Source organism: Spermophilus citellus (assembly GCF_964194105.1).
Source record: "Spermophilus citellus genome assembly, chromosome: 16".
In the NCBI taxonomy this organism is placed as follows: domain Eukaryota; kingdom Metazoa; phylum Chordata; class Mammalia; order Rodentia; family Sciuridae; genus Spermophilus; species Spermophilus citellus.
The window spans coordinates 77809653-77953233 of NC_138196.1; the positions used below are offsets into that span (position 1 = coordinate 77809653).

General features: G+C 47.4%; 1 protein-coding gene across 1 annotated transcript; it reads left to right on the forward strand.

Moving 5' to 3' along the window:
• Positions 1-29765: 29765 nt before the first annotated feature.
• DPYSL2 (dihydropyrimidinase like 2) lies at positions 29766-92247 on the forward strand. The gene is made up of 14 exons (XM_081269041.1): positions 29766-29996; positions 33246-33334; positions 35016-35200; positions 66870-67034; positions 69155-69216; positions 69475-69555; positions 70051-70119; positions 74310-74430; positions 82011-82167; positions 82662-82803; positions 84432-84602; positions 87279-87458; positions 88238-88403; positions 89810-92247. The coding sequence occupies exons 1-14, from the start codon at positions 29958-29960 to the stop codon at positions 89899-89901; spliced, it is 1719 nt and encodes a 572-aa protein (XP_081125167.1). The 5' UTR covers positions 29766-29957; the 3' UTR covers positions 89902-92247.
• The last annotated feature ends 51334 nt before the right edge of the window (positions 92248-143581 follow it).

The window sequence follows — 143581 nt, forward strand, 5'->3', positions numbered from 1 at the left end:
AGAGGAAGGGCGTGAGGAAGGTGGAGATGTGGGTTTAATTTTCAATTCCCTGTCAACTTTCAAGTGGCACTGTTTTACCTTTTTCCCATTATGTGGGATTGTCTCAAGTTTTTTGTTTGTTATTTGTTTGTATCTTTATTTTTATTTGGTGCTCGGGGTGCTAAGCAAGCCCTCTCCCGCCCAGCTATACCCCCAGTCCTTGAGTTTTATTATCCAAACGTTGTGCAGAATGTGGAAGGCTTTCTTCCTTCTGTTCTCAAACGGTTTAAACTCTAAGAAGTTTGCTGCTCTTTGAGGGTCTGACGCAGGGTTCTCAGCAGAAATAACATGACTGGGTGTCTGTTTTGAAAAGAAGGTTCTGGCAGGAGTGTGAAGAATTTCTTAGGGGGGAAAGAGTCGGGTGGCAGAGTGACCACTGGGTGGTATTGCTACAGTCGAGATGAGGAGTGAGAAGGCCACGAACCAGGAGCAGCTGTGGAAATGGAAAGACGGGGGTGGAGAAAAATGACCCCCCCAGACAGACAGACAGGCTCAGTCCTTCCACATGTGTTTATGGAGTGCCCGACACGCCAGGCACTGCTCTGGACTCCTGGGAAATACTGGTGAATAAAAGAGATGATGATCTTGGATTTGACAAGCCACCTTCTCATGGAAGAAGAGGAGGAGACAGATGAACAATAAATGGGATACCTACAGAGATCCAAAAATGTGCTGGGTGCTGGTAACTACAGTGTTTGAAAGCAGGTAGAGCAGAGGAGGGGGTAGGTGTCACCTAGGAGCCACCACTGAGGAGCATCAAGACACGCCAAGACTTAAAGGAGGTCTTGAAGGAGTTGTCCAGGAGGCCATGTGGGGAAGAATATTCCAGAGAAGGAAGAATTATGCAAAGGCCTTCAGGAAGAATCAGCCTGGAACACTTGAGGAAACGGCAAGGGGGTCCGTGTGGCTGCAGCAAGATGAACCAAGGGGGGAGATGGTGTGAATTGGGTTGGGGGTACGCAGGGCTTTATTGGCCATCTTGGGCATGCTGGCCTTTCCTCTGATGAAAATGGGATCCACCGCAGGATTTAGAGAAGGAGAGTGAGCGTATACGACTGAATTTTTATTTATTTGTTCATTTTTTATTTGTTTTTATTAGTTTGTTACACTTAAGCATAGTAGATGACTGAAGTTTTAAAAGGTGACTCCGACTGGCAGGAGCAACGTGGAAGCCAGATGGCAGCTGCAAGATGTCGCATGACAGGCGGTGGTGGCCTGGATCCCGAGGGAGGGTAGCAGTGTGGGGCAGTGGCTGACTGCAGCTGAAGGAGCTGGGAGAAGCTCTGAGGTGCAGGGTGGTGAGAGAGCGGTGGGAGGACTCGACAGTCCCTTGGTTCTCACTTGATAAAGTGAGGCTCTGAACCAATTTGGGGTGCAGGAGGGGGAGGTGGTTTAGGGGGAGCCGACAAGCTGTGCTTTGGACGTTTTGAGTGTGTGATACCTGTGTGGGTGTCACATGCTGGTTGTGAGTGGGATGCAGTGACTTCAAAATCAAGGTCAGTTCCAGAGTGCGAGCAGCCAAGGATCGTGTGTGAGTCAAGAAGAGAAGAGAAGCCAGGCGTATTCCTGTAATCTCAGAGGTTCAGGAGGCTGAGGCAAGAGGGTTACAAGTTCAAAGTCAGCCTCTGAAACTTAGCAAGACCTGTCTCAGAATAAAAAATAAAAATCCTGGGGATGTGGATCAGTGGTTAAGCACCCCTAGATTCAGTCCTGGGCTTAAAAAAAGAAAGAAAGAAAGAAATGAAGACGAGTTGCTTGCTGATTGTGAAGGGTGAACTCAAGGAAAGGGGATGTCAGGATCAGCTCTGAGGCTATCTCAGTTCATTCCATGTTCTTATAACAAAACGCTTGAGGCTGGGTGATTTATAAAGCCCAGGTATTGACTTTCTCATAGTTTTAGAGGCTGAAAGTCCAAGATCAAGGTACCAGCAGTACCAGCATCTGGCGAGGGCTTTCTTGCTGTGTCCTCAGCTGGCAGAAGGCAGAATGGCTGCCACCTTCCATAAGCCCTTTTGACAGTGTCAGTGATCCAGTCACAGGGGCTCCACATACATCTCTCCTGGCTCCCAACTCCCAACAGTTGCATTGGGGACTAAATTTCTAACACATGAATTTGTGGGGATGCATTCAGGGCATAGAAGGACAGAGAGCAAAATAAGAAAACAGTAGAGGAAATTGGGGAAGCAGAAGATGGGGATTTGAAGAGGTCCAGGGGCATTCCAGTTTAACCCTGTGGAGGGGCAGCTCAGGAGCTTAGGGTACTCTAGGAGGGTCCAGCTGTCACACTCCTAGAGGGTGCAGGGGCTGCCTTCCAACCTCTGACAACCAGCTGGAAGTGAGCTCAGAAGAGAACCGGGGGCTGGAGGTGGAGAAGGGCACTGCCAGCATGCAGGTCCATGCCCTGGGGTGGGCAAGGTCATGCGGGCTCTGTGCCCTGGGGTGGACGAGGTCACTTGAAGAACACGTGCCTTGGCTGGGGAGAATCCACAGGAGCACCACGCACAGGAGTCTATCTTGACTGCTGGGCAGGAGAAGAGAGGTCCCAAGAGTAGCGGAGAGGAGGAGGAGGACCCACAGCAGCGGGAAGTAGTAGTGCAGGACAAAGAGCACCAATTTTGGAGTCATCTAAAGCTGGGGGTGAGCCAGTTATTAAATTATCTAATGAATCTGGGCCTGGCACTGGCTGAAGAAAACAGAGGGAATTCCTCTTCCGTAGCATTGTTCAGATTAGCCCAGAGGACTGGTCCAAGTTTAGTGCCTGGTATTAACAGGTGCTAATAGAGGGCTGTTTTGTGTTAATTGATATTTTAAAAGTCAAGAGAAGGAAGAGAGACATTTGAGTGCTGCAGGATGATTGACAGTATCAAAGGCAGAATAAAATGAAAGAACCTGGAAGGACACACTGGCGGCTGCTCTGTGCTGTGGTGTGGGTAGTCTTGTGGAGGGTGGTGACAGCGCCACCTGCTATGAGGTTGGGGAGACGGGAGATGAGGTGCAGAGGGTGGTGGGGGACTTGTCCTGGTGTCTTTAGGGAAGACAGGTGGGTGGCCCAGGGATCCCAGCACATAGAGGGCCCTTGTGCATTTGTGTGTCCTTTTGCTTTGGGTTAGCTGGGAGCCCTGGTCACCCTCCTGTAGTGAGAGGGGAGGGCAGGACTGCTGGGTGATGGGGGTGTGGCTCCCTGACGAGGGGGGAGGGAATGGCTTCAGAGCACATTCAGACACAGCTGCTTGAGGATGGTGGGGGCTTTCTCTTGCAGCAGGACAGAGGTTGTGCTAACCCAGGGATGGCATTGGGGTTGGATGGCAGGGGCCTCCAGGGAGGCTATATCTGGTGGGCTCCATTTACAAGTAGAAGAAGAGGGGAAGAGCAAGTCTTCCAAGGGCAAACTGGGCCAGGATGGACCCTGGAGGAAAGCAGGTTTTGGTCAGAGGATGTTTTTCGTAAGATGTCTGTCATTCATGTATCATACATTTTCACCTTATCAGTGCTTCCTTCCTTTTTATGGCTGAATGATACTTCATTGTGTGGGTGTGCAGGAGTGTTTCATTGATTGAGGATGGGGATACAACCTGAGAAATAGGCCATTAGGTGATTCTGTCGTGGGAACCTCATAGAATGTACCTAACAAATGCAGATGGTAGGGCCTACTCCACACCCAGGCTTTATGGTCTGTCTGTCTGTATCTATGGTTTATCCCATGGTCCTCAGGCCCTGAGGAGCCAAACAACATGGGAGTCAACCAAGCACCAGAGAAAATGACGTGAGCTAGGTCTGCAGTAGACACGGGATCAGGGCTGTTGCTGGAAGAGCATGGCATACTGTTTTACAGGAAGCTTCTTTTCCTTATATAAGTTGAAGGAACACACTGTAAAATAATGATGAAAATACAGTGTAGTGAACATGTGAACCAGTAACAGCTGCTTTTTGTCGTCAATTACTGTGCACTGTGCATGGAGGTAAGAGCTATACTGCTGAACAACTGGCAGTAGGTCTATTTGCACCAGCATCAGCACAGACACGTGAACAATGTGTCCTTGTAGCCATTGTGAGGACTATGACATTGCTAGGTGATAGATTTTTTCAGCTTTATTGTAATCTTTTTTTGGGGGGGGGCAGGGGGTACCAGGAATTGCACTCAGCGAACTCAACCACTGAACCACATTCTCAGCCCTTTTTTGTGTTTTATTTAGAGACAGGGTCTCACTGAGTTGCTTAGTGCCTTGCTTTTTCTGAGGCAGGTTTTGAACTCACTTGCTTCCTGCCTCAGCCTTCTGAGCCACTGGGATTACAGGTATGTGCCACTGCACTGGCTTCATTATAACCTTCTGGGATCACTATCATACAGGGGTGTGTCCTCCACATGACTGTACTACTTTTAAAAAACTCTATTTGGGCTCCCTCCCCCCACTTTTTAGTCTTATAAATGTTGCCATGAATGTTAATGGGTGAGTTTCAGTGTGGACATTTGCTTTTCTTTATGTATCAAGAAGTAGATTTGCTACGTCATTTAGGAGCTCTGTTTAAGAGCTCTGTTTAACTCTTGAGGAGCCGCCAAACTGTTTCCCAAGGCAGTTGCTCCCTTTGTGTCCCCACCGCAGTGCACAAGAGGTCCAGTTTCTCTGCACCCTTGCCAGGGCTTGTCCTTGTTTCTGTGATTTTGATTAGAACCATCTTATTGGGTGTGAGTTGGCATCCTGTGGTTTTGACTTGCATTTCCCCAAAGACTAATGTCATTGAGCATCTTTTCATGAGCCTACATCATTTGTATCTCTCCTTTGGAGAAATGTCTATGCAAATCCTTTGCCAATTTTTAAATTGGGACATTTGCCTTTTAATTGTTGAACTGTAAGAGTCTTGGTTTGTTCTGGATCCTGGACCTTTGCAAGATACATGTTTGCAGACTTTTTCTCCTGCTCTGTGGGTTGTGTTTTCACTTGGTGTACAAATGCCTTTAATTTTGTTGAGGTCTAACTTTATCTGACCTTTCTTTTGTTGGTTGTGCTTTTGGTGTCACATCTAAGAACCAATTCCTAACCTGAGGTCAGAAACTTTAACATGCAGGTTCCTTCTAAAAGTTTTATAGTTTGAGCTCTTATATTTAGGCTTTGGATCCATTTTGAATTAATATTTCCAAGTGGTTTTGGTTTAGAATCTAATTTCATTCTTTTGTCCATGGATATCCAGTTGTCCCAGTTCCACTTGGTGTTTGACAAAAATACCTTAGGAGATGGCCAGAAACTAGGGACAAATCAACTGCCCACAGCACTGGAGAAACTGTAGTGAACTCAGTGAGCAAGGAAGGCTGCAGAAAGTTTTGACATTTAGCCAAAGAGGAGTCCTGGAGATCACAGAGGGAGCAAAGGGCTTGAGGGTTGGGGTGACTTCTGCAGGGACCAAGTGATAGCCTAGCAAAATAAGAGGGGCTTTATTAAGTAGCCAAAAAGCGGACTTGATGATTGTGGGGGAGGAACATAAAGTTCAAGAGTTGGGCCATGGGAACACTGGGAAGTCCACATGCTTTGGAGATCCAAGGAGAGTAATGGGAACGGGCAGTTTGGGGCTGATGCTGGGCGTGGTGGTGTACATCTGTAATCCCAGCAACTCCAGAGGCTGAGGCAGGAGGGTCGCAAGTTCAAAGCCAGCCTCAGCAATTTAGAGAGGCCCTAAGCAACTTAGACCCTGTCCCTAAATAAAAAATAAATAAATAAAAAGGGCTGGGGATGTGGCTCAGTGGTTAAGAACCCCTGGGTTCAATCCCCATTACACACACACACACACACACACACACAGACACACACACACACACATTGGAGTCGATGACCTTAGGAGCAAAGGAGTTCAATGAAATAACCACAATAGCGATAGTTATTAACATTATTAGTGACAACTAGTGGGTGAAGCCATACTGGGTGTCAGACACCCCTCTTATACGGACCCTCTCATTTAATTCTTACAAAAATTTACGAGGTAAAATGAGGCTGTGTAGGCAACTGCCCGGCATCGTGTTGCCAAGATCATGAAGGTGGTGAGCCGTGTAGAATGGCTGCTAGTGTTAGCAAACATAAATACACAATATCTAGTTACATTTGAATTTCAGATAAGCATCAAATAAAATTTCTGTTTGCATAGTATAACTACGCCCCCTACAGTACTGGGATAGACATACACTAAAAATTGTTCGTTGTTTATCTAAAATTCCAATTTAAGTAGGCATCCTGTATTTTATCTGACAAAAGTATTTCTATGACTGTTTTCATTACATTTAATTAGGATAAGAATTCATGTCTAAGACAGGCAAGTTTGTGCGGTTATAATAATGAATTACCATAGGCTGGCGACTTCAATAATAAACATTTATTTCTCACAGTTCTAGAGGCTGGAAGCCGGAGCCCAAGGTGGCAGCTTGCTCAGGGTTCCGGGGAGGGCCCAGGTTGCAGACAGTCACCTTCTCTATCCTCGCCTGGCAGAGGAGGGTGCACTAGCTCCGTGTTCTCTTTTCTTCCATGGAGCCAATTCCATTCCTGAGAACTCCGCCCTCATGAAATGATGACCCCCAAAGTCCTTACCTCTGAACACTGTTACCTTAGGGACTGGATTTTAACAGGAACTTAGGAGGACACAGACATTCCGTCTCTGATATTAGGTTTATTTGGGGGGGATTCGCTGTGTAATACCTCAAGTCTTTAGAGGACAGTACGCAGAAAAACTCAGCTCTTACCTCTGAAGTTGGGACTGTTTCCTGCTCTAGAATTCAATTCACAGAGTTCAAGTATGAAGATTGTATGGGAGAGAGAGAGAGAGAGAGAGAAGAGAAGGGGAGGGGAGGGCAGGGTGGCATACTATGTTTTCAACCTATTTATACAGAATTGAATATTGAGATCTGGATTTTCACTTCAGTGCAGGGAGCATGTGCACTGGTTTATAAAGTGGGATGCCAGCTAGTTATTTATTTGGCTGAGCTGGTCAAGGCAAGGTTATTAATTTGCCAGGGGGGCCGGGCACAGTGCCAGCCCAGCCTGTCCACCACAGGAGGGCCGTGCTCACCAGTGCTCTTACCTTTGTGCAGGGTTGGTACAGGTTCAGGGTCACTTTCTGCCCATCTAAGTTGAACGCTGTCTGTGACTGTGAGCATCAGAGGGGCTGGGGCCGTGGCTCAGGGGTGCAGCGGTTGCCTCGCACATATGGGGCCCTGGGTTCGGTCCTGAGCACCACATAAAAATAAATAAATAAAATGAAGGTATTGTGTCCATCTACAACCAAAGAAATATATATATTTTTTAAAAGTAAATTGTCAGGTGGGCAAGGAATGAATAGTGGATTTACGAAGGGGAGTAAATTGTGTCTGAACTAAAAAGACTCTGGAATTGAGCCTGCAGGAGACACAACAGAAACAAAAGAAACATTGTCACCCGACAGAGAAGAGTGAAGGACAAGGAAGGTCCTTCCAGCTGTGTTGGGGGACAGGCCGTGGGACATGAGCTCCACCTTGACTTGGGCACCAGAGGGACTCTACTTTGGAAGGGGTGAGAACATGCCAACCTGACCTCCCGTCCCGGCTGGGAAGTGTATGAGGGAGGGCTATGAGAGGTACAAGGTTTCTTTTTGGTGGAAAGTTTTTGAAAGCTGATTTTTCAGATGAGTGTAATGTTAAAGGCAACTCCTCCTGAGATGCTTAGGCCTCAATCTCAGTTCTCTTGCCTAGACATTTGGAGAGCGAGGGCAGCATCGGGTGTTCTGGGAGCAGCTGAGGAATGGCCTTGCGTCTCCACCTGTCTGGGCAGGCGGCCCTGGCTGCTGCAAGGTCGAGGCAGCCTCCGAGCTCAGGATGTTATAGCACAGGGTCCTGCGGGCCAGGTGCGTGAGTTTTTGCCAGATCTGTGCATAATTTTTTTCTGTTATTTAGTATTTTGTAAAAATTGGCTTAAGCCTTTTGAGCTTTTTTAAAAAAAACATACATTTTGAAGTTTATATTGGAGAATAGTTATAAAAATGATAAAGCATATCTGTACATTCCCCTCATTTCCCTAATTGTTGACATTTGGTTACATCTACTTTATTACTCTCTCTCTCTACACACACACACACACACACACACACACACACACACATACACATATTGAGAGTCCATTACAGATATGATGCTCCATCTTCTCTTAATACACTATTGTGTATTTCCTAAAGCACTGGAACAGGCTGCTTAATAACTAAAGTAAAACCATAAAAATCAGAAAGTGGCACTGCAGCAGTACTTCCTTCTCATCCTCAGACTCCATTTGAATTTTACTGAGTGTCCAGAGGGGTCTTTGACAGGTCTGATATCCTTGACAGGATTTATGTTGAATGTCATGTCTCTCTGGGATCCTTCAATCTGGAACAGTTTATCTTTTCTTCACTTGAAGACCTGGCATTGATGAGGACTACAGATCGCATATTTTGTGGGCTGGCTCTGTGTTTGGATGTCCCCGGCGTTTCTTCGTGATTTATGCATTTTTGATAAGACCATCTCTGAAGTGATCCTGGGTCTTTCCAGCTACGTGAGGTACATGATGTCAGTTTGCATCATTATGAATTATGATACCTTTGGTCACTTGATAAAGGTGGTGGCCACCAGATCTTTCAGTTGTTAGAGGCAGAGAAACTTATGCAAAGAAATAGTGACTGGAAAATTTTAAAAATTATGGAAGCAAAATGGACATTTAGATTCATGAACCTTCAAGATCTCCAAGCAGGTTAAACCCAAAGAGGTCTAACCCAAGGCACATGATGACAAATGTCAAAATCAAGCACATACAGAGAATTTTGAGAACAGCAAGGGAAAAACTAGTCAATTCCTGTGAGGGATTCCCCGCACGATCCTCAGTCTCTTGTTTTCTTAGCAGGAAACTTGCAGGCCAGGAAGGCCTGGGGTATTTCCAAAGCACAGGAGAAAAAAACTGCCAACCAAGAAATACTACAGCAGACAAAATCATCCATTAAAATGAAGGTGAGGTAGACGTATCTCTGACAGAGCTCATCTCTGCTATACCTGCCTTATAACTGGTGAAGCCGAAAGCAAAACAAACAGACAAACAAAGAAAGAAAGGTTGAGGGAGCTATTACCCTAGACCTGCTTTGTCAGAAATGCTTAGGAAGTTTTCAAACTGAAATGAAAAATGCAGGGATACAAGGTTAGTTCAACATCCAGAAATTGATAGATGTTGATTGATCCCAGAGACAGACTGAAAGACAAGAATCACATGATCATCTCCATAGATGCAGAGAAAGCATTTGACAAAATACAGCACCCATCCATATTCAAAACCCTAGAAACATTAGGGAATGTAGGAACACATCTCAACTTTGTAAAAACTATCTATGTTAAACCCCAGGCCAACACCATTCTAAATGGAGAAAAATTGAAAGCCTTTCCTCTAAAAACCAGAACAAGACAAAGATGCCCTCTTTCACTTCTGTTCAACATAGTCCTGGAAACTCTAACCAGAGCAGTGGACAGAAGAAAGAAAGGGATAAGAATCAGAAAAGAAGAACTCAAACTGTCCCTACTTTGCTGATGACATGATTCTATATTTAGAAGATCCCCAAACCTCTACCAGGCACCTTCTAGAACCATAAATGAATTCAGCAAAGTAGCAGGGTGTAACATTAATACCCATAAACCAGTTGTCTTCCTCTACAACAATGATAAATCAACTGACAGAAAAATTAGGAAACTATCCCATTCAAACAACCTTGAAAAAAATAAAAATATTTGGGAATAAATCTAACAAAAGAGGTGAAAGACCTCTGCAATGAAAATGTCAGGACACTAAAGAAAGATATTGAAGAAGACCTAGAAAATGGAAAGATCTCCCTTGTTCTGGTACAGGCAGAATTAATATTGTCAAAATGGCTATATTACCAAGGTGTTATACAGATTTAATGCAATTCCTATTGAAATTCCAATGATGTTCTTCATAGAAATAGAAAAAGCAATCATGAAATTCATTTGTAAAAATAAGATGCCCAGAATAGCAAAGCAATCCTCAGGGATAAAAGTGAAGCAGTAGGCATCACAATAACAGGCCTTGAGTTATGCCACAGAGCTATAGTAACAAAAATGGCATGGTATTTACACCAAAACAGACACAGAATAGAAGACACAGAGACAAACCCACATAAATACAGTTACCTCATACTAGACAAAGGCGCCATAAACATGCACTGGGGAAAAGATAGCCTCTTCAACAAATGGTCAGGGGAAAACTGGAAATCCACATGTAACAGAAAAGCCAAAGTGGATAAGCCTGCATAAAAGCCAAAGTGGATCAGGGATCCAGGCACTAGAACAGAGACCCTGCACCTAACAGAAGAAAAAGTAGGCCCAGATCTCCATCATGTTGGCTTAGGAACTGACTCCCTCAACAAGACTCTTAAAGTGCAAGAAGTCAAGATTGAATAAATGGGATGGTAGCAAACTAAAAAACTTCTTCTCAGCAAAAGAAACAATCAAGAATGTGAAGAGAGAGCCTGCAGAATGGGAGAAAATCTTTACCACACACACTTCAGATAGAACATTAATCTCTAGGATGTATAAAGAACTCAATAATTTTACATCAAAGGAACAAACAACAACAACAAACAAACAACCCAATCAATAAGTGGGCTAAGGAACTGAACAGACACTTCACAGAACAAGAAATACACTTGGCCAACAAATATATGAAAAAATGTTCAACATCTCAAGCAATTAGAAAAATTCAAATTAAAACTACACTGAGCTTTTGTCTCCAGTCAGAATGGCAGTTGTCAAGAATACAAGTAACAATAGATGTTGAGGATGTGGGGGAAAGGTATACTTATACATTGCTGCAAATTGTGGCAACCACTCGGGAAAGCAGTGTGGAGATTCCTCAGAAAACTTGGAAAGGAACCACCATTAGACTCAGTTATCCCACTCCTCACTATATAGCCAAAGGACTTAAAATCAGCATACTACACTGACACAGCCACATCATATTTGTAGCAGCTCAATTCATAATAGCTAAGCTATGAAACCCACCTAGGTGCCCTTCAACCAATGAAAGAAAATGTGGCATATATACACAATGGAATATTACTTAGCCATAAAGAAGAATGAAATGATGGCACTTACCAGTAAATGGATGGAACTGGAGACTAGAATACTAAGTGAAATAAGCCAATCTCCCAAAACTAAAGACTGAACATTCTCTCTGATATATGGAGGCTCACTCACAATAAGTGGGAGTGGGGTGGGGGGAGGGAAGGATAGAAGTACATTGGATTACACAAAGGGGAATGAAGGGAAGGGAGAGGGATGGGAATAGGGCAGTAGAATGAACCAGACTTAACTTTCCTGTGTTCATATATGAATACATGACTGTAAAGCGGAAAAGGCGTGTGAGATCAGGAACCACAGAACAAGAATAAGGCACCAAAAGAAGATTTATTGGGGGGTACTCCTGGGTGAGGTTCACCTCTCCACAAAAGGGTGAAGGCTGGGGAAGTCGTGGCCGGCAAAGGCAAGAACAATGCTTATAAGGGAAGCTGGAGGTGGGAGGGCCTCGGCACCTAAATTGTGCTACCAACAGCAGGTCGGCTGAGCTGAGTTTGGGGGAACCTGTTGCTGGTTGGTCTGGGCTGAGATGAGTTGACAGGGCGACTGCTTCAGTCGGTGGGAAACCACGGTCTTTGGGGTCCATTATCATGTCAGCTTCTGATTGGCCATTTCAGGTCTCCTCAGACAGGTGGAAAGTCCCCGACCACAGCCACCATGGAAGGTGGAGGGGAAAGGGAAGGCTGTCGACCCAACAATGACCAGTGTTAACTTCACATCACGTACAACCGTAAGAACGGCAAGTTATACTTCATGTATGTGTAATATGTCAAAATACTTCCTACTGTTATGTATAACTAAAAAGAACAAATCAAAAAATCAAAAAAAAAAAAAAGGAAAAATGTGTTAAATAGCAAAACAAAAGCACATGAAAGCAGGAATTTCATGGGTAAAAGTGAATATATAGACACACAGATTAATGCAGCATTTTAAGCATTTAGTGTATAAATTTTAACCCTAACATAAAAGTTGGATAAAAAGTTTTAAATGGATACATAATATAAAAAGAAGTGATCTCTTCCTACAGGAACACAAAGTCTGTAGTGTTGAGTAGAAGAGAAGTATCTCTGAGGTGGGTGTGGCGGGGCATACCTGTGATCCCAGTGACTCTGGAGGCTGAGGCAGGAGGATTGCAAGTTTGAGACCAGCCTCAGCAACTTAGCAAGATCCTGTCTCAAAATAAAAAAGTGAAAAGAACTGGTGAGGTATTCTTGAGTTTAATTCCCAGTCGCAGGAGGAAAAAAAAGTAGAACATTCATGTGCAAGTAATATTAAATTGTTACTAAAATAGAAAGCTATAACTACAAGACATTTTACCCAAATATCAAGGGAACAACAAATAAAAAGCATGTAATAGGTACACACAAGATCACTAAAAATACTCAAAGAAAATCAATATTAAAAAAACATCAAAGGAAGACAGAAACAGGAAAACAGGGATAAAACCACTGCAAGACAAGCAGAAAAAAGGTAACAAAGTGGCAATAGTAAGTACTCAGTGTAAATAACTGTCTTAAATGTAAATGAATTAAATGTAGCAATCAGAAGGTAGAGTGGCTAATGGGTAATCAAACAGTATCCAGGGCTGTGTTGTCTCCCAATGACCCAAGTTAGAAGGAGAGACACACAGGCTGATGGCGAAAGGAAGGACAGAGATATTTCATCAAATGGGCAACCAAAGGAAGCACACGTGGCTGTATGTAAATCAGACAAAACAGAGGTTGACTCTACAACTGTCTCCAGAGACAAGTAAAGTCCTTTAAAATATAATAATAAAAGACCAATTCAGCAGGAATATATAACAATTACAAATATATACATAGCCAACATCAGAGCACATCAAAAGCAAATATTAAAAGATCTGACGTGGAAAACCAACCGCAACACATCTGTAGTGGTGGATTTCCACGCCCCACCTGTGATAAGGGATGGAGTGACCAGAGGGGAAGTCAAGGGACAGCTGCTGTGTGCACACCAGAGGCCAGGCAGACCTACCTGGCAGGGTCACGACGTTCCCCCCACAGCAGAAGAAAACACATTCCTTTCAAGTGTGCACGGACATTCTCTAGAAGAGATGAAATGTTTAGGTTATAGAATAAGGCATAACCAATCCAAGAAGCTCAGAGTTATTCCAAGTAATTTTTCCAAACACAGTGGGATGAAACTACACGTCGATAAGAGGAAGAATATAGAAAAATTCACAACGATGTGGAAACTCAATGACATACTCTTGACAGGCCAGTGTGGTCAAGAAAAAAAAAAGGGGGGGGAGTTTGAAAAGTATTTTAAGACAAATAAAAATGAAAGCATACAACCTAAAAACCTACAGGATACAGCAGAAGTAGTTATGTGAGGGCAATATGTAGCAAGTGAAAGAAGAAAGATCTTAAACAAGCAATCTAACTTTACACCTCACAAAACTAAAGAGAGAATCAAGTAAACCCAAAGGTGGCAGACAGAGGAAAGAGCGAAGACTAGGAGTAAATCAAACAGGGGCAAAGGAAATCAACAGAACCAAGGATTAGTTTTTAAAAAGATCAGCAAAATTGACAAACCCTCAGCTAGACTAAGAAGAAGAGTCAAATCAGAAATGAAAGAGGAGACATTAGGAAGGACATGTCAGAAGTAAAAAAGATCATAGAAGAGTGTTCTGACCAGTCCACACCAGCACTCTGGATAACTCCACAGGATGTGTAAGTCCTGAGAAACACAGTGGAAGAAATCCACATTAGGAGGCAACAGACAGCTTGATCAAGCCAATAATAAATAAGGAGATTGAATCAGTAGTAAAAAAAAAAAAAAAATCCAACAAAGAAAAGCCCAGGACCTCACTGTTTCACAGGTGAATTCCACCACACATTCCAACAATTATTAACACCAATCTTCTTAAACACTTCCAGAAAAGAAAAGAAAGAAAGAAAAAGAAGGAATACTTCCATCCTAATTTTATGTCAATTCCAAAGCCAAGCAAAGACAATACAAGAAAAATAAAATGAACAAAGCAAAAAACCTCAGGCCATAAAATACACCTGATGGACATAGACACACAAATCCTTAATAAAACACTGAGCAAATCAAATTCGGATCAGACACAGTGACAAAGTGAAGTTGTCTGGAGGATGTTTCATCATTTGCAAATCAACCAATAATGAAAAAGATGGAAGAAAAGCCCCACATGATCATCTGAATAGATGCAAAAGCAGAAAAACAAATAAGCAACAGCAAGACCCCCCCCACACACACACACATTTCACAGAGCTCAATAGCAACTCATGATCAAAAGTCTCAATCAAGTAGTACAGAAGGACCTTATCGCTACATAATGAAGACATACACGAAAAACTCACAGCTAACACCGTGATCAATGGGGAAAACGGAAAGTTTTCTCTCTAACATCTGGCACAAAGAGAGAATATCCACATTAGCATTTCTTTTGGGTGAATCTTGCCAAAACAATTAGACAAGAAAAATCAAAGGCACCCAAATTGAAAAGAAAAGAGAGAAGTTTTCTACGGGCATAGACTACACGATGATATATGTAGAAAGTCCCAAAGATTCATCCGAAATTTATTAGGACTAAAAAATGGGATGGGGGTATATTTCACTTGCCTACCGTGTGCAGAACCCTGAGTTTTATTCCCAGGACTACAAAAAATAAAATGAATCAATTGAAGTTATAGGACACTAAGTGAACATAGAAAATTAATTTTGCTTTTATTTGCAGATTAAAAACTATCCTGAACACTGGGTTCAATTCTCAGCCCTGCATATAAATAAATAAAATAATAAAGATCTATCAACAACTAAAAAAATATTTTTTAAAAAGAGTCATAACATAAAGCAACCAAAAAAAGTGATAATAAACTTAAGCAAGAAGTGAAAGACATATACATTGAAAATTATAAAACACTGATAAAGAAATTAAAGAATGCAGAAATTAATGGAAGAGAGCCCATATTATTAATTAGTAGAATTAATATTATTGAAATATTCATATGACCCAAATTGATGTATGAAATCAATGTAGATGGAGGCATTCTTTATCAAAATATAATAAAAATTCTTAAAATTCAGATGGAACCACCAAAGACCCTGACTACAGAGTACAGAGCAATTTTGAGTGAGAACAGAGCTGGGGATATCACATCCCCTGATTTCAAGATATATTTTTAAAAAGTTACAGTAATAAAAATAGAATAATCAGGCATGAAGACATAAAGCCAGACACACAGTCCAAAAGAACGGAACAGAGTTCCAGAATAAAACCACACACCTCTGGTTAGCTGATCTTTTTCTGGGTGTGGGTACTGGGGATCGAATCCAGGGTGGCTCTGCCACTGAGCTCCAGCCCCACCATTTTTACTTTTATTTTGACTCAGGGTCTCACTAAGTTGCCCAGGCTGTCTTTGAACTTGTGATCCTCCTGCCCCAGCTCTCTGATTAGCTAAGATTACCAGTGTGCGCCCCTGTGCCTGGCTCGGTCAGCTAGTCTTTGATGTGGGTGCCAAGCATGCCCAGTGGGGAAGGGACACATGCTGGCAAAGACGCAGAACAATAGGATTTCTCATTTATTTTCTGGTGGGAATGCAAAATGGTATAGCCACTCTGGAAGACAGTTTGGCAGTTTCTCATAAAACTCAATATACTCTCAAAATGTGATCCAGCAGTCATACTCCTCGATGAGGTGAAAATTATGTCCATATAAAAATCTGTACAAAAATGTTTATGGAAGCTTTATTTGTAATTGCAAATTTGCAAGCTACTGAGATGTCCTCCTGCAGGGGATTGGATAAACAAACAGTGGTGTATCTAGATGATAGACTATTATTAAGTGTTTTAAAAAAAATGAGCTAAACGTCATGAAAAGATGTGGAGGATTCTTTAATGCTCATGGCTGAATGGAAGAAGCCAATCCGAAAAGCCTACATACTGTGCAATTCCAATCATATGATGTTCTTGAAAAAGTAAAACGATGAAGTCAGCAAAAAGGTCAGTGTTTGCCAGGGGATTATGTGTGGGTGTGGAAGGGTGTGATAATAGAGCGCAGGGGATTTTTAGCAAGTGAAACTATTCTGTATGGCACTGCAGTGGTGGGTACACAACCCTGATGCCTGCTAGGTACTTTTGTTAAAAACGTATCTGTGTTTGCTCATAAGCTGTAACAAATGTATCACACTAATGCAAGCTGCTACTATGCTAATAACAGGAGAAACTGTGTAGTTGTGCGTGGGGGAAAGGGAGGATTGGAATCTCTTGTTACTTCTTGCTCAATTTCTCTGAGCCTAAAATTTCTCTCTTTTTTAAAAAAGGAGTCTATTAATTTAAACAATGGAATCATCATATATAAACTGTTCTATAACTTTTAAAAATTTAGCAATATGTTGTAGACATTAAAAAAAATTAATAGTGGTTGGGAGAGGAAAGGTAGAGGCAGTAAGTTAAGTAGCACAGGAAGCCAGTTACAGCCAAGTCTGCAAAGTTTTAGTGCATTCCCCAGTCGGGGGGCTCTTGCTGGAGCTCTCTCAGTGGGGGCAGGGGAAGAAGTGAAGGCCATGAGTGTAGACTACACTTTCTAGAAGCTTAGCCACAAAGGAAGAACAAGGACAGGGCAGTGGGTATAGATGGACACAGGCCAGGCGATGGGAGGGACTGGCACGTGTCTCCAAGCTCCAGAGAGTGAGTGGTGGAAAGGGAGAGGGGAGGTCCGGAGGGAGGCGGATGGAAACTCCCAGGTTCCTTGAACAGGTCCTCCTCTTCCTCTGAGGCACAAGGACGGAGAGGAGATGGGTGTGTGCGATAGTGTCTTGGAAGGCTCTGTCCATCTTTGATTCCTTGTGTAGCATCTGCCCTGCCGACCAGGCTGAGAGTTCCCTGGGGCCAGGACTGAGTGTGACCTGAGAAGAATGGCAAAGGTTGTGGCAGCTTCTGAAGGGTGTGAGAGGGTGACGAAGCCAAGGACACACGGCAAGCTGCGGGGAGGCTGTTGTGGGGTCACTCGTCCCCATCTTTACTGCAGTGTGGATTTTTCTCATGGCCGTACCGGTGGACGCCTGGTGAGTTCTCTGCTCCACTCCAGGAGGTTGCAGGGCAAGAGTGCGGAGGAGACACCTGTGAGGCTGTGCAGGTGATGGGCTTCATCTCCACGAGGTGGGGGGGGGGGCTCAGGTAGCCCCAAGAGTGAGTGGCTGAGGAGAAGGACAGGCCAAGGTCACTGAGGTCCAGAAGATGAAAACAAGGGGTGGGTGCATAAGTTGTGTTCCACACAAATTTAAAATTAAAACAGGATTATGATAGGAGGTAGGATAGAGAGGATACTGCTGCTGCAACAACTGGGTCCCCAAGATGTGTAATGACTCAAGGACAAAAGGAGTGCATTTGTGTCATGTAAAAGATCAAGGTGAGTATTCTTGAACAGCAGACAGGGTGGGCGCAGGTTCCCTGTCCACGCAGTTAACCCGCGACTCAGGTTCCCCTGCTTCTACATCTTCAACACACAGCTCCTATGGTTGTCTGGGGGACGTTGTCTAGTCAGGTAGGAGACTCCAGAGGGGAAGACAGAGGCAGTTCTCTATGTCTCAGGCCTTGAGGAGACATGTTTGATTAGCATGATCTCTGTCACATCTAGCTGCCGAGGAGGCTGGGAGTGTCCTGCGTGGTGTCCTGCGTGTTCAGTTGTGTTCTGGATGAAGAGTGTGGGTGTTGTGAACAGCTATCAGCCTGTGCCCCACACAGAGGCACAAAGGATGGACTGATCTAGTTGTGTAGGACATGAGAGTGCAGAAGTGACTTTCAGAGAGGGGACAATGCCCAGGGGGTGGGGCTTTTGTAAGTGTCTGGATTGACACTGTTGGAGGGCAGAGGGGGTGCGGAGAAGCCGGACTTGTCTGACTCTCCCGTTGGCCGTCTCCGCAGCTATTCAGCATATTGGAGTTCTTCCAGCCTTGTGCTCGTCGTCTGTAAAGTCTAGCCATCCGCTTCACAGTGTTAAAGGTGATTCATGAGAACGTTCTTGGTGAATAGTAACTGTTCCATAAAAGTGATTTTTCTTTCTTTTACCTATTTAAGGACCTTCAAAGTCACAAGTAGAGGGAGAGCACTGTTAAAAAAGTTGGGTGAGGTCTGTGATTGGCTAGAGAAGACCTGCTCAGGGGCACCTGGAGTGAGGCAGGTGGAAGTATAGCATTCATGAAGAGTTTTGTAAATGACAGATAGAGCTAGGTTCAGCCTCACTGAGGTAGACAACTGCTGTGGAGACTGAGCCAAGAGCCCAGGTCCCTTCTCCAGGGGCGGCTCCTACCTGCTCCCAATCCCTGGCACCACTTGGGAACAGACACCAGAGGTACCTACAGCTTCTGATTCTCCAAAAGAAGGTGGAAGTGTGGTGGCTTTTTCATAGAAAGTGTTCTGATTTTTAAATGTTGGATATTAATTAAAAATCAGTTAGATCACCACATGGGTCCAACAAAATGTGTTTCAGGGCTGGTCTGGCCCATGGGCCACCAGTTTGAAACTTGCATATTATATACCAGAGAAGTTCCACTCCCAGGATGGCCTTCAAATCTGTGCTGTCCATTATGACAACCAGAGCCACTAAAACTCCCATTCCTCAGTTTGATTGGCCATATTTCAGGTGTGCCATCGCCAGCTGGGGCTAGTGGCTACTCATGTCACACAGCAGAAGTCTAGGGCATTTCTCTCAGGGTAGAAAGTTCTGCAAAGCCTGGAGGGGACATGAAAGAGAGGTACTGCGTGTCAGAAGAGGTTTCCTTTCCTAGATACGGACAGGCCATTATGTTCTGTCTGTGTTGATTTATGAACTGTTGTCACGTGGACAGTCTCCTAAGCCAGGATGGAGGCCAGGGAGGGAGTCCTGTGGAGTTTCACATTATCTTGCATGAAAGTATGAGATGTTTCTCTGGCCAGTACCTCAGTGGATCATGGAGATTTAATAGTGTTGGAGAATCCCTCCGTTCCACTCTGACTTTACCCCCTCTGCTGAGTGTCCAGGGTGGGGACTCCTGCTGAGTGAGAGAGTGTTGATATCTTGACATTTTAGAGGCAGATCTCTGTGTCTTGCAGTAGGAGGGGCCTGGTCTGTTCCAGATCCTCCTTATGCACTAGATTGATATTGAAGGAAGCTGACTATGCTGCAGAGATGGGCTGGGGATTCAGTCAGGCACATCAGACAATTCAGCTCTCCATATGTCAACGGGGTGGGGGGCATTGGTGGTGGTTGATTGGGGTGAGGGATCTCTGAGGTACACAGGCCAGTGGTCCACCAGATATGGAGAACCCTGAGATGGGGCTCCAAGAGAAGGCCACTCGACGAAGCACTGGTAGGTGGGCAGTGGTCAGAACTCCATGGGAGGTCCACCATTCCATGGAAGGCCCTCCATTCTGGTGGAAGCCTACCTGTGTGTATCAGATTCCAGTCCTTGAAAACAGGAACCAGGCATGATGGCATATGCCCGCAATCCCAGCAGCTCAGGAGGCTGAGGCAAGAGGATCATGAGTTCAGAGCCAGCCTCAGCAAAAGCTAGGTGCTAAGCAACTCAGTGAGACCCTGTCTCTAAGTGAAATACAAAATAGGGCTGGGGATGTGGCTCTGAGGTCCAGTGCCCCTGAGTTCAATTCCTGGTATCCCTCCCTCCCCCCAAAAAAGAAAGAAAAAAAGAAAACAGACAAGATGAGGGGTATGCATTCTCTTCTCCAGAGGGGAACCAGCAGGGGCTAGGCAGGGGCCAGGCAGGGCCCAAGGCTTAGAGAGAGACGTGGGGGTGAGCAGGTTCTGGTTGATGGCACTTGGGAGGGTCTGGGACCAGATCAAAGTCATAGGAGTCCCATCCCCCAAAGGGTCCCTGCAGAAGAAAGAGGGGCTGGTAACTTGGTGGAGGAGAGCCCAGATGCTTGCTATAAAATGCCAAGTTCCTTCCCAGAGTGGGGAAAAAGGTATCTAATACAAAATCTTGGACTACAGGGCCTCATGACTCCTGTGTCCTCTTTGAGTTTTTCTGAAAACTGTAGTGCCCCTGATTCTAGGACTGGAGGACAGGCAAGAACATCAGCAAGGGCCTCCAGACAAACCTTCATCAACTGGACAGGATGGGAAGGGGACGAGACAGAAAATAGAGAGGAAGCTCCCCAGGGACCTTCTAGAAACTAACTGAAGGATGGGGCCCGAAACAGAGCCTGGTTGTGCATTTTGTACCTTGGAAGATCATTTTGGACTCAAGACCCACATGGCTGTATTTTACAACTGGGACTTTCACCCAAGGTATTTATTCATATATTCATCTACTTAACTTTTACCTACTCTTCCATCCATCCACCCATCCTCTCACCCATCCACTGTGTGTCCGTCCATCCATCCATCCATCCATCCATCCATCCCTCCCTCCCTCCCTCCCCATCCTCTCAGGATCCATGTGGCTATTGTATGAAGAAAGAAATCACAGTTTCTGTCCTCGAGAAGCTTATCGTTGCGGGGTATGTTGGTGCACATCCCAGCAACTTAGGAGGCTGAGGCAGGAGGATCATAAGTTCAAGGCCAGCCGCAGCAACTTAGCAAGGCCTAAATAACTTAGCAAGACCTTACTCAAAATGAAAAAAATAAACTGGGGATGTAGTGCCCCTGGGTTCAACCTCAAGTACCATAAGTAAAAGAAGAACCTATTGTCCAGAAGACAACGTATAAAGAAATAGTGCGGGGAACCGTATCAGGCACTCTGCTAGGAGTCCGGACAGGGTCCAGTGGGCGACAGGAATAGCCAGCTCTGTGTGGGGTTCAGGAATGGCTGCACAGAGGAGGGGTGAGGGGTCAGAGAGGGCATGGATATACTCGCAGAGGTAGGCGTGGGGGCCTGGGCAGAGGCTACAGACAGCCCGACACATTTCAGGCATGTGAAGATGACAACTCCAGCCAGGCAGTGGCCGGGGACGAGAGGAGCAGAGAGCAGGGCATCGCCTCCCACCCAGTCTCTCTAGAACTAGGGTCACTTTCTTCCTGTTGGTGCCCCCTCTCTTTCAAGTGTTGTTTTTACTGATCTAATTCATTTCTAATTTCCTGAAGGAGCAGAGGGGACTCCTTAGACTTCTCTATCCATCAGAGGCCACCTGAGTTCACTGTTGGGGCATGGGCTTGTGGAATTTGGTCTGAAGGCCCACAGTGAGACCGACAGTCGGCTCATAGAACTAGTTGTCTGTCTCTTCCGGGATTTCCTTATCTGTTGGTGTCCTAGTGAGGGTCCTCTTAGGCTTCTGGAAAGATTCTGGGTGTGTTCTGAAGTTGGAGGGACACCCATATCTGGGTTGCTGACCATCTACGGTCAGAGAACCCTGGTCAGGTCTCGGGTAGAGAAGCAGAGCTGGTGCAGATGTGTGTGCTCAGCAACTTGTACCCTCCACCTGTGCTTTTGACCCATCCATCTATCCACTTATTCATCCTTCTTGTGCAAATGTCTGGAATCAAAGTGCTTTGAACACTCCTGCCCCATCCCATCCCCCTCTGCTCACATGGTAAACTCCCACTACTTGAAAAATAGATAGTGATGGGTGTGAGCGGGGGTGGGGGAAGAAGACCAATTTGTTTAAGGGAAAATTCAGAATTTTGTGAAGTCTTTACAGTATTCAAATGGACTGCTTCAAGAATTCACTAAGGTAGCTGGGTATGGTGGCATATTCCTATAATCCCAGCAGCTCAGGAGGCTGAGGCAGGAGGATCATGAGTGCAGAGCCGGGCTCTGCAATTGAGTGAGGCCCTGAGCAACTCAAGTGAGACCCTGTCTCTAGATAAAATACAAAAATGGGCTGAGGATGTGGCTCAGTGGTTAAGTGTGCCTGAGTTCAATACCAGTACCCCCCCCCCCAAAAAAAAAGAAAGAAAGAAAAGAATTCACTAATAACCCACCCCAAAGAAGCCTCTCGGGAATTGACTGTATAAAAGTGCAATAGCCATAGAGTACTTTGGGGCAAATGTATAGTTCTTGGTCCTTGTTCATGGCTGACCTTTTAAGAGACTTAAACTGAAACATTTACAATTTCTCAGTACATAGCTTTCCTCCCCTGGGTTAGAGTTGATGCAGACTCTGACTCAGGGAGGATACCTGATGAGGATATTGTATATCCTGGGCTGGGTGGAGCTCAGACCTGAGATGTGGGCTTGGAAAGAGGGACCAGGTGCAGTCCCCACACCCAGACCCCAGGTGGAGTTGACCCTGGTGACTGTTAGGCTAGGATGGGGAAGGACTGACTCTGGAGGCTTTGCCAAGGGCAGTGGGAAGCTTGGCCTCAGCCCCTATTCAGTGATGCAAATTCTTGACATCTGGATTGGCTCACAGGCGCATGGTGGGGTGGCGTGGCAGGTAGAAGGTGATGGTGTGGTCACCGAGGCCGGAGGCACCAGGAGGAAATGGAGGTGGTGTTCTTAGAAATGTCCACCCATCCCTTTGTTCATTCAAATTTCTGTTTAATGAGTGCAGAGGCCCTTTGCAAGGTGGGGTGGAGAATGAGGCAGCTTAGGGGATTTGCTGTTGAGAGGTAGAGACAGACTGAGAAATACCCAAGTAAACAAGTCCACAAAAACAGTTCCACACTGTGATCACTGCTACTAAGGAGCCGGGGACAAGCTGGAAAATAGTGACTACGTGGGCTGGCTCCAGACCAGTGGCCAGGGAGGGTCTCCTGCGAGCAGGGATGGAGGGGCCAGGAGAGGCTGGCTATGCCATCAATCGGGGAAGAGCGACAGCCGGAACAGAGGGCCACATGAGGAACTGGAACCCAGGGCGCCCTGGAGTGAGGGGGCAAGAGGGGGCAGAGGAGGAAGGGGACTTGCTAAACCATTTGCATTTTCTTTTTTTTTTTTTCATTTTTTAAATAAATTTATTTATTTATTTTAATTAGGTATATATGACAACAGAATGCATTTTGTTTCATTGTACATAATTGCAGCACACTTTTCATTTCTCTGTACACAATATGTGCCATCATACATGTACCTAGGGTAATAATGTTCATCACATTCCACCATCTTTCTTGCACCCCTCCCCTCCTCCCCTTTGCCCAATCAAAGTTCCTCCATTTTTCCCATGCCCCTCCCAATTATGGATCAGCATCCACTATCAGAATATTTGGCCTTTGGTTTTTTGGGATTGGCTTACTTTGCTTAGCATGATATTCTCCAGCTCCATTCATTTACCTGCAAATGCCATAATTATATTCTCTTTTAATGCTGAGTAATATTCCATTGTGTATATATACAGTTTCTTTATCCATTTATCTATTGAAGGGCATCTCGGTTACTTCCATAGTTTAGCTATTGTGAATTGAGCTTATCTAAACATTGATGTGGCTGTGTTACTAAGAGGTTATGAGGGGAATGGGATAACAAACATGGAGGGAAATGAATTACAGTAGATGGGGTAGAGAGAGAAGATGGGAGGGGAGGGGGGATAGTAGAGGATAGGAAAGGTAGCAGAATACAACAGTCACTAATATGGCAGTATGTAAAAATGTGATGGGTAACCGATGTGATTCTGCAATCTGTATTTGGGGTAAAAATGGGAGGTCATAACCCACTTGATTCTAATGTATGAAATATGATTTGTCAAGAGCTTTGTAATGTTGTGAACATCCAATAAAAAAAAAAGAATACAAACAATAAGTGTTGGCGAGGATGTGGGGGAAAAAGGTATTATACATTGCTGGTGGGACTGCAAATTGATGCAACCACTATAGAAAGCAGTATGGAGATTCTTTGGAAAACTTGGAATGGAACCACCATTTGACCCAACTATCCCACTCCTCAGTCTATACCTAAAGGACCATTTGCATTTTCTTATGCAAGCAGCCTGCCTTGTCTGAAATTCGACCAACCAGGTCTTCTCTTTTAGCCGCCGGCTGGCACACTTGCCTTGGTGTTCATCTGTCTTGTTTCCCAGGAGGAGGGCCTGGTCACAGAGTGAATCTGAGTTGTACAGGTAATGAGGCAAGGTTTGGGGCAAAGGGAAGGGCCTGAGGAGGGGAAAGGCCTGAAGGCAGATGGCACTTCACTGTGCTCTGCTCACCTCTTGCTCAAGGCAGGCTCTTGTTCCTACTAATTCTTATTAGTCAAGTTCTTGAGCATTGAGAGAACTAGCCCTGTGAGCTTCATCACCTACATTAGAATCCCACCCTCCTGTGGGAAGCTGAGCCTGGAACAAGAGGCGTCTTTGTGCTTTACTTTCCCATGTGTAAGGTAAGGACACAAAGACTTACCTAGGAGGATTTGGGGAAGATTAAGGATGACATACTTGTTTGTTTGCTTATTTATTTATTTATGGCAGTGATGGGGACCCAACCCAGGGCTTCACCCATGCCAGGCAAGCACTGTACCACTGAGCTACACCCCTGGGCCCTGAAGGTGTATCAAAAGCACTGCGTGCTCTGTCCAGATCACAGCAGGTGCTCCGTGGATGTCAGCTCCCTCCTTACTGACTACAGAGCAATGTTTTAGGACATTGGACTATAATTGAAAGGTGGCACATTGAATGATAGTGATAACATTTATTATTCTTTCAAGAGCAGGATCTGGCTGCATTTTGGGGAGTGGGGGAAGTTCTGGACAGGGAGTAAAATCTTCATTCTTGTATGTGGTTTTTGGAGCTTCCTTCTTTAGCAATGGAGGGTGGGGCAGGCTGGGTCTGTGTTTTGGTGCCCAGAGACAGACTAGTTAAAACCTCTCTGGCCTTATGCAGGAGGCTCTGGTCTGGAGAGATGAGCTGGGGCCATCCAATTCTGATGAACAGGCAGGTCTGGGAACACTGAAACAAGTGACCTCTGAGGACCTCTCCAGGCCACAGTCCACTTCTGGACCAGGAAGGGGTGGACCACATGCACACTCCTCATTGACCACCAGAGGGCAGACCTGAGGCAGGATGACCAGAGCAAGGTGCCTGCGTCTCCAGCTGGAACAGAGACCTCAGGCAAAATCTGTAGTCAGAGGATGGGGTGCAGGGTGTCTAATACTGGGGTCCTTGGGAAGGCATCTGTGCTACCTAGAGAGGAGGAAGCTCTAGTCTCCCAGCTGTTGTGACCTGTACCTGTCTTCTGTGCTCTAATGCATAGCAGATTTGGACAGATGAGCCTCTGGTCTTCATGCTGTGGGGATGTCTGCAGGATGTTTCAGAGTCCCGACAGAAGTGGCTTATAGCCTGTCTAGTTCTAGCAAAAGCAGCATCTGGCTCATAGGGCTGCACTGCTGACCCCTGTTACCCCCAATCACAACTGAAGAAGGCAGTGGGCAGTGCCAACCCCTCAGCTGTGCCTCTGCAGCCTGTGCCCCTTCAGGGTTACACACACTCAGGAAGCAGTTGCTGTTGCCTGATTCCATCTGCAGCAAAGATGTGTCCTAGTCAATGCCCTTTGTTTTTGGCAGAGAAGGATTCCGGAACCTTCTCTTACACTGCATTCATTTTAACCTTCTCTGCAGTCTGCATTGGAGACCGCAGTCCTCGGTGTCCGACTGCAGCAGTGGGGGGATTTGTGGCTTTCTCTTCTCTGCCACATCGAGGCTCGTTCTTCCTGTCAGCATTTTATGTTTCAGAGTTGCCCCACACTGTAACTTTCTGAGCACTGCACTTCCACAGAGCTCCAGCCGTGCCCAGAAGCAGAAATGGTTACTCCAGCCTCTCAAAGGGGGAAGATGAAACCGAGGACTGTGGTGGGCTAGGCCAGGACAGGACTCACGCAGGGCAGACGGCGAGGAACTGAAAGCAGCCAGTTACTGCAGAGCATCAGGGTGCCAGTCTGCAGCCCCCCACCACCATTTCCCAGCAGGCTGTAAGATGAGAACATCTTAAAGGTCTGCATCGGTGTCACTCCTCCTCCATCTACCCACGCATCCAGTCCTATTTAAGCCCCCAGTTTTGCAGGTTCCAGAATAAGAGTAAGAGATGAGAAAGACTCATGAAAGAGTAATCTGTGAGCTCAGGCTTCAGAGGAAGGAAAGGGATGCTCCCCTAGGTATGGTGCAGCTGTGCACTGCACCATGTAGGTGGCATTATAGGACAAGTGGTCTAACATAGGCATGTACAAAGATTAACGAGAGAGGGGATAAAAGAACACATTTTTGAGAAAAAAAGTTTCTAGAGATGACCTCTGTCATTCAGTGGTTCATTTCAGGATCGGCCGCTCTACCTCTGTGTCAGCCGGCTTGGTGGCACACAGCAGTTCTGTTACTTAAAATGTGGGCAACTATGCCGGCACTAGAGTAATGAGCTTTGCTGTTGCACGGTTCTCTTGCAGTTTCAGGGACTTGAGCAAGAAGAGCTGAGCTGCAGTAAGACCCAGCAAAGTGACCTTGCCAAAAGAAAGGGCTGAGTTGGGGAATTTTTGACACCCAAACTCACCATGGTGGTGATGTGGAAGAACCTTTTGTCCTTGTCAAAGCCACGACACTTACTGATGCACCAAACGTTGAGGACAACCCCTGTGGACTGGGCCGTGTGCTAGTAACTGGGAGACTAGGAATGTGAGGAGTCTAGGAGTCACCGTCTCATAGAAGAAATGCACAGCCTCTGTACATGCAAAATGTGTCACAGTCAAGGTAAACAGAGGAGGTGCACTCCAGGCTTTAGGGGGCTGGATGGAAAAAGACTCCACTGTCAGGTGGCATTTAAGTTCAGTGTGAGAGAAGTGTCCCTGGAAAGGGGAAGGGAAGAAGGAGAACAGCCCGGGGAGAGGTCTGCTCTGACACTGTGTCCGCATGCACCCACCGACAGATTGGAGGTGCCTGTCCAAGGACTGGACATGAGGCTGTAGAGGAGGTAAAGTCAGATTCTGACCCTTGGTTGACTCCCCCACCCCCGCTCACAGACCCCCTTGAGTAGGGTTTTCCTTCCTCCAGACCCCCAGATTGCCTGGGGGAGTTCCATCTAATTGTCCTACTCTTTTTCAACTCCTTGCCCTTTCCTGATGCTGGTGAAGTATGGGGAGGCAGAGGGTTGGGAAGGGGTTGCAAAATGCAAAACAGGCAGCCTTCACTGCTGTTTCCTGTTTGGTGTGTGTTTCATATTTATAAATGGAGGTCAGGTTCAAATATTAGGTTCCCAGATTAGGTTCCAGCTTCACTGGAAAATTTCAGTATTTTTCCAAAGAGAGATTTTTTTTTAAAAAGTAGTTTATATTAACAAATCTATTAATGTAGAATGGGTGGACAATTCTCCCCCACCCCCCTTTTACTTTTTTGCATGGCACTGTGCAGTAAGTACGGTAAGAAATTCAGATTACTGTCAGTTATCCTCCTTGGTCGATTAAAACTATTCCTTGGGTACTTTCTATGTGCCAAATACTCTCTTAGGTTCCAGCCAGAGCAGACAAATCCATTTAAATGTTACATTTCTGGATATTTATGGTTAGAAATGTCAATTACCATTGACTGGAAACCTTATGTCAATGGCTATAGAGATAAGATTGACACAAATAAGTCTGACAAAAGCTCGAGGGAAACCAGTAAATAACAAGACATATTTAAACCCATTAACCAGGAGCAAGGAAGTATAACAAGAATATTAAAAAGCAATATAATTAGAGCCATTTTGTTTCAAATTAATTTGAATATCATTATTTACTTGTTTGCCACGCGGTTATTTTTTCTTGGGTTTTAATAAGACCCTACTCTATGCACCCCAACTCCAAGCTGGAACCTACTGGTGGGATTCCTTGGTAGGAAGGCATATTTTATGTCTTCCGAGACAAGTCCCTTATTTGAGTCCAATATTTGAGGACATCAGTCCATTTTGCTCCTGCATATCAGGTAGTTGGAGGGGGAAGTGCTTCTATTGAACTTTAATGAATTTCCACAGTCCCCTTCTGGGACTTTTGAGGGGAAAGAGATGGTGAATTTTACATCTCTAAGTCTGGGAAGATCGACAGGTGCAGACACTGGGACACAGGGCCCTCACTAGCCCTAGGATTAGCCTGAATTTATCCAGCTAATCTTTCCTATGCAAGTGTGAGCCAATTAAATAGATTGAGTGCTGCTTGCTGGCCTAGATTATGTAGGAATTGCATGTATTGTGATCTCAAGCAAGAGAAGCCCCACAGTCCAGATGTTTGTCATTGTACCCGCCTGGGGAACCTTCCAAAGGGGTGGCCTGGTTAGACTGCCTGGGACTCACTGGGCCAGCCCTTTTCTTCCGCAAGGATTCTGAAGGTAGAGCATCACAGCAAAGCCAAGGGCTCCCAGGCCGGTTCAATCGCTAGGGTCACGGAGAGACCTTGAAAGCCGGTTAAGTGTGACTCCACTCCGATTGGGGATTCAGGGTCTTTAACTCTTGAGATTAGAGGTTTTCTCAACGACCATTTCCCATTCCTTTGGGATTTAGGCTCTGTTTTTTGTCCCTCTGGCTTCTTTACAGCTCATTTCGCTTTCTGCCTCAAGATGCAGTGTGGGGCGCCAGCTAAGAGCGCCGCGAGGCCTTAGGGCTCCGCGGACGCTGGAATCCCAACAGCTTTTCCTCCACGGATCTGTAGGCACCAGCGAACGCCCCCTGGCCCAACTTCCCCAGGGGCTCCGGGTGGGCGTGGCCATTAAAGAGGGGACACAGGGGCCTACACAGGGCCATTTACGCTTTCACAGACTGTGGCCTGTTGGCACAAAAGGCTCTTTCGGGGTGGGGCTTCCCGTGCCCCGCGGACCGCGGCCTTCCCGGATGCCGCGCGCTTGCTCCGGGCTTTCTTTGCAGTTCCAGGCAACAGATGTTGGCAGCCGGCGCCGCCGCAGGCCAGATTCCGTCTTTGCAGGCTCACCTTCCGCCCGCGCCACAACGCACCCCGGAGCGCGACCGGCCCTGTGGCCCGGGCCGCAGCAGCCCGCATCCAGCGTCCACTCCGGGGCTGGAGGTGGCGGGCGTGGCCGGTGGCGAGCCTGTCGCCGGCTTCCTTTCCCCGCACTCGCCGCCGCCTCAATTCCCTAGCCGGCTGCAGGGCGGAGGCTGAGCAAGTCTTGCTCCAGGCTGGGCGGGGGAGGCCCGGCGCCCCTCCCGGGCCGAGCGGCGCCGGCCGGCGGTGCAGTCGCGCGCTCGCCGCCAGCGAAGCCATTGGCTCGGCGCAGTCACCCCACGCGGGCTGCAGCGGCGGCCTCCGCGGATTGGCGCGCGGGCGGGCGTGTGCGTGCCGCCCGGGCTGCACCGAAGCCCCTCCGTCTTGGGGTTGTGCCCCCTCCCCCTGTTCGAAACGACCACCCCTCCATTGTCCCTGCGTTGCAGATGCTGCATCTGGGGCTGCTGCCAGCCCCAGTCCCGGATGCCCAGGCCCAAAGAAAGGGAGCCAAAGGCGCGTTCCCTGCTCGGGCGCACGCACCGACCGCCGCCCTCAACCGCACACTGCAGCATTTCGCGCTCAGGCGCCGCGCCCCTCCCAGCTTTCCCTCATTTGCATATCCCACGGTTGTGGCCAATCAGTGCTCGCCTCTCTCGAAGCGGATGGCTTTTGCCTGAGAGGAAAGGGAGTGGCTGGCGGCGCATGCGCCGCGGTGGCTGACTTGAACCGAGGCTTTTATTGCTGTAGTTTATTTCCACCCCCTTCCCTCCTGTTCTCTCTCTCCCTCTCTCTTTCTTTTTTTCCGCCCTAGCTGGGGCTGTGTTGGAGGAGAGGAAGAAAGAGCAACAGAGGATTGTATTTGTCCCTTACGTTCCTGAAATTGCTACCAGCAAGACCAGCTAAACGGTTGTACCTTCTTCAATTCTGCAAAAAGTACCAAGTCCCCTTCCCAGCAATTTTTGCTTTAAAGCTGCCCTTTTGAAATTATTTTTTTTCCAGGAGAGAGATGTCTTATCAGGGGAAGAAAAATATTCCACGCATCACGGTGAGTTGGGTACTTGGGAAATGTGCGTTCGGCTAGCAACCTTTTGTGGCACTGAACATCTAAGGAATTTTTTAAAGAGGGAGATGGAGAGGGACCCAACTTTTTAAAAAAATTTTTTTTCAGTTGCTAATGAAGGCGATAGTGGGGTGGTGGTGGTGGGAGATGCAATAATAAAGAATTATAAGGCACGTAGTTTGCAAGGCATTCAATTAGGAGCGTGAGTACATGGAGATAGCTTTAGGTAGCGCGCCAGATCCGCTGTATCCTTTTATTGTCAGCCCGAGATGCTGCAGTGCTGGCCTGCGGGGTGTAAGCAAATGGATGCCAGATTGAATATGCATGGTTGAAGCTCGATATTGTTCTCCGGGCTGCGTGCTGCGAGGCTGGACTCAGGAGCTGCGATGGGGAGCTGGGGAAATGGATCCTCCCTCCCGGTGTCTTCCGCCCCCCCCCCCCCATAAAGGGCTTTCTGGATCCTTCCTCCAGCTCCTTGGAAGAAGGGATGGGTTTCAGCCCGAAGGCGTAATGACAGCAGAGGGATGCTGAAAAGGGCAGGGTGTAGCGGAATGATGGGGAAACGGGAAGGGAAATCTGGCACCGTGATGAGCAGGAGAGGAGGGCGGGGGCCCGGGCCAAGGCTTTTTGTTGACTGGGGACAGGTTTTGGGTAGTTCTCTCTTTTTTTTTTTCACCCTCTGGTTTGAGGCTGGGGCCCTGGCAGGGCTCAGGGCTCACTTTCCTGCGTCTTTTCTGCTTCTTCCGCCACCAGGGAGGCGTCCGTGTTGGCGCATACAAAGCGGGCTGGGAGGGTGGGCGCTGGGGACAGCGGCGAGCCGGGCTCAGAGAGGTAATGGCGCTGCGCGACGCGCCGAGCAGATGGCCCGGCCGGCCCCAGGCAGACAAAGATCACAGCGGCCCGAGGTGTGGGCGCTGTTCTGGGGCCTGGAATTGTTGGTTTGTACATCACCGGAAAACCTCCGTGCCTTGAATTCGCGATGCTTCAGGGATGAGCACCGGTTCTTGATCCCACTCTCTCTCCATCTTTTCCTGGAAAAATCTCCCCAGTCCTGATATCTGCATCCTGGAATGAAATCCCAGGGAGGGGGAAAGCCAGGGAAATTCATTGTTATATAATGCTGTGCATTCGCAGTTGGCCAGCTGATTCCCGGGTAGAACCCAAGGCCGACGCAGACACCAAAGAATCAAACAGCCAAAAGGCGCTATAGGGCTGGATTTGGTGTGTGTTTCGCCCTGGTTGTCCCTGTGGCCCCGGGCGCCCCTGCTTCCTCTCCATGCACAAGGACACACCCATCCACAGGAGAGAAGTGGGAACAAATGCACAGGGGAGGGATCCTGCGCTTGAGATTTTCTACGATGCGCTGGGTTGTTCAAGGAAGGTGAGTTGAAGGCAAAGACCCCAGATCCCGGAGGATAGCGCATGGAGCACCCAACGGTCTATGTTCCTGCTGGAGGAAGGAGTCTGGGGAGCTAGGGAGTGGGGGTGGGGAGCAGATTTACAGCAAGCCCCTGATAATTTGTTGTCTTCTTGAACAAATGAGGCAGTTTCGTTTCTCATTGACGTTGTGGGGAGGAAAAAAAATAGGCAAACAATCAAGACCGATTTTTAAAAGTGCGCCCCCTCCACCCTTGAAAAATTCTGGTTGCATTATCCTAGGACCCATAGCATGTTTTTCCTCCCTCCATCACCATGGCCAGTCTCTTATGTAAGAAGCCTTCTAGAAGGTACTGGAGTGAACAGGGCTGTGATATTTCGCTTTTTTCTTGACATGATGTTGGCTGGGGGATTCGTGGTAACGGCAGGAACAGGTAGGTCAGTGGCTAAGGGGCAGGTGGTGAAGGGCAGGGTTTCTCCTGGTCTCCCAGGCAATGGAAGCTCTAGATCTGGGAGAGGAGGGATTATTATAGGCTCAACATCTCCCAGCCTCAGTTTTCCTGTCAAATGAGAATAGAATCTTGTTCCATCATGTTCTGAGGCTGCAACAGCCTGATGTACCTGACAGGATTTTGTAGAGGTATTGACATTGATCATGATCAGTTTTAGGAATTGTCCACTGTTTCCATTTGACTTCCCAGTATCTATGTCAGGATGAAAAAGCCCCTGCAATGTTCAAAATGAAAATCATTTTGATTTTTAGTATGTCAGAGAAACAAATATGTGGAATGACATGTAATTTTTTTTCTCTTTAGTAGCTTATAGATGTATAAAAGATTTTCTGTAATTTCTTTTTCTTGGTAGCTGATAAATGTAGATGGCACTTGCTGTGAGTATTGTTTTTAGCTTAGTTTGGGTTAACACTTGTCAAGATGAATGCTGTCATTTGAGATGTGTTGCTTATTAAAGGGGTAATATATGGCTCAGCTTGTAAAGCTTGAATCCGGATTGAAATAAAATAGGTGCTTATTCACTGAATACACCACCTTCACATTCCATTTCTTCAACAGGATTTGGGATAGCCATGAGGCATAATGTGGCATTTTTGTTACATTCCTGGCCTTCCCATGCCACACAGCCTTTATTTTTTTGCACAAATATCACCAGTTAAAATATAAGTGCATTAGGAATCTATTGTGATGTTAGATTTTAAAATTTTCCATCTCATCTACTGTATCATAAAACTTTGCCTTTTTCTTAACTACATAGTGAAAATGGTGTAATTTCCATAGTCCCTTCCCTCCCTGCTATGCTTGCTGTGATTTGCCTCAAAAATAAATGTAAATATAGAAGGACATTCTGAATTGAAATCTTGTTGTGGCTGGACCAAATATGTTTGTATAGGGGTATCCCCTGACAACAGACTTTTGGTCACTCTTCCCTGACACAGACCTTGCTAAGACTTTCCTACATGTGGGTGTGTTTCTCCCCCCCCTCCTTTTTTAAAAAATGAGGTTTAGCCAAAAGTCATTCAAAAAGTATTGTCTTCTTTATTTGGAATGTTTTCACTGCTCTTTAATCCCGCCCCCCCCCATTTTCTTTTGCTTTCAGGTTTAAGGTCTAATTGAAAGAGATGGTTGATTTTTGTAGAATAAGCTTTGCCAGTATGTTCTGCCTTATTGGATGATAAATTGTTTGCTCAGTACAGGTTCCCCTTTGTCACCAGAGCTTTCAAAAACTGGCTCATTGGAACATAATTTCTGAATAGTACAAATGTGTCCTGCATTCATTTAACTTAGCACCTGTGTTCCTCATAGGTCGGTTATGTGTTGTGACTTTACTACCTTTTTGTTTCAGAGTGATCGTCTTCTGATCAAAGGAGGTAAAATTGTTAATGATGATCAGTCGTTCTATGCAGACATATACATGGAAGATGGGTTGATCAAGTAAGTGTAACTCATTATTATGTATATAGTATTTATATACCTCCCATTGATCCCAAGCTTTGGTACCCCTTCACACATGAAGTGTTAAATTTAGTGACTCAAAGAGTGACCAACTTAGTATCTGTTTTAAGTTCCATTTTGATTGGTGGTAATTAATGAATTTGAGAATTCATATTTGCAGATTTCAAAGTTGCGGCCTCCCGCCCCCACCATTATGCCTTTGGTAATGCCCTATTTTTTAATGGAGGTGACAAAATATCTTCTGTTGTCAGCTCAGATACTTGCTTTAGGGTATGTTGACGGTGTGAAAGGTTTCCTAGAATTTAGTTGCTTGGAATGGACAATCAAAGGGCACAGATGCAGAGTACAGCCTCTCATCAGGATAACCACATCTGCTCCCTCAATCAGGAATCCAAGTTAGAGGCGCTACAGAAGGATACCAAGTTAATTACCAAGTGCCACAGACAAATTACTCCCTAATCCTGGGGGGAATTTTAGTTTTTATTCTCTTAAGTGGAAACTGTCACAAATAAGGCTGCCCTTTGTATGTTGTGTATTATGTCATGCAGGAGAACAACAGAACGGTTGTGAGTTTGGGTGTTTCTGGACTCTGGCGGGTTAAATGAGCAGAGTGCATACCAGTGTCCTCATGCCCTTCCTACTGGGACAGCTCCCAGGCTCTGGAGAAATAGCACATCTGCTTAACGACAAACACTGCACCCAGTGACATCTTTTAAATAAGCAGCCTTCATCAGGCACTAGCAGCAGGGCAGCCGGAGGAGTGGAAACCTGGATGTGCCCGCTGCCTGGAAGCTCACACCCTGATTTATGAACCGAAAATAGGGTTGAGCAGTTCCACATTTAATGTTTTCTCCATGTGTGTTTCTTGTGACAGCCTCAGCTCTGGGCTCTCAAATGCTGTGACTTTCTTGTTCCATCTCCGCTCCCAATTATAAGGCAGCATGATTTGGCCTGGCAGATGGACAGTGGCCTGGAAGGGAGGAGGCCTGAGTGCTATTTTTAGTCATCACTCATTTGTCTCAGAACTTTAATCAACCCCTCTTTGATTAATTTTTAAGACAGTAGAAAGATATAGTAAAAATATTTTCTTAAACATTGGAAACGAATCATGTCCCCAACATGATGAGTATTCGTTTGTCTGCCTTTATTATCTGAATGGCCAAGCACCTGTTTCCACATTTAAAAATTGCAGCCGTTATAGTGTTCACTTTTTTCCCCCTTTGGTTCCATCTCCACCCTCCCACCTCTGTTTTCTCTCTATTGAAAAAGATATGGTAAAAATAAATGTTTGGAAAATGCACTCAGGTCTGAAGCAAATTGCTATTGGATAATTAGCTCAATGGTGTGTGTTACAAGAAGGTCAGATGACATATAAATACCTTGGGGCCTTGTTACCATTTGACCTTATTGGTTTCTGGTAGCTAATTTGCGAATGGGGCCTCTGGTGCCTTATGTAAATTTTGTTTTCTAGTTTATTTGGCTGCAGCGCCCTTTGTGGGTGAGGGGTGGGGGGGATCTCTGGTGATGAATGATGACAAGACTCTGAAGAGTCCCTGGCACATGGTGGAGGATAGTTTGGAGCTTAGTGAAGATAAGCTGTCATATCTTCTTTGAATCCACATTTTACTGACTGCCCTTATCACCAACCCTGTTTATTTAGGCAAATAGGAGAAAACCTGATCGTGCCAGGAGGGGTGAAGACCATCGAAGCGCATTCCAGAATGGTGATTCCTGGAGGAATTGATGTCCACACTCGTTTCCAGATGCCTGACCAGGGAATGACCTCTGCCGATGACTTCTTTCAGGGCACCAAGGCGGCCCTGGCCGGGGGGACCACCATGATCAGTAAGAAGCACCAACTCTGTCACAACCCTTAGAGCCGTGAGACAGCAAACGAGCCTGTGTGGTTGGGTCTCCCTTTGAGAAGCTGATGAACCGAGCAGTGGTTAGACCTACTAAATAAGGGTCTGGGTGGGCTTGCCTTTGTCTTATTTCCTTGCTCTCGTTTTCTGTGGAACTTGGTGTTCTCCAGTGAATTTGAGCATCTGGTTCTAAGGAATTTTGGTAGGAAGAGAGGAATGGCGTCTTGATTTCTCTACTTGAGGACTTTTGTCTTCTTTGACCCCAAAATGTTATTTGGTTGTGAAAGTACAGCGTTTGAAGTCATCTTCAAAGCTACCTATTTTGAGCCTTCACTCATAAATATTTGATTTTGATTAAAAATAAAAAGATTCCTAAGAGTGCTTCCTCTTGGAATAAGGACAGGGTTCAGCAAATAAAATGCCCAGCCAGGAAACTTCTGTTCCACTGATGTGAAAATCAAATGCGGTAAATGCTCTTTAGTTTGGGTTGGACATAAGAATTAGGCAGCCCTGCTTGGTGGAGGAGCCACAGATACTAACTGTCCTTTAGACATGAAAACTGCTGGTACCCACAGCCAGGTACCCTTTGTGTTGCTCAGAGGGCTGTGATGTTTTGGTTCAGCCAAATCCAAGGTCTATTTGCTGGACCCAGCATGGGTGCTCAGTTGGCCTTTTTGCAAATGTCATTTTTGTTTTGAGGAGGTGGGCACTCTGCCTGGTGGCCCATCAGGTATGTATTTTAGAAAAGAGATTTTTATTTTCCAAGAGTGAAAGTCAACATACTTCCTGTCTTATATGAAAAGCTAATAGTCTGGTTCAGAAGAGGGTCCAAGTGGAAGGAACTTCACCCCCCAGAGAAGCCAGACTTGGTGTCTTTCAGTGATGATCTTTTTGACCTGTGGTTTGGACGTCTGTCTGGATGCTTTTCTTCTGTCTTTCCTGAGCTGGAGCAGCATTGCTCTGCTGTCCCCTCCTACTTGGAATTTCCCTGCATTTTAAATTGCACGCTCACTCCCTGGTGCCCTCCCTGTCCCCATCTTCAGCTCAGAAGCATTGAGACAGTTCTTTCCTGTTTTGCCTTCCTTCTTACCATGAGACAGCCTCCAAGGTTGAGGCTCACTATTTCTGCCTAGCTCTAGGCCTTGCCTTCTAGATTGTGGATGACATCCTTTGGGGGGCCCTTTGTGCACACCCCAGGACTTGGGCCAGTGTGGGAGGCTGCCGCTTGACCAAGTGGGCCTTTCCTCCCTGGCTCCAGGGTGGTCTGGAGTCCCACCTGAGCCAGGAGGAGCATAGACCATTTCAGGGTCATCCAGGAAGGTTCACGTCAAGGTGATCTGCCTCCCTTCTGGGTGCAGACGTTGATCACAGAGGGTCAATAAGTAATATTTCTTGAGCGAGTGAGTGGTTGGTGACGACTGTGGTTGGAGGAGTTGCCTTGCAGGAGCCCATTGCTGTAGGGGAAATGCTCCCAACTGGAAGTCAGCAGTCTGGTTCCCATCCAGCTCTGCCCTGCTGTGTGATCTTGCATAGGTCACCTCACTTCTCTGTGTCTTAGTGACTCATCTGCCCAGTGAAGGATTTGCTGACCTGGTAGTCCTCTCCAGCTCCCTCATTTGGTCAGGCCCTGAGCTCAGTGAGAGATTTTACCCTTAATGCACTTTTCTTGGCAGACACCGAGGGGCCCTGTTACTTGAGAGGCCCCGGCCTCTCCTGCATTCCTGCATGTGTCTCTTCAGCCCTTGCACTTGCCCGTGCTTTGGCCTCTTGCTCTGTTTTGTTTCCCTTCCTGCCTGCCTTCCCCCGCCACAGGGGCACATCCCTTTTGGCTGCCCCCCAGCTCTTTGTGGCCTTCTCCCCCAGTGGCTGTGGGCTTCTTTCCATTCATCCAGGTGGGTTCCTTCTGGGCAGTAATGAGAGGCATCTCATTCCAGGGCGCCCAGAACAGTCGGCAGATGGCCCCATGGGCAGATGGTCAGGGGAGCGAGCAGTCCAACTGGCTGCTGGGCCTGCTTGCAGGGAATGCGAAGGCGTTGAACTCATGGCTCCAGGATCAGTCGGTTCGGCTAAGGAGTGGGGGGATTTAATGAGCGAGCCTCCAAGAACGTGATCGGAGTCGTCACACTCAATTGTGGCAGTGTGCTCAGGGGTGTCACACCCCAAACTCCATTGCTTTTGTAGCCTGTGAGAAATATTAGCCACTCCTGCAAATAACCCCTGTGGTTGCTGACCCGTGTAGGATTCCTATCCGCCCGCCGTTCCCTCGGAGGGGAGGAGTAGCAGTACAGATGAGAAAATTAGGATTTTTTTTTCTGTTTTCTGCTTTCTGTTCTTGCCTTGTGCCTTGCCGCAAGTCAGTGAGTGGCCGGGGCTTCCTTTATAGAGAAGGAGGCTGGCAAAGAGCACTTATTCAGTCCAGCTTGGTTGGTACGGAGAAGCTGCTTCTTCAGTGAGACCCAGCGCCTTGAATGCTTGTTGGAGCCAGGAGGAAAGGCTGGGGGAGTTTTGGACAGATTCAGGTGCAAACTCAATGTGCCCAGGGCTACTGCATAAAAAAGCAGTAGAAGGAAATTGGTACGAAGACACCTGCACCGCCTCCTTCTCGTCTGTCTTTCTCCACGCCTTGTCACCTGCCCTGGCCAATGTGTCTTCTCCTGTTCCTTTGCTGGCTATGTGTCTCCCAGGTCCATAGACCGTAGAGGTTCCATTTCTGACTGCCATGGCTTTACCCATGAGGAACATGAAGCCAAATGTTCCCAGTTTGAAAAAGGTGACATGTCAGCAGCAGAAAATAATATTATGGCCATCAAACAGAGCCTGCTACGGAGCTGCCCAGTAGGATCTTTGTGAGGGCCTGGCGCAGAGCAGGGGAATGCCTTTCACCTTTCTGTGGGTGGGTGGAGATCCCAGACACAGCCTGCAGGTGCATCCAGACTGGCCCAGGGGTCACACGGGTGGTGGGATGTTGCTTGGGGAAATGCTCTGGACTACCCCCCCTCCAAGGGCTTCGTGGTCATCAGAGTTGTTAGGACCCTGGAGCCTCCAGGAAGCAGGTGGGAATGGCTGCTTCCATTCTGCAGAGGGGAAGACCAAGGTCAGGTGTCAGTGCATCACTTGCTGACACATTCCCTGTGCCCTGGGGAAGGTGGCAGGCGTGATGCACATCTGCAGCCCTGGCCGTGCCACTTCTGGCTGTGTCACCTTGGCCTCTGTTGCCTCATCTGTGATGGGGACAGTTGCCACAAAGATGGACTGTGGCTGTGTCAGCATGGTCCCTGTCCTATGGGAAGCACTGAGATGTGGCAGTCACGGTCAGCCCATCTTGTGGGGACCACCAGCCCCATCTCTGTGACCTACCAGAGCCCTACTCTCCCTAGAGAGCCAGAGGAAAGCTGCCCAGGGCGTGGCCTGAGCATTCCTGGGTTCTCCAAGTGGGTGTGTCAGTGCACAGTGCCTGCATATGTTGGGTGTGTGTGTGTGTGTGTGTGTGAGAGTGATCTTAAGAGATTCTTCTCTCTGGGTCCTGCCCCACCTACTGAAGTGGCAGATCTGCCGGTGGAAACCATGAATCTCTTAATCTGGCACTTGTTCGAGGCACCCGGGACACTGTTTGAAAGGACAGTAGACCCTTGGTCAGTACAAGAAAATTTGAGGGGAGCCTCGCGGTGGCTTTCTTTTGTCTGATCTTTTCCCTAGCAACTCTGGCCAGGTCTTCCAGTTCTCTTAACAGGTGGCAGAGGGTACACACCTGTGTGGTCATTGAATGAGATGCCATTTAGCTCAAGTCCAGAGCTATTTTACTTAAACTGTGAGCTAGATCCTGTGCTGATGGAAAGGACAGAGAGAATGAGATTGAGTGGTCCCTGGGTGTCTGGGGAGGTGATTCCAGGAGCCCCGTGGATACCAAAGACTGAGGATGCTCAAGTCCCTACATAAAATGGCCTGGGAGTTGCATGGAACCTGCCCACATCCTCCTGCATACTGAAGACACCAGATTATGCCTATGCCTCGTACATGTCACACTGTGTTCTTTAGGGACTAAAGACAAGCTCAGCGCAGATGCAGTTTTTATGAATATATTTGATCCATGTTGAGTTGAATCTTTGGACACAAAACCTACGGATGCTGAGGGCTGACTGTGGCTCTCAGGAGTCCGTGCCAGATCTGTGCGCTCCAGATCTCCAAGGATTAGGAGTCACTGCTCTGAATGTCATTTCTGTCCACCTGAACTCCAGGCTGTCCCTAGAAGTGCAGAGTCCAGGCACAGACACCCAAGGGGACTTCCTGGCCATACTGCAGAGGTGGGAGGGGTGTCTTGGTCATGATGGGGTGAAGAGGTGCTGTCACACAGGGCTGGAACTCTAGACCTGTCACTTCTCTGTGCATCTGCCAGGTTGTGCCTTTGGTACCTTCATTCACCTGTCCCCGGGCATCTCTCATCCTCTTCTCCTGTGCCTCTGTGGTGCTGCCAGCCTCCAGTCCCGGAGGGCTGTTGCCACGTCAGGCTGCTCCAACCCCGGAGCCACCCTGGAGTCTTAGCTTGTGAGTCTTGTCCCATGTTGTCTGGAGCACCTATTCCTTGGCACCCCCCGATTCTGCGCTTTGCCTCCTCGGGGAGCCTCTGTGGCTGGGCTCTTCCTCCCGCACACCTGTGCTCCTGTTTCCTCTTCCTCTGAGACCTTCAGTGGCTCCCTCTTGCTGGGAGAATGCAGCCCAGCGTCAGAGCCCCTTGATGTGGCTTAGTCCTCGTGTCCAGCCGTGACTCAGGTCAGCTCAGCCAGTGACGCCGTTGCCTTTTCTGCCCTTTCCTTATTTCCCATGGAGCCTAGCGCGGGTGCTTCCTCTCAGGCTCCTTCTTAGCCCTCTTCCCGGTAATCTCCTGATGCCTTTGTACCTGGGTAGACTTTTATTTACTTATTTTTTAAAACATATTAGGCATTAAATGCAGGGGTGCCTTAGGACCGAACTACACCCCCAGTCTTATTTCTTTATTTGTTTTGAGTCAGTGTCACTAAGTTGTTGAGGGTCTTACAAAGTTGCTCAGGCTGGCCTTGAACTTGCAATCCTCCTGCCTCAGTCCTGAGTCACTGAGAATATGGTGTGCATCACCGTGCCTGGCAGACAATGAATGGGCTTTTATCCCTTGGTCCTTGGGGTCAGTCGGGGCCCCTCTGTTTTGTTTTTGTGTTCCCCACTCCCCACGCAGTGTCTCAGTGCTGAGAGGCACCCATTGATACCCGGGCTTGAGTGAAGGAATCCTTCCATGAATCTTGGTTGCCTGCTTGGCTGGTGGGTAGGGAAGGAGGGTGTATGTGTCTGATGTTAACAGTGTTTACATTGGAAGTGGCTGTTCCCTCAGCAGTGTCCCCTTCTGCCACAGCCCCCTAGTTCTGGGGTCAGCTCTGTTAGCAGTTTGGGGAGGGAGACAGAAGGGAAGTCCAGAGCCCAGGCTTTGACCTAGTTGGGATGGGCAGCCCCCTCTCTCTAAACTGCTCTTGGGAAGCGCAGGCACTAGCTGTGCGCTCTCACGCTGGTCCTCCTAGCGCTTGCTCTCTGAGCGCAGCTTTGGGTAGAGAAGTCACATGCCCCAGCACCCTGGTGAACTCAGCAGTCCTTCCCAGAATGCTTTGGGCTGGTCCCAGGTCTCTCTGTGAGCCTCGCCTATGGAGGCAAGAGGCCTGGGAGGGAGGCGAGGAGGCTCCCCGAGGAGACGTGGCTCAGGGCCCCGCTGCGGTACATCTACTGCTTGTCATTTTTTCATCCATGTGGCGTCTGGGATTGCTCCCTGTTGGTGACAGGCACACATGTGTGAACACACACACACTGTAATATGGATGTGTCTGTAATTGATACTTTGATGATTCCCTTTGCAGCATTCATTTGACTGGGGTTAGAAAGTGTTTACTAAAACACCCGACCACATCAGACCAAGTTTCAAAGTCCAGGACCCAAGTTTTCACCACAAAATCTGCCTGTGGTCTGGCGATTAGAAAGCCACGTTATCCGACGGGCTGCCGGGTGGGCTTTCCCCCCTGCTCCTCTCATCTCCCCAGGCCCTGCGTGGAGGGGGTCCCACGTTTCGCCTAAGCCTTCAGCAGGCAGACCCACGGGGCTGGGCCTGCTCAGGTGTCCTTTGTGAATCTCAGTCCTGAATGCCTGGACTGGACGATTCTGTCCACTCCCTGGCGTAGTTTGGGCTGAATACTGGATACTGATATGGCTGGTGGGTAGGGAAGGTGGTCCCAAAGGTCCAGCCCCAAATGCTTTCCTCGTGAAGGGGGTTGTGTTGGGCTTGACTGGCCAACGGGGAAGGTCAGCGGGCATTATGAAGCCTTTCCAGAAGCAGCGGCATTTCTGTGTGACTCTCTAGACCTTAATAAATGGACATCAGGCAGTTCCCGTAATCCATGGGGTCTTCCCCGGACCCTGGTCCCGAGAGCTGGCAGTGCAGCCTTGGAAGTCAGGCCAGCTCACGAAGAGTGCGCCCTCATCTCTTGAGACATCTGTATCCTCCTGGCCCCTCTTCTCCCTGGCTCTTCTTAGGGGTGTTGCGCACAGATCTTGGAGGATCTCAGTTCTCAGATGTTTCCAGAGCCTCTTGTCTGGTGTTCCCTGGAGTGGGTGTTCAGATTATTGGGAAGATCTCATCCATCCTCCCTCCTGGCCGGAATGGCAGCTAGAGCAGACAGGTTCTCAGTGACCAGCATCCCAGCTCAGGGTTCCTCATTGCTGGACAAGGGCTTCATGACACGCGTCCTGGGCTCCCCTTGCCCTGTGTCCTGGCCGAGTGAGCTGGGCACAGACTTCTGGAGGCAGAGCTTGTGCTCCCTCCATGTTGACATGGCTCTGGTGTGCATGGGAGCTGGCCATGCTGGGGGCCCGACAGGCCACTGAGTGAGTCTGACAAGAGCCCTGGCCCAGTGCTTCTTGTGCCCTTGCGAGCTTTCACACTGTCCTGGGCAGCCTTTCCCATGCAGCCTGACAGGGTGCCCTCCAACTGACACCTGGGGCTGATGGAGGCGGAGCTGTGCTGGTTGGAACGATGGGTGGAGGTGGTACTGTGGGAGACCCCTGTCCTTCCCCGTCTTCCCCTTCTGACTGGAGAATCCTAGGGTTTGGGGTGTGGGTAGGAAACCACCACATTCCCTCACGGCCTTTCTCCATTGCTTACCTCCCCTCCACGGCTTGACAGTGTCCCTGGTCCTGACCAGTGTCCATGTTGAACTGTCAAGGAGATGGAGTTCAGTGAGACAGGGTGTCTCCAATTGGTCACTTAAGAAAAGTCCTCACCACACTGAGTTTCCAGGGCTTTCCTTCAATGTCCCTCCTTCTGTTCAAGAGAGGAGCTGGGTTGCAGCACCCATTGTATTTCCCCTAAGTTTTGGCCATTTTGCTTTTCACATGAAAATCCGTCAAGGTGAGCTGTAGGCCTTTCTTGAAAAGCACGAATGGAACCCAGTGTTCAAGAGGGAAATCAAGCATCCGAGGGTGGGGTGTGTGCTTCTCAGCCCCCACGGCTCTGGACCTCAGTCACTGTAGGAAGGGCCTTTGTCTCTCTTCCCTCCTTTTCCCCTTTGAGCAGACCTCTCTGATTCTTCTCAAGAGATGACCGCTTCTTTCTCTGGGTTTGAGGGCCCTGCCTCTAACTTGCTGCTATTGTTGGGTGAAGCCATTTGCCCAAATTCCTGGCTTTGAGTCAGCCTCCTCGGCCTGAGTTAATGATAAAGGGGAATCACAGTGAGTAGGAATTAGAGTTCTTTCTGGTTAACCCATTTGGGAGGCCACTTTCTTTGAATGTGACTAAATGTTCCCCTAATGACAGAGAGGATGCAGCTGGGGGTTGGGTCGCGGTGGCCGAGGCTCCTCTCCAACGAAGGAAAATTTGCAATGAGCTTGGGCACTCACTAAAATCCATGGCTGCATGTTAAAACCCCGGGAGAGTTTTAACAAAATACGGAGACCAGAGCTTCTGACCTAATTGTTCTAGGGGGGCCTGACATTTTGGTACTTTTGAAAGTTCCAGGTGATAGCCAGGGTTAAGAACCATGGATCCAAGAGCTTGGTCCAGTGTTGGACTTCCGGCAAAGCTGAATAAATGTTTGCCAAGGTTTTCCAAAAGCGAATGGTGCCCTGTGCTCAGTGACCCCTGCTCTGTCTTGTCCTCTTTGCAATGGGAGAGGAGGATCACACTGTTGTGACCTGGGGCATGCAGGCTGGGGCTGGGCAACCCTCAGTTGCTGACCTTGGTGTCCCAGAAGATTGTGCTGGGCTCATTCTCTGACAGACACTGGCTAGGACTTGCAGTCAGTGGGGCCAGAGGCAGTGAGAGGAAGAGGCTGGGTGTGGTGGGATGGGAGGGGGCTGAGAGGAAAGTGGAGCTGGACCAGGCACTGCTGTCCCGGGCCACCTGCCGTGCAGCTCTCTGAGAAAACCCTCGTGTCTTTAGGTTGAATCAGTGATGTTTATGACCTAATCTCCCTCTAATGATAGGCCAGGACTGGAATGCTTCCTTGTGGGGAGCCTGTGAGGAAGAAATTAAAAGATGCTGGTAATAACATGGCATCAGGGACTCTTAGGGTGACCATGCAAATCTTCTGGCCCAGCCCCTCTCTTGCAGCTGGGAGGAATTCGCTGGGCCTCGCACGCTTCAGAGGGTGAGATCGCAAGCCACACAGCAGGCTGGGGTGGGAGAGCTCCAAGGAGCAGATTTAAGTCCAGTTTTCCTTTCTAATATTTTCTGTTTGAGAGCGAGTATCCTAGTGTATTTCCAGATGGAGATAATAAGACTTATTTCTTGGGGTTATGTACAGAGTCAATGAGTTTATTTACTTATTTTACATACTGTTTAAAAATGTTTGTTTTGACACTCTGATCTGTTTTATCTACTCAGTCCATCGTCCATCTATACTGTCTCAGTTTGGGTGGTTGTATACATAGTGTGGCTTTTAAACAACAGAACCTTATTTCTCATGATTCTGGGTGCTGGGAAGTCCAGGATCAAGGCACCTGCAGATTCGGTGACTGGTGAAGGATCACTTTTCAGTTCATAGACACCTGTCTTCTCACTGTGTCCTCATTAGGTAGGTTAGTGCCCCTTGTGCCTTTCAGGGGCACTAACCCCATTCACGTGGGCATGACCCTGTTGACCTAAGCCCCTCCCAAAGGCTTCACCTCCTGACACCATCGTGGGGGCTAGGACTTCAACAGGAGACCCAAGCATTCAGACCATTACTCACTCCATTATCTGTCTGACTGTCACTCAGTATCTATTTAATCTAATCATATATCCATCTATCGAATCCACCTACATATCAAATTTCTGTTACCTGTCATCTCCACTTAATCATCCATATATCTTATCTGTTACCTGCCTACTGGCGATTGGTCTCCTCTCCTGTCTAATCTGTCTGATCTCTATGTGTCAATTATCTGTTTATTTCTCCTGTAATAAGGATGCAGTTGTACCTTATCTGGTTCCAGATGGGTCATGTCACCTCACTGCTACTTGATGAGATCAAGAAGAGGCTTGTTAATCTTGGTGAGAATGTAAAGGAGTTTGTATTTGAACACAGCTGGAAAAACATCTGCATATTAGAAGCCCTCTCTGGCCTAAGGGTGTAGCTCAGTGGTAGAGCACTTGCCTCAGAGGCACAAGGCCCTGGGTTTCCTCCCAGCACTGCAAAAATAAATAGATACACAAATAAATGAAGGTTCTCTTCCTCTCAGAGGCTAAGAGGGGTTTTTATACCAAAAAAAAAAAAAAAAAAAAAAAAAATGCTTCTCACTTTTTCCCCCTCCAGATAACTCAGGAGGATTTGAGGCCTAAATTTTCTTGATGACGCATCTGGTCCCACTTATGTAAAGCAGGGCCACCAGGAAACAGTTCCTCGAGTCAGTCACTAGGAGAGTCATCGGAGACTAGCCTCATAGTTGCTCACTGTGCTGTGGACCCCCGGAGCCCCTCGTTTTCCTGGCTGACACACTGCACGCGCTGTGGGGCGGATTCTGTCCCCCTAGCACTGAATCCCCCTCCCTGCTGTCCTGCAGCTTGCCGAGCATCCTGTGCAGGGCTCTGGGTTTTTCCTCTGGCCCTCCTGGTGAAAAATTCTTCCCCATGGGTGCTTGGTTAAGGAGGTAGTTAGTCATACAGGGCCCAGCACATGGGGAAGTGGGCTTGGGCGAGGCCTGCCTGACTGCAGAGTCCTCCCCTGTGGGCAGCACCATGAGCCCTGCCTTCCTGTTTCAAGGCATCAAATCCGTGGACCACATGGATCCCTCGAAGATCAGAGCACTGGGCCTGCCCATGAGTGGCCGGTTCTGGAATAGACAAGCCGCTCCCTCTCTGCTTTTTTTTTGGTAGGTGGGCACATCTCATGCTTCTTTCCTAAAGCCACTTATTTCTTTTATGCCTGAGCTCATTAGCAGATGCAAATCATAGCGGATGAAAAAGCAGGCAGAACAGACTCCATGTGAAAGAAAGGAGAGAGTTTAGTTAAGAAACCATCCCGTGGGGGCTGACAGATACTGCAGAGCCACTGTGGGGACAGTGGAGGGGACTTAATATCTTGGAGGAAATGCTACTTTTGCTCAGAGTTTTAAGTGGAAGCTTGACAGGAAGTCACAGCTCAGGCACAGCATTGGTGGTGCATTGTAAGTCATTTCACACAATTAGATGGGGCTTGGCCCCTGTTTGTAGGCTGAGCATTAAGTTATGGTCCAAATGAATATACTTATATATTCTACTAATAATGACCCTAGGACAGTAGGGCAAGACAGACACACCCAGACATGTGTCACTCTACCTCTCAGGGCCTTATGTCGAGTTCTCTTGTCCTCTGACGAGCTCTGAAAGGCAGTGGTTTTGGAGTTGCTTTCTGGACTCCTCCACAGACCTGCCAGGGGTTGAGAGCAGGATTCGGTCTGTGTAGGATTCCATTCTTTTCACAAGAGGCAGTGAGAAGAAACCGAGGTCATTTGGGTGGAGCTGATGGTCAACGTTCATTGGGAATCTGGGCCATGCATGTTCTGTGCGAGCCATTTCTAATCCTTCTGCCAGCCCTGAAGGTTGGAGGCCTGATCCTTATGCTAGATGTGAAGAATCAGGACGCCTAGAGAAGCCAGTGGACTTACTCTAATCCTCAGAGCTTGCGAGCATGAGGACGGGGTTCTGATCCAAGCTTTGTGCTAGTGGCACTCGCAGATCACAGAATCGAAAGGTAATGTTTGCTTTTTAACATTTAAAAAGTACTCATGGATGCCGGTCTGTACCCAGCACCGTGCAGGGTGCTTTGCAGAAATCTCAGATGCACACCTTGAGTTAGCCAGCAGGCATCAGGCTGCCTATCTAGTGCCAGCAATGGGAAGATTCCGGGACTCAAGATCTCTCCTGCCCTTTGGTCCAACCATCACTTAAATGTCCCCTTTCTGTAATACAGAGGGGGAAAATGGTCAGGTATCATGCATCTGCCCCTAAGCAGGAGGCTGCACCCCAGTGGGGGTCTATCGAGTGTCTCTCATATCCCAACAGAAGCCTGGCTTGATGACCTAGATTTCCCCTGCATCCCAGAGGGGCATTTGGAGCGTCCATCAAGAGGAGTGACTGATGCCGCGCACTCCCCAGATGAACCTAATCCCTCCTGGGAGCCCCTTTCTGTGCAGGGCCAGATTGAGCTGATTTCTGTGCCGCGGGCTGCTGCCGGGGCTCCTTGTCCCTGCCTGGGTCTCTGCTTTCCTCATTTCTCTGGGTCACTTTGGCACGGCCCTCTGTGAGGTTCATCAGCTCAGCTCTTCCCAGGTTGGTTTGGGAAACACCCCAGGCACGTGGCATTTTGTTTGTTTGTTTCAAGGAGGCACAGGGACACAGGGGGAAGGGGACAGTGTCTCAGGTTGGCACCGCTGTGCCAGACATTGTTTTCTCCTCTGTGGAGATGATCCAAGCATTCTCCAAGGAAGCATGAGGTGTATGGAAAGAATTTGAGGCCCTGCACTCTTGACACATTGCATGCGCTGAGACCCGAGTTCTGCTCTCCACTCTGCTGCTGATTAGCTCAGGCGAGATGCCCCACGTCTGTCTTGGTTTCTTAATTGTCAGGAGCTTCTCTGGCCGATCAGGGTTGCTGTTAGGTTCAGGGGGATGGTGGATAGGACAGAGCACGCGCAGGGTGCCCACGTGGGAGAGTGGCCCTCGTGGGAGAGTGGCCCGTCAACCCCGCTTTGCTGTTGAAGCTCTTTATGATGACGCTGGGCTCCCGAGTCACTGAAGGACTAAGTCTGCTTGTGGTGATTGACCTCAGCAGCCCCTTTATTTCAACATTCACCTCTTTTTTCACCCTTCAGTCAGTGGGCGGCATCGTTCTGAAATGGCTTCTGTTGATGGTGGAGTTCCAGAGTCACGTCCTCAGCCACTGCTAAATTCTTGTTGTGTGTTCGGCTGGGGGCTGGGGCTGGGGCTGGAGCTCAGGGGTAGAGCGCTTGCCCAGCGCATGGGAGGCACTGGGTTTGATCCTCAGCACCACATTAAAATAAGTAAGTGAGTAAATAAATAAATAAAGATATCTTGTCCATCTACAACTAAAAATATGTATCTTAAAAAAGGGTGTTCAGCTCTCTTTATTGAAGAGTTCTGGTTTTACTCCACTTTCTGTTGCTGTAACTGGCTGCCATAGACTGGTAATTTATAAAGAATAGAGGTTTATTTGGCTCATGGTTCTGGAGGTTGGAAAGTCAGAGATTGGTGCTGGCATCTGGGGAGGGCAAAGGGCGTCACGTGGTTAGAAAGCAAGCGTGCCAGCTAGGGTCTCTCTTCTTATAAAGCCATCACAGGAGACCCATCCTGGAGGCCTCGTCTAAACCTAGTTGCCTGCTAAGGCCCCACCTCCCGACACTGGTAACGTACGAATTCGGAGGTTGTTTCAAATCCATGCACTTTAGGGGACAGTTCTTCCCCTTCCTCCCATGAAATCATTTCCCATTTTACTTTGGAAGAGGAGGATTCGCTGTGCTGAGTTTTGTACTTTAGATCTTAGAACGAGGGTGCTGACAGAAAGCACCCCAGGACAGCTGCATGCCACCTCCCTGGTGTGCGTCCTCCCCTGCTGGGCACAGCCTCCTGCTGATGGGAGATTCCAGGCACAGGGTCACTTCCTCCCTAAACAAGGACTTGTTAATTATGGCTGGCCTGGAGGGCAGGCTCAGCTTCAGGGCAGCATCCTGCTGTCCCTCAGGGATGGAGAGGAACCTCACACCTGATGGAAAGCCTAGTGCGGGCTGAGTCAGGGACATGGACCTGCGGGTCCCCCTGTTTCCTGGGGACAGCTCTAAAGCCTGGAAAGGGGGCATGGCCTCTGGTTGTGTCCAACCTGTGTCCTTTTCCCTGTGACCCACCTTCGCATCGTTGCCGGTGCTGCCCTGGGCATTCAGCAGGTACCTGCGACGGGTGCCCTCAGGCCGAGAAAGCTCGTCCACTGTGTAGAAGCTCAGCTCCAGGAAGCAGCTGCCTTTCCAGGGGCGGCCAGGAGGGTGTACTGACCCTCCTGGTGCTGAAGTGTGGGCTGAGGTGCTGAGGGAGTGGGCTCTGTCTGCAGCAGGTGGAAAGTTCTGACAGCTCTGTTGCTGGGTCCCTCGGCCTGTGTGATGGCGTTTGAATTTCTCTGATGACTTGATTCTGAGAGGGTCTGATGGTCGAGAAGCTACGGAACATTCCTGCTTCTGACCCAGTCCCCTTCTCCAGGTCTCCCTGCCAGACACAGGTGGCCTCTGGTGATGGATAGGTGCTCCAAGCGTGGCATCAGGAAAGGCCATTTTCCCTGGTCGCTCTCCCTGTGTGAGCCGGGCTCCTTCTCCTTGTCCGGGAGGCACTTGGCGGATGGGCTTCCCTTGCTCCTCCCCGTGAGCTCTGGGAGGGATTTTCTATGGAAAAGAAGGTCCTGAGTAAGAGTCTTGTCCTTTAGGGTTATAGCTCCCTCACCCTCTCTTTTCTTTCTGTGTTGGTTTTATACAAACTCTTTTGATACTTTTAACATTAGTTTTCAGAATTTAGATATGATTTGTGTTCCTGTGAAATTCATTCTTTTTAAAGCGTACAGTCCAGTGATTCTCCCCATACTCACAGCCGCCACTGCTCTGTCACTTCAGAACATTCCTGCCACCTGCTGCGGATTGACTGTGTCCCCCAAAATTCATGGGTGGGAAACAGTCCCTAGGTCAACAGTGTGGAAGAGTGGGACCTTATAGAAGTGGGGAGGTGCCGGGGGCTCTGCCCTTCTGAGTGGGTTAGTGCCATTGACCTTAGAATTGGGCCAGTTGTTGTAACAGGGGTTCCTGATGAAGGGACGAGTCCTGCCTCCTCTCCGGCACATGCATGCTCCTTTCCTCCGCTCCACCTTAGGATGGTGCAGCAGAAAGGCTGCCATATGCAGGGCCCTTGACCTTGAACCTCCCAGCCTCCAGAACTATGAGAAATAGATTCTATTCTTTATAAGTCACCTAGTCACAGGCATTCTGTTATAGTAGCACTAAACAGATTAGGACACATCTAAACAAGAAACCCCATACCTATTAGCAGCTACTCCTCCTTCCCCGAGCCCCAGGCCCTGAACACTGCTAATCTATTTTCTGTTTGTACAGATTTGCCTATTCTGGAAATTTCATATAAATAGGCTTTTGCACCTGGTTCTTTTTTTTAGCATATTGTTTTCAAGGCTCAGCTGCATTGTAATATGTCCTTCATTCCTTTTTTATGGCCGAATGACAACATTGTCTGGATATACCATCTTTTGTCTCTCTAGCCTTCTGTTGGTGGCATTTGTGTTGTTTCTACTTTTTTAGTTATTGTGAAAAGAGTAATTTACCTTCGTGGTCATTTTTTTTGTGTGGATGTAGGTTTTCCTCTGTCTTGGGAATGTACCGAGGAGTGGCATGGGTGCACCCAGGAGTGCTGGATCACACGGCAGCTCTTTGTTTAAAGGAACCTGCAGACTGTTTCCCAAATGGGTCACACCATTGACATTCCCATAGCAGGGTGTGAGGGTCCTGATGTCTCCCCTCCTCCCCACCCCATGTCACTGTTGTCATTTTGAGAGCAGCCGTTCTGGGGTGGGAGGTGGTCTCTCATAGTGCTGTTGAGTTTGGCTTTATTTTAAAGCCCACTTGTTCAGACAGAATTCTTGAGATCAGGGACACCCCTGAACAGTGCAGCTCTCAGTGCTCCACCTGAGAGTCCCTGGGATCCTTTCTCTGGGGTTCACTATTTGTGGCTGGCTGCAGTGGCCACCACCACCTCTCCAGGTTTGCTCTCATCTCCTGGTGGGGCCCAGGGTGAGACCTGCTTTGCTGCCTTTTGTGTCGATCCTGCATTCTGCTTTATGGTGGAGTGGGCAGTGGGTGGCTCTGTGCCAGGGAGGGGGCAGGGTGGTGTCCCTCAGCCTCTTCCTCCAGTCCCCCTGCTCACACAGCACTTCTGCATCCTGTAGGTACCCTTGACCATGACCCGGGTCTCCTAGGTCCTTGCATTCTCCTCTCAGATGGAGATCCCTCCAGAGGCCAGAATAGGAAGAATCATTTCCTTCTGTACTTGTAGTTTAGAGGACCCTTGCTCGTGGCTGCTTGCTGTGTAGACCCTACCTGCTGTGAGATAGATGGGAATGTCCCCCATGTTATGCCGAGGAATGGCTTGAGGGGAGAGGCTGAGGGGCTCTCCCAGGACCACCCAGTTGATAAGATACCGAATCAGCACTTGAAGCCTGGTCACTTGGCTTGCTGGCCAGCAGTTGTCCTGGTTGGCATGTCATTGGGCCCTTCACCACCAGGGGCACAGTAGGCATGAAGCGCGGTTCCAGGGTGTTGATTTGACTCTGCCCTTGCCTTCCCCTGTTTCTGATGTATGGTGATGAGCACGGCCCCTGCCAGGACTGACAGCTGAGAGCACTTGCTAGACTCCGAGGCCTCGTTTGTGGGCTGATGAGGGGCTGACGAGAGGAGAGGATGTGGTCACCTGCACAGTACTGTTGCAGCCTTTGCTTTTGTTTAAAGAAAAGCAAATTAGTGCTATGGTTTCCGCTGCTAAGGAAACCCCATGCATTGATTTGCTCATTCATTGATCCATCCATTTAGCCGACTTTTACCAGGCCAAGTAACTGGTCCTCGTCTGGGCATTAGAAGTACAGTTAACATCTCTGTTTGCAAAGAATTTGCCATCTACTGGGGAGTTCTACAAAGAAATTATTAAAATGGAATACTGTGTGCTGGAGGAAGGTTCTAGAAGAGAGACGCTGCTCGAGAGAGTCAAGGAGGCCTCACCCAGCAGGCCCAGGGTGTCCTACACCTGAAGCCTGGCTTGTATTTCACCCCCTGGGTCTGATTGTGAGTTGGTAAGATAAGGTGGTGGACACCCAGAAGAGAGATGTGCAGGGAAGGATGGGGGCTTGTGGAAACTGGTGAAAGTTTGGTATGTTTTAGAATTCACAAGTAAATCAGTATTTCTGGGTATTGAAAACAAAAGCCTATGAAGAGCTTGGGGGGGTGGGGGAGGCAAGGAGTGGGGAGGGGAGGCTGGCGGGAGCTGCGGCTTGGTGAGGGCCTGATGCCATGAACGCCCTCCTGTTGGAGGGGCAGAGCTGGGGCTCCGGCAGGGTTCTTCTCAGTTCTTCCCCCATCTCCAGCTCTTTGTTTTCTATTGCAATCTCCCCACATCCAGCTCCCAAGGAGGCCAGCCCGGCTCTCACTGACAGTGCTGAATTGGGTGTGGCCCAGAAGGGCTGTGGGAGATGCTGCAGGCTCAGGGCAGAGGACTCTTCCTCCTGGAGTTCCCGGAGGGCAGGAAGGGGACTTTGACAGTAAGGTCTTTGTTGTGCAAGGGAAGATCTGCAGAATGTGAGCCCGAGGCAGGGGACTTTCTGGTGAGGTAGGGCTTGGCCTGTGTCCCTAGACTCTGGGTTTGGCCCTGGGATATTCACTGCTCACTACTAGTGGGGCGGCTTATTTTTCTTTTCTCCGAGCCACAGTTTTCATTGACTGTGGGTACATACATGCCTAACGTAACTTGGCCATTTCCACTGTTTTGCAGCGTGCAATTCATGGCATATTCACGGTCACATTATTGTGTCACCAGCACCACCTTCCACCCACGGACCTTTTTCAGATCTTCCCAAACTGAAGGTCTGTCTCCCTTGGACAGCTCCCTGTTCCCTCCTCCCCAGCCCCCAGCGCCTGGCAACCACTGTGCTACTTCGTTTCTGTGAATTTAGGGATGTCATAGGAGGGAGATCCCGAAGCCGCGTCCTGCTGGGTCTAGCACATTTCGCTAGGCTGATGTCCTCGCTCTTTGTCCGAGTTGTACCATGCGTCAGAGCTTCCCTCCTTTTAGGTACGGAATGATCTTGCACTGTGTGTGCCAGTTTGTTTATGCACACTTGGGTTCCACCGTTTGGTAACGTTGAAAAATGCCACTGTGAAGGTGGGCACCCGAAGTCTGTCCATGTCCCTGCTTTCCCTGCTCTTGGGGGCTCAGTCCAAGAGTGGGATTGCTGGGGCTGATGGTCGTTCTGAGCCATGGTTTTCTGATCTAAGTTACTGTGCAGCATAAAGTGGGTATAATACACAAGGTCACTGAGTGTGTGCCTGGCACATGGTCACTGTTAAGTCCTTTCCCCAGAGGTCCTTTCCCCCCTCTTCTGGAAAGCTCGGTCTTTAAAACATAAGCTTTTTAAACTGGCCCCATCCCCTGCCCTGGGCATGGAACCCAGGGGTGCTCTACCACTAAGTTATATCCCTAGCCTTTTTATTTTTTCTTTCAGACGGGGGCTTGCTCAGTTGCCCAGGCTGGCCTTGAACTTGGGATCCTCCTGCCTCAGCCTCTTGAGGAGCTGGGCTGAGGGTGTGTGCTACCATGTCCAGCACCCAGCTACTTTTAACTATTTTTTTTTTGTCTTGGGAAAAATGTTACTTATTTATTTATTTTTTTTAATGACAGCTTAATGGTTATTTATAGTAGTTGGGTTTTATTCTGACAAACTCATACATGCATGGAAATTGGTTTCAGTTCACGATCCAGGGGTGCATGGTTCTTCCTAGAAGAGGGAACCAGCCCCGGAAGTTGAAGCCCTTCCCGGTGAATCAGGGTTCTGGGTGGCCTCTGGCACAGGCAGGGCTCAGCTCTGAGGTGGGGCTGCGTCCCAGAGCTGGCCTTGCTGTGTGCAGGTTTGTCTCTCTGCATGCTTCTCTGCCTCCGTCCTTGCTGTCCTCTCTGTCCTCTTCTGTGTCCATAAGGCTCCTCACTGGAGCTCATCTCTCAAGTCTTTGCTCAGGGCAGGGCCTGGATGACCTTTGTCCTCACCATTGTGTGACAGCAGGAAGATTCCAGCTCTGAGTGAGAGTCTACAGTCACCTCTCCCCAAGAGCAATTTGGGGACTCCTATCTTGGCCAAATGGAAGTCCTTTGGGGCAATGTTGTAGAGAATGGGAGAGGAGTCAGCTGGTCAGATTTGGGTAGCAAGGTGTCATTGGGCCCTGGGCAGTCGTGCCCGTGAGGAGGTGAAAACCATCCGGTACTCTGCCAGGTCTGAGGTCTGGTGGCCGGTCTCCGTCGGGATGCTCTTGGAAGGCTCCTGAAGGAGGGGTAATGGACTCAATTGGAGAAAGGAGGTTAAGAGCTTCCTGGGAGCCCTGCCTCCCCCATCCTAGACGGGCAGACGGAGCACAGAGCTGGGAGGTCAGCACCAGGTGCCCCTGGGGCTCTGCGGCTACCACACTCTGCACACTCCTCCACGGCAGAACTAAGGAGGAGTCTGACGTGAACCATGTTCACCTTGACCCCTTCCTGCCAAGTCTTGGGTTTGCCAGGGGAAGTTGCTATGTTTTGGATGTCCTTTGTCCCCTAAGGGTTCATGTGTCGCAAGCTTGCTCCTGTGGGTGACAGTGTTGGGAATGGTAGGGGCCTTTAAGAGAAGGAGCCTAAAAGGAAGTCCATAGGCCATGAGGGGCGAGGGGTACCCTCAGAAGGAATTCACAGTTTTTATGGGACCCCTGAGTTCTCAAGAAAGCAAATCATTCAAAATAAACTGGAATAAGCGATTGTTAGGTAAATTATGTATGGCGTTCTCTGGGAAGAAGTAGTACGTAGTCATTAAAAACCACTGTGGAAAATATTTATTTATGTGAACACGTTCATACTATGTTGGTGGGACAAGACACAGACTATGATCAGTATGTCTAGTTGGATACTAGGGGCTTTTTTGGATGTTGGAGATTGAACCTGGGGCTTGTACATGCTAAGCACATGCAGTACCTCTGAGTCATGCCTTCAACCCTCCCCTGTAAAGAGTTTTCTTGAAGTATAATTTATATACTTACCCTTTATTATAATACTACTTTGTAAAAAATATACATGTGTGTTTACGTGGGTATGAAAAAAAGTTATATAGACATGTGAGCACATTAATGATCTATTAATATTTTCTTTGTATGATTGGAGGGATAGTGGAAGATTTTGTTTTGTTTTTCTCAGTCTTTCTGGTGTTCCAGGTTTTTGGCATTGAAATCATTTTGCACTTCAAGGAATTTTTCTCTAAAGAATAGTTCCTTTGGAGCTGTGCTTTGCATCTGGGTTATTATCTCTTATCTCTGGCCTTCCTGGGAAGGAAGAGAACATACTGTGAGCGGGGGTTTGCATTTACATGTGGCGGGCGTGGTTCTGGGCTGCGTCCGTCCGTGTGTCACCTGGACTCTCAAACCGTCCGCACAGTTTTAAAGAGTAATTACAGGCTCCCCGAACAACAGGTCCCTCACCAGGGTTGAACCTCCTGTCCAGATACATTGGCTTTTACTCAGAGTCTTGCAAATCAACTGGGGACAAAAAAGACCCATTGAACCATGAGCTCTGGCCTGAGAAGGGCTGTACATCATGGTACAGTGGCTGAGGTTCAGGCTCGAGGGATGTCACGCTATGTTTTTTTGCTGTGTTTTTGAATTCAGTCCAGGTTCCTAGGAGGAAAACACCCATCAAATTATGTTGGCTCTAGATGGGGCCCGGTCAACACATGACATCACCGAGGCTTCCTTCCCTGCTGGACTTCATTTGGAGGGGATGCAGGAGGGATTGTGCAACACTGAAATAAACAGATTAGAGTCCAGACTCCGCCTGCCTTTGTTCCTGAGTTCAGCTGCGGTCCAGTGGCTGACCTGTTCTTCATTGTGTGTAGCCAGTCTGTCCTGGCAGCTTTTGTCCAAGGGTTTGGGTGCTCACATGCTGATTAGAGTCCTGGGTACCCACTGGTTATTATTTGAACGAGGTGCTCTTGATTTTATTATAAGAATGTATCATCTGTCCAGAAATAATGTCCTCCAATAGAGGTGTGAGCATTGCATCATGTATCTCAGTCCGTCATTTTGCAGAAGGCTCATGGTAATCTGATCACACTGGTTGTTTGCAGATAGACCTCTAAAAATGTCAACAGGACCCTTTCGCTGATCTTCTCAGTGTTCTTTCCTGTCACTGTCATTGGCCTTTGGAAAGTGGCAAGTCTCAAGTTTATAGTCCTAGTGCCTTCTTAAGAAAGGAACAACAGGAAAGAAAACTGAGTCAGAACCATTCTCTGCACGTGGAGGCCTTGTGGTGTGACTTCTTTTTCCTGATGTTCTGCACAGCCCTGTAATCTCTTATTTTTGGCAAGCCAGCACCGAATCTGTGGTCCTGTAGCCCGTGGCAACCAAAGCAGAGACAAACAGAGGAAGTGTCATTACCCACATATTTCTCCAGCCACCTCATCTGGCCGACACAGCCAACGGCCACCCCTCCTTGGAGGTGGAGTTCCTCAGGACTCAGTCTGGCAGGAGGGGCGGACCTCGTCCCCACGTGGAGCACCACTGGGTTGTCACCACAGCCCCCAGGCTTTCTGTTGCTCATTATCTCTCTCGTCTTGCTGTAATTTGTTCATAGTCTGGAATTTATTTCTGGCAGACTGTGGAGAGAACTGGGAAGTCTCCCGTGTTTCCTTGCAATGTCCGAGGACCCAGGAAGTAGGGAGGGAACTCATCTCCACCCTCCCCTCCCATCACGCTCACACACACACACACACACACACACACACACACACACGCACACCCATGTGAACACGCATGCATACATACGTGTGGGGAGGGCAGAACTGGGGCATCCGTCCAGCCTGGGCTCCCTGTATTTCTGGGGTTTTGAAAGTTGGAGTCATTTCATCATCTTCAAAGCCTGGTGGAGATGGAGCTGATGTTCCCTGGGACCCCTGGGACCCACCCGCAGGATTAGGTTTCTTTGCTTTTGATTGGAGTGACATGAACTCTGTTAATGAGGACAGCTTGGCTTATCTGTTGCTACTGCCAGTTTTATTTGCATTTGATTTCTAATAAAATGGAAAGTGAATTTGTTCTAGCATGTCCTGTGTGATGGGAGATTGTTCACATCTTGGGGTCCCAGGGTAGGGGTGCCTGCGAGGTGAACGCCTGCATTTACATCTGTTGACGGAGTCTCTGACTTACCATCAGTGCCTGCTTGCTGTATAAACAGGACAGATCTGTTTGTCCCTGGAGTCTTAGTGTCATCAGGAGACTACCCTCTGGTGAATGGCACCCGTTCCAGGTCTTCCTGTGGCACCGCGGGGCTCCTGCTTCCTTCTCTCAGTTGCACCTTTATCAGACCCTTCCTGCATCCTGTTCTTCCAGGCTGGTGCTCTGTGCCTGAGTCTGCCCCACGAGCCCCTCCCCTGCTGCCGAGGGGTGCGGCTGGTCTCCCCATGAGCTGCATTGGAGGTGCTCGGACGTTTGCGGATCACAGTTTGGGGCTGGGAATTGCATCAGGTCACTTTATCCTCGGGTGGTCCTGTCACTCTGGGTTTATCTGACCCATATTTATGCAGGACCTGCTATTGTAAGCCCTTTATACACACTACTTACAGCAGCCCTGTGAGTGGTACTATCATGATGTCCATTTTACAGATGAGAACACCAAGGCCCAGAGAGGGTAAAGGATCCCAAAGTTACAGTTAATCCTTGGCAGGGTTAGGGTGCAAATTCAGACTCCAGAGTTTGCACTTTGAACCCTTCTACTATGAAGTAGGCACTGTTGCTGTTCTTTTTCAGATGGGGAAACTGAGGCAATGAAGGGTTAATTAATTTGCCCTGGGTCCCAGAACTAGTTAGCAGCAGTCCCAGAATTCAAGCCCAGGCAGGTGACTCTGGAGCTAAAGCCCTGAGCCTCTGGTAGACTAAAGATTCCCCGTGGATGGTTGTCTCACCTCTGTCCCAGCAAGTTCAGTGTGGGTGGCTACAGCTGCAGGGACTTTTCTTTCATAAGAGCGGCATACTCCAGCTTAGCTTTATAGATGATGCATTGGGGGCCCCGTTGTCCGTGCCAGGCATTGGAGAGCTGGCCAGCCCGAGGGCCTATCAAGTGGCTTCTTGGGACTTCAGACGCTAGAGGAATTCCAGGATCGAAAAGTAGGAGGCTGGGTTGGTGCTTCCCCCACCGGTGAAGGGACATGGAGATACTGTCAATGTGGCTTTTGTTCCGACTCAGATTTAGAATGCCTGTCTAATTACAGGAAGCAGAATCCTCGCCCCATGCTTAGCTGAGGATTTCAACATCTCTTGGAGAAGTTCTGCATGGACCTGGGGCTGGAGGCTTTGCCCTTGAATGGATTTGGCTGGGCGTTTCACCTTTGGCTCTCCTGCCTTCTCCCCAGGCCACACTTCATCATCCTGTTTTGGAGATGGCATTTCCTATTAGGCCTGTGCCAGTCTGTGAACATAAACATGGAGGGGAGACAAAGCACAGCTTCTCTCTGTCCCCGGGTCAAGGAACTCAGAACCCTGAACTCAGAAATGCTTAGATCTCAGAGGCCTTAGCCTTGGCGAAGGAGTTGTCTCAGGGCTCAGGTTGACATACCTGAGAAGCACCTGGGAGAAGGGCCAGGAACTAGCACTAACATGGCAGATGTGGCCCTTGGGTTGTGCCTTGTAGAGTTGTCAATCACTTTCTGCAGCTGGTCTTGGAAAGTGTCTATTCATCTGAAACAGAGATAGCCTGGTAGAGTAGAAATAGTTTTGTGTTTTACCCCCTTAAATAACAAGCAAATAGAATGGATACTAGCACTGTCTGGGGTGAAGTCCCACTCTGTTGCTGGTGGCAGAGTGAAATGGCAACACTTTTGGATCACAGTGTGGCTGTCTGGATTAGGAACTGCAGTCCGTCCAGTAACGCCCACTCTAAGGCTCTGCAGAGAAAGCCATGCAAAACAGCATTAGTGTGAATGTATTCATAACAGAGGAAGCGTGGAAGGGTTCTTCATTAGGGAAACGGTAGAGAAAATGATAGCAGATTCCCCAAGAGCAGCTCACACTAAAAATTGGATTATGATGACTCTAAGACAACATGCAATTAAAATAAGAAAAAGAAAAGCCCCACACAATTAAAAGGGAGCATGCCCCGTAGTCATACCCACATAAAATACATGCGCAGGACAGACCTGGAAGATAATGTGGAAAAAGAAGAGTAGGTCTTATTAGGGTGGTGAGGTCATAGGTAATGTTTCTCCTGTGGAATAAAGAGCAGAGGAAATGGGGCAGATGTGAGATTCAGTCCTGGATTTGATTCTGGCATTGCTGCCTCTGATCACCCATCTTTGAGCAACTTTTGAAACGTCCCAGGGTCTCAGAGTCTTCATCAGTAAAGTGAGAGGTGGATTCAGAGACCTTCAGAATTGTTCTGGTTCCAGCCACTGTGTCTGCAGGTGGAGTCTGCTAGATTTGCTGCTGTCAGTTAGTGAGATTCAGGGTCAGATAGAAGCGTCACTGTGCACAATCAGTGATATTTGTGCTCTCTAACTGTCGCTCCCCACACGACTCCTGGCTTGATGACACCCTCCCTGCAGAGAGCACTCAGACTGTGCACGGCCTTTCTGAGTGAGGGACACTAATCCCCAAGTCCTCAAGGTGTAAAGCAGGGTGGGGGAGTGGGCTGGTCACTGGGTCCTCTCCCCAGACCCAGGCCATGCCCCACGGCTGCCTCTGGGGGCCTGTTCCTGGGGCCTTGACCCACGCTGCCTGCAGATGGGTCTCTTCTTCCCCCCGCATCTGCTTTTGGTGAGTCAGAGAGTTTCTGCTCATCGTTCGGTTCATCGCTCTTTAGGATTTACACACTGTAAATGACCCTTGGTCACAACACGCAGATTTCATTAGCCTGGCCTTTGATCTGGGATGCCAGGGCCTGAAGAGAAGGGTTTTATGAGGTGCCAGCACGTTGAAGGGCTCTTCACCTCATGCCCGGAAGTGACTTCCACGTCTCACACTGCATATTCCTCTGCCATCCGCTGGGCTTCGTTAGCTGCCCGCCTGAGGGAGCTGCATGTGTTCTGGGTGACAGAAAAGGGCCCAGGAATGGAAAGTTGGGCTGACCACTCACCGGGGACAAGCCTTGAGGGTGACTGTCAGCCAGGGATGGAGACCAAGGCCACCTGCCTCAGGCTGCTGAGGGCCCTCCATACCACAGAGGCAAGCCCTGCAGGCTCCACTCCCCATCTGGGATCCTGGGATCCTGAACCTGCCACCTGCCTGGTGTGGGCACCAGCAAGGGCAGGCGTGGGAGAGCCGTCTGCAGAGGGCCGGGAACCTGCACCAGCGTGGGCCGCTGGGGTTCTGGTGACATTCCCAAGCCACAGGCTGAATTCACGAGAGGGTTCCATTTTCCATGCCATTGTCCCGTGCCTTGAGGAGAGGGGCATCTGGTTCCTAAAGTGGGGATCCTTGTGGTGTCTGTGTTCATCTGTGAAAATGGGACCAAGAGACAGAGGGGGCTTCTCAAGGTCATCTTTAGAGTAAGAAATCTTACTCTCCAGCTCTTGTTCTGGTTCTTCCTGAGCCATCTTCCAGCAGCCTGAAGGGAACAGGCCACCTTGCTCCAGCAGGCCCAGACCCAGGAACTGTAGCCAGCAGAGGGAGTGGAGTGCAGGGGTGGGTGGCTCCAGGTGCCCACTTCCAGCTTTAAGATGGGCAGCTCCCTCTTGCAGCAGGCGCCCACTCTGACGGGTGCTGTGGCCAACGGGCCCCTCTGTTTGAGGTGCTTATCACGGGCACTTACTTGTCTATTACTAAAGTGGGGCCCGTCCCTCAGATCCATTGGCCTGCAAGTGTGGGGCCAAGACTGGCTCTTGAAGAAGACTGTGGAGGCAGAAGGATGAGGAGGAAGGAGGCAGGTCAGGAGAGAGGAAGGAGGACCAGGAGAGGAAAAGACAGAGGAGAGTGAGATAAGCAGCCACCTGCAGGCGAGCTGGGGCGGCACCTCCGGACCCCTGCTCAGGACCTTCAGAGTAAACGTCAGGAAGCCAAAGAAGAGCGCAGAGAGGGGAATGGGGGGAGCAGACGAGGATCTCTCTGTGTCACTTCTAAAAATGCATGTGAGTCTCCAGTGATCTAAAATAAGTAAATAAATAAAATGTTTGAAGCATTCAGGTCTGATATGTGAATTTTCAAGAAGCATTCTATTCTTCCATGTCTTCACACTATGCTTATTTTATGCAATAAGCATAAAAATAGGGAAGCCAGAGCCACTGAAGTCATAAAAAGAACAGAGTACTGATTCAGGCTGCGGCAGGGACGGGCTTTGCAAGCACTGTGCCCACTAAGCACCAGCAGCAAGACCACAAGCCCACGCATGGTGTGTGTGATTGTATCTGCGAGCGAGCTGCGTCTAGGATAAGCAAATCCATAGAGACGGCAGATAGTGGTGGCTTAGGGCTGGGACTAACAGAGGCAGGAGGGATGGGGGAGGGACTGCTTTAGTTGCTCTAAAACTAGACTGTGGTGATAGTTGTACAGATCTGTGAATATACTAAAAATCACTGAGTTGTATCTTTAAATAGATAAAATGTATTATGCGAGTAATATCTCTATTAAGCTATTAAAAAATGTAGGGTCCTTTGACAATTTTAATGTAAGTAATATGGTTTGAATATCCCTTATCTGAAATGTTTGGGACCAGACACGTCTCAAATTTCAGAGTGTTTCAAGTTTTAGAGCAATTGTATAATGAGCCATCCTGAGTCGAAATGTGAAACTCATTTGTGTTTCTTATATACCTTACGTACACAGCCTGAAGGTAATTTTATGCAATATTTTAGAGTACCTGCGTTTTGACTGGGACTTGTCACATGAGGTCAGAGGTGGGATTTTCTACTTTTGGTGTCAGATTTTAGAGCATTTTGGGGTTTGGATTCTTGGATTAAGGATCGGCATCTTGTAATAGCCCTCTGGAAATAGCTGGTGGTGTTTGGATGGAAGTACTTCCAGATTCTGCTTGAAGCTTCCAAGTTCAGGCCACTGTCCCTGGTCCGTTCTTGGCTTCCCCACCAAGCAGGTTCCCAGACTCCCCCCAGAATCCCCGGTGGTGTTCCCTAGCACAGCCTGAGGAAGCCCATGTGTGTGTGTGTGTTTGCGGGTCCTATGTAGACTTTTTGTAGTTCATGGTAGGTGGCTTCATGCCTGTGTTTTCTAGTGACAAAATGGCAAGTCCCAGAGTGTGAGCACAGCAAGGAGGACTGTGGCAGGACAGGGGTGCTTGGACCCCAAGATCCACCTCTTGTCACTGCTGGTGGCTGGCTGGTGGCTGGCTGGTGGCTGAGTGCCCCCTCTTGCAGGGGCAGATGGCATAGGAAGGTCCCCAGAGGGAAGGCCTGTGAGTTCCGGGCAAGTCTTTCCAGCTTGCATCCGTACAGGGACTCCGCTGCCTCCGGAAGTGAACGTGACCTTCTATCCTGTTCCCTTAGAGGGGCTCTTCCCAGGAGAGCTTGGTTGGGAAGAGGACTGTGGGAAAACCCATGCAGCTCCTCAGGGGCTTCTCAGCCTCTCTAGCTCTTGGAAGAAGCGCGAGTATTTCCCTGAAGTATTCGGCTTCTTCTGGGGCCTGAGTTTTCAAGGGTCCCCAGCGCTATGCACTGGCTCCCAAGCCAGTTCTGCATGCCCAGCGTGGAGGGCAGCTGTAGACTGCAGCCAGGGAGCCTGATGCTTGTTCTCATGCTACTTTTGCGGAGCCCACAGGTCCTGCTGGTGAATGCAGGGGGAGGGTGAGAAGCAAATGAGAAACTGTGCTCTAATTGGCTGTTGTCAAAGTGGTCCTCAGCAGATCTGGGTGCTCACTAGAAATGCAGATCACCAGGTCCCAGCTTGCACCTAGCCTCAGAGCTCTGGGCGAGGCCCACACTGGGATTTAATAAGTTCTCAAGGTTGTTCTTGTGAGCTCCAAGGGGCATGAGGACCGTGACACAAGTGATCTGCCACCCCTGGGGCACCTGGGGTTGTGGGCTGTCACTGGTCTGAGGGTGTCCTCTGTAGACACCTCCCACTGTGTGGGCTAGGGAGGGGGAGTGCTTGCTCTAGGGCGCGGAGCTGGAATGCTCACAGGGCTTCCCAGAGTTCCCAGGTTAAGGAGGGAAGCGAAGCTGATGGAGGAACTGAGCTTTTGAAAGATAATATTTTTTCTCCTAAAAATTAAAGACCTGGGGGTGCAGCTCACTGGTAGAGGCTTGCCTAGAATTGCCCTGGGTTCCAAAAAAAGGAAGAAGAAAAAAAAAAGAGGAATGAATTGGAACATTTACCACCAGGTTTGTGGTATCAAGAAGCTTCTCTAAAGGCTGGGGTGGTGGCTCAGTGGTGGAGCACTTGCCCGGCATGTGTGAGGCTACTGTGCTCAGCACCACATAAATATAAAAAATAAAGGTCCGTGGACAACTAAAAAAGAAGCAGCTGCTCATTTAATACTAACAGTGACAAAGGGAACAAAAGAAAAATAACCCAGGGTCAGAACTGTCTTATTTCTCTGTAATATATGTGCAAATTAAAAATATTATCAAATACTAACATTAAAGTATTTTTAAAAGTCATCGGAGAGCAATAGAGTGGAAAGGATCATTCTCTAGCTGCGAGCTTGTGGATCTTGGCCTTGGCAGTGTTTGCCCTTCTCCCGAGAGGGGTGGGTTCTTTTAATCCCAAAGGAAACAGATCTGCTGAACATATCAGGCTTCCTTGTTTACTTTGGCTAGAAGGCCTGAGCTTAAATCCAGCCATGTGTAGGACAAATGTTATTTATCTGTACACACGTGCAAATACATCTACCTACAAACACAAGTGTTTAGTACACACACACACACACACACGCACGCACACACGCATGACATACAGACAGGCCTCGTTCTTGGTTTCATTTTATGTCCACCATTATTTTTTCCTTCCTATATCATCTTTTATTCCTATTTCTGCTTTAATCAAGTCTTCTTATAATTATCTTTTTAACCCACTTTAAAAATTTTTGAGAGGAGATGAACTATAAATAAAAAAAAAATAGAATAAAAATACAATGTGTAGAGAAAAGGTATAGAGGAAATGTACCAAATTCGAGTAGGCTGGTTTTTGGCAGGGAGGTGGTGGTGGTGATTGGATTAGATGTGATATTAACTTTGCCTAAAATTTGAGATTTTCTACTTAAGATTGTATCATCAGAAAAATCACTTTTTTTTTTTTTTCTGCAGCACTGGGAAATGAACCCAGGGCCTCATATATACTAGCAAGGGCTCTACCACTGAGCCACACCCCGAGCCCTAAAACCTTTTTTTTTTTTTTTTTTTTTTGCCAAGCAGTCTTTCCTCTTTCTTAGTTCAGTACTGAGGATTGAACCCAGGCCTTACACGTGCTTGGCAAGCCCTGGACATCTCCATCTATCCCAAGAAAACAAGTTTCTCCTGCATCCCCTGCCACCAGTGGAAGATGGCCCTCTGATTGGCAGGCAGCATGGCTGCGCAGGGGCCCTCTGGGCTTCACAGCAGCTCTGGGGCATGAGCAGGAAAAGCTGCCGGGCTCTAGGACAGTCAGATGTCCCTTCATATCCACATACTGTGTCTGTGAATTCAACCCACTGTGGGTTCAACCAACTACAGGTCGAAAATGTTTGGAAAAAACATTCCAGAAAGTACCAAAAAGCAAAACTAAAATGTGCTTCAAAGCAAGTAGTAATGCTGAATCCACTGAATCTGCTCCAACGGAGGCATGCAGGCATCCCTCTAGGTATTATGAATAATCTAGAGATGATATAAAGTATGTGGGATTTAGCTAGTAGTAGGGGGCCTGCTTGGAGGCCCTGGATTTGATCCCGAGCACAATAAAGAAAAAGGAAGGAAGGAAGGAAGGAAGGAAGGAAGGAAGGAAGGAAGGAAGGAAGGGTGGGTGGGTACACTCAAGGATTTGAATGGGTCATATGCAAATGCTATGCCATTTTATATAAGGGACCTGAGCGTCTGTGGATTTTGGCATGGGCAAGACTTTGCCTCATAATACCAAGGGGTGACTCTAACTCTGGCTGCTTCACCTGATCCTGTGTGGCGGAACGTGAGAGCTGAGAGGCAACATTCTTTTATTTATTTATATCATTTATTGAGCTCTTCCTGTGTCCCGACTCTCAGTCCCTGCTCTGAGGAATTTATGTCCTAGTGGGGGCGTGGTCAGACAGCACATTATTAGTGATGCCTGTATGGAAACTATTTCAAATCCTGGTGTCCCCGTGGGATGGTGACAGACCCGATGAGAAGGATGAGGAACAAGGACAGTGGATTTACAGAGAGGGGGCATCTGGGATGGGCAGGTGCTGGGTGGCCCAAAGAAGTGACAAGCTGTCAGGGTGGCCATGGCCGTGAGCAGGTAGGGGACAGAGTGCATTGGGGATATCAGCTGGGCCCAGACCCACTGGACCTGGGGAAGGAGTCTGAATTTGACTCTGCAGATGGAGGATGGCCCCTGAAGGATTTCAGCCGGCGACTGGCAGCAGCTGGGTAAAGGTTTTAGAAAACTCACTTGGCTGCTTAGGAGGGAGGTTTGGAGGAGGGCGAGAGGTGAAGCAGGGGAATGGCCGTGGAGACTGTCCAAACTGATTGTTGCTGAGGTTTTTCTGTTTTTTTTTTTTTTTTTTTTTGTGAGGAGGGAGTCAGGGGCACAATTTAAGAAGAAGAATTAGAATTGTTTTGTCATAATTTCTGGTAACATTTTACCAATGGAACAGAATTGCATTTAAAATGTGCATCGATTTTACTTTTTTAGATAATGTTAGCGTATTACAGGTCTGATTGATTATATAGACATATGCTTATATTTTATACTAATACTTGCAAATATTTATGAAAAAGTGGATTCTATCCAAAGAAATTTACCACAGAGGGCCATATTTTTAAAATTTTTAATTGATACATAGTAACTGCATGTACTTTTATATGGTGCAGTGGGACATTCAGTGCATATGTACAATTTGTAATGATCTGATCAGGGTAGTCAATCTGTCTGATGGCCATATCCCTGACATATATAAAGGCAAGCTCAGGGGATCCCAGTTTAGCAGCATCTGCAAGTTTGATTCATTTCAGAAATCTGAGCTCACCGTGTTGCCAAGGCTGGCATTTTCTTAGCTCAGAACTGCTTACCTGGGTGCAGAACATCTAATATTTTATTTAGGAAGAATGCCTCATGGCTTTAGGCACCTAGAATCCTGGGCTTCATCTTTCTTGTTGCCCAAGTTTGATTCAAACTTGGACAAATCCTTTTGCTTTGTATTTCTGAGGTGCTTCCTGTAAAGATGGGTGACAGTAGTCTAGAAAGCCTGTCATCACAGTGGCTGGGTGAGAGCTCCCCGAGGCCTAGGAGAGACAATGGCACCTGCAAGGGCCCTGTGGTGGGAGGACAGGCTGGGGGTGCAGCACCCCAAAAACAGCCTTTGGCGCTGGAGAGCAGAATGCAAGGTGGGGCTGATCTAGGATCATGTGTGGAGGTTGCCTGGGATTCTAACCTTCATATGACGTGCAAGGGGACACTGTTGGAGGGTTTAAATCAGGGAGCTCGATAAGGGTGATAGCTACGCTTCTCGTTTAATCCCCATGATAAATGTCTGTGCTGGGTAATATTGTCCCCCATTTTAAACCAGCAAGACATTTAGGACCATGGAGATTAAGTAGTTTACCCAAGGGTACCTGGAAGGGGGAGCCAGGAAACAGACTCCAGGTAGCCTGAGCCCATGGTCCTTTGTCCTCCGGTCAGCCTACCTCCATAATAATATCACAGCAGCCACCGTTTTAGAATGCTTTGAACTCTTAAGATGAAAGATTTCCCTTAAATTACAGACTGGTATTATGCTGCAGAAACATGAGCAGCCACGGGAGAGTGGCTGAGCCTGGGCACTTTGGAAAGGCCCCGAGTGTGTGGCTGTGTTCCAGTCCCCCCAGTGCCTAGCTGTCTGGTGGGGGCGTCTCATGGCAGTTATCAGCACAAAGAAGTTCTGGCTCCTCTGGCCCGTCATTTGACACTGCCATTGTTCATAAGAACACATTGTCCATGAAGCGTGCCCCTGGGGTTAGGGACTTGGAGTTGGGAAATCAGATCCGGGCAGTTCACGTGTGGTTTCCCTGGAGCATCCAAGGACAGGTTTCTCCTTCGTCCCTCCTGAGTACTCAGCTGGCTTCAGAGCATTCTTAGGGGCTGACGAAGGCATCGATGTCTCGGTTGGGAACCCAAGAAGCCCTGTTCAGGGGCCAAGTGGGAAAACACCTGCCAGCCGTGGCCTGTGAGTTTCTTGAAGATGACGACGCGTGTCTCTTCTCTCCTAGTTGACCACGTTGTTCCCGAGCCTGGGACGAGCCTGCTGGCCGCCTTCGACCAGTGGAGGGAATGGGCTGACAGCAAGTCCTGCTGTGACTACTCTCTGCACGTGGACATCACCGAGTGGCATAAGGGCATCCAGGAGGAGATGGAGGCGCTGGTGAAGGACCACGGTAGGTGGCGCTGCCCTGACACCTGCTGCTGATGGCTGCGCTTCCGTCCAGGCATTGGCAGGGCCCTGGGGAAACTCTGGGTACTGCCTCTGGATCCCAGTTGTGCTTTATGCTGGTGCCTGGCCCTGAGCAAGGAGAGCGAGCTTTGGGCAGCAGCCTGTGCTCACTGGAGGGCCTAACCCCCTATAGTCGTGGTTGGTAGAGAATGTGAGCCCTGCTACGGGCCTGTTTTTGGGTGGCAGCTGCCTATAGCTTGCTGGTCTCAGGGATCCTTGCTCTCTAGCCAGGCTGGGAGTTGGGGATGTGGTGAGCGTTGGTTGAGCCCCATGAGGCTGCTGGGCAGTCAGGGTGCACCTGAGCCGTGAGTCCAGGGTCGATGTGAAAGTAGGGGGACACTTCACACCTAAGGGGTCATTTCTGTTTCACAATTTCCAGGGATTGGAGAGATTCACTGGGAGGCGGGAGGAATCCACCTTAAGGTGTCTCCAGGACTCCGGTTCACAGGAGCCTGGGGGCTCAGGGGTTTGGTGGGGAAGTCAAACCATGTGGTGTTTCCAGGTCTTCTTGAACTTGGCTGTGGACTGGGTTTCTGGGGCCACTTGTTGACCTCACTGGGTCTTGACCTTCAGGGAAGCATCATGCACGTAGGGGACTTCCAGGCTCAGACGTGCTGTGTGCTGTGATCCACAGCAGGAGGGAAACCTGGGCATGGATGTGGATGTGGATGGGGTGGGGATGGGGGGCAGCCACAGATGTGGTGTAGAATCTACAGGATGGAGAGCTAGAACCTCAGCCTTATTTCTTTGCCCTTCCACAGGCTAGCTGTGTGACCTTGGCCAAGTTGCTTAAAGTTTATGGTTCTCCCTTTAAAAAAAAAAAAATCTCCCACATGAGCATACTGCACTGCGATGTTTCTTTCCAGCCTGAAGATTCCACAAATAAGAAAGTGGGTAACCTTTGACCTTCTTCACATTTGAGAATAACCAGACTCCAATGGATTTAACTCTCAATATTTAGAGTGAATCTACTTTAAAACCAGGCCTGAGAGTTACCATGACAACTGTTGCCTAGCAAGGAGAGAAGGGTCAGGATGTCCAGGAGCATTTAACTCAGGCAGCGCCCAGCACCCCAGGTGGCTTGAATTAAGCTCCAAGGCGAGGAGGTTGTCAGGACGATTGTTTAACATTGTGATGGATGTTGGGCAGGGGTGTTTGGTCTGCTGCCTCGGGAGGCGGGGAAGCAAGAACTCCGAGACGAAAGGATGGGCCTGGGATGTCTGCTTGTTGAGCCAATGGACCTTTTTTTTATTTAAAAAAGAGTTTCTTAAAAATCGGCAAGGAGTATAGTCTGCTTGCCAAAGAGAAGACATTTGGTACTGATCTTCACAGACAGAAACTTCTAATTCTTTTTCTTGTTAAAGGCACAACAGACTTGTGTTGGGGGCAGCTTAAAAAAAAAATAGGAACTGTGGTAAAATACACATAACACAGAACTCACCCTTCTAACCACCTGTCAGTGTCCGGGAGAGTGGCATTAAGCACATCCATCTCCAGAACCCTTCCTCTTGCTACACTGAAACTCTGCACATTAAACAATGCATCTCCACGTGCCCTTGTCTGCAGCCCCAGGCAGCAGCCCCATTCCACTTCCTGTCTCTCCAGTCCCCTCACAGGAGTGGATCACATGGTATTTGTCTTATTGAAGGTGTCAGAATGTCCTTTTTAAGGCTCAGTGAAATTCTGTTGCATGTATAGACCAGATTTTATCTCATCATCCATCGATGGCCACTTGGGCTGCGATGAACATGGGTGTATAACCACTTCAGCTTTTCATTTTGATATCATTTTAAGCCTCCTGAACAACTGTAAGACTACTCAAAGGAATTCTCATGAACCCTGTCCCCGGAATTGATTGGTTGTTTATGTTTTACCCGGTTTGCTTTATCATTCTCTCTGTATCTCCATCTCTGTCTCTTTTCCTTTCTCCCCTCTCTCTGTCTGTCCCCCCCCCCCCCCACACACACACGTGTGGTAGCATCACTTTCTCATTCCCTTCCAGATTATTTGGTTTGGTTTGTGTATTAAAAGTCACGTCTCCCTTTCTATTTTGTCTGTCACCAGGGGTCAACTCCTTCCTCGTGTACATGGCTTTCAAAGATCGCTTCCAGCTAACGGATTCCCAGGTAAGCATCAGCTCTTCTGAATGGGCTTGTGGGCACGTGGTCACTGCTGCCCCCTGGGAAAGCATTCTCCAGTATACGTACATCCTTAGCTTTGTGGAGCTCGTCTGGTGGAGTCATTTACGAATGTGATTCAGCCTTTGGGGAGAATGTGAGCCCAGTGCTTTAGCCCTGGCTTCTCACTCTCATCCGTGTCCTTTCAGTTTGTGCTGCTTTGTAAATTGCAGAGTCCTTGACTGATCCCACCTTCCTCTCTCTCAGATTTATGAAGTACTGAGTGTGATCCGGGATATTGGTGCTATAGCCCAAGTCCATGCGGAAAACGGCGACATCATTGCAGAGGTAGGGGGCTTTCTTTTGCAACATTTCTGCATCTCCTGGAGGGTGATGTGGGTAGCTGAACACCATGGAGGGAGATCAGAGGGCCTGGTGTTCCTGGGCTGGACTCCGCTGCAGTCTCCCTGCAGGCATGGGCGTCCCGCTAGCCAGTCCCTGTTTCAAGGAGGCTTTTTCCCTTGGGACCATAGTGCAGCTGCCTTGGGTGGGGTTCGGAAGCTCCCTGGTCATGCCTGGGCATCTTACACTGTGGCTGAGGCTGAGGACCAGGAGCATATCGCTCTTAGCCTCCCAGGGGAAGGCTGAGTGGTTTGCAGAGGCTGGTCAGACAGGCCAGGGTATAGGGCAGTGAACCTTTTTCTTTATAAGGTCTTGGGACGAGGGCGGAGTGATCAGCAGAGCCAATTTCACATTTTGCTCAGGTAACCCTGGTCCCAGGTCTCTGTTGGTCAGACCAGAAGGCCAGCTTCCTGACCACCTGGCTTTCTTTACACATTTCAGGAACAGCAGAGGATCCTGGATCTGGGCATCACAGGTCCTGAGGGACACGTGCTGAGCCGGCCTGAGGAGGTGAACACCCCCAGATGGGATACGGGACTTGAGGTCCCTTGGGTGCTGTGCAGAGCATTCAGAGCCTTCTTCGTGCCAGTTGAGAACGGGGCTTTTGTCATGCAGACTGGTCTCTCTGAGAAGCTATGGCTCACATGTGTGTGCATACGTGCGTTGTATGTCTACACAGGCAAAATGAAGTGTTATACAGAGCCCAGAGGTAGAGCGTGGGATTGTGTGGCCTGAGTGCTCCTCTCTGGGTTTCCAAGCCCTTCCTTGGGAAGCTCTTGATTATCTTCCTGTCGCCTAGTAGTTTATAACCAGCAGCCAGTTACCAAAACAGGAACGCAGATCACAAAGCTCTTCTGTGCCTCTGGGGGGTTGTAAGCTTTTCCGTGGTAAGCCTGCACAGAGCACAACATGATCAGCAGAGTTTGGTGGACAGACCCTTAAAATGGGGGAAGGAAAATTTAGAGCAGGATCCTGTTTGGCGCCACAGCCGAGAATCAGGGTCCTGGCTGGGATGGGTGAGTCACGATTGGGAACAGGAAGGGGGCTCACAATCGTGTAGGTGTAGGTGACGGACAATCTCTTCTTCCCAAGTAGAATTTTTGGCCTTTAAATGCTTTTCAGATTTTGGTCAAGGTCAAGCTGTGGCAGACCTGAGTCTGGCAGCTCTGAGCCAAGAGAACAATGAAGGAGTCTGAACAGATGTTCTCAGAAAGAAAGAAACAGATGTTTTACAGAAAGAACTGGTGGAAAAACAGAAGGTGTGGAGGAGGAAGAGCAACCGCCAAGGACCTGGGCAGATGGAGGCTTGAAATTAGGAGTTTTCCTCCAGAAACAGGAGAAGGAAGATGCTTGACCAAAGGGCTGTAATGGGGCAGGACCACTGAAGCAGAGCTTTAGGGCTGTCCCACAGCAAACAGGAAGACAGCCTGCCTGGGTTTACTGGGAAGGAGAGCTGCAGGGGGGAAGCTGTTCTGGTTGTACCGGGTGCAGCTAGTTGGCAAGGCTCCTCTGGAGACACAACTCAGGGCAGGCACCAGTCAGGGAATATCTTTTCATTTGACTTGGAGGCACCTGCACTGTGCCCGGGGTGTTTCCCCTGAGTAATTTCACCCTGTGACAGTCCTTCGAGATGAGGAGGGGACATAGGGAGTCTTAGAGGCCTGATGGGTGGCACAGTAGAGTTAGAGCTCTACGCTCACTCCAGCTGCACCTCCTCTCCCTTTGTCAGTTTGCCAAGAGAGGTCTGTTGTGAGCTACCCCCTGAGTGGGCGGTAAAGGGAATAAAACATGGAAACATTCTGAGTGGCTCTGAGCACCCCCGTCCCATTGGGGAGAGCCCCCAACACATAGGAAGCAGCAGCTAATACCACAGTCCAGTTTCCATGTGGTTTCAGGGTCTTTCAATCACTCACATCATGATGTTAACTGAGTTTGAACTTACCAACACCTTCCTGCCGCCATGTTTTTCTTCCCAACACACCATGTGAGACCACTCAGTAGGGTTTTCCCTGGTCATTATCTGAGAAGATGGAGGAGATTGGAGAGAATTCTGGAGATCACTGTCTGTAATGGGCGAGAGGTGACTGAGCATGTGTTCTTTCTTTTTTTTTATTTATTTTTAAAAATTGCTTTTATTTTTTTAAATACATGACAACAGAATGCATCACAATTCTTATTACACATATATAACACATTTTTTTATATCTCTGTATATAAAGTGTGTTCACACCAATTCATGTCTTCATACATGTACTTTGGATAATGATGTTCGTCACATTCCACCATCCTTGCCAATCCCCTGCCCCCTCCCTTCCCCTCCCACCTTCCTGCCCTCTCTAGAGTTCGTCTATTCCTCCCATGCTCCCCCTCCCTACCCCACTATGAATCAGCCTCCTTATATCAGAGAAAACATTCGCCATTTGTTTTCTTTTGGGATTGGCTGACTTCACTTAGCATTTCTTCTCCAACTGCAAATGCCATGATTTTATTCTCTTTTATTGCTGAGTAATATTCCATTGTTGAGCAGGTGTTCTGATTTGGGCTGTGCAGGATTCTGCAGGGCAGAGAGATGAGAGAGACATGGTCCTTTCTGAAGGGACTCACGAGCTGGGGACAAAGAGGCAGATAGGAAGCAAGTACATAGGACGGAATGTGATGAGCTAGGAGCAAGGAGCAACCCAAAGACCCTAGTACTAGGAAGAGCATGGGGACTCAGATGCAGGTGAAGAATGCTTCATGGAGAGGGGAACTCCCGGCTGGGCCTCACAGAATGTCATGCACTGTGTCTGCCAGGAGCCCAGGGGGCCAGTGCGGTTGAGCAGGTGGTATACTGACAGTGTGTGTCTCTGGATAGGTCGTTTCCTTTGCAGAAGGTGGGAATAGATGACTTCCCAAGTCCCCGAGAGCCCTATAACAAGGCAGAGATTTTACTTTTAAACTATCCTACTATTTCAGCATTGTGTGGAGCAGTGTATGATTATGTACCAGAAGCCCACACATAAGGAGGGTAAAACTCGTGGTAGAGGTGGAGTTTAACTGACTTCTCTTCCAAGGAAGAGCACATAGCACATAGCAGGTATGCAGATCCAGACAGAGCCCTGGACCTGGATTCTTCTGTCCAAGGCTGGTCCTGGTGGGAGTCAGTCCCCCAGGGGTAGAGCCCCTGGTTAAAGGCTCCTTGTCCCCCTAATTAGACCCATTGCACTCGCTAGTTTGCTTGGGACAGTTCAGGGCTGGCCCTTCTGCAGAATGTTACTTTGCAAATGTGATCGCTGCGGGGTAGGTCAGAAAGCCTCATTAGGGAATCCTTGATAGTGCCTCTTCCCCGTCAGAAGTGTCTGTGTGGGACATTGAATTGGGTAGCTTCTGGCATCCCTGGGAAGTGCTGAGGACTGAGGCAGAGCCCTCTTCATACTTTACTCTGGGGACTTGTGAAGCACTGGAGAGGGAGGGTGGGTCCCTTCTCCAGCTATGCCAGGAATTAAAAACATTTGGGTGTTTAATGAGCATGTTCAAGAGCCATTTGCCCTGCCTGTGGACCTTCAGATAGCCCTCTTCACATAGGTGGTGCTCAGACGGCCACATGTGAATGGAGCTGTCTTATTTCTCGCCATTAGTTTACCAGTTACAGTCAGCGGGGAACCTGAGCCCCAGGCCAACTTGGGGATACTGGGTTAGCGACTCCAGGTGGAAAGTACCAACTCTGAGGAATGCCCAGCTTTAAGTACTGTTAATAAAGTGAAGTCATTTATTTGTGCAGCAAACATTATTGAGCATCTGCTGCAAACCAGGCACTACACTAGGAGAGTTGGGGGCAGGGCAAGGAGGAGCAGGCCACCCCTTCCTTCCCCTTGATGAGTGCACACCACAGGTTGCTGGAAGGAGCCCGTGACCTCTCGAGGCTGCATTGACACAGCTTTACCTGCCATTTTAAACACACATAGCTGATTGCCCTGAAGATAAACTGCATCTGGGGAGTCTTCCCTGATGGGTATTCACGGGGGATCTTTAAAATACTGTCCACTGAGGCAGCCGATGTGCAGAGCCAGGTTTACCAGTTATAGCCAGTGGGGAATCTGAGCCCCTGGCCAACTTGGGGATACTGGGTTAGTTTATGAGCTCAGTCCTCCCCTCTGGGGCTCAAGGGTGTACCAGGCAGCGGCTGGCCGGCCGTGTTGGTGTGTGCACACAGAGGCCCTTGGTGCTCACAGCTGCTGCTGCCTGTCCCTGTCCTGAGCCCTGTGAGGGTGCATTGTTTTGGGGGTGATGCTGGTTTCGTTCATGAGCTTTTGACAGAAGCCCAGTCCAGAGTCACAGTACTCAATGTCTTGGCTCAAGACTGGCTGCTGAACCACCAATGTACTGAATAGAGATCAGCCAGTTCCCTGGACGTGGTGGTTCTCAAACATTAGCATGTTGTATCCCCCATGGCTGGGCCCTGCTCCTGGAGTTCTGGTCCCCGGGTTTTGGAATCTGGTCCCTGGGCCAGGAATCTGGGTTTCTTATGGACCTGGTTGATGCTGATGTTGTCAGCTTGTGGAATAAGGCCCTATCCCTGCAACCATTCCTGTTTTGATTGACACTGGGTACCCCCTGGGGCAGAACCTTGGGGACACAGCAGTCAGTCTCTTGGTGGGTAGAGGATAAAGATGGGGGCTCTGGGGTGGGCTGAATTCTTATACCTCGCTCTTCTGCTGCAGGTCGAGGCGGAAGCCGTGAATCGTTCCATCACCATTGGCAACCAGACCAACTGCCCTCTGTACATCACCAAGGTGATGAGCAAGAGCGCAGCTGAAGTCATTGCCCAGGCTCGGAAGAAGGGTGAGTGCTGTGGGCTGGGCCACCTGGCTGTGGACAGGTTGGCGGGACGGAGGGCTCATCACCCAGGAGGGCTCCTTTTCCGACCCTCATGCCAACTGGGACACTTTTATCACGTTCCAGCATTAACCTAATTACAGCCCAGCGAGGCAGGGAGCTCCAGTTTCTTGCCTTTGTTCCTCCGCTGCGGGCCTTGTTCTTATCTATTTAAAGCCGCAGCAGGTGGGCGCTCCCCCCTCCCCCTGTAGAAAAGTGGGATTTAATTTGATGCGGTCTAAATAAACTAGGCACATACATGGGTGACGTCATTTTTCATTTGCTACAGAGCCTTTCTGGGGAACGTTACTTTGCAAAGGTGTCTCCCCTTCGAGGCTGGTGATCTTGGCGGGGTAGGTCAGAAAGCCTCATGCTAGGCAGGGGTGCCTTTCTGCCCCAGATAAGATCCTGGGCTTGAGTACACCCCTGCCCCTTTAATAAACTATGGATGCATCCTGGGCAAGGCTGGCTCTCTGTTCATACTAGGGAGTCATTGAGAAGGCTCTGGAAACTAATTCATTGAGTGCAGCTTCCAGCGCTTCCCTCAGGGGACGCTTCCTTGTGTGGAGCATCTTATGCATAATGAATGCAGCAGAAGCCTGTTGTCCCCAGCTTGGGAGCTAGCTCCTCACACAGGGAGCCTGAGAGCCCAGAGTTGGCTTTGATGGTGGATCTTTGATCTGAAATGAACATGAGAAAAGGACCCCCTTCTTTCTTTTTTCTCTCTCTCCCTACCGCTTGCCTCTCTACCTGCCCATTTCTAATTTTCTCTTGACTGGGTCTTGTCTTTCTCAGCCTCTCTTTCTCTTAGTCTCTGTCTGTACCTGTGTCTCTCTCTGTTTCTGTCAGTAGGGAGCACGTGGACCTCTACAGCTCTGTTTCCACTTCCCCGAGGAATGTGATCCACACAGATCAGGGAGGGCTGCGGGATTTATTTCACCGGTGGGTGACTTCATACAAGCCCCAGAACAAATTGCTCAATGACCACTAAGTCAGCTGGTCCTAGGAGATGGCTTCCAGATGGACCTAGCACTGCCTGCTCAGACCCAGCAATTCCCAGCCCCTGTTCTTGGGAGCTCTCTGGGGCTGTCAAGTGGTTGCTTTGCTGGTATGTTCTTGGGAACCTGCCCTCTCCTGGTAGGTTCAAGGAATAGCTTTTTTGCAGTCAGCATTCCCCTAAAGTGATATGATCTCCTCAGACCTAATATAATCCACCCAAGGAGACCTTGCGGATGATGTTTTCATCGCCCAGACACACATTTGCGCGACGGCCAGGTGGGGCTCAGCCACAACACTGATCACCTGTCGCAGTACCATGTAGCGTGGGGGCTATTCACACAGTGTCCAAAAAGGAGAATCTAGAGGGCAGTTGACTTTTGTATCTTTTATCAATTATTCTGTGCCTGGATGATGATAATTCACCAGCCAGGCAAACAGTTTAAAATAATCTTGATTTGTGGCCCTGTTATCTAGTGTGTACCTGAATTCAGACACTCACCTGCCCAGACTGGAGCATGGACCGTGTGGACCCTCACCAGACTGCAGTCAGGGCTGGTGGTCTTGGGGGACCAGCCCCCTGAGCAGTGCTGAAGCCCTTTCTTTCTGTACCTGAGTTTTCTCATCTAAATGAGGGTCTGGAGTGTTACTGAAGCATCCAGGGGGCCGGTGCCCTCTGTTGTTCCACTAACTTTCAGCTCTGTGTGTGTCTGCGGGGTGAGCACCAAAGGGAACGATTTCAGTCTTTTCTAGTTCCAGAACCTCCCAGGATTAGTCCAGCTGTACCCACACCATGGTTGCCAACGTGGCTTTTGCATTTGGACTTGTCACCCTTTTAGTCCTTGAAAGCCTTCGTGTCAGACCTGAGCTGCTGGAAGGAATTTCAGTGCTCTTGGGTGCTAACGAGCAGGACAGGAACCCTGGCCAACCACACCGGCCATTAAAGTTCTTTCCACCTTGTTGGGACTCCCTGACAACTTCAGGAGGCAGCTCAGGCAGCAACTTTTATATTTTGTTTTCCTTTGCAGCTGAGTCAACAAGGTCAGGGCTATTAAAGTGTGGAACTGGGGCTCGATTGCCAGGTGTCTAACTTCAGCCCACAGATCTCCACGTTAATGTTTGACTGACTTACCTGCACACTTCGAGATTATGTTAGACTAGGAAATGCTGTGGTCTCCCTGTGCTGGGGCTTCCCTCCTCAAGAACCTGGTAGAAACTGGAGCCTGACACCTGGCAGAAGCTTGGGGAATGTGGAAGCAAGGATTCCCATGCAACCTCCTCCCACCTGCAAGGGGAGGGTAGTAATCATCACTCATCTCATGGAGCAATGATGCCGTTTAAATGTGATAATGTAGGTAAAGGTGTATACAATAACTTCTACCAGTTATCCTCAGGATGAAAGAATGAAGGGCTGGTTTATCCTCAGACTTGTTAGGCAAGCAGAGGAAAGACACTGCCAACTTAGGGAAAAGGTTTTCTGCTAAGGATTGCTTTTCTGCCTCGGAGGGTTCTTCTGGCCCCCAGGTCTGAGGTCTGAGGTCTGAGGCTTCAGCCATTCCACTCCTTCATCTGTGAAATGGAGAGAAATTTTTTTTTTTTCCTTCAGCAAACTTTTCCTATGTGATACTTTAGGCCTAGGTATCAGGGACAAGACACCATCCCAAGCCTCAGCCAGCTCCTTCACCAGTAGGAAAGGGACTCTTGACCATAAAGTAACCGTGGGACGTGGTCAGTGCTACCGAGGAGGTATCAGCCAAGCAGGGCTGGGGACCTACACAGAGCCTCAGGGGGCCAGAACTCAGAATTTCTCTACAAATGTGGACAGTTGGTAACTCATAACAAGCAGTGACAGTGCTTCTCTTGTGAGCCCCTGTACCACGGTGTCTCCCGTGTCCCCTGTGATCCTTTACGACGTCTGTGTGTCTAGATGTTTAGGAAAGTGAGGATCTGAGATAAAAGGGAGACGCTGAGATGAACATCAGTGAGGACTGTTTTCTCCCATGCTGGCCTGACCCGACCTGACTGAGCCCGTCTTTCCTGGACACCGGCTGCCTCCATCCTTCTGTGCCAGGCCATAGCAGGACAGATGGCATCAACCCATTTTGCAGATTAGGAAATGAAAGCACAGCGAGGACCAGGGTGTCTGGGACAGTTTTTGTGCTTGAAAGGATCTCAGACACTGGTCAGTTTAATGCTTTATTTCCTGGAAGAGGTACCAGAAGGCAGAAATTGAATCTTACCTCAGATCATGGGGCCTGGGGGAAGCAGTTCCAGACTCCCGGGCATCTTTCTGTCCAAGGGGATCACTGTGGGTCTTTCTCTCCTAGAATGGTCTCCTTCCAACTGCCTTTGTCACTATGTGAAAACTGGTGTGTGAATGGCAGATTTCACAGGTGAATGGCGGCCCGTGGGCGGTGCCCAGTGACATCATTTGTGGACTTGCTATTTTTTCTTCCTCCTCAAACCACCCCCAGAACCCAGAGGCAGACACACTCAGCTGTGGCTGCTGAGGGCTTTTAAGCCCTGGGAACCTTGATTCAGGACAAGAGTTCTTATGCCCTGCAGGCCAATAGGTGTGCTCGGGCATCGTGAGGACCACCTCAGCTTGGGATGAACCCTAGGGCTCAGCTAGTGCACCACACAGCAACCTAGAATTAGAACTGAGAGTGGCAGGTGGGTTGTGAAATAAAATTTACCAAAGTCTGTATTAGTCAGGATTATCCAGAGAAACAGAACCAAAGGGGGTGGGGGATGGAAACAGACCTATTTTAAGGAACTGGCTCATGCAAGTGTGGGGCTGGCAAGTCTGAAGCCTACAGGGTGGGCTAGCAGGCTGGAGACCCCAGGGAGGAGGTTTTCACCTGAGTCCACAGGCTGTCCAGAGACGAGCCCTTCTGGGTCAACACTCTCTCCTTTGAACAACATGTGCCCTTTTGGCGAGAATTCAGTTTACATTCTAATTCAGCTGGATCCTGCTTTTGATTTTCAGCCACCTCACTTCTGCATCTGTGAGACTTAGGAGTCTCTTTCAGGCCATTTATGTGGTGCTTGATGTGGGAATTCGAACCCCTGAATCCATTGTTTTCTTTCCCCACTTGGTTCCAGCACCATTAAGAGCAACAGTCAATCTCATGACATTTTGTCAGTTTGACAAAAATGTTCTACAGTGTCGCTCAGAATCTTGCCTCTTAGAATTGTTGATAGGGAGCATCAGGAGTCGGATTTTGTGTATCTATCGCCCCATTGTGCCATCGACGGCAAGGGCTGTCTTTACTGGAAATAGAAACCTTAAGGCTTTTCAATTGAATCGGATTAGAAAACCAGTTCCAACAACCTCAGAAGCAATCCTGAAAACTCAGTCTTGAGATTTTTGTTTCCCTAGAACCACTCTTAGTACCAAAATCTGATAGCACGGTCCCAAGGCTGATGGGTGTGGCATGGGTTCTCTGAAAGAGCAAGTCTGGTGTGTGTGTATGTGTGTGTGTGGTGTGTGCCTGTCTCTCTGTCTTTCTGTCCCAGGCTCTTTTCTGTCTCTCTTGTGCTTCATTCTGAGTTATACATACATGTGATCTTCCATTGTTCCTACTTTGGATTTGTCCTCCTGCTTCTCATTCATGGGAAATGACGAACTGTAGGAGCCAGGAGCTGTCAAACATTTTTAAACCCCAACCTTGCATTTATTCTTCACGAATGCACCCTGGCCCCAGGCTGGTTGTGAATAAACATCACCCGTGTGTCCCCTGTGAGTCCCTGCATTTCCCAGGGTTACGAGTGAGCTTGCCAGAGGCTGGCTTGGGGTCACATCCTTCAGTTTAGACTTTCCCTGGAGAAGAAAATCATGAAGCTCCGAGGGCCGCCAAGAAAGCGTCAGCAGTGTGTTTAGAGAAGTGCAGAAAGGCCGATTAAGCCATTCCGTGGTTTATTATTATGAGTGGCAATTATTTCTGGCATGCAGGCTCACTGGTGTCTGTGGCCTGACTGAGCTCCGGAAGCTCATTCAGCGCTCCTCATGCACGCTGTTTATAGAATGGGGAGAGGAGCCCTGCGGGAGGCACCAGGCCACTGGGGAGAGCCTCATTCTGTAGGTCCACACTGTCCTGGAGGTCGAGGCCTTGGACTGGTAGTTAATCCCTGCCCTGCCTTTGGAACTGAAGAACAGAAATAAAGTCCAAAGACAGCAAGAACCTCTGAATCCCTCAGTGAATTAGAACAGAACAAAGCAGAAATGACCCTCAAGAGGCTCCCCTTTTCTCTTAGTGCCCCCTTTCTTGTCCATGCTGCTGCCATCTTGGTTTGGCTCAGGTTTAGGAGTCCTTGCTTATCCTGGTCTAAGCAGGGAGGCTCTGGTCAGCAGTGGCCTTGGGAGCCCCAACCCATCAAGTTAAGAGGTTTCCAGAGGCTGAAGGCTGAGTTTGTTCTCTTGTGAGGTGGGTGTCCTGGGTGCTGAAGGAAGAGACCTTTGAGCAGCTCCCTACCCCAACCTGAGTGGTATTTCACAGGGAGAGATAAAGTCAGCACTCCTAGCACCATCCCCTCCTGGTGCTCAGTTTCTAAGGGCAGGACTGAGCAGCAAATTCAAGTGAGAGGATGAGTCATGACAAGTTACGTGGAACCCTGGGAAATGTGGGCATTGGTTCAGGGACCTCCAGGCCCTCAGACCATGGGTTTCTACTGGTTGGTTGGTTGGTTTTTATTACTCCGAGCACCCTTTCTCTCATGAACTTTCTCACAGCCGTGGGGATAGGACCAGAAGACCTTTAGGACTGTGAATCCTTGGTGTCCTAGGACTTACACAGATCTCACCTTTGTGCTCAGACAGGCAGGCAGCAGTAGGTGGGACGTCCAGACCTGGCTGGGCCAGGAGAGTGAGACTTAACCAGATCAAGTTAGACTTAACAAGATCTTTTAGATGCACCACCCCAAAGCTGGGAGCTGAGGTCCTGTGAGAGGCTGCCCCTGGGTCCTGGTCAGCTGTTGGCATCTGGTAAAGGACCTTGGCTGTAACAAGTCCTTGTCACATAGGCTGTTTTTCTGCTTTGGGGTGAGCTGAGTGGGCTCTCTGCACCAGCTTCTGGGGGAGTCTTTGAGTGGATCAGGAAGGCAGGGTCCCTTCCAGTCGTCCTGAGTCTTCCTGGGGGCTTTCTTCTGGGCAGGGCCCCCCCCCCCAGTCCCTCCTCCTGCTTGGGACTGTGACTGATTGCCCCGCGGGGCTTCCACCACTCCCCGGCTGAACAGCAACTTCTTTGTGGAATTCCTGAGGCAGGAGGGGGCAGCTCCTCCGAGCCAGCTCTGAGTGGCGGGCAAAGAGGGTGTTGTGGAATATTATCTGGTGATAAGGCTTTGGAAGCTGTGGAGAGGAAGGGAAGCGCATTCCTGACTGGGCCGGGTTTGGCCCCGAGGGCCCTGTGTTTGGGGAGAAGGGAATCTAGGCTGGCCGATGTGGGTGGGGGCGAACCCTGCGGTAGGAGAGGTGGATGTGGCTGGCTGAGCATTAATGCATGATTGGGCTGTTTGATCCATCTAACGTGTAGTTTTTGAGTGCCTACTCTGTGCAGATGAATAAATTGCCTTCAATGTGTCTCCATTGAGAGGAGTCAAAAAAATTCAAAACTGGGCATTCAGTGGAGCGGAGGATGGGATTCTGGGGCAGACGGTGTGAGGCCGAGTTGTTCTTGGCATGATGGCAAAGAGGAGATCTTTGGATAGTGAGGGCAGTAGATGTTTCAGTGAGGAGTGGTTTTTATTTTATTTTTACTTTTATTTTTTAATTTTAAAATTTTTGTGCTTAGGGCACTAACAGTTTGCCTTCCCGTGTATATAAATGACTCCCAACACCCTGGCTGGCTCTGCATTGACAGAGTTTGGGACAGGATTTGGGCAGCAGGAGCTGGCGTTCTTTCTTGGACATTGTATCAAATTCGCCAAGGCTTTGGAAGCTCTGAGACCGCACTAGTGTGGCTGTGGCCACCCCACCAAAGTCGGCCATGGGTGTGGCAGCTGACATGGGCAGCTCCCCTCACGTGGCCACCCGGGTCCAGGCTTCCTCTCGGGAGGTCTGGAGGTGGTGTGTTTGCTGTCCAGGGCTTCGGCTCGTCCTGTCCTGGGTGATTTCCTCTCGCTGGCCTTGCAACGGAACTAGACAGGGCAGGGCACCGGCACGTGTGAGTGGAGAGGACGCTTGCTGGGCCCCAAGGGCACGTTCAAGTGCATCCAAGAAGAGCCTAGGTGGCACTTGGGGCGGGGTGCTTGAAGCCAAGTAAACTGGAGATTGTTCCCGGAGCTTGGGAGCAGGTGTGGGAGGCAGAAGCCTGGGGGCTGTTTGGGACCACCAAGGGACAATGCACAGGCTTCACAGGGGGGTTCACAGGAAATTCCCGGAGCACATGCCCTATAGGGACGTGGCCTCCCTGGCATGCATTGCCTCACCTGTGACAAGGCTGCCGTCTCCTTCGCAGGGCTGGTGAGAGCAGTGGGGGCTGCCAGTGTCCCCCAGTGAAGGGGGCCCCACTCCTCCTCCTGTCTGACTGAGCCACGTGTGTTCTGACCCTCAGGAACTGTGGTGTACGGCGAGCCCATCACCGCCAGCTTGGGGACTGACGGTTCTCACTACTGGAGCAAGAACTGGGCCAAGGCCGCTGCCTTTGTCACCTCCCCACCCCTGAGCCCAGATCCAACCACTCCAGACTTTCTCAACTCCCTGCTGTCCTGGTGAGTCCTGGCCCCCTGCTCACGCTCCACATTCTCTGACTCCTTAGGCCAAGCTGACCTGCAGGTGACCATGCGGTGGCCCAGAGCAGGCTTGGAAATAGACCCTTATGCACCAAACTGGGGTTGATAGATGCGAACAAGGAATTGTCATTGTGTCACTGTCCCTGGAGGGTGTTCCTGATAAAAAGCTGGGCCATCGTGACAGTCAGCCATGAGGCATGAGTTGGTGTCTGAAGACCCCTCTTTGGCTGCAGGACTTGACTTCCCTGACCACAAGTTGTCTCACCTGTGCATCGAGGATGCCTTCTCCTTGGAGGCCTGAGGAGAGTGCTGGTGGGCTGCCAGCGAGTGTCCCCTGGTGAAGGTGGCCTCCATACTCTTTAGTGTTGTGGACTGAGCCCTGGGTGTTCTGATTCTCTGGTGCCACGAGTTCCCCCAGATTCCTCATAGGACAGATTGGGCACGGTGTTATCCGATTATATGTTTCCTTCCAGTGGAGACCTCCAGGTCACCGGCAGTGCCCACTGCACTTTCAACACTGCCCAGAAAGCCGTAGGAAAGGACAACTTCACCCTGATTCCCGAGGGTACCAACGGCACGGAGGAGCGGATGTCCGTCATCTGGGACAAGGCTGTGGTAAGGACCAAGGACCTCACTCATGGTGCACCTTGGTGCTCCCCTGCCTCCTCATCTGCAGGCATGGACTTGAGATGCTGGTCGAGAACATTCTAGAAGCTGGTACTTGTGTGGCAGTCTCCTACACAAGTAGGAGTAGTCTCCATGACTACTCCTGAAAGGTCATTTCACCTTAAATATTACATGTCTCTTATCATCATCTCTGGGAGAGTGGAGCCTGAAAACATGTAGTCTTTAAATGTGACTTCTGTGCCCGTCAGGAGAGAACTTCCTCAGCCACCTGGTGACTCCATCAGCTAGCTCTTGTCCCATTGGAAATGGGCTCTCTGAAGGCTGTCTGGATTTAGCATTTCTATCCCACCTCAGTCTTCTGGAATGCCCAGTTTGAACAGGCACTGAGCTTTGGGGAATCTTTGGTCTGTTTCATTTTAATGTTTTAAAATGTAACAGCAACAGGTTTTCTGTTTCTTGATGAATTTTTAGATTATGTAAATAAAAATCACCTTGTTTCAGACCCAACAACAGGGAGCATGCTAGCAAGTGCCTTTCCATTTTTAAGGAGTGCTTAAGTGCACGGGTACGTATGTTATGTGAGAGTGTGTCAATAACATTAGCATCATGCATAGTATTTTGAGATCTGTTTTTTGGGCAGTTTTAATATACCATGAAAAAGTTTCCACATCCTTAAATGCACTTGGTTTTTGATAGCAGACTTTTCCATCTGGTGCTAAATGGTGATTCACTGGCAATGCTTTGAACATTTCTGTTGTTTCTGATATTTTTTTACCGGGATGGGCGTCCATGTAGACATATCCTTGGACACATCCTTAATAATGTTTGTAGGCATCACCAGGGAAAAGGGTGTGTGCATTTTTAAGGCTGTTGATACATATTATTGTTAGCATTCTTTCTAGGAAGATTGAACCCCTTTATATGCAACCAGTAATGTGCGACATCCCCCAGTGTTTTCTCCATGTCCAAATGGGTACTATGAGCCAAAAGCCCAAAGTAGTACTGATTTGATAGGTGAATGTTAAGTCTCATTGTTTGACCTTTAATTTCTTCAGCTACTGATTAGAGTGAATATTCTTTTGTGTGCTTTTTGGCCATTTGTACCTTTTTTACTCTCTCTTGCTGCATGCTAATTTCTACTGAATTTAGAACAGATTTGGGAAGGAAAGGACTTGAGCTAATGTGATTGGCACCGACTGTATACTGTGGAGCCAGAGGCAGAGCTGAGACCTGCAGGTAGACTAGATGCGAAGTGACATCTATGCCTCTCTCCCTCTTTTTTTTTTTTTTTTTTTTTTGGTTCCGAGGATTGAACTCAGGGGCACTTGGCTACTGAGCCATATCCCCAGCCCTATTTTGTATTTTATTTAGAGAGAGGGTCTCACTGAGTTGCTTAGTGCCTTACTATTTGCTGAGAGGCGGGCTTTGAACTCGCAATCCTTCTACCTCAGCTTCCGGAGCCATTGGGATTGCAGGCGTGTATACCCAGCTGTACCTCTCATTTGTTGAGAGGCACATGCAACCTCTGTGTTCCAGTGGCATGTCCCTTCTCTATGCTGGATAGCATCCCACCTTGCAGCTCTCTGACCTGCTGTCGTGTGTGCTCTGCCCCTCAGGTTACTGGGAAGATGGACGAGAACCAGTTTGTGGCTGTAACCAGCACCAATGCAGCCAAAGTCTTTAACCTTTACCCCCGGAAAGGCCGCATCGCTGTGGGATCTGACGCCGATCTGGTCATCTGGGACCCTGACAGCATCAAAACCATCTCTGCGAAGACACATAACAGTGTAAGCCTGTTAGCTCGCACACCTCATCCACATGGGTTACAGGCACACAAGGGGCAGAGGAAGGGAGAGGCCCAGGGGCTGTAAAAAGTACTTGCTGGGCTGGGAATGAATTTTCCCCAGGATGTGTGATAACTTGAAATTTGTTGAGGGAGCAAACAAAAAGAAAAAAGCCATTTCCCTTTCTTCAGTGAAGTCATTAAGAATGTTACTCTCACCCACATTTTAGAGTACTGCTTTACCTTCAGCATCCCCAAGGTGACATTGGGTCCTAAGAAGCTTCTAGAAGTTGGGCATCATTCCATCATCATGGTTTGGGGCAGCACCTCTTTTGCTGGTGCTTGGTGCAAGGGACCTGAATAGAGAAGTCATTGTACAGTCCTGAGAGTCACCAGGCACTTTAATTTTCACATGTCATTGTTTTCTGTGGGGGTGGTGTTACCCAGGAACCTGACAGAAAATGACAGCTGGTTTTACTGTCCTAAGTGAATTGATCGACCTTGACTTCGCCCCAAAGAGAAGAAATACGTGCAGCCATTGGATGGTGGTTAGGACCTGCAGGTGTGGGGAGCTCTCGCCTCTCAGTTAGGCTCTTGAGCTTGGGAATGTGCTGTCTTTAAAGGTCTCAGTCTCCGCAGCAGCTGAGGTCTGTGTGTCCTGTGATGCTGTGGGGCAGTGGGCATGAACACAATTCCTCTGTAAAAATCATCTATGTGTAAAATCGAAAGAACATGGACCAGGTGAGCTGTGGAAAAGAAGGGTGCCTCTGGCCGAAGTGTTTTCTCAGGACCTCACTTGAATCTTGAAGTGCTTCCTTAACGAAACAAGAGGAGGTTCTGGGTGCAGTTCTAGGTGGAGAGCTGTTGGCTCCAGTGAACCGGTTCTAGTTGATCTAGCCAGCACGGACCCCACCCGAGTGCCCCACGTCACAGGGATGGGATTCTGGCATCTCTCTAGGACAGGCTAGGGCCCTTTGCTGGATCCAAACCCCTCACCTGGACAGAGGTTCTGGGGCTGCGGCTAGGCGGGCTCCAGTCCATGTGTGGGGCTGCCTTTCCTTCCCTCTGTCCCCGTTGGCTGGCCCACTTCCAGCCTCGATCCCGTCTGGGTGCTGAGTGATCCCCTCTGGGGAACCTACGTATCCTTGGGCACCTAGCTTGGCACTCCTGCCTGCTCTGTCATGTGACACCCAGTAAAGGGCGTTTTCTCACCCCACGAGGGAAGACAAATAGATGGAGGCATTGAGAGTGGAAGTGACTGGTCTATGTCACACAGTGATTTTGCAGTTGAGCCAGAATTGGAACTGAACATCGTCCAGGGCCCTTCACTGCCAGGCTGAGCACGCAGCCCGCTGTCAGGGTTGATGGAGACAGTGCTTCCCTCCCGCGCACAGTCCCTCCCCCAGAGACAATGAAAAGAGCAGACAGGGTCCTGGCTTGAGGTCAGATGACCTGGGGACTCGCCTCTGGTGTGCTCGTCTGGACCGCGGAGGATGAGCCTCAGGAAGACAGAGGCTGGGCTCCGTCTGTTCCCACTCAGACCTGTTAGAGGGTCAGCACTGCCCTGCCTTTCCTGCAGGTGACCCTGTGGGGAAACAGCGACTTTCAGATCGCCTCTCTTCTGCCCTCACCTGCCTCACAGCCCCGGCACTCAGCATGCCGTGTGTCATTAGCCACAGCAGGAGGTTTACCCTGTGTCACTCGTGTCTCCTACCACGGAGCAATGAGCGTGGGTTTTGGGGAGCTGTGTGGATATCGCGTATCGGAGCCCCTGCCTACAGGTGCCTGAAGGGCTGAGTACCCAGTGCTGTGACCCACCCTAGGATGCTTCGGTTTTATGGTACTTTGAGCCGTGGGGCTGGTCCCTCCATCCATCGTTTGAAAGTGAGATGTCCCCAGAGCCCTTCCAGGGGCTCATTCCTAGGTGACAAGGCTTAGTACAAGTGTCACATGAGGCCTTGGTTGCCAAAGGGCTCACACCCTTGTAGGCAAAGCCCAGTAAAAAGCCAAATGTCCCTCAGTGCCAAGCCCCAGATAGCTGCTTCCATTTCATTTGCGCTTGGCCTCTGTCCTTTGAAGTGGGTCTTAGCCACTTACAGATGAGGAAGGTGTTAGGGACTTGTCCAGGTTCACACAGCTGGCAAATGGCAGACCTGGGATGGGGACCCAGGAAGATGGCACTATGTCCAGTCTCTGTCTGGAAGGGTTCAAGCAGAGGTATTAGACAAGGGGTTGTGGGATAACGTGGATGGCTTGACCCAGGGTGACACACACCTTCTAAAGGGCGTTTCACAGATGACAGGGTTCTCTGACGAACTACACAATGTGTTGTCATTGTCACTGAAGACTTGGAAAGGTGACAGATGAAGAAACCAAAGCTCTGAGACAGGGTTAAAGTGACCTAGCCCAGAGTCACACAGCTCCTGGGTGTTACTGTGGCTGAGATGCCATGGGTGGTAAGAGAGTCCCTTAGTTGATGATGGAGGAGAGCCAACAGGAGAAGTCTCATAGGAGACGCCTGTCAAAAATGCTGGGCCACGCAGCCCAGCCTGGGCCTAGAGGGTCAGTGAGAGGTGGGGCTGCCCTGCCGGAGAAGGTGGCAAGAGACCTTTCGTGCCCCGACTCTGGCAGGGGCAAGGGGTGGGGCCTGCTCTGAACTTCCTGTGCTCCCCTCTTGCAGTCTCTGGAGTACAACATCTTCGAGGGCATGGAGTGCCGGGGCTCCCCTCTGGTGGTCATCAGCCAGGGGAAGATCGTCCTGGAGGACGGCACTCTCCACGTCACCGAGGGCTCAGGGCGCTATGTTCCCCGGAAGCCCTTCCCCGACTTTGTTTACAAGCGCATCAAGGCAAGGAGCAGGGTAAGTGCTTTTGTTCTTAGGAATTTCTTTTTTTTTTTTTTTAAGTCTTGGATTAAGTTCAGTTCCACCGACATTTATGAAGCACTGACGTCAGAATACTGGGACGAGCACAGAGGGACGTGGGGATAAGGAGACCCGATCTTCTTATTCCTGGTGCTGGAGGTCCGGGTGGAGAAGTCAGGTCTGCTCAGAGCCAGCCAGGGCAGCGTGTGCCGCCCTGTGGTCCTGCAGCGTGTGCTGTGGCGAGGAGCTGCCGTGAGCCCAGAGGAGGGAAGGTGTCCTGGAAGGGGGCATTTCAAGTTGGATTTTGAAGGTGAAGTAGGAGATCAAGTCAGAGAAGGGAGCTGCAGGAACTGGAGAGGGAGGCTGTCATGAGCCTGGAAGCCGACCGTGTCTGGGGCACAGTTGGTGCTTGGGGTCTGGGAGGCAGGGAAGGATGGAGCCCTATGAGAATTACAGGAAGAGAGAGATTGGAAAGAGCTTGGGGCAGATCCTGGACAGGACACTGTAAGTTTAGGGGACTCTTCCAGGGTCTAAGGTTGAGGTGCCTTGGGAAGAAATCTAAAAAATGTTAGTTATTGTGGAATAACCAGTTACCTGTAGCCCACCTCGTGGGAGCTGGGCCTGGAGCTGCAGCGTCCTCCGCCACATGAGTCCCTGTTGTTCCCGTCTGTAAGGAAAGTCTTCCATCTCCTCACGCCTAGGCTCCAGGCCATGTTCCTTCCCAGAAGGGGAGGTGTCCTCTGTGGCCTGAGCAGAGGGGCTCTTGTGTTTTGCAGCTGGCAGAGTTAAGAGGAGTCCCTCGCGGCCTGTATGATGGACCTGTGTGTGAGGTGTCCGTGACGCCCAAGACGGTCACTCCAGCCTCCTCAGCCAAGACGTCTCCTGCCAAACAGCAGGCCCCGCCTGTCCGGAACCTGCACCAGTCTGGATTCAGCTTGTCTGGTAGGTTCCCAGCTTGCCCAGGGGCCCCTCTGCAGGCCAGCTCCGCGAGGTTGCAGTTGCATTTGGAGGTGGGACACACTCCTGTCAACAGAGATGCATCTTTTTATAGTCAGTGACCAGTTGATTTCAGAATCTCCACATTCGTTTATGCCACATGTGGCACTACCAGGCCCCTTCTAGGTCCAAGATCTAATAGATTGCAAGGACATTTTTTTAGTTGTATCCATCCTCAGGAAGGACACTGATATTTCAGGGGGAGTAGTCCCGGAGTCTGGAGCAAACTCGATAGCCCAGCTCCACGTGTGCCTCAATCTCCTCTTCTGTGGAACAGGGACTATGGTAGCAGCTCCCTTATGGAATTGTGAGGATCAGTTGAGTTGATGTTCAACCAAAATGCTTAGATCAGAGCCATTGGAGAGCTGTTCGCTATTTGCTGGGATAAAATATGTGATATTCCCTTGGTGAGAGGAAAGGTCTAGATTTTAAGGTTTCCTTCCTTGAAACTTCCTTCCCCTCTTTCATTGGGCCGTGACCAGAGCTTCCCACCCTCCAGAGTCCTGCGATATGTTAAAGAAATAACTCATTAGATGTTTTTCTTGTCAGGTCTCTCTTTTTTTTTTTTTTTCTAGAAAATTGCCATATAGGCCATATAGAGATTACCCATTTTCAGAAAGTTTAAAGAATGAACCTTATTTTTGTCATGCAGTCATATAGAAGTGCAGGTCCCTCATCCCAAGTACTTGGAATGAGAAGTGTTTCAAATTTCAGGGTTTTTTTTTTTTAATATTGAGGATACTTGCATATACATAATGAAATATCTTGGGGATTGGCCCCGAGTTTAAACATGAAGTTCACTCATGTTTTGTGTCTACCATCCACGATCAGAAGGAAATTCTATCTGCTATTTTAGAGTGCATGTGTTCTGACTGCAGCCCCCACAGGAGGCCAGCTGGGGAACTGTCCACTAGTGAGGTCAAAAAGTTTCAGATTTGGGAGTGTTTCGGATTTGGGATTTTGGATCCCAGATGCTCCTGTGTTCCTGCTCCTCATTGCGTGTGTAGGACTAGGAAACACGATACCAGAGGGGGAGATTGCTGTATCCTCAGAAAAGCTGCCCCCGCTAGGAACCAGGACAGGCTGCAGGGTGAAATGTCGGGGTCTTATTTGTGGTTTTACTTCCCCACTAATGGATCCAGCCTGGCCCCCACGAGGACTGCTTGTCCTGGATGTAATTCTTGGGCTAACTTTGGTCCATCTCCTTTTTGGGGTTTGAGCTCATGTTTAAAAAAAAAAAAAATGGAGAAGGCTGTGCCCGGCACTCCTTCTAGACTGCTTTTTGGGTTTAAAGCAGGAGACTGTTTTACTGCTGTGTCCCCTCACCCAGTCTTCTCTCCCCTTCCCTCCAGGCGCTCAGATTGATGACAACATCCCCCGCCGTACCACCCAGCGCATCGTGGCGCCCCCTGGTGGCCGTGCCAACATCACCAGCCTGGGCTAGAGCTCTGGTCTGCAGGCCACTTGGGAATGGGGGATGGGACACCTGAGGACATTCTGAGACTTCCTTCCTTCTCCTCCTTCTTCTTCTTCCTCTTTTTTTTTTTTTTTTAAAGAGCCTGTGATAGTTGCTGTGGGCAGCCAGTTCATGGGGCTCCCTCTTGGGCCCTGCACTCCGTCTCTCACTTGGAGTTACGAATTTGTCACCTACATCCCTGTACATGAGTACCACACCCAAGCCTAGCCACCCATCCCCACACGGAGCTGCACCCAACACTCAGACATGCTACAAAGCAAACCCCAGCGAGGGCGCCCTCCACCGCGCCCCCCTGTGCCCGTCAGCATCTTTCCTTGTCATGGGGGGAGATACAGTGAATTGCCCAGAGCTGCCTTTTTTTCTTTTCTTTTTAAATTTTTTAAAAAGTTTTTTTTTTTTTTTTGTGGGGCTGGGGAGGGGTAGGGGGTGGGCTAGAGTTTTGTTCTTTTTTTTTTTAATACTAAATTGGAAAGTCTGATTCAATATTAACACACAGGGTTTGAACTGGACATCCTAATGATGCAATTATATAACCATCATGCTGACTCAGGGTGGTTGGCAGACTCGCTTTGTCCCTCCTGAGAGGCTCCAAAGTGTCCACATCGCCATTCTGTAATCTTCTGGGTCAACTGTTGAGAAAGGGCAAGTTTTCTTTTTTGGCCTAGATTTTGCAGCAGATTAGATCTTTTGAGGATTCTCTTTGCCATTTTTCTGCTCTCTCTCTCTCTCTCTCTCTCTCTAGTGTTGTCAGTCATGAGTACCTTCAGATATCTGGCTCTTTCTCCATGTTTCCTCTGGCCCTTGTCTCTGAGATGGTATTTTTCCCCCTGTCCCCGTTGTCTTTTCCGATTGCCAGGGTAACAGTTTTACTGAGGCCAGAACCTGTCCAGCAGGACTTGAGCTTTGCCCTTGTGACCATAGTACATGTTATCCTGGTCCTGGAAGAGTGGTGCTACCCGCCCACCGTCACGAGGAGGTGTGTCTGACTTTGAGACTCTTACCAGGTGCAGGGATGGGCTGGGTTCTCACCCATGCTGTCCAGGACGGGTCCAGTATGGAGCCACACAGAGCCGAGCATTGGAGAAAAATGCAGAGCTAACTGGCCCAATCCATAAATCCAACCCAGTAACCCGGTGAACCAGCCAACCACAAGCCATCTACCACCTTAGAGGGGCCTTGCCCATGGGAGTCTGGCCCTGAAGGTCAGATCTTTTTTCTCCTGGAAAGTTTCTAGACTATATTGGGCCTTTTCACTTAGGGGGAAAAGACCAATTTTTTTTTTTTCCCATTCAATTATTTCAAAAGATGTAATGCAACATAGGGAGAACTTGTCAACCCAGAAAATCCCTTGGAACTTTGACTTAAAGACCTGTTCACTTTGCAAGAGGAAAGAAAAATGTTGTATGTATTGTATGTCACGTCAGGGCTGTTGTGGGAGAAAACCTTTCAAGTCCAGCATGTGGCCCACTTAGACCACGGTGGCCTCGTGTCTCACACTCTTCCCTTCCCTTGGCTCAGAGACCCCCCCTGCACTAGCTGGCTGCTTTCTGTCCCTGCTGACTTGTGTCGCATTTCTTTCCAAACCTGTTTCCAGGTCCTTGTAAGCAATGTCAGGTCTGCAGGCTTCTATGAAACCAAATCTGCTTTTGTCAAGTGCAACATCAAAACGTAGGTCGTCACATCTTGACGCTTGTCTATCCACACGTTTTGCCTTCGGGGTTATGGTCGGGGTTTTGGTTTGTTGTTGTTGTTGTTTATTTGTTATTTTAAAGGTGAATTGCACTTTTGAAAAATTAATTGGTTGACTTAATATATTTGTTTCTTTTTTTTCTTTCTTTCTTACCTTCACTTAGAGGAAATTTGAACAAGTTGGAAAACATTTTTGTTTCAATTCTAAGAAACACAAGCAGCTCGTCAGTATTCACTTGTCTTCCTGTTTTTCCTGTACCAGGTCATGGTAACTTTGGTTGTTTTGATTGTTTTCTTAAAAAAAAAAGAAAAGAAAAGAAAAGAAAAACAGTTTAAAATCTGAAGATTTCCGCAGGCTGTGTAAGCATGTTTACCTGTTGGCTTGCTGTGTGTGTCTGTTAAACGAATGTCATATGTAAATGCTAAAATAAATCGACAGTGTCTCAGAACTGAATAACTGCAGTGACTTGATGCTCTAAAACAGTGTAGGACTTAATAATAGATGGTTTTTAATCCTTGCGATTGTGATTGTGACCCCTGAGTGGAGGACCTTTCAATGCTAAAGCTGATCATGTGTGTAACCAGAAGAGACTTTTGTTTTTGTTTGTTTTTGTTTTTGTTTTTTTTTTGTAACCACTGTCTTAATGGCAAAATAATTATGGTAAAAGACAAGTCTCGTGTTTATTATTCCTTAAGAACTCTGTGTTATATTACCATGGAACACCTAATAAAGCAAAATGTGGTTGTTTCAGGGGTGTGTCTGTGTTGGGGTGCTCAGGAGGTGGCTGCTTGGTCTCCAAAAATGCTTCTCCCCTGGATATTCACGGAAGCTCTGGCTTGGCTTGGTTTTGGTGACTATACCAGTTAAGGAGCTCTCGGACCACATCACGGTTGCCGTGTCCAGGCCATAGGATGAGGTCTAATCCCAAGCAAAACTATATCCTGTGGGGTGCATGGAAGCCGAATGTCAGAATTTTTTTTTTTATAAGTAGCATCTTTTAGAAATATTTTTTTAGTTGTCGATGGACAAGTGCAGCATCAAAACGTAGGTCATCTCATCTTGACACTCGGTCCACATCACGGTGGCCATGTCCAGGCGACCTTTATTCTATTCATTTATTTTTATGTGGTGCTGAGGATCGAACCCAGTGCCTCACACATGCCAGACGAATGTGCTACCACTGAGCCACGACCCCAGCCCACAAACGTCAGAAATTTATAGAACACGTCCCAGAGAGGCCAGAGGCCCCCAGGAACCTGCTGTGGACATACGATTGATACTGGGAGTCAGTGGAGCACCTGAGGTTCAGGTGGGGTCCCTCTGTCTCAGGGCTTCCTTCTTCTATACTGTGGAAAACCCTCGTGCTGCCTGGGTGCATTAAAGGTGGGTGACTGAATCACGCTGACTTGAACCCACCCTTCGGCAGAGGAGCTGTTAGGGAACCAGAAAGAAAACCCCAGTGCTTCCTTCTACCCTCAGCCAAGGACCAAGGGTGCGGCTCAGGGCCAGGTCTTGTTCCTGCAGTCGCCTGTTAACCGCTCCTGAGAACTGCGTGAGGTGCTGCCCTCGGGTTCCGGGGCCATCATAGGGTCGAAGTCGTTTTCTCTGTTTTCCCCATTCCTCCTCTTTTCCTTCCCTCCCTTTTTGATTTCTGTCCAAACCTATCCAAACAGGAAATGAGTGACTTACAAAAATATGTACCTGGTACCAAGATTTCATAAAGAAAGACTCATCGGGTGAAAGGAAAATAAAGTGGGAATCCCAAGACCCACGTGGGTCGGCACTGAGTGTCTGCCCTGGGCCTGGAAACTTGAGGAGCTCTGAGAGCCCTGATTTTGCCAGTTCCAACATTTACAGTGACCAGTGACAGAAGAAATAAATGAGGCCTTGAGAAGAAATCCAGAAGATCCCGAGTCAGCTTAGAGGGAGAGTCCTGGGTCCTCTCAGTAGCCACAGTGCTGGGAGCTGCCTCTGTGGTCCAGTGGAATCACATCTGCCCAAAGAGGGGGATGAGACATCTCACCCTAATGTGTAAAGGCCTGCGATGAGAGAAAGTGGAGGCCCCAGAGCCACAGCCCGTCTCCAATTCCCAGACCACACCAATGTCCTCCCACACCTCAGAGGCACAGGTTCCTATCCATGCCAACAGAGGTGTGTGTGCACATGCTGCCCCACCCTGACAAGGGGTGTCCTTCACAGCTGACAGGGCCACTGTCTGCAGGACAGACCCAGCAGGAGCTCAGGCAGGTACTAGAAGCAGGCTCGGGCCCATTTGAGAAGAGGATTGCTGGGGCCCAGGTACCAAAGCTGTCCTGGAAGGGCCTCATAAGCTGTGTCTTAGTGACTCCTGGTGGATGGCAAGAGTGGCAGGAGGCAGGCTGCAGGAGACTGGCCAGGGGGTCTCTAGAGATGGATCCGGGCACTAGCGCCTTGTTAAATGATTGGACCAGCTACGTAACTTTGTGGGTGTGATTTACTCCAGAGGCACATTTTGGAGCGTGTAGGAAAAGTAAGTGGCACACGTAGCCTTTGGGAAGTGGCTTGGCCTTGCAGTGCCAGGAATGGGAAACTCCATTCTCTGGCGAGTTTCTGTAGCCCAAGTTGAATAGAAGGCCCATCTCTTCCTTCCCCCATTGACTGAGGTGGGCCTCAGCCCTGACAGCGCTACTGATCAGGGATGTCTTCAGAAAACGGTTTCACTGCTATGGGCCTGAGTTACCCTCTCTGCAAGATAGATGATGTTATCTAACCAGCCACAGCTGAATCCTCAGCTTTCCTAGACCTTTAGTAAAGGGCAAGCTATGAATGGGGCGTGGGCAGAGCAGAGGCTGGCCAGGATCTGGAGGAGGCTGTTGCAGACAGTGTCCTAAATGTCTCTCGTCTCGAGACAGAAACGATTAGGAGATGAAGACTGGGGATTGTCAAGGTCTTTGGTGGACTGCAGAGATTTCAGGACTGTGAACCATCAGAGATGGTGTTGACTGCTGAACAGAGCAATCTGCTGGTTAAAGTCACCATGGCGATGACAGCTAACACGATGTCCAGGCTCCCCTCTAAGAGCTTCACACCTAACTCTGCTACTCTGCGCAGCAATCTATGAAGGAGGCATCAAGTTTGTGCTGTGGAGCAGATGAGGGGTCAGAAACAGCCTCGCAACTTGCTCAGAAGCAGGTTTTGAGTCCATGCGGCCTGGGGCCAGTTGGTTTGTAAGGGAGGATTTATTATCAGAAACGGGCATTTGTCCTCAACAGACACAGGTTGGAAAATATTTTCTTTTCGGAAATTAGGAAAAAATGATCTGAGAATATCTAAGAATGGCCAGAAAATTTTATAATAAGAGAAAAATGAAATGTTGGCCTCGTAGACAGCAATGAATCATAGAAAACCCTTACAATTAGATAAGATATTGATAGCAATGTGAATGTAAGAAATAATGGAAAAGAATCCAGAAAAGAGCCCAAATAGACACAGGGGATATATCTGCACTGTATGTCTGGCTGTCTCCCCACACTGAAGTAGGAGAGGGACGGACACTCAAAGGCTGGAGGAAATGGGGCGTGTTTTCAATTGCCCTTATTCACTGTGTCGGTGGGAAAGCCCTGGCTTAGGAGGGGGAGGGGAAGGGGGATGGAAAGTGCCAGAGGAGAAGGCCTGTAGTCTGAGGCCCAGGGAGGAAAGGGGCAGACAGCGCTTTGCAGGAAAGAGCCCTGGGGCCATCACCAGGAGGAGCCAACTTGAACTTGAAAGTGGGAGGGCTCTGGTAAGAAGTGAGAGAGCCTACCCCAGCACAGCCCCAGGAGGAAATTGGGGAAGGATGAGGGTCACTGAAAGCTAATAATTCAATTTTAGAGCTAAGATTTGGGGAAACTGTTGATTTGGTAAAATCATGAATGTGTGTTTGTACACGACTGAGTAGCATAATTAATTTTATGAGGATTTTGAAAAAGGACATAAAAATACTTTGGAAAGGGCCCAAGAGACTAGATAGGCACACGCACTGACACTGGGTTGAGGTTTAGCTCTGGAGGGGGCTGGTGCCCACAGGAGGGTCACGGGCTCTGGGCACCAGGAGCAGCAGGGTCTGTGGAGGCTGTGAGGTGCAGCCTCCCTAAGGGGCTCCACACAACCTGCAGGGACCTTGTGGGGAGCGTGGGGAGAGTGAGGAGGAGCAAGCCCCAGGGCTTAGAGTTTCATGGTTAAATAATTGATTACATGGAGGTGCCCCGAGTGATGGTGTTTGTCAGCTAAGCCTGACTTAGTGCTAGAGTTCCACACCCCTGTCATCCTGGGGCACCTCATTCTCCACGGAGCCTCCAACAGGAAGCAGTGGGGGTGGGGTGCCCAGCAGGAGCCCTGTGTCCTCTAGCCATGCCCCTGACCTGGATCACATGTTTGCAGCTTTATCTTGTGTCTCTTTCCCCAAATCTGCAAAACGCTGAATGCACTCAAAGTTTCTCCTTAGGCTTCTGTTCCATCAAGGGACCCTGAGAGAACCCAGGGTGGACCCCCAGGAAGGAGGGGGCAGGCGGGGAGGACGAGCTGTCTCTCTGCCCAGCTCTTCAGGACCTGCAGTCCAAGGGGAAGAGGACCTGCAGGGCGTGGCACCAGGGCCCACTTTCTGAGCGCCCCTCCTTGGTCTTTCCAGCATCTAAGGCCTGGGTAGGGCCCGGGGGTAGGGGTGGGGGGGTATACTCAGCTCTTGGGGAGGCCTCTGTTGGCCCATCCCCAGGGTCAAGGGGAAAGAGCAGGCTGTTCTCAATCTGTTGGTGGCATTGAGCTCCCTCTGCTGGAGGGAGACAGTCTGTTTTATTATATATTTTGGAGAGCAGCAAGGCATCCCTGGGGTGGATTGGGGAGCCCTCCTGGATGGAGGGAGGCGGGCTCTCTGCTTCGTCTCCACTCGCACCTGCAGCCTCCCGACCTTGCCTCAGCTACCGGCCTCCCCAGCACTTGTCCCCTTTTCTCTCCTCAGTAGTTATCCCCGTGTCCCTCTGGGCATCCTTCTTCCCCTTGGTCAAACCCCCACTCCTCAACTCTATAGGTTTTTGATGATCAGTAAACTTGGCTCATCTTCACTAACAGTATTTTCCAGCTACTCACTTAACACACAGCCGGTCCTCCTTTCTGAGGACAGAGTCACCCTCCCTCCCCTCCGGCAGAGGTTCCTTTGCATCTTAACCTCCACATTCTTCAAGATGGTGGAGGGTTGATATTTTGCTCAGCCTTGACACTTAGGTCCTCTGACTTTGCATGACTACAACAAAACACCTGAGGCAGCTGGCTTACAGAGACGAAAGCCTTCTTCAGGTCACCATTTGGGAGGTTCAAAGAGCAAGATCAGGAGGTGGCATGTGTTTGGCCTCTGGCAAGGGAGACAGATGGTGGCACATCGTGGTCAGAGCACATGGAGAGCAAATGATCTGTGTTGAACTGGAGTGGGGGGGGAGAGAGGAAGAAGAGTGTGTGGGGAGAGAGGGGGGGGGAGGTCCCACCATCGTCTTTGAGGGCACGCACTCAGTGACCTAGGACTTTCCACTAGGCCCTCCTAGAGGTCCCCATGGGGGTGCTGAAGGTGGGTGGGAGAACATTCAGGAGGTGGGGCCTATTTGGGGAAGTAGGGGGGCACAGTATGTCCTGGGAGGATCTATCTTGTCCTCGGCAGTGCCCGCCCCTTCCTGGGTACCCCATTGCCTTCCAACCTGCCCACAGCGAGGGCTGACTATGGACTGAAACCTCTGAACTGTGAGCGCAAATCATACTTCCTCCCCTTTTCTCAGGCACTTTGTCACGGAAAGTTGCCAGAAGGGGGCCAGGGTGGGGCAGTAAGGACCTCCCTGCAGCCATGGGGAAAGTCCCAGCCCTGAGGCCCCCCAGGATTGGCTGGCTCAAGCACCTGAAAGAAGGCGGAGACCTAAAATTAGAAGGTCCCAAAGCAGGGTGGCCAGGAAGCCATGGCTGAGGGGTTCCTGGGAGGAAACCAGGGAGCCCAAGGCGGATGGGCAACGCTCACACCAGGTGTCTTAGACGAGCTGACTCGGTGGGACTTGGTTCTTCCTGGGAACAGACTGAGGCTTCCTGAAGAACGCGGAAGGACAGCGTGCCAGGCAAACGTACGGGGACAGAAACACACAAAACTGTCCCAGTCTATTACAAGGAATGACCAAGTCTCACTGGGTCGTGGGAGGAGCCAGAGACCACGCTGCATGGGCGTGTGTCCCGGCTTAGCTGGGCCTGTGGACCAGTCATTGAAATGCCCCGTGCCTCAGTTTCCTCCTCCGTAGGACAGGCATCATAATAGTACCTCCCACGTGGTTGTTGTGCGGCTTCGGTGAGTTGGCGTGAAGGGACACTAGGACTGGCGTCAGGAAGTGGCCAGCAGGTGTTGGTTATTATTGTATCCAGGGCGCTCCTAGCTTTTCCTGCCGCAGTCTGGCTGGGCACAAAATCACGAGCCACTCACAGCCTTGTAGATTCAAACAGCAATTCTTTATTCCCGAACTCACACCGGCTCTCTATACGCACGTTCTGGGAAAATACACACCCTCCACTGGGCTCTTCATACCAAATACCCACCAAATACCCCCTGAAACCCCCGAGAACTCAACGGGAACTCAAGGAGTGGGTGCCTGAGGCAGCAGGATACGCCCTAAACCTGGAACCGCCCCATTCCCAGCAGGGTCCACCCTAAATCCAGATCCACCCTAAACCCCGATCCCTAATCCCTGAGCAAGGTCACCTTTCAAATCAAAACTCTCAAACATTCATGCAATGTCACTGCAAATGACCTGGGTCCAAGGCAAGCCCATTTCCACAATGGAGAGTCCTCCCTCTAAGCAACATGGGGTAGGCTGAGGAGGAAATTGCCATGCGTCATTCCTACTTGGCAATGGCTCTCAGCATTTTCCTTCTTGGATCCCCTCTGAATCAATAGCCAGCCTTACTCCCTAGCTGCTCTCCCTTTTATCTATGTGCAGTTATCAGCTGGAGCCCAACAAATTTGGGCTTAGACACCAGATCCGGACCTGCCCCTGGCGGGCTGTGTGCCTGCGCCCCAGCTTCCTTCTCCAAGAATCATGAGTGTTTTCCACTCTGTCACTTTGTAGGGAGGTTTGAATAAGTTATCTGGTGCCTGCTCATGATCAGCACTAGGCAAGTGCTGGCTCTTATTGTTCTTTTCCTTTGAAGGTCGGGTCTTACCCTCCTTAGGAGACTGTAAGCTTGTTTTGGGGGCAAATGGCCTTCAACTCAAGGTGGCCACCTGTTCCTGGGGTGGAGGGAAGGCTCTCCTGTGTGAGTCTCTTCTAAGTGGCAACAGTGACCTCAGGCCACTCCAGTCGCAGAAGCAGTGTCCTCCAGGGGCCTCCTCTAGGCTTGCAGAAGAGGAAGAGGGAGGTGACGTCCAGGTGCAGCCTGGATATAGACATAATTTTTGCTCACAACCCACTGGCCAGAATTAATCTTGGGGCCCACCTGCAGGCAAGTGGCTTCCTACAGAGAGAGAGAGAGAGAGAGAGAGAGAGAGAGAGAGAGAGAGAGAGAGAGAGGTCTTCTCCAAAGGAAAATTGGGATGCGAGGCCTGGAAGAGGGGTGGGTGCTGGGCTGGAAAACACGGTTGGTGCCAGTGCCCTTGGTTAACTCCAAACGGTAACACTAAGGCCAGTGTCCCCCCACTAGATGGTGACCTTGTCACCTCCATCTTGAGAGAAGAGGGTCTGCAGAGTAGTGGGGCTCTTTGTGGCACTGGGTCCCAGCTGCGGCTCAGAGCTTTCCTGGTCATGGTCTCAGCTGCAGATGTGGCTGTCCTCTATGTCCACTCCTCGGTTCCCCTCACTGGGGCTTACTGGGGGAGGAGGAAGGACAGTGGGGTGTGCACACTTAGGCCAGGAATCGCAGCCGTCCTCCAACCCCGGGGGCCTGCGGGCAGCCCCCAGTGAGGGGGAAAATGAATCCAACGAGGTCTCAGTCTAGAGGGGAAGGTAGACAGGCAGGGCGATGATTGTGACTCTGGACCCCAAGACACGTAGGCTGGAAGAGGTAGCTACTGAGGGGATGGGAAGACTTCACAAGGAATCAGTTAAAATATAAAAATGGAATTAAAACAAACGAAAAAAGAAGGTGAAATGACCCACAGAGCCACCCGAAGGACTCTCAGGCCCGGTTCCTCTCCACGGGAACTCATCTCCCCCTTGCACTCAGGGTTTTGATGTTAACTCTTTGGGGACCAAGTTGACCAGATGTCCTATTTCTCTGGTCCTGCCGTTTATGCCCCCAACTTTCTCTTTGTCTTCAGTGACTCATTTGCAAATCTGGGATGGGGACACTTATTGAAATTTTATAATGCTCTTAAAGGATCACCCCACCGGCCATCTCACTGCCAGTTTTTCCGAGTTTTTCATCTTCTCTACCCCCCACCTCCATCCTGCCATCATCTACCAGGCACCTGTCCCCATTTCAGAATAAGCATCTTGTCCCTCAAGGTTCTTACTTAAGAAAATAGTCCGTTGCCAGCTTGCCTCTAAATGTGTAATTCCTTTAAAGGCCTCGCCTTGTCTTTTCCCTCCTGGATGACAGCGCTAAGACCTGAGGATCATCTTGGTTGACAGAGTGCTGCTGGGGAATCAGAATGAGCCTTCAGCTGGCTCTGGCAGGTTGCACGGTTGTCCACTAGATGGCAGCAGTGTAAGAGCTGTGCACCACCAAGTGCCAGGACCCTGGAGAGGACTTGGCCCTACCCAAGGCAGGAACGCCTGCGTCCTAACCAGCACCCAGCCAATCCCACGTGAACCGGTGCTGGCATCCTGTGTGGGGACCGAAATGACTCCAGCTTAGAGAGTTATGTATGACGTGAAGTGGGAGGCAGATTGGACAAGTCACTAAACAAGTTGCTTGGGGACAGAATCTCAGATGGCCCAAGTAATAGGTCTTCCTGTTAGAGGTGACCTACTTTCCGATAGGGTGGACAGTACTGTCATCACTTGTCCAAACAGATAAAATGGAGGTCATGCCCTTCATTTCCTCTTGCAGCCTGTTTTAGTGCTTCATATTGATGTTCTGTAGTCAGGGTCCCCAGGTCCCAACGCATTCTCTGAAGTCACTGGTGACTGGCCAAACTGCTGACCAACTTCACCTTGTTCTCTCCTGGCCCTGACTCTCCTCCCACACCCTCCCTGGCTGTATTTTGACACTTGATCCCCAGAGGAGTGAGGTTAGGCCTTGTCACTTAGGGCACCTGGAAGGCGTGGCGTCCTGTGTTAGAGAGGAGCTCTGCTTTCACTGGGATGAGTCTGTCCAACACTTCGATGACAGGGACAGGTGACACATTCACTGCTTATGTACTGCTGAGATTCTGGTCATGAATGTGGGACATTCTATCTCTCTATTTGGAATTGAAAAATTGAACTGAAAAATTTTCTCTTGCAGGTAGTTTTCAAAAATGTCTTTTCAAAAATTTAGAATAGTTCTGAAGTGTTGAAAAATTGGCTAAGAAAATGCAGAGATTTCCCACCTACTCCACACTGAGTGTCTCCTATCTTCAACACCTTGTCTAAGTGAGGTTCGTTTGTCACAATGAAAGAACCAATATTGATACATCATTTTAACTAAACTCCATGCTGTTCCATATTCCTTAATTTTAACCTCATGTCCCTTTTCTGATTCAGGTTCCTGTCCAGTTACTAAATTTATTTAGCCACCACGTCTCCTGCGGCTCCTCTTGGTTGGGGCAGTTTCTCCCACTTTCCTGCTTTGATGACCCTGACGGTTTTGAGGATTCCTGGTCAGGTGTTTCTGCCCCTCAGTTAGGATGTCTGATGTTGGCTTCATGATTAGACTGGGTCACTGGCTGTAGGAGGCCAAGCACAGAGGTGGAATGTTGTCCTCCACATGTTCTACGTCCTCACACACCTAGGGGTGTACACTGTCCTCATCACTGGTCAGGGGCAATCCGGATCACCCAACTGAGACTGTTTTCCAGATGTTTATGCAACATTGCTCTCCTGCAACTCTTCGGAAAGAACAGGGAGCTCTGCTTCACTTCTTTTTTTAAAAAAAAATATTTATTTTTTAGTTGTACACAATATCTTTATTTATTTATTTTTATATGGTGCTGGGGGTCGAACCTAGGGCCTCGCCCATGGTAGTTGAGTGCTCTATCGCTGAGCCACAACCCCAAGCGCTCTGCTTCACTTCTTTAAGAGCAAAGCAGGTAGATTTTTCACGTACTGATCTTTTGTACCTTTTGTCAGGTTTGTCCATATTTCACATTTTGATGCTATTCTAAATGGAATTGTTTTGTAGTTTATTTATTTATTTATTTTTGTGCTGGGGACTGATCCCTGGGGTGTTTAACCACTGAGCTACATCCCCGGCCCTTTTTTATTTTTTATTTTGAGACAGGGTCTTGCTAAGTTGCTTAAGTTCTCACTAAGTTGCTGAGGCTGGCTTTGAACTTTCAATCCTCCTGCCTCAGCCTCTTGAGCCCTGGGGATTACAGGTGTTCGTCACCACACCTGGCTTATTTTGAAAATTTTTATTTCCAATGGTTTGTTGTTAGCATTTGGGTTTTAACTGATATTTCTATACTGATCTTGAAATGTTGTTAGCCTCATTTTTTCTTTTTTTGTTCTAGAGCTTTTTGTAGATCATATTGGATTTTCTTTGCAGACAGTCAGGTTGTCAGAAAACAAAAGCAATTTTATTTTTTCTTTCTGATTAGGGAGATTTGTTTATTTCCCATGCCTTATTATGTGAACTAGAACCTCCAGTACGATTTTGAATGAAAGTGGAATGAGAACAGAAATCCTATGTTCCTGATCTTCTGGGGAAAGCCTTCAGTCTTTTACCATTAAATTAGATATTAGCTTCAAGTATTTTATAGATACTTTATAATGGAAGTTTCTTTCTAATTATCGTTTTCTGAGACTTTTATTTCATTGAAGTTGGATTTTGTCAAATGCTTTTAATTTTTTTTTTAGTTGTCAATGAACCTTCATTTTATTTATTTGTATGAGGTGCTGAGAATCCACGCAGTGCCTCACACTTGTTGGGCAAGTGCTCTACCACTGAGTTACAACACCAGCCCTTGATAGCGTTTTAATAACAGTAGAATTTGTAGTGAGGTTATTCTCTCACTCCCCAAGGTATGAGTCATTTTAATTTTTTCCCCTTTTCACAATAATTAGAAATTTGTCAATTTCACTGATCTTCTCAAATAACCAACTTTCAGTCCATTTTTTTAATGTTTTACTCTTTTTCATCTAGATACTTCATTCTGATGTTTCTAATTTCCTTTCTTCTGTTTCCTTTGGGTCTGCTCTTCTTTTCTAGTGTCCTGACATTGGTGCTCATCGGTTTCAGCCTCGTTACCACTTTCCTGTCCTCTGTGTTCTAGGTGACTGAGAAGGCTGTCACTTAGCTTCTGGGTCTTGGAGATTATCTAGAGATCTTTCTGTCATTTTTTTTTTCTAATTTGCTTTCATTGTAGCTAGAGAATTCACTTGGTACCAACCACATAGATAATTTGAATTTATTGGGCCTTGTTCTGTGGGCCTCACTGTGGTCCACCTTGGAAGTTCCCAGTTGCGAAGAGAGCTCTGCAGCTAGGTGGAGGGTGGTGTGCATGGCTCTTACCGGTTGGCAGACCCATTCAGCTCTCCTCAGGTCCTCGCGCCCCGTGGTTTCCCGTTTACTTGTTCTGTCAAGCTGCATCATGACGTTAGCTGAGAATCGTTTGATCTGAAACTTTAGGACAATGTTCTAGTGAAGGCAGCAGAATTTTTATCTTCTTCTCCATTTTGTTGGGAAAACCATCATGACATCATGTTCCAAAGTGCAGTTCTGTTCAATGGCTGTTGGGTGAGCTGCTGTTGGAACAACATCCTGCTGTTGGAAGGGTATGGAACACTTGGAACATTGGAACACACACTAGCCCTCGAGAACCTGTTTAATCTGGTCAATTTCTCATTTCTCATATATGCTTGATTTTAACACTATTTTCCCATATGATCCTCATTAATAAAATCACATAGAGGTAACTTATTTGGAACATATTTTAAGATATATCTAGTAGATAAAGTTTTAGTTGCTATGTTAGATATTCTTTATCATGTTAGTAAAGTATTTTTAAATTTCTATTTTGGGAAGAATCTTGTTTTTAAAAATAAAAGATATAAAATTACAACAGATCTTATTGAGGTGACCATGTGTTTTTCTTTTCTGATGTACAGAAGTGACCAATTCTACACCTGCTTGGATGTTATTTTCTCACATAAAAAATTATACACCTGCTTGGATGTTATTTTCTCACATAAAGCTGATATCAACTCATTTAGACTTTTATTTAGAACTTTAGAACAATATTTATATTTGAGATAGGTTTCAGGTTTGTTTCATGTATATACTAGTTTTGCCAGGTTTTGACATTTAAGGCTACAGCAGCTTGTTAAATTAATTGGGGTGGTTTCCATTTGTTTCTGTACTACAGAATAGTTTACATAGCAAAAGAATTGTCTATTTGAAAGTTTAAAACAACTTGCTCATAAAATTGTCTCAGTTTAGAGCTATAACTAGGCTATGAACATGTGCAATTAAGGGAATATTTGATTTATTTTACATGTAAAGAGTGGAGGGCGTTCAATTCTTGACATATTGAAGAGGTCTTCTCAAAATAATAGTCTCTTGACACTAACTATAAGAAAAAAATGGGCTTCCTTTGTTCTCTGACTTAGAATTTCCCTTTACCAGAGAAATAAATACAGGATTGAAAGGCTGTAGCTTTATGTACAGAGGTTCTGTTTGGGATGATGAGAAAGTTCTGGAAATAAATAATGGACTTGCTTGTACAAGATTGTACAAAGTACCACTGAACTCTACACTAAAAATGGTTAAAATATAAATTTTATTATATGTATAGTGCCATAAATAAAAATAGATAGAGAAGGCAAAAATAGAGACAGTAAAAAGATCAGTGTTTGTCAGAGGGAGAGGGGGATAAAAAAGTGGGGCATAATGGATTTTTTTGGGGTAGTGAGTTATTCTTTATAAGGCTGCATTGCATTGTATGGATATATGACATCATACATTTGTCAAAAGCATAGAGCTATCAACACAAAGAATGAACCCTAAAATAGACCATGGACTTCAGTTAGTAATTATATATATATATATATATATATACTGAGTTCTCACTTGTAACAAGTACATTGCAGAATTATGAGATGTTAATAAGGGAAATGGGGAAGGAGGACAGAGGAGGTATATGGAATCTGGCTACTTTCTGCTCTTTTTTTTTTTTTTTTTTGTAAACCTAAAACTGCTTTAAAAAGTAAAGTCAACCATTGTTTTTTCAAGAAAGCAGAGAAACATGAACCAAGGACAAATATAGGAATGACAGCAGATATTTCCTCAGAAACAATGCAAGTCAGAAGACAGTGGAGGAAAATACTGAAAGAAAAAATGGTCAACATGGAATATTTAGGAAGGGCAATAACTTTAAAAAATGAAGATAAAAATGAAAACTTTCTCAGACATTAAAAACTGGAAGAATGTATTACTATCAGTTCCACACCACAAGGAAATCTTCCAAGTGGAAAGAAAATGGTACCAGATGGAAATCTAGATGACACAGAATGAAAGAAGAACAATGGAAATAGTAACTCTGTGGGTAAATATAAAGGTATCTGGGTGCTACCAATTCCTGAGCTTTGGGGTGTGAGGATTCTGCAATGCTAAGCAGGTAGGTGTTTAGCCTTTCCAGATCCTTTCTTAAACAGTTATCTTGAGTTTGCTAAGTCATTTACATCATTTGTGTCATTTTGTCCCTATACATCGTTCATGTCATTTTGTCACAGACCTTTTGCTTTCTTGATCCAGATTTTTTTTTGGCAGGTATCACCTCTTCCATTTTTCCAGCACTGAAAAATTATCTATCATTATCCATAATTGATATTAATATTCTCATATTTCATCTGTCTTTGCTTATCAGAAAGAGATGAAATATAAACATAGTACATAGGTATTTTAAAAAATGATCAGAACATCAGTGAGCTACAGGAAATTCTTCAACTTTTATGACCCTTGATTAAAGTAGGTAACCAGAGTGCTTTCAATTGAAATTTATTTATTCTTGTTTTGAATTTTCTTTTGGTTTGGAGAGCATGTTAATATTTCCATTTTTCATAATGGTGCAAATTTGAATTAATTAATATGAATCCTCAAATTTATGAGATCACATTTGGAGATTTGAATATTTTGGTTTAAAAATGTGTTTTTGTAGTTACTTAAAATGGGATCTCATAGTTACTTTGGAGCATCAGGAAACCATGTGGGACTTTAGAAAGTATCTATCTCTGGTACAGAGCTGGTCAGAGCTTATGAGTTCTTGTTTATCATCTAGTTCTGCTCAATGCTAATTGTGAGACTTGGGTTAATTGGCTGTTTCCTTACAATGTTTTAATGATGGAGGTGGGCTTTTGATAATTAAAACAGTTTATGTTTCTTTGAAAATTTTCCTATTCTGTGAGAGTGAGGAAAAAACAAGCCCATACACTTCTTTCATCCAGTTATAAAACAAACAAAAGCTTTGGGTACTCTGAGCCATTTCATGGAGAGTCTGGTCACCACCAGGGCCAGGAATCTATGCCTCCAGCATTCTGCAAGATCCCCCTATGATCTAGATAAGGAAGGGGTATAGGGCACAGACCTCCAGGAGAAAGACTTCAGCATGACTGACAACTGGGACCGACAAAGAGGACCCGTATCAGACAAAGTGGAGAGCTGACCAGGAACAAAAGGCAGTTTCCACAGCCTGGGGACATGATGTGGACCACTCACTGGTACTAGAGCAAATGGACCAAGGTAAGGGCCTGGTTTATAGGAGCAAGGAGTGAGGTTAATACATGGGATCAGTAGTCTGGCCTGGGTAGACTAATCCCAGCTCAGAGCCACTGCTGAACTTGCAAGAGCAGGGCAGAGGATACTGCTGATGTGCCCATACCAAGTGGGTGTCAGTTTTAGAGGTATCAATCTGCATCTTTGGGTCTGGTCAAGGACAGCTCTGTAGTTAAGCAAAGAAGCCTTCTGGAGAAGATGACTTTGAATTGGACACGTAACTTCTCAGCATCTTTTCAAATGAAGAGTTAACATGCACTGTTTTATGCATCTGGCATGTATTGGCCAAATTAATAAAAATACAGCGTGGGGTATTTTATAGGTTAGAAAACTGGAGTGTGGAGAGTTGGAATAATTTGCTTAAGTCAATACAGCTAGAAGATAGCTTTGCTGGAAGTCAAGCCAGGTTGTCCTCAAATCCTTAATTCCCAGCCATTTCAGTACAATTATGTAAATTTACCAAGACTATTGGGAGAGACTATATTAGACTTTATTAGAAATAATGGATTTAGATAATTTAAAAATTCAGTTATATTTATTTATTTATTTTTTGAAACTAAACTTAGTTTTTAGTAGTTTTTCAAAGCCAAGATGCAGCATTGTCTTTGTCCACCAGGGGGCGCTCCCAGCACAACCTCCAAGTTCAGAGTCCTCTCTAGGTTCTCAGCCCTGGAGATGGGGCTGTGCAATTTTGTAAGAATGACAGCAGCCAACCTTACACTGATAAGTGTCTTTGACAAAATCCAGAAGTTCTCAAACATGCACAAAGAAATCATTACTTCCAAATGGTTTGCAGATGCGAGACACACATGCCGGAGGAGTCCTGTTGTCTCTAGTGTTTACTCTGTGGTTTTTCTCAAGGAGGGGAAACTGGCAGGGAAGGGGACAAAAGGTAGCCCTCCCCCCCCCCCGTGGTGGTGATTCCTGTATCCTAGGAGGGGTGGTCCCAGAACAAGGACTTAAGTGGGTTGTCCCTCTAGGTGGAGGTCGTGGGACCCAGTGGGGCCAGACCTACAGGAACATGTGAGGATGTATTTGGGGCTATGACTCAGTTAAAAAGAGCCACCCTTGATTCATGGGCAGTGCTCTGTGGGAGGAACTTTCCCTAGTGAGCCACAAAGGATGGGATTCGGAAGGGCTGTTTCATTGGGTTGGAGGTAGTTGGGGGAGCCTCAGCATGTTTTGCTGGCTTTCTTTAGGCCCCCTGCCTCGCTCTGTGATTCCGTCATATTTCCAGGGAGGTGGTCCATGAAAAATCACACAGCAATTCTACAAGCATATACATGGAGAAGTAATGGGGGTCATCCAACAAGGCCATCTTTTGTGATTTTTTTTTAATTGTAGATGGACACAACATCTTTATTTTTATTTATTTATTTATTTTTATGTGATGCTGAGGATCGAACCCAGGGCCTCATGCATGCCAGGCGAGTGTTCTACCACTGAGCCACAACCCCAGCCTGTGATTTTTTTTTTTTTAATGGCAATGGTCAACACTTCCTAGGTTTGATGATATGAATAGTAAGACAGCTTGGAAGGACTTCAGAATCCAAGCATATACCTTCAAAGAGTCTTAAAATTGAAAGGGAGCTTAAAACCCACATTATTCAACCGTATTTCAATACCGAGTTGTCTCTGACAACCCCCTTCAAAGACGACCACCTGGCCGGTAGTGTCTGTCGAACCTAAAAGGGGGAGACATCCCCTTCTCTTTTGGGTAGGTCCAACTCCTAGGAGAAAGTCACCTTTCATTTCTGTCTACTGATCTTAGATTTTCAAATCCTCATTGCTAGTGTTTATCGCACACAGGGAGCTGGTTTAGATGTTATCTTACTTAGTCCCCAAGGCCTCTCTGTGGGTACATTGGTCAGTTTGGGCTGCCATAACCAAATGCCATACACTGGGCCGAGCAACAGACATTTATTTTCTCACAGTTCTGGAGGCCAGAAGTCCAGGATAAGCTGGATTTCCAGTCAGGGCTCCCTTCCTGGGTGCTGCTGTCTGTCTAGGCGCTCACATGGCCTTTCTTGAGAGTGGAGAGAGAAAGGAGTGTGGGGGTGGGGGTTATCTCTAATGTTTCTTCTTTAAGGAACCCATCTTATCAGATTAGAGTCCCCCACTGTGACCTCATTTAACCTTCAGTACTTAGCTACCCTGACTCTAAATATAGCCATCACTCTTAAGAATTTTTGAGGCACCCATTCATTCTACAACAAGGGGGTAATATTAGTATCCTGGTTTGTGGAGAAGGAAGCTATGAGGGATCAGCTTGCTTTCTCATGCAGTGAGTGTTTTGATCAGAATTGAGAACAGATCTGCCCCATTCCAAAGCTAATGCACTTTCCTTTAAGCCACATTGCCCCATGTTTCTTGAGAAAGCTGGTCCACTTTGGATTTGAGACCACCAGAAGCAAGTTCTTGGAATTGATTCTTTGTCCTGCCCAATTCCCTCAGAGCAGGAGACTTAACAAGGATTTGTTCCACAGCCCTCTCTAGGAGAACAGACACATTTTAGGAGTGGGGGTCATAACAAGAGGGGCTGTGTGGTCTGTGCAGTCAAAGGCCCAGAATATTAGCTTGCTAGAGCTGCTATATAACAAAATGCCACAGAAATAGCTTAAATAGCACAAATGTATTTTCTTTTGCTTCTGGAACGTAGGAATCTGAGATCAAGGTGTGGGTTTCTTCAGCAGCATGGTTTTCCCTCTGCATGCATCTGCATCCTAATCTCTTCTTCTTATAAGGACATTAGTTATTTTGGATTAGGGCCCATCCTAGTGACCTCGTTTTAACTTAATTGCCTCTTTAAAGACTCTATTTCCAAATACAGTTACAGCGGGAGGGACTGGGAGCTGAGTCTACATCCTGCAGGTCTGTGAGCCTGCGGCATCCAGGGATGCTGGCCAGCAGAGGGCGCAGTGCCCGCATGGAGCTGCGCTGCGGGGAAGGGGCGGCTCAGAGCCAGGGCCTCCCTGTCAGAGTGCTTCCAGAAGCACAGCTTGATCCCCCGGGGTTGCACCCCAGTTCACCCGTGTACCCCATATACTTCCAAACGGCAGGGAAAGAAAGAGACAGAACCTTGACTGCAATGAAATGTCATCGCTGTCTTTGAACCCTGCGATTGTTTTTGGTATCAGAAAACATTTTCCCCTTCCCTCGGATAGCATCTCTCTCAGTATTCTGTTTACGTTTCATTCTAGCACACACTTTCTGTCCCCTCTCCGCAGCGAGTTGCATCAATCAGTCTCCTTAGCTGCCATCACACATAGGAGTAGCGTGCCCTGGGCACACAGTGTCCTCTGCAAAGGGCGGAGACTTAGGAAACCGCAGCACGACAGGACTTTAGAAATCCTGGAAGAGATGTGCAGAAGCGCCCAGGAACTCACTGCACCAAAGGAAGCTGCTTTAACAGAAAATTTCGTGCAGGGCATGGGCTGTACAGGGAATGGGTTGGAGAACCCGAAGAACCAGGAAGGGCGGGTGGGCGCAGCAGAATGCAGCAGCTTGCTGGAGTTTCTGGGCCACGGCTCCTGTGTGGTCAGGTGCAGCTCCTCCATGCACAGGAGGAGGCCGACTCTCCCCTCAGAGGGAGGCACAGCCTCACCTGGGGAGTCAGTCTTGGCCTTCGTCTGTGGGTCACGCTTGTGACTCTCCAGACTCAGTGGTGAGATGAAGATTATGAGATGAAAATAATCTCACTTGTGTACCCCAGATCTGCCTGATGAAGACTCAGCTCCCAGTCCCTCATCTTCACTCTCTGGAAGACTGTAACCAAAGTAATGAACTGGGAGTTAAGTACCAGCCACAGCCTTTATACCAGGTGAAAGGGAAAACCAAGGGAAAGGAAAAAAAATCAGTCAACATATTCTCACATGCCAGACCCACATTAAAGATGAATCCACATTTACTGGGTGGAATTTTTCCTGCATTAAATCTGTGGTGATATCTCCTGAATCAGACAAGAAATAATGCCAAGTCTGTAACTGTGCCAGATGACAGCAGGAGGAGGCCTTTTGCTTTCAAGATCACATGTTTTCATCTCATAATTTAGCATGACTTGCAGGATAAGGTTTTGATGGAACCTTTATGACAAGTTCTTACAGCCATTTTAAACTTAATATAAATTATAAACATGTATGTTGTTAATACACGCTGGATCATTTATTTCCTTTAAAACATCAGTATTTTAGTTTTATTTGTTATTTATTTATTGTTTTGGTAGCAGGGATTCCAACCCCTGAGCAATTGATCACTGAGCCACATCCGTAGCTCTTTTTTTTAATTTATTTTTAATTTTTTTTTTTTATTTTGAGAGAGTCTTGCTAAGTTATCTAGCTAGGGCCTCACTAAGTTGCTGAGGTTGGCTTTGAACTTGCGATCCTACTGAGCTGCTGGGGTTATAGGCATGAGCTACTGTGCCCAGTCCATTTTAAATATTTTATTGGTGCATTATAATTATACATAATAGTGGGACCCATTATGCCATATTTGTGCACTCATGTAACATAGTTTGACCAATCTCATTCCCTAGCACCTTCCCTTCCCCTTCCTTCATCCCTCCCACTGATCTTCTTGGTCTACTCTACTGATATCCCTTCTATTATTATTATTTCAATAAGTGCATTATAATTATATATATGCATATATATGTGCAGGATTCATTGTGATATATTAATACATGGATGTAACATAGTTTAGTAGATTTCATTGATGTTTCTAGCTTTCTTTCCTCAAAGTTACAGGTAAACAAGAGGAAGGGTTACAACGAACCCTGTGGTACTAGATTAGAGCACTGGATTACATCAGGAACATTTATACACAGATGGATGGGCACAGGAGTGATGACAGATGTGCATATAGACCTGGGTTAGCACATACAGGTACGTTAGCTTTGTCCACTGAGAAAACCTGGAATCGATGGCACCCCAGTCACAGCATACCCAGTGCTCAGGCCTTGCTTTCTAAACCATCCTCCAGTGAAATGATCAGAGTTCTTTGGAGAAATGGCTGATTCTAGGGCCAGTGTCGGGAAAATATGAGATGAATCTGGAGCATCTTGTAGGGCCAGAGTGACAAAGGCTCAATAACTGAAAGGGTGGGAGCACTTCAGAGCGAGAGGGTTCCCTACGGCCAGAGTGGAGCAATTGGAACTATGAAATAAACACTTTGAATTATAACCCAAAGTACAAACAAACCCATATGGGTAAAAATAAATGACTGCATACATGAAAAAATGCAGAAAAGAGGCAACTGTTTTGCAGATGAATTCCGAATGACAGGTGCTCCTGCTTCCTCTTGTCAAGAGACAGCTCAGCTCTTTGCCCTTTGCATTCCAGCAGGGCTTACTGACTCACTTCCGATAAACAGAGTACAGACAGGGAAAAATAGCAACTGTTCAGTGGTGAGGGTGGCAAACACAACCTTAACCAAGAGATGGAGGGCAACGTTGCTATCGATGTCACCCAACTACCACGTACTCCCTGATATGATGTGACGAGAAGGCGCTTTACTTCAGTGGCATTCTTTGCAAAATACCATGGCCCAGGGACAACATCCTGTGTCTATTCATGTGAGAAATATCAACACAAACTTAAATTGAGGGACATTCTTCAAAATGTTTGACAGATACTCCTCAAAAGTGCCAACGTCATGAGAAATGGTCACAGACAAAGAAGGGACTAAGGGGGCATGACAATCCAATCCAGGCATCATATTCTGGGTTGGATCCTGGAATAGATGGAAAGATTCATAGAAAACTACCAAAACCCAAATGAAATCTGGTGTTTAGTTAGTCTGGCCTCTTAGTTTGACAATATGTCACAATAATGAAAGATTATCATCCACGGAAGCTGGGGGAGGGCGCAGGCATGTGGGCAATCTGTACATGGATCCGTGCTCTATTCCAGTATTAAAATTGTATTTACAGAAACCTCCTTATTTCCCTGCCCATCCATCTTGCTCTTTTCCTCAGTCTGGACCTAACCTGGAGGGGTTATTTGCCTGTGAGAATGTTCCAGTCTCGATTCCTGCAGGGTCTGGGTCCTCTGTGGTCTTATCTGTGTTTCAGTTGTTGCAGTTTTCCGTGAACTGACCTTGGTGAACAGGGAAGTACGATGAGAATCTCAGAGAATCTGGGTTCTGGAAATACCCACCTGTCTCCTTGTGCAGCAGTAACCCTCTTATGTGGAGTCAGCATCCACCCTCCCATTCAGTACAGAAGGACCCTTCCTGTCTGTTGATTCAGAGGCAAGAGAACTTAAAAGGGCCCAGGGAGGTCATAATGAAACCAAGGTATTTGTCTCTGGCGGAAGCATTTTTTCCTCAAGGACCAACACCTCCAAACCAGCACAGCTTCAATATGGAATGACGAAAACCAGATATTCATGGGTCATGATAAATAAAGAGAGTTTACTTCCATTTTACCCCCTTTTTTGGGCTCACGGCTTCTGAGTATGATGGAAGGAAGCCACAGTACATGAGTTGAATTGCTTCTTATGAGACAGAACCCTAATTTTCCAGGATATTGTCACCTAAACTGACATAACCGAGCTTTCAGGAGTCTGTCCCTCCAGGCTGCTGGGTTCTGTCGGGGCCTCCTTTTCTAGGCATGGAGACTCTGTAAGCCAAGTGACTGTCACCGTGGGCATGAGCCCATCACTTCACTGATTTTTTCAGTGACGTGAGTTCTTTGGTTGGAAGCCACACTGTGTGGAATGATGGTGAGCAAGGAGTTCTATCCAGGACGCCTCCCAGGGTGTGTCCATCAGATTTATGACTCTTTTTGTGGACGGGGTCAAGGATGATCAACAACACCCAGGCAGCTGGAGGTCTTCCCAGGGAAAGGTGCCCGTGCAGGTCCAGGGCACAATGGTAGCTAGACCAGCCTTGATGGAGAGAGGGCCAGGCCAGTGGATGTGTGTGGAGCCTCCATCTTCAGCACCATCCCTCTAGCTTCTGCCGGTGTCCAGGTGAGATGCTGCTCACACCTCTCTACTCAAGACCTTCTGTGGCAGTGGATGCCCACAGCAAGCCATCAGGTGGACGCAGGCATCTCCACACCCTCTGGATATTCTCAGAGATCCACCCCACACACCCTGGCTGCTCATCTCCCCATCTCATTTTCTCCAGATCCCCGGCAAGTGCCATAACATCAACCACTCCACAAAATCACTGTACCACAGCACCTCTCCTCCCTCCCTAGAAGACAGTGAGGGCACGGATTGAGCTGCCCTGCCTTTAGGAGGTACTCCTGACGGGGTCATAAGCAGCAGCCCTTTCCTGTTCCCACAGTGTGTGGAATCACCATCATCAAGGGTAGACACCTTTCCCCTCCTCATCCAAGGGGTTCGGAGGACTTCCCACGAGGCCACAGAGGTAGATTGAGGGAGGAGAGGCCAGGGAGGGGTGCAGGGTCCAGGTTGCTGAGATCCTGGGCGCATGCTGCCCCTGCCTTCTGAAGCTGCTGCAGTTGGATTCTAGACTACCTGCCTCTCTGATCATGTGCCTCTGCAACCTGGTGAGTCCCCGCATCAGACACCACCCATTCATTCTGGGAGCTCAGGCCACATGTTTGCATGATGTGTCATTGCCGGGTGTGTGTCCTTATCAGACACCACTGTGACAGGAGCCATTCTTAAAGGGAGAGTGCCTGTCTGAAGGTGAGGGCAACGCTTTGCTCTTCAGCCTTAGAGCCCTGCACTACGACTCCCCTTTTGAAGCTCGTTAGAGGCTTCACAAAGTGTTGCTGGTTTCTGCAGAAACTACACTCATGAACATTCTGGGTCATAAGGCCCAAGGGATAAAGCACCTTGCCCTAGAGGCTGCTGACCTGCTGCGGTCACGCTCGGCCTCTGGTCTCCACTCGAAACTGGAAGCCTGATGGGTAAATGGGTCTGAATAGCACATTTAACGTGATATATTCCCTTGAAATATAGAAAAAGACCCACCAAGTAGTATAATCTAGTTTTCAATGACAAGAGGTGAAAGGAACATAGTCTGTCTGCCACTTTGGAGGGAGAGCTCAGCACGGTCAACGCTCAGTTTCCAGCTGCCATTTGTCATCTTCCCGAAGGATCTAAGGAATTTGCTATTTCTTATGCGTAACATTATCAGTACACTGGGTCAGCATGATTTCTATGGGACACCAAGACCATCAAGATCTCTACCTTGAGGCAAAACTTGAAGGTATACCATTGGTTCTGTCGATCCCAGCAAACTGCTTCTGGTGGTCCTTGGAAACTGGTGGAGAGAAACCACGCATCTGCCACATCACGTGCTGCATACGAGCTGCAAAAAATTGTTCTGATTTGCTCCCAGAAAGTTTTCTCGTCTGGAGCAACATCTGTTTATGTTTCCAACAATCCACTGTCTACAAGATCCGTCCACCTCCTGGTGGGTCAAACATCTGTTAGGTGGGAAAGGTGATAAGTACCACCATCCCTTCTTCCTTGGGATCTCCGCTGGTGCTACTGATCTCTGCAACTGCCCTCTAGGAATGTAGTCAAGCTTTGGCTTTTCTGTTAGCAGAGAGAGGATGTTTCAGGGACCGGGCTCAGTCCTTCCTACAACAGTAGCTTCACCCTATGGGTCAGAGAGCCAGTATGGCCATCGTTGTCAAGTGTGTGCTTTCTACATGCAGGAAATAGAGAAAGATGCACACGTTGTGACAGCCCTCAGGACTGTGGGCTCTCTGTGATTTGGACTTGAGCTAAAATTCCATTTGCTAGTTGGTTTTTATAACCCCTGTTCCCACTCTGACTTACGGATCACAAAGATCCCTGGGGTCTTTAGAAACTAGCATCAATTCTGAAATTGTGTCTTGTAGAACCCAAAGGTCCAGGTCTTCTCCTTTCCCATGCATGGTCACTATTTATTAGGGTTCCCTGCCCTTTGGGAGGGGGTGCAGAGGAGTACCCTGTGACAGGGTTGTTGGCTTCTCCCTTAAGATGACCTGGTTTCTTTAATCAAGAGTCCTTGGAGTGGTTTGGGACTAGGAACTGGAGCAAAGGTTTTCCATTGTGGTGACAAGATTCTCTGTTGGGGTGACTCAGTCAGGTTTCCAGCTAATAGAGCTGCAGTTTTTCTATCAAGGAATCTTTTATTTGGGTCCCTACCTACTCCATTCCCAGAGACACTGGGATCAGTTAGTCACGTTGGAGCAAAGATCATGCAGATCCCCAGATTCTGATTCACCACGTCCCTCCTGCTGCCCATCACTTCAAACATGTTACCTTGTTGCTGATAAGTTCTGAGTTGGCCTCTGCTACTCTGCAATCCCCCAGGAAATCAGGGAGCCCCTATCCATGGAGGCACCCTCCACTGTCACATCACAGCAGCATCCAGGGGATGGCCACCAGAGAGTGTGAGACTGTTCTGGAGTTTTGCTTACTGATGTAATTCTCAAAGCCATCGTCCTGGGAATGTCCTCTGAGCTCTGCTGGTGAATGGAGAAGTATAGCTAGGTGTGCAGGCTGTGTTTGATAAATTTACTCCAGCTCCCATCTCCGTGATCTTTTGTTTCTAGGTGATACCAGGAAAGCTCTGGAATCCCAGCCCTGGCACATGTAGGTTACCCGACCCAGCCAAGCAAATTGCTAGGACCATTTCCAGCTGCAGTAGCTAAACTGCTGAACCCCGTCTCAGGTAGAAGAGAAGGGAAGAGTTCCACCTGTGTCAGCACAGTTAGCCTGGCCCAGGGATGGGCTCCACGAGCCCATGCAAACACAGAGGGCTGTTCACCATCCCAGAGGCTGATTGATGCCTCCACTCTGCTGTTAGGAAGCACATCCTCATCTGCATCCTCATTTGCTGCTTGGAAATGGACTTGGAAGGAGTGTGTGCGGCCTTTATCATGGAGAGAGATTCCTACTACTCAATTCCAATGTGTATTCCCACTCTGCTCAGAGCTGCTCCCTGTGCCCTGCCCCTAGTTGTTCCTCCAAATTCTTTTTCAACCACAACTTCCATTCTCTTCTTAGAAAGTATCATGATTTATGGGCTGGGGTTGTAGCTCAGTGGTAGAACGCTTGCCTAGCACCACATAAAATTAATCAAATAAAATAAACGTATTGTGTTCAACTACAATTAAAAAATATTTTAAAAAAGAAAGTATCATGGTTTATAATATGTTATGGGTGCAGGTAATTCTACTTGTCCACAGTGAGAACCAGTAGGGAGTTATGGACGTCTGACAGTTCTTTGGGTGACAGAAGCCCCTGAGGGTAAAATTTATTCCTTGACCAAGAGAATGATGCTAGGCATCTTAGTTGATGTCCACCGGGCTGATGAGTGCTGACCAGTCAGGAAGCATGCTAGCCCTTTCGTTTAACCGCCCCACACACTTTGCCTTTACTGATTTGATTGCCAGTAGCACCTTTTATAAAGCAGTAGAGCCAGCTCCATGGTGCCCTAGGGACAGGGTGAGTGGCTCCAGCACCTGTACCCTCTGCTGGCCATGAGAGCAATGTCTAGAGGATGCTTCAGGGTGAACCTTAGGTGGGCCAAGAAAACACACCAACGTCTCCATTAGAAAAGGCACAAAATTTGGGAAACAATTTTTAATAGCAATTTGAGCAGAGTGGCTGGAGCGTACTTTTCAAACGTGGGAGACGTCCCAGGGCTTGGAGCCCCTTCTACCCTGTGTGAGCCAACATGGGTGTGCTTTGAACCCTGCCCTCCAGGGCTGTGAAGGGCTTCCTGTACCTGCTGCATGGCTCAAAATCCAAACAAAATACGCTCTTTTCCTGGTGGGAAGCGAGATGGTAGAGAGCAGCTGGGGTAGATCCTCGAAGTTCAAGGGGAAGTAGGCACCAGTAGTTGAGTTTGGGTCTCAGACAAGGGCAGTGATATTTGCCTATTCCTGTCCATAATTGTCAAATCTCCAATACAAACATTGTTCTTACTAAAAACTCATACATCTCATTGTTAGCAATTTGTTACTGGATGGGCTTCCTGTAGGTAGAGGTAAGGATTTGTGTGTGTGTGTGTGTGTGATGTCATGGACCGGGAATAGGAGGGAGATCAGTGGAGGTGAGGAATAGGGAGGAACTGTGGAATGAAGTTGACCAAGTTACGTCCTGTACATACATGAACACATTACAGAGAATTCCACCTTTATGCATATCTATAAAGCAATTGAAAACAAATAAGTGAATAGAAGGAAGATCAGCAGAGAAAGGGGAACATGGGAGAAAGGAGTAGGAAAGAGAGGTACCAGGAACTGAAACAGAGGAAATTGCATTCCATGCATGTATGATTACACCAAAATAACCCTGATATTTTATATAACTATAATGCACTAATAAAAACATTGAAAAAACACCCAGACAGCCTACCACTTGCATGATGCTGTTGCATAAAAGAAAAAATCAACAAAAGCTCATGTCTTGGAAGACTCGGGGGCTCCAATTGCAACCCCAGCTTGTTTATGAGAATCAGTGATGATCTGAACTTGATTCCTTGGAGGTCTGGAAAGAACCACATCCTAAAAAATGTAGTGCTTATTTCACATCCTATACAGAGAAAGAGAAGCTTGGAAGTTTCGGTTAGAAAGGGATACTGTTAGGAAAACACAGTTCTATAGTAATCTGACTCCATTTCACTCCACAAACCATGTCGTGATCACAGACACACAGAGGGTTGGCGTGGACTTAATGTGGTCTCAGGAAGACACTCCCAGTGCTGTAGTATGCTTAATCCTTATTTTCCCTGCTAGAAAATTTGTAGTCTTTTTACTTGTTTTTTGGCAAAACAAAAGAATCCAAGGGATTGTGTGGATTCCTGAACATTTCTGGGAGGATCTCAAACAACGGTTCAGAGCTTTGATTCTGGGCCTGGATGACATGAGTTTCTGCTAGAAGCTGCTGAGCCCCCCACGTCCGTGGTAGAGTGCAGTGAGTTTGTTTGGTATTAAAAAGGTCAAACAGCTCCTATTGGATTGTTTGTTTTTGTGGATGCCTGGGCTTTCAAGTAGAACTTAAACTCCAGTCCCAGAAATTTGGACCCAGAAATTTGTAAGCCCTAATGGCCCCCAGGACCTGTGCCTCTGACAGCACTCATGTGGTGAGCAGTGGACTTGGGGACGTCATTTGTCAACGTAGATGATGGGGAAGAGTTCACAGCTTGTCTTGGCAGACTGCACGGGGCACACAGAGCCATCTTTGTTTTTGCCTTCCCGAGTGTTCGCGGAGGGGCCGGGTGCATCCTGTGGTCTTTCTGTGAGAACCAGTTGAAGACAAGAGATTTCAGTCCCAGGAAATAGACATGGTTGCATTTCCAGACAGTGTTAGTGATGTCAGCAGCCTCCTTTGTCAGCAGCCTCCTCTGTCAGTCCTCCTCTGTCATGACGTGACCAAACGGTGCTTGGAAATTCAGCCACGTTTTGTGGTCACCCACTCCTGCCCCTCACTGCTCACTACAATTTCATTTCCCTAACAGGTGTCACTGTGCTGTGACCTCTCTAGCAGTGTGGCACAGAGTCACCAGTGAGTTGTACTCCTAGCCTAGGTCACATGACGTGTCCAAACGGTGCTTTTCTAAGGTTGGATTGGGACACTGGAGATGGTCTCTTGGCTCTTCTTCCTGAGAATTCACTCAAATCACTTCAGATCTCCTTCCTATAAACCAGTTAGTATCCTGATGGTGAGATTTGCACTGGGCTTCGTAAAGTAAGTATTCACTATTCAATTGAAAGAAACTTAGCCACAGCTGTACTGGGTACATCTCATCCAGTGCTAAACCTTAAGAGTTTGTTGGCAGAGGTTCTTCAGAAACATCAAGAGATCACACCAGTTACTCGCTTCAAATTCTATTTCTAAAAGCCAAGTAGGGCACCTGGTAGCCCCCGAGCTGGAGAAGAGAAAGGAATCAAAAGTATCGACAGAATGACATTTCCTGCCTTCTCTAAAACACAGTGGGCTTTGATAGATAGGCACGGTCATGTCTTTCAGTGTCTACTGCAGGAATTTAGTCCCTTGAATGTGGGAGGGTGGTCTTCTCACCAACGTCTCCCTTCTGTCTATTTCCTGGGACTGACATGGTAGTAGCCCTTGAGCCTAAGGTGAGGGAATTGAAGGGCTTTCCATGAACAGCTCGGGTACAGTGTGAGTCAGGACGCACACAGATCCTCCAGATGTTACTGCTGTTTTCTACGGATGGGTTTTGAATAATAGTTTGGTTCTTTCCCGAATTTCAAAACCTGAGCGGCAGCTGTTCAATGTGAAATCAGCTCCTGCCAACCTTTTCTTGGGCATCACCCTGACTTTATAATGGGTGAGATGTACTTAGGTATGTTCAACTCAAATGCCCTCCAGCTGCAGGATTCAGAGCCTGGCCCACACCCTTATTGGGGTGACTTCAGTTACAGTTGGGAACCACATCTCACAGTCTCTGTATCATTAGAGAAGCAACACCGAGTGCTCATGGGGAATTTGCAAACAAATCTATACTTATGCTCAATAGTTCAGAGTCAATAAAAGGGATATTAGCAATTGAATTTTGGGGATTTATGTGCTTTGGTTCTAGTGAGCTTTTTGGAATCCATTCGGAAATCTAGTACTTTTGGAATGTAAATGGCATTAACAGTTTGTAGCCTTCCTCAAAGGTCATGAAACTTCAGTTGCTTGTTTCTATCTAAACAGCAGATAATAGGAAGACTGACTTGGGGCTTTGCAAGGGTGGTTGTGACTGCTACCTGGGGTGGGGCATCTGTCAGTCTGCCATTATCCTTGCTAGGCTATGGGTAAGGCAGCGTGTTCAGTTTTTAAGGGTCGCTTCTCATATCTGTTTGTTTTCTTTGCCGTGCAGTGTGTGTGGGAGGAGATTGTGGACCCCATGTGACTCTCTGCTTTGTGGTGGGGTGGTGACCTTTGGCATCCACCTGTAACACTCTGAGCCCCTTCTCCTGAGGTCCCTGCAGTCAGAGCCCAGAGTCTGCAGGCAGGCTGGTTAGTGACTTGACAGTCATGCCTGCTCCTCTCTGCATCCTGACTACACAAGTCTACTGCCTCCCATCTTTCAGAGGTGTATGCAGAGGTCATATTACCTGTCGACCTACTCCATTCTCTTCATTAAAGCATTTGGCTGTTAGCCTGTCAGTAGCTGGATGGTGAGTTTCTAGGTAAGTTAAATGGGACATTAATCATTCTGGTGTGGTTTGGGTGATGGCTTTATGACTTCAAGGAATCCATGCCAGCTATGCACTGCAAATGTAGTATCTCTGTTTTCTGTTCTACAACAAAATACTTAGACCTGGTAATTTACAAAGAATAAAAGTGCATTTGGCTTACAGTTCTGGAGGGCAGGAAGTCCAGGAACATGCTGCATTGGCAACTGCTTGGCATCTGCAGAGGGCCTTCTCACTGTATTGTAACATGGTGAAGGGCATCACATGGTGAGATGGAGCAAGGGTGCTTACTTAACCCTCATAACCTAGTAATCTCCAAATTCAAAGACCCTGCCTCAAAATTCTATTGACAAATGAATGTGGGGGTTCTCAACATATGAATATTTAGAGGACATATTCAAAGGATAGCACAGCATTGATTTAAACCCAGTACCTTCACCAAGGTATAGGTGGAAGGAAGAGGTTAATGCCCAGAGGTACCTTCTCTGGTAGGCATTTATTTTGTTTCTGTAGCTTCCTGTGATAGCCTTCTACTATGTAACAAATCTTATTTAAAAAATTTCTTATAATATTGAGATGCTTCATGGGTGTTATGCTTTTTAAAAACCAGTAGATAGCCATTAGCAGAATTGGAAATTACAAAGTTTTTTTGAAGAAAATTAATTATGGCCATCTGTTCACTACACTTAAAATCAAACCTTGAATTAATTACTATTACTGATTATGGGGGCTTATAGATTTAGAGATTTTGGTTCTTTTTTTTTTTAAATAGAAGTTGGTTTCTGACCAGCATTTTCTTTGATATGTTAATTAACTTAAACACCTTTCAGTAAAATCATAAGAAGGAATTAGAGATGGCTAAGAAACATGTTAAAATATATTTAAGCTCCTTAGTAGTAAAATGCATCTTAAAACTAATAATAATGGGGTATTTTTGTCTATGGAGTTAGCACTGATTTTACATATTAATGACACTGGCAAAGGAACAGACTGGGAGGAGAAAGAACTGGGATGTGTCTTTAGAGAAATTTGGCAATAAATACAAGGGACTTAATCATACATGTGACCATATGAAACAATTTTGCTTTTAGAAGCTCGTCCTAACCAAAAAATCTTTTACCAAAAGTTGGGAGCGACCTAAATATCTAATAAGTGGTGTAATCACTTATTGTATATATAAATATAAATCAATGTAGCCCAAATAATGTAGGATATTTAGTAACTGGAAAACCCTCAGGATACATAGTTAAAAAAAGATAAAATAATATTGATACTATAATCCCATTTCATCCCTTTAATCCTTCATTTATGCAAAAATATGGACAGTTATATAGGCAAATATTATTGTCAGAAAGAAAGCAATTATTGATTAATAAACTTATAAAAGAACAATTATAGTGTATAGAAAGATGAGCAGAAAGTACACAGTTTCCATGTGTCTATTAACGTCTGAGTTTAGTGGTCCATTTGTTGTTATAAGCGAGGGGCATGTTTATGGATGTTGAAGTCCTTAGTTTATAGTATATAGTATAGTTCTTGGTGATGCACAGTCTGTGGGACAAATATACAATGACATGGACACAACTATGACAGTATCACGTGGAATTGTTCACTGCCCTGATTATCCTTCATGGGCTACTTATTAATCCTTGCCTTCATCTCTCAGAATCCGTGGCAACCTCACATCTTTTTACTGGTTTGCTTTCTCCAGGATGTCGTGGAGTTAAAATCAGATGGTACATAACCTTTCAGACCAGTGGTTTTTGCATTTAGCAATATGCATGTAAGTCTTCTTCATCTCTGCTCATGGCGTAATAGCTCATTTCTCTTCATTGCTGAACAGTAGTTCATTGTTTGGATGTACTACAGTTTGTTTATCCATTTACTTACTGAAGGACATTTGGTTGCTTCTAAGTTTTGCAATTTTGAGTAAAACTGCTATAAACATTCGTGGACATAAGTTTTCAACTCTTTTGGGTAAACACCAACAGGTGCAATTGCTGGATCAGATGGTAAGAGTAGGTTTTTCAAGAAACTGCCAAGCTGTCTTCCAAAGTGGCTGCACCATTTTTTATTCCCAATAGCAAAAAGTGAAATTTGTTATTGCCCCACATCCTTGATAGCATTTGATACTGTGGTATTTTGGATTTTAGCCATTCTTGGGTGTGTAGAGCTCTTATTTGGTTTTGCAGTTCCACAGTGACACAAGATGTTGAACATCTCTGCAAATGCTCATTTGCATCTATATATCTTCTTTGGTGAGGTATTTCTGCTTATATCTTTTGTGTATTTTAAAACTATGTGCTTGTTTACTTACTGTTGAGTTTTAAGATTTGTCTATTTTGGATACAGACCTTTTTCACATGTGCATTTTGCAAGTGTTTTATCCAAGTCCATGGCTTGTCATTTCATTCTCTGAACAATATCTTTGGCAGAGCAGAATTTTTAAATTTCAATAAAGTCTAAATTATCAATTTTTTTTCCTTTCTGGGTTATGCTTTGGTTGCTATAATTTAAAAGTCATCACCAAACCCAAGGTCATCTAGACTTTTTTTTTGGTCTATAATTCATATAATTCATCCTGAGGGTTTTGTGTGTGTAAAAGTATAAGGTCTGTTTTTTAGATTCATTTGGTTGCATGTAGATGCCCCAGCACATTTTGTTGAAAGACCACCTTTTCTCCATTGTATTGCTTTTGCTCCTTTGTCAAAGACCAGTTGATGCTATCTGTGGGGTCTGCCTCTGTTCTTTCTTCTGCTTCCGTGATCTGTTTGTCTATTCTTTTACCATTGCCATACTGTTTTGATTACTATGGCTTTAGAGTAAATCTTAAAGGTTAATGTCAGTAATTTTACTTCAATATTGCACTGCCTAATCTGGGTCTTTTGCACACTCATAGACATGCTAGAATTTGTTTCTCAATATCCACAAAATACCTTGCTGGGATTTTTGAGATTGGGTCAAATCTGTAGATCAAGTTGGGAAGAACTGCAACTTGGCAATGTTGAGTCTTCCTATCCGTGAACATGGTATACCTGTGTCTCTGCATTTATTTAATTGTTAGTTGATTTTTTCCAGAATTTTGTAGTTTCTTCTTATAGGTCTTATTGTATAGTTTAAAAATCATATCTATGTATCTTATTAGTTTGTGTTAATGTAAACATTATTATGTTCTTAATTTCAAATTCCAATTGCTCATTACTGGTAGCATACTTACTTTTAACAAATTATAAGCATATCAGAGGATAGGGCAAGATACATTCTCTCTTACATATCCATTTTTTGTTAAATACAAATGTTTTCTGGCAGGCTACAAAGACCATGTGTCAAAGCTATAATTTAGTCTTGCTCAAAAGGAAAATAATTGAATATATTCTGGAGATTTACTTTTGGAAGACACAATTTATAAGAGAAGAGAATGGTCGGACAATCATTGTTAAATTATGTACCCTTGTCCAATGAATTTATTATCTCAACTGGCACATGTTTGTGAGAACAAGGGCACAGTGTTAATGATTACACACAGATGAACATGCAGCTGTCCTCTGTACCCAGGGTTGTGTGATCCCTAACTAGGCTCTTGATTGGCAGTCAATGTGGGGCATGTTTTCCCAGAACAAGTCTTTATCCCGTTACAGTTTATCAGAACTTGCATAAGCATTGCATGAGGTATACGACGTTCCTTCCACAGTGTGAATCACATCACACAAAAATGGTGTCCTAGGCTGGGCTTGGGACGAGTTTTCTTTTACATTGCTTTTTGGTTCTTATGGAGTTAGTCTCTGATGGCTGTCAGGGAGTCCTTTCCCTCCCTGGTTAATGAGGTGTCCCTTCCTGTCCTCTCTTCCCTCCATGTCTCTCTGCCTTCTCCCAGATTTCAGGATCTTGAGGAGCCTGTGGTAGTAATAGGAATGGTAACAGAGGATTCAGGTAGAGAGACCACCATAGAACACATCTGGTTCTAAATACTACACATATACTGAATATATTAATTCCTAGTGGAGCCCATTTGGAGTAGATACTGCAGAAAATCTATTTTACTTAAAGAAACCAAGACAGAGATGTTAAGTATCTTGTCTAATGTCACAGGGCTAAGTGGTGGCTTTGAACACAAATAGCCTGTTTTTAACCACTCTTAGAGAGGAATGTCTGTCGAACAAACCTTTCTCTTCTTCACGTGGAACACTTCTTACCTGGACAAGGTAAGTAAGAAAGATGGAAAATCATTGGTACGGTTTAAAAAATGCATTATTCCTCTTGTGTTGCTAAAAAAAATACCACGGCTGGGTGGCTTGAACAACAAAAATTTAATTCCCATAATTCTAGAGACTGGAAGGCCAAGATCCAGGCCCAGGTGATCTGGTCCTTGGTGGGGATTGCCTGCTCACTGGTGGCTCACAAGTCGTCTTCTTTGTGCTGTGAAAGGAGAGGGGGACCTCTGGTGTTTCCTCCTCTTCTTCAAGGGCACCGATCCCCTGATGAGGGCTCCACCCTCATCTAAATCTAATCTGATCCTAATAGCCCACCCCCTAAGAAAGACCCCCCTCACTGGGGATTCGGGCTTCCACACAGGGATGTGGGGAACACAGATGTTTAGTCCATAACACGTTCACATATAATATTGTGAAAGAACATACAGGAACCAGTTAACGGTGGTTATGTCTGTGTGTCAGGACAAGAGTTGTATATTTGCCTATTTGTATTTTGTTTTCAAAAGAAATTCTACTTTCATATAAGGGAATACCGTTGAATGATGGCTTCCAGATGGGCTTCTCTTTCAGTTTTTTTACTGAGGGATAAAACATTCTCTTTGAATTCCAGGGCAAAGAATTTACAACACCCAGCATCCTTTAAAGTAGGCGAAGTGACACTCTGGTATTTAAGTCCACACCGAGAGTCAGCTCTGGCCTTTGTGAGAATTGCAAACCAACAGAGATGAGCCGTGCAGACCAGGCAGGGGAGGTCTCCCTTGCAGCACGGGGCATAATTATCGAATGCCCACGCCATCCATTGTTTCAAGTTCATTCCCGGTCGAAGCATAGATCGTCCCCTCTCCTATTAAAGAACAAGCAGAGGAGGCCACCAGGTCTCAGCGAGTCAGAGCAGCACAGATCCGACTGGAACACTGTGCACACATATTCCTACCTCCCATTTTCTCTGCTTTTCCTGAATTTCGCTTTTTGTTGTTGTTAATGCAGGATCGATCATGGATGCTTTAATGCTCTTTTATGAATTCAATAAACTGAAAGGAAAGACGCTGTAGAGTTAGGGAAGCTGTGTGAGGAGTCCACATAGAGATAGAGGAAAAGAAGAGCAGCCAGGATGTCTTCATGGAGACTAGGATCCCGGTGGCTTTAGTCACTGACCAACGTCCCCAAGGGTGGCTCCCCCTGTGGCATGTGCAGCGTTGTCACAGGGATCACGGATTTCCCTAGATCCAGCGCACAAAAAGTGAAAGTCTATTTTATTGATGGTTGAGCCTGTTGATGTCAGAATATCCATTTAAATCACCGGAAAATAAAAAAGTAGAGCTCAGCTCTGTGGACGAGACTCCATCAAACCAGCTTCTGGGTCTTAACCTTCTGTATCCCGTGTTGAGGAATTCTGTGGGAGACCTCGGATCCCACGCCTACTGGATGGAATCCAAGGCCGTTTCCCAGGAGGATAACCTCTGCTTTAGAGGACTCTGTTAATGCCTTAGTTACAACTGCATTTCTCGCTGGCTGGAAACTGGGAAGAAGGAGGGAGTCAAAATACTTCACTTCTCAATCAGCCGCTTTGGATCTGCACTGACACAGAATTCCATCCAGCACCGGAGGACCGGAGCTCGCATGTCCCCTCTTTCCTGAAGTGGGGTCTTCATGCAAAGTAGACAGGATCGGGAAATAACAGTCGGTTTCCTTGACCTGGGACTCTGGCCCAGGCCGTCCACCTGGCCTCTTGGTTCAGGGGGCTTTGGCCTCTTCTCAGCTCAGACGTCTGCGCCCTCCCTGGACGCAGCCCCTTGGTTCTGTGAGACTCCCCAGTTCACCTGTCTTCACAAATCTCCAGGCTGGGAAGGGAAGGCCAGCCGTTAGGTTTCCTACAGAAATCCCCTGTCCTTCAGAACCAGCCCAGTCCCTCCTTCTCCACGACATGTCCCCTCATCTGGTCGGTGCCCTGACGATTCGTATTTGGAGGCTCATAGCCAGAAAAGTATCATTTATTTATTTATTAATTAACTCCATTTATCCTTAAGAACTCACTATCGAGCACCTACTGTATGCTGTCTAAGAAAGGAGGCCAAATCTTTGCCTCGCGGAAAAGGACGTGATGATGAAGTTTGAGAATTTTATCATGACCCCCACTCTATCTAGAATACGGTATGTCATTTAATGTCATTTGTGAACTTCCCAAGCTGGAAAGAAAGCATTGCTTTTATTGTAAAATATAATACACATATCAAAGAGCACCCAAGGCCCACGTACAGGTGAAGGAATCACCGCAGCAAACTAACTTTAACACTGGACAGTGGATTTTTAAAATATAATTTTTATATAATATAAAACTGAGATGAGAACTCAGGACACGAAACTAAGAATTCCTAGCACCCCAAAGCTCCTGCTTGGACTTCTGGATTGGGTAGTTGAGTTCTCCAGAGAGAGATAGATGAGGACACACTCTCTCTCTCACACACACACACACACACACACACACACACACACACACACACGGAGTGAGAATTCATCTTCAGGAATTGGCTGGCAAGTGTGGACTGTGTGGGGCTGGGCTGGAGGCGGAGGCCCAGGGAGTTGCTGAGGCCCCAGCTTGAGTCTAAAGGGGCTGAAGCAGCATTCTTCTTTCTCCAGGGACCTCAGGCTTTTTCCTTTTGAGGCTTCAACTGAGTAGTCGAGGCCCACCCACATTATGGAGGGTAATCGGCTTTCCTCAAAAATCTATTAATTTACATGTTAATCACATCTAAAAATGCTTTCACAATACTCCATGTTTGTATAAATATGTCAAAATTGACTCTAGTGTCATGTATAACTAAAAAGAACAAATAAAGAACATATTCATTGCAAAAAAGTAGTTGGGATGGCAGATTTTTGTTGTGTGTATAATACCACCAACAACTTTTTTTGTAAAATGGAAAACAATGTGTTCCCATAACACAGAATCAGCGTGGCTGGGTTAGTTCTGAGATTCTCAGTGTCAGCTGCTTTGGATGTTTTCCTTCATTGACTTCTTCAAGGTGTTGGGGTGACACTGTGAAGTGAGTCTCGCTGGTCGCATTTTTCTCTTGAGAAGCAACCTGAAGGGTGAGCGGCCGAGAAGCGAGTGTAAAGGAGATTTCTCAGGAGACATGGAGGGAGAGAGGCTGGATCAAGACTTGTTCAACTGCTCTGTTTACTTTTATTACTGTTGGCTCCTGGGCACACCGAGTTGGGTTTATCATGATCTCAGATTCATGATGTTTAACACTGGACAGTGCATTTTTAAAATATAATTTTTATATAATATAAAAATTTAAAAATATTATATAAAATTTATATAAATTATTTTTATATAATTGGCTATGCTTTTTTTTAATGTGATGAATACTCCAAACTTGCGACCCCAAACCAACGCCAGGATCTCGACAGCTCCTCACATCTGGTGGGATGAGCTCTGCTGCCATCTCCCTGGTCCCTCCCACCCATCATCCTAGGGCCTTGGGTCCATCATGATCTTGTGTTCCTTTTGATATCATTTTATTGCATTTGTATCTCTCTTCTCTCATTTTCACTTTATAATCTACACAAAGTTTTTTGTATCTTTTGAAACCCCTTTTGCCTTGAATGATATTTGTTAAGATTCATCCATCTTATTGTAGATTGCTGGAGACCATCCGTTTTAACTGCTGTGTAATATTCCATAGCTTGACTTTATCATTTTATCTACTCTCCAGTTGATGGGCATTTGGGTGGTCTCCAGAAGTATACATGAGTAAATCTTTCCCTTGTGTATCTTCCCAGGAGTGGAATTTCTGAGTCAAGGGTATGTCAATGTACAATTCTAGTGGATCAAGCCAAATTGCTTTTCAAAATGGTTGCACTAAGTTTTATATCTGTGAACAATCTATAAGAAATCCAATAGTTACACACGCTCTCCAACACGTAGTATTGTATGATGTGTTCCCCCCCCTCCCCCCGCATCAAATTGTGTAAAGCGGCAACACACTGTCGTCTTGATGTATGTGTCCCTGGACTTCATGAGGCTGAACATCTCCATGTGATTAGTGGCTCTGTGTATTTCTTCTTCTGTAAAGTGTGTCTTTAAGGATGAGAAAACTTGGGCTCAAAGAGGTTAGGTCCCTTGTCTGGGGTTCCCCAGCATCATGTGACCACACCATCAGGTTTGCCTGAATAAGGAACGTTGGTTTCTCCACCCTGCAACAGCCTCCTTAGGGCTTGTGCTGATTTTTTTTTTTTTTTTTGATACTGGGGATTGAACTCAGGGGCACTCAACCTTGAAGCCCCATCTCCAGCCTTATTTTGCATTTTATTTAGAGACAGGGTCTCACTGAGTTGCTAAGCACCTCGCCATTGCTGAGGCTGGCTTTGAACTCTTGATCCTCCTGCCTCAGCCTCCTGAGCCTCTGGGATTACAGGCGTGTGCCACTGCGCCTGGCTTGTGCTGATTTAAAAAAAAAAAGGTTTTTTTTTTTTTTTTTGTAATTGTAGAAGGACAGCATGCCTTTATTTTATTTGTTTATTTTTATGTGATGCTGAGGTTTGAACCCAGTGCCTCACACAAGAGAGGCAAGTGCTCTATCACTGAGACCCAGCCTCAGCCCCAGCCCCTTGTGTTGATTTTTTAAAAATAAAACATTTCAGAAATTATTCACCCAAGTAAGTGCTTCTTTCCAAGTACCCATTTTAGCACTCTCTCTTTATTCCAAAAACGACATCACCGGACAATTTGTAGTTTACCCCACTGTTGCTACCGTTTCATACCATAATTCTTACAAGAAAAAAATAGTCTTAAATTTTCTTGCCTTTTGATTTTTTTTTTTTTTGAGAGCTAAATGATGATCCTAGATTGCTCACTTGGTTTAGGAAACTGGTCCATCCTGAGTGACTCTTGGATGTTTCAAATCACAAACCCACTTGCAGAGATCGAATATTGACCACCACAAAATATATTGATGGAAAGAGGCCTCGTGGGCCCCTTGGGGGAGAAGGAGCCCGGAGCCCACCTGAACTAGACAATTAGTGTTTTCTGTGTTGGGTTTGGATATGGTATTTATTCTGGAGGAAAAGAGTTGTGAAAGTCAGTTTCTAAGCTGCCATCCCTGGATCCCTAAGCCCCTGCACTTGCTGCCTCTCAGCAGCGACCCCTTTAAGGAACTTGGCTGGCTGCCCCTCAGCTCTGTACCCACTCGACTGTGGCTTGATGAGGGGGACCGTGATTTGCTCTGAGAGCGACAAACAGAGCAGACACTTAAGAACCCCTTGGTGAAAGAATGAGACACCTTGCCCAAGCAGCTCCGGCTCCTCCTGCTCCTCATCTGTTCCTGCTGCTCTGCCTCTGCTCACAGAAGCCACAGGGAGAGGGAGAGGGGAGGAGGAGGCATCCATGGGGCCTTTAACTACTTGCACCCCAGGTGCTCTGTGGGGGCCACAGATTGAAAGCCTCACAGCAGAGCATTTCGGGGACTGTAGTTTTATATGTGCATCCTCTACTCCAGAAGCAGGGAGCAGGTACTGGAAATAAAATCCGATTACATTTTAGCTTAACACAATCACATCAAATAAAAGCTTCCTAGACATGGAAATCGGCCCAGAGCTGAGTATGTTGACTCCCCTCCAGCTGCATGTTTGGAAATGAAATCCAGCCAGCACCCTAGAGGAGAGAATTCAGGCCAAGGCCACCTGTGCACCTTGAAGGTTAGCAAATGTTGAATCTCATGGATCTCTTCTGTTTATTATTTATTTATTTAATTGGTTGCTCAAAACGTGACAATGATCTTGACATATCATATTTCATATATTTGGTTCAAATGGGTTATGAATTCTTATTTTTGAATAAGTCAGTACAAAACATCTCATCGTGGGGCTCATGAAATCCTTTTGCAAAAGAAAGGAAGGTCTGGAACCAGCTGTGGCAGCAGTTGAAGAACAACTCAGGGGTCATTGCATATACCATTCAAGAAGGCTTCAAGGAGTAGAAATCAATAACAAGAGAACCTGCAGGTGCACAGCAGGTGACCCAAAGGGGCTGCTGGGCAAATAGGGAAGCACACAGAAGAATGGAGAGGGATGGCCGAGTCACACCCACACCAAGGCGGGGAGCTGCTGGGTGGGCGGAAAGCGCGGATGGAGCCCCTGAGGTGGAGAGCACCTTATCATCTCCCCAGGCACACAGAGCACAGGGGTTTTTAACCAGGACCCTGTGGGACTGACTATGCACCCGAGGGTGGGCTCAGAGCCTCAGGTGTCTTTGGGCAAGAAACAGAACAACTGAAGTGGAATCAGGAACCAACTGTCCTGGGTTTGCTCCAAAGAGGACATATTTATCATGTTCTAGGAAAAAGCAGAGGTGTCACCTCCCTTGCTGGACTGCTCTCATTCTTGGAGTGGTGATTAGGACGCAGGGTGATGAAGTGAGGCCCAGGTGCTGACGATCCTTCACGACATCCTGCCACAGAGGCACCATAGGTAAGAGGTGGAGCCCAACCAGGTTCTCTCTGGGCTTTCTAGAAAGGTCCAGGTCAGGGGCTTCTTGTTATCTTCAAAATGCTACCGCTTAGGCCCGTGTTTAGCTAGTGGCTGTGAACTGTCAAAAGTCTGTTGGGGAGAGGGGTGGAGAGGGTGGGGGAAAGGAGAGAAAGGGGGCATTGGTTCAGGAGTCAAGGAGGCTGCAGGGGGTGTCGGCTTGCTGGAGACCCAGGACAACTGTTCGTGTGGCATCTGGACAGAGCTGATGTCCCATCTGGAGGCATCCAGGCCTCCCCCTCACTCCGCCTCTCTGCTGTCTTCAGGCCTTGACTCACACTGAGGAGGGCACCTCTGCTTGGTTCAGTCCACTGACTCAAACGTTGGCCTCATCCAAAACACCTTTATAGTTTCATAGACACATCTAGAAGAACGTTTGGGAACCCTGGTCCAGTACAGTCGACCATAAAGTAATGATCCAGAACCCGAGCTCCTCTCTGATCACCTGTGTCCATTGTTCTCTGTGCTTTGCCTTCTGTGGCTGCAGGTGGGGAACCTCGGTGAATTTGGAATAGTCCAGAATCACTCTCTCTCCTGCGTCTCACAGGACTATTTCTGGGCGTCAGGCAGGGGCCCCAGAGACTGAAATCCACACTACCCCATAAGGAAATGTGTCTTTTGTGGAGAATCAAATGCAAAAATCAGCCCCCAACCAGAGAGTAGCAAGCAGGTGCATCCTGACTGACAGAATTTGCCTCTGGGAAATGGACCCTGAGCTGCTGACTCAAACGGCTTTCCATGTCAACTGTTACCCACTTGGACTCTTGTTTCTTAACCCAGACTGCACCCTAGGAACCCTGGGGAGCTTCAAAAAACTCATCTGGCTCCCATCCAGGAATTCTGAATTAGACTATATATGGCCTGGGCATTGGGGTTTGCAATAAAATATATGTTCCCTTTTAGCTCATGCACAGATTCTTGTTATATCCATCACGAACAGGATACAGAATGGTTCCAACACCCTAGAGGTGCTGTGCTGCCGAGCCTTTGAGCCTCTGTAGCGTGTTCCCTCCATAAATATGAGGGCCGCTGCCTTCACTGAAAGAGAAGGGACCCAAGAGCATTCTAACAGGAGATTCAGAAAGACAGGCCAATGTGGAAAGAAGAGAAATCATTTTTAAAGGGAAAACAGGTGATGCAAATCATTGAAAATCCAGTCCAGATAGAAAATGTCCTAAAATGGGCATGTTCTAAGAGCTTAAAAATAGGGAACAAGACTTTCTTGGCAAAGAGCAGCCTCCAATGACATGTAAGAGCCTTCAGTGGCCATCCTCAAGGGTTTGCACACAGGGAGGAAATAAGACACCATTCATTCAGTCCAAATGAGTTAAATTATGATTGCTGCCAGATGTCCCCAGGCAAAAACAGGTTTTCAAGCACGTGAGGAAGGCTGTCTCTTTGTGTAAGATCATTGCTGTACTAGCACTTTGAACAGGGAGATTCTAATGAAGGTGTGGTCAACCTCAGGGACCATTCTCCGTGGGGGAATCTCAGCAAGGGTTGAGGATAAAACTGACAGGCCTTCATGACATTCCTCTGTGTCAGAGGATCAGGAAGATTCCCTGGAGAAATGACAGCCTGGGGTCCTCTTATGAGCCGACTTGGAAGGCAGGATTTTCTTCCTTCCCTCGTGTGTCTTCTTGTCTCCATCTCCTCAGTGAACATTGCCCTCTTGCTGTGGAACCCCTACGGCGTCACAGGAAGAGCTCTGAGATTCAGACACAGGTGGAGAGTAGTGGGGAGGAAGGCCCTGGAGCTAGTCCATGTCTAGGAGCCATAAACCAATGCACTGGGGAAGAGACTCAAAGCTGAGTATTTTCTAATGGCAGTAGAAACCTCTCTGGGTAATGCGAGGAGGCCAGGAGTACGAAAATTAAGCTTCATAATTTAATTTTACTGCTTCTTTTGGGTTGGCAGAATCAGCAGGGAATTCAGTGATATTATAGTTTTGGGTTCACCTAAAAATAGCCAGACTCCAGACCTGAGACTCCAGAAGTCTCATTCCTGCAGCAGAGACACTAGTCTGTTGATGAGATGAGATGTGAACACAATTCCAATGAAACTTTGGGATGATTATTGTGTTCTCACCAAAAGGCTTCAAAATCATGAGGCTGTTAACCCTGGAAAGGTTTTGATTTCCTGAGACTTCATTTGGAGTCAAAGGATTATTCCGCTATTACTGCTGCTCCAGTAGAAAACACAAGTTTTTCTCTTTCTGTGTGTCTCTACTAGACACACTAAATTGTTCAGGCTGGATGATTTTTGGGGGGGTCCTGGGAATTGAACTCAGGAACACTCAACTACTGAGCCACATCCCCAGCCCTGTTTTGTATTTTATTCAGAGACAGGGTCTCACTGAGGTGCTCAGCACCTTGTTGTTGCTGAGGCTGGTTTTGAACTGGCAATTCTCCTGTCTCAGCCTCCAGAGCCTCTGGGATTACAGGCGCGCCCCACTGCGTCGGACAGGTGGGGTGATTTTGGTTCATTCATCTTTCAGTCCTCATCGTGGGCAGGTGGGGAGCCGTGAGTCAGTGATTGGGTTGGGAGGGTCTTTTGTCCTGTTTTCACCAGGACCAATCAGGAGCAGTGTCGGCACGCCTCTTGGTGGCTCAGTCATTGACTGCGTCAGTGTCAGGCTTGGGCAGAAGCAGTTCAGTCCTGTGGCTGAGCCTTCACGGTGCTCCTGTCCTCTGAGATCTGTTTGTTTGTATCAAGGAAGCACGTGATGTTGCCCTCCTATGATGTCCCAGCTTGGAAATGGTTTGAATCTAAGACTAAAAGCCGAGCAGGAAGGAATGGATCTGATGTTCTAAAACAAGCTTTGGAAACAAACAAAAAAAAATAAAACAGGCTTTTGGGGTTTCTTAAAGTAAGCACTTTGGGTGTCTTATGCTGGACTCTCCCCTGGACTGTAAGATATTAAATATTTAGCCCCACCTGTGAAATACCAGAAGCCCCGCCCAGCCATTCCCACAACCCAAATCGAATACACCAAACACCTGTCCAAACAATCCACTCACCCACCCACCCAACAAAGTCTCTCAGGGGAGAGACTTTCCAGAAGGGAAGACTGATAGGGAAGGACCAAAAGTGATCAAAAGCTCCAGGGCTCTATCTTCTTACAAGGAGATGAGACATTTCCCCAGATGAATGGGTAAAGAAACCGTGGTACATATACACAATGGAGTTTTACACAGGCATAGAGAAGAATGGCATTGGCTGGTGGGTGGGTGGGAATAGAGAGTATTGTGCTCAGTGAAATAAGCCAGGCTCAGAGAGTCAAAGGGGGCAGGCTTTCCCTCATATGTGGGTGCTACAGCAAAGTTAGGGGGAATAAGGGGAGGGAGGGAGTCAGATATCATAGGATAGGGGGAAGATCAGTGGAGTAGAAGAAGGGGATTGAGAAGAGGGAGGAGGGAGGTGAAAGGGGGGAAATGTGGAATGAGTTTGACAAAATTACGCTACGTGCATGAATTCCGACTTTATGTATATTTATAAAGCAACAATTAAAGATAAAGAAATAAACACATAAATAAAAGGAAGACCAATTGAAGAAGGGGAGTAGTGGAGGCCGGAGGGGAGGAAAAAGGTGGCTACTGGGGATTGAAGTGGAGCAAATTCAATTCCGTGCGTGTTTGATTGGGTCAAAATGAACCCCACTGCTATGTGAAATTACAATGCACTAATAAAAAAAAGAAGTCACAGAGGTTTCATGTTCAGCGTGAGAACTTCAGCAATACAAGAGTGCAAAGAAGTAAAAAGAAAATATCCATTATTCCCCCGATAAGCACATTTAATTTATAACTATAAAGTGTGTGTGTGTGTGTGTGTGTGTGTGTGTGTGTGTGTGTGTCCGTGTGTATTGGCATAAATTTTGGAGGGAAAGAGAAGTTGTGAATTGGAACTTTTTGGGTTTGAGATTTGATGAGGGAGGGTGAAGGGGAACATGACTTCTGGACAGAAAAGCAGTAAAATTAATAATGACTTTAATTTTTTTTGCAATTAATAATACATTTGGTGACATAAATCTTTGTTAAATTAATTTGATCTTTTAAAATTATGTAATAACAGAGGAAAATGTATCTTCCATAAAGCCAAGTTGAACCTAAGTACTTAACAATAGATACCAATGACATTAGTTCAATTAGAAACAGCAAGCTGTGCGTTTTTACTGAGGTTCTTAAAAAAGTAATGTGAAAAAAAAATTGAACTTTTTATTTTGAGATCATTGCAGATTCATATGCATGAAGTAGAGACATCCCAGGGACATCTTGCCAGTTTCCTCTGATGGTCACTCTTGCAGTATCACAACCAGAAAACTGACATTGTTGCATGCACTAATGTGATTCAGGTTGCCCAGGTTTTACTGTACACTTGTGCATGGGTCTGATTCTTTGTGTCGGCACCTGTCTCCATTACCACAGTCAAGATGAAGGGTCCAGTCATTGTAAGGATCCCTTGTAGCCCTGGTATAGCTGCACCACTAAAGCTCATGGTTGCTCTATTTGTAGGGTCCTCCAACACTGAATGGTTAAACAAGCATCCAACTATTGATGCTTGCCAAAGCCTGGATGAACCTCTGGGCAATTAGGCTGAGTTTAAAAAATATACCGATCCCAAAGTTGACATAGCATGTCTTTCCATTTATATGATGTTCTTTTTAAAAGTTTTTCCTTATTTCTAAGAAAAAAATAATAATTATACATATTTATGGGGCACAATGTGATAGTTTATACAGGAATACACTGTGGTATGTCATGCTCTTGAATGACAAAATGATAGAGGTGGAGACACATTCTGGATTGTTAGAAGTTAGCACTAGAGGAAGGAGTTGAGAAAAGAACAAAATGTAATGGAACTATTCTGAAGTTTTTTTTAAAAATGAAAATTTATCATACATTATATAAAACATTATATATGTTTTATGTAAATAGCATCATATTATATATATTCTGTAGTTTTTTCCATTTTGTATGCATTGGATATCCTTTCGTGACATTGGGGTATTTCATTTAAAAAATTCTTTACACAGCATTTTATAGGATGGCTGTATCATGATTTATTTCACCGATTCTCAACAGATTGGTAGATTATTCATGTTACAGATAGTGCAATGAGCATATTGGTAAGTATAGCGTTGTGACTTCAGGTTCAGAATAAAAGTATAGAAGTGGAATTTGGAGGTCTGCAGGCTAGCCCATTTTATTATGATATAGATTTGCCAAATTATTCTCCAAAATAGTTATACTAATTGCCATTCCTGCCAATATTATATACATGTCTGTTTCCTTGCATGTACAAGTTAATTTTAAAAGAATAATGGCCTGTTCGTCTACAGAATCAGTTTGGAAACAGGAGCATGAACAGGGTCTTGCTCCACGCAGCCCCATCCGGGCAGTAGGGCCTCCACCCAGCTTCCTGGTCAAGGTCCATGGGAGCTGTGAGATTTTTCTCTGCTGTGACTAGAAGGACCCAGCCAGCACAATTGTAGAGGAGAAAAGGTTTAGTCAGGGGTTCATGGTTTCAGAGGTGTCCATCCAAAAGACTCTATTTCTTGGGGTTTGAGGTGAGGCTGAGCATCATGGCGGAAGCCTGTGGCAGAGGGAGGCAGCTCACATGGTGATCAGAGAGCAGAGAGAGAGACTCCAATTGCCAGATACAAGTATATACCCCAAAGCCACGCCCCAATTCCCACCTCCTCCAGCCACACCCCACCACTCAGTTAATCCCTATCCAGGGGTTAAGACTCTCACACCCAAACATTTCTTCTTTGAACCTTCTTGTATTGTCTCACATGTGAGCTTCTGGGGGACACCTCACATCCAGACCTTGACATGAGCCCACCTCCAGCTTCAAGAGTGATCCTGACGATGTCTAGACCTTTTTTTTGGCGGGGGGACAAACTCGGGGAGTCTCACTCAACAGGGAGAGAGCAGTGCAGAGTGTCTCAGGACAACCCGTCTTGTCTCTAGGTCAGTTTCCTCGACCCACACCTACCGTGTTTTTTCTCTGCTGCGCTTAGAATTGGCATCTCCCCTCCTCATCTCTAGGACCTTGGTCTTGTCTCCACACTCTTGCTCCAGGGGGTCAGTCCTCTGCTAGGAGCTGCTGTTTCTGTTGGTGACCACCATGGATGCCCCACATGGGGTCTTTGAAAGGTGAAAAGCCCCCTCTGTTGCCCACAGCCAGATTGTACCTTCAGGCGGACTTGACCCCAGGCTGAAGGCTATTGGAAGTATTGAGAAGAATCTACAGTGTTGAACAGAAGCAGCTGCTCTCAGAAATAAGTGGCCCAAGCCTGCTGGGCCTGATCCTGACCCATGTCTCCTGTCTGTCCACAGCTCCAGCTCCAGGCCGCCACCTCCCTGAGCCAGCAACTCCTGAACTGCCACATCCAGGACCCAGGTCCTCCAAAGGACACCTCATGCACCCGGCTCCCTACAGTCTGGCTTAGTGGCTTGGACAAAGCAATAATAGTAGAGATTCCTAAGTGTGGCTTGTGCAAGTTCCCAACAGTCCGGTTCAGTGTGCTTTGCACTGATTTCCAACCAGGCCTTTTCATGATTTTCCTTCTGAAGAGATCAAGTCCACATTTTACTCCTCAGGAAGATGAGCCTCAAGTCCCCACGGGTGGTGAGCAAATGCCTAGACAAAATGACACACATGTCTCCCAAGTAAGCACCTCCAGGGACTAAGAACTCAAAAGAAGAATTTGAGGAAAACCTCTTTGGATCTCACAGTTGCAATTACAGTTCTGTTGCAGAATAGAAACTTAAGCAACTGAGCCGGAAGCACCTGCAGATGAGTTATTTCCTGACATTCAGAGCATCCACAGAAACATCTGCATAAATGAACAGGTCTCACTAAGCCTCTTCCAGGACAAAGAGGAGCTCGCCTTGAAGATAATTTTATTTCTCACTATAAAGTGCAGAAACTGCTTGCACATTCCAAATGCCAGCTGTGGGGGTTTTAATAATTCAGAGCATCACTGCAGGAACCCGTGGTGACCAATTCTTGGGCCTCCTGTGAAGGAGACAGACTCAGACAGTCATCTAAACTGTCCCAAGCCACCTGCACTACCTGAACTCATTAACAGTCCGGAAAGATGAGACAGTCAGGAATTAGTTGCATTTCAAAGATGAGGAACTTGAAGTTGAAAAAAACTAAATGAAAGCTGCAAAGCCATTTATTGGGGAACTATAACTAGGCTCTAGACCTTCTGAGTCCAAATTCCCAAATTCACTTCAAATACTCTGATCCAAGTCTTCCCTGTGCTATTCCTGGGATAATCCACTGGCCTCCACAGTTATATTTTGGGGGTCCAGTAGATTCCATCTCTTTTTTGCCTCTCTGAAATCTGGACCATAAAAAGATAGGTCTAGGAATCTGTCACCCCAAGGGGACTCATAGGTCAGTCCTAAATTAGCCAAGTTTGCTCTCATAGTCACAGGGGCATGGACAACAAGCCTCCCTGGGGGGCCCACTCTTGCAACACCCAGGACTTGGAAGACAAGGAGCGGCTGAGCAGAATCCCCAAGGAAAGGATAGAGAAGGGGGCTGAGCCTCAAATACTCAGCTTCTTGGTCAAATTCACTAAGCGCGCCTATAACCCATGGTGGGGAGAGGTGGAGGGAGGTGGCTGAGCTGCTCTAAGGGGTATCCCCAAATAAAATCAGGAAAAAGGAGATTCCTCCTACCTGTCTCCCCTTCACAAAGACCCTAATGACAGTGTCTTCCTCGCCCAGCTCATTTTGTCCATTAAGATCAGATTAATCTTTCTGAAGCATCATTGTTTCTCAATGTAGAATTTCTCTGAATATCAAAGGTACCTGCCTCTTACCTCAAGCCTAAACCTCTGCTGGGCCTCTCCCCTCCCCTCCAACCAGTTTGCCATTGGGTTCCATGGAAAACATTCTTCCCCAGCCAGGCTGGACATCCCCCTGTCCTGCACAGTCTCTGCTCACGCTCGCTCTGACGTAGTTGCTCATTTTCTCTTTACCCCACGCGAACTGCCCTTCTCCCCCTCTGCCCCACCTAGCAGAGCCTTCGAATGCTTAGAGTCCTGGATAAGGATCAAGGTCTCCAGGAGACTGGTCAAGCTCCTACCAATCCCTCCCCCTTTCATAATTTCTTTGGGCCTTTTACCTTGTTTTCTAGGACTAAGGACACAATTATCCCTTTTTTGCTATGGGCACTTGAAGTTAAATTGCTTTAGAGCAAGTTACATGTCATACTTTTTTTTTTTTAATCTTTCCACAGTGACCATTTGTCCCGTTTGGCCATCCAGAAACCAAATCAGTCCCTTCTTATTTTGGGGGCAAACTCCATCCTGTGAGTCTTGGTGGAAGGCAGGGCCCTGCCAATGGAAGATGAAGCTCCAGAAACCAGGTCTCCCTCCTTCCACGCCTGTCAGGTGGATGTGAGCACATAGCTTCAGCTTGCTTGACTTGAAATTTTGCAGCGTGCCCTGAGAAATTGTTCAGGTGAGGGAAGTGGTATAGCCAGTGTGGCAGGGATGGTTGCTCACTGATGACGGCTGTTGGTGGCAGCAGAGAAATCATAACCAGCAATGGGTTTGACTATGTGTGTGACCTCTGTTATGTTCCCTCCTGAATCCATTTGACGGACCCTATTTATTATCTTAGCACAGTTCTCAGCCTTCTTGCCAGTTCTCTGGGTTTTGGATAGCCTTTGAATACATTTCAAGCTAGCGAGAGTTGGTTTCTGTTGCTTGCAGTCAAAAGTCACGTCTGCGGCACTTCAGTCTGTCTAGCACATGCTGAGCTCCATTAGGACATATCAACTGTGCTTGGACCTGCATCAGACGGTCCAGCCCTCTAATGGGTTCTTGAGTGAACTGTCAGACTAAGTTGTCTGAACCAGGCATGGAAATCATTTGAAAAGTGAGAGATTCAACTGATGAGTTCCCCCACGTTTTCAATTGTTTGAGGTGGTTTCCTTCTAAAGCTGGAGGTGTGGCTGGGTGCAGTTAGGCATAGGCTGTGGTGTGAGCCTGTGAACCAGGCTCCTCCCCATGTGAGAATGGGGTTACTGGGGATGAGAAGGTGCAGGTTATTTAGCTTCAGGAAATTTCACTTTATGTTTGACTAGGAAGATCAGACTTGAAGGGCGAGGAGACCCTGCTGCTTAGGGCTGCCCAAGGTCAAGTCTGGGATTTGATCTTTACCCTTCTACTTTCTAAGAAGTTAGTCTGTTACTATGTCATGAAATCTGGCATGAGGAGTTTATTTCATGGAATCTGTTGGAAGACTCAAGATTCCTGGGTCAGAGACAAAGGACTTGATTCCTCATGGCACACATTTGAACTAAAAAAAAAAATTGTTTATTTATCTGAAATTAATATTTAGCTGGGCATCCTGTACTTTTACTTGCAAACACTGGTACATTCAGGCACAGCACTCTTGCAGGTTCATCACACACTTGGGTTAGTTGGTGGTCCGGGCTGCGTATCTGCAGCGTATCCAGACAGGCTGGCGGGAGTGTGGGAGACCCGTGGGGCGGGGGCAGCAGCCTTGCCAGGTGGCTGGGGCACTGGAGGCAGCCGTGGCTCCTGGTGATCTGCTCAGGGTCCTCAGTGGGTTCCTTCAACAGCAGTGGTGAAGCCAAGAGCAGCTTGATACCTGGCATGTGCCTGTGGGTCCAGGTCAGGGATTAAAGCAACTTCCAGATAACAGGGCGATAATTCTGTTCTGCTTCCCTCACCTCCTCCCAAGCCTTTCTTTCTTTTGCCCTTCCAGCTCCTACAACAAGTAAAAACCCAATTCCCTGTATTAGAGTCTCCTTTGGTTATTTCGAGTGACGTTTATTTTCCTGGCTAGACCTTGACAGATAGCAAGTACAATGGCATATTCTTGATTTATCAGCCAATGAATTATAGTGCACTGCTCAGCATGTAATGGATGAATAAAAAATGCTTTCTTGAAAGGAGTTAAATTGTTGTTGGAGATTCACAGGTACAGGCACAGGATAAAATTACCCTAAAATAAGTGGGAATCAGAGGCACTGGGGAATGTCATAGGAAAACTTCTTTGAGCCAAGGATAAAAAAATGTGGTGTTAGATAAGAGATTTTGTAGAGCTCAGAGGAGAAGGCAGTGGAAGATGGATTACCGGACTGAAAAAGTTTATTTTATCTGCAGTGCCCTTGTATTCATGGCATTAATCATAGTATCTAAGTATTATCCTTGTCTATAAATCTCAAATGATGAAATGAAATATAATACCACACTCATAGGAGGTATTTTAGCAGTGTGAGCATAAAAGTAAAAACGGATATTCCATAGGCATTCATTTAACAATATTTATTATGTGTTATGTGCAGAGCATGGCACTTAAGTCTGTGTTACTAGTGTTACCGTGACCTTCCTGATCCAGGGCATCAGCAAAAATGTAAAATCTGAGCGCTTTTCCTTTGGAATCTAGGAGCTTTGTTTCTCAGTCTCTGAAGCTTAACTTGTCAGAGCTGATTGCATCTGGGATATGGGTTGAGAAGGCAAGAGGCCAGCTGCTCTTTCCATTGTTACTTAGCTTGCTAACAAATAGTGCTCTATTTTATTGCTCCTGTCTCAGGAACTGCTAGAGGAAGGGTAACCATTCCCCAAAGGAGGAGATTCTGGGAAAATTTTTCCCTCAAACTATAGCTGCAGTGCACCTTCTGGAATGTTTGATGGTTCCCAGTTGCCCTGTCTCTGACTTTACGAATTTGTGATGCTGAGAGTCAAACTGGCTTTTATAAGACCCATTCGTGGATTAATAGACCAAAGGGCTAATGGTTTATCTGCAGAGTCGGCCCTGTAAAGGTCAGCTGGACTCTCTTCTATGTGCTCCTCTTGCCATGTGATGCCCTGCACCACCACCCGGAGGCCTCACCAGATGTACCCTTGACCTTGACCCTCTCAGCCTCTAGAACTATGAACATTTTATTCCTTATGAGTTACCCATTCTGTGGCATTCAGTATTAGCAGGGGAAAACAGAATAAGAAAAACTTATTAGTTGAAAAAATTTGAAAAGCAATTTATGATTGTAGGTATCATGGAATATAAATCCCAGTAGAAATTTTAAAAAATAAAAACAATGTCACCTAATAATTGCAAATATGTTGAATTAAATTTAGTGTGACCATTTCTTTGAATGAATGATTCCTCAAGGACCCCACCCTTTACGATGGCTTTTTTGTTTTCCCATCCTAAGTGGAACCCAAGGCCATGGTCACTCTGGAGGACTTGGTGGATGAATCAGGAGGGCCCTCTTGGAGAAGGACAGTGGTTTGACCCATACATGGAAGTGGCCCACGCCAATGTGATGCTAATGACATCCACAGCAGCTGCCCTTTGGAAGACTAGTGGCGGCTGTAAGTACCCACAGATGTTTTATCACCCAGGGACCTGGTGAGGTGCTGTCTTCCTGGTGTAGAGGAAGACTCCTAGGCTTTGACAGATGGAGGAACAGGTCAGAGTCACCCAGCTGGGAAAGAGACTCTCTTCTCTGACTCTAAGACCTTATCTAACTCTTAACCAATGTCCTCCCCTCTGCTCCGGTAGGTAATCACAGAGTCACAGAATTGCAGAGCTGGGTGTTGGGAGCCAGCTAGAGACCATCTAGTCCAGGGTGAGGTTTGGCTGTACTCCAAGGCCTCCCAGTGTGGTTTCATGGGGACCGGGACCCAGGCTTTCCTATGGAGACATTCTCTGTGGCACTTAAGCTTTGCAAAGATGGCATGGTAATGGCTTTCACTTTTCTTTTAAGAGTAAAGAACTTTCTAGGAAAAATAACGGCCTTTCAAAGGTCAAAGCTGATGGTTTGTGGGAAGAGCAAGAGAGACTGATCTCTGGGAAGTGGAATGGACAACAACATGGCAGCAGAATGACAACCAGAGAACTGATGTGACATGGCTTGGCTGACGGGACTCAGGCTCGTAGGGGAGCCTGGCCCCAGGGGCCAGGAGAATAATCAGGTGATTTAGAAGTATCAAGACTGGCATTTGCAAAAAGAAGAGAAAATTTTGAAACCCAAGTGGACAAGAAATCAGGACTGTTTTGACCCGTAACAGTTCTTGTTAGGTGCCAGGCACTGTATTAGATGCAGAAGATATGACAGGGATTCCAACAGACCTGGTCCCCACCAGGCCACATGATAGTCGGGGAGACAGATTCTGCCCAACACAGCCAGCCCTCCACATCTGCAGGTGCT

Excerpts from the sequence above, each read along its gene's own strand:
- DPYSL2 (XM_081269041.1), top strand. The coding sequence starts at position 29,958 with ATGTCTTATCAGGGGAAGAAAAATATTCCACGCATCACG. Across the intron at positions 29,997-33,245 it reads AAAATATTCCACGCATCACG|AGTGATCGTCTTCTGATCAA; the intron begins GTGAGTTGGGTA and ends TTTTTGTTTCAG. Across the intron at positions 33,335-35,015 it reads ATGGAAGATGGGTTGATCAA|GCAAATAGGAGAAAACCTGA; the intron begins GTAAGTGTAACT and ends CTGTTTATTTAG.